This window comes from Aquarana catesbeiana, linkage group LG01 (genome assembly GCF_042186555.1).
Source record: "Aquarana catesbeiana isolate 2022-GZ linkage group LG01, ASM4218655v1, whole genome shotgun sequence".
Taxonomy (NCBI): Eukaryota; Metazoa; Chordata; class Amphibia; order Anura; family Ranidae; genus Aquarana; species Aquarana catesbeiana.
The window spans coordinates 857,094,507-857,221,762 of NC_133324.1; the positions used below are offsets into that span (position 1 = coordinate 857,094,507).

General features: G+C 44.4%; 1 protein-coding gene across 2 annotated transcripts; it reads right to left on the reverse strand.

The window, feature by feature from the left end:
* Positions 1-37,426: 37,426 nt before the first annotated feature.
* On the reverse strand, positions 37,427-110,709 carry ZCCHC4 (zinc finger CCHC-type containing 4). Of its 2 annotated transcripts, XR_012237056.1 has the most exons (14): positions 110,570-110,709; positions 99,999-100,117; positions 87,605-87,687; positions 86,145-86,420; positions 84,177-84,257; positions 74,473-74,545; positions 71,008-71,158; positions 58,801-58,898; positions 58,500-58,621; positions 55,881-55,956; positions 54,555-54,606; positions 49,558-49,705; positions 39,243-39,887; positions 37,427-37,571 (listed from the first exon to the last, which is right to left on the reverse strand). XR_012237056.1 is itself a non-coding variant. In XM_073609169.1 (13 exons), exons 1-13 carry the CDS (start codon positions 110,682-110,684, stop codon positions 39,836-39,838), a joined length of 1,446 nt encoding a protein of 481 aa, XP_073465270.1. In that variant the 5' UTR covers positions 110,685-110,709; the 3' UTR covers positions 37,613-39,835. The 2 variants fall into 2 exon arrangements, 1 of the variants encoding a protein (XP_073465270.1); XM_073609169.1 differs by lacking the exon at positions 37,427-37,571 and having other exon boundaries at positions 37,613-39,887.
* Positions 110,710-127,256: the final 16,547 nt, after the last annotated feature.

Consider the following 127,256-nt stretch of genomic DNA (forward strand, 5'->3'; position numbering starts at 1 on the left):
GACCCCCCCCCTCTGACAAGGAGAGCCGATCGGTTCTCCATGTCAGCGTGAACTGAGGAAAGCCGTTTACCGGCACTTCCTGGTTCACGCTGTTATCATGTGATTGGTCACAGCTGATCACGTGGTAAGGAGCCTCCGCCAGATTGGAGATGCGGTGTGTCAGAGTGACACACAGCACCACTAATCGCCGCGCTGCATGCCCCTGCAGGTGCGTGCCTGCACGTTATCCTGAAAGACGTCATATGACATCAGGATAACAGAACCACTACCCGGCCGTTATTCTGCTATAGGCTGGGTGGGAAGTGGTTAAACCATTCATCCATTGCTTTTTCTGATGCTTTTGAAGCATCCCTCAAACTGCCCAATGAATTTGTCCACCAATTGTTGGGATCAGAGCTTCTGGGAGACAGTTCATTAAACTTAACATTTGCTTTATTCAGCACCAAACAGAAATATGTGGTGTGGGGTTGTTTTTCCGGGGTTGGGCTTGGTCCCTTAGTTCCAGTGAAGGGAACTCTTAAGGCGTGAGCATACTAAGACATTTTGGACAATTTCATGCTCCTACCTCTGTGGGAACAGTTTGGGAATGGCCTCTTTCTGTTCCGACATGACTGCGCACCAGTGCAAAAACAAGGTCCATAAAGACATGGATAAGGAAGTTTGGGGTGGAGGAACTTGACTGGCCTGTACAGAGTCCTGACCTCAACCAGATAGAACACCTTTTTATATGAATTAGAGCAGAGACTGTGAGCCAGATCTTCTGGTCTAACATCGGTACCTGACCTCACAAATGCACTTCTAGAAGAATCGTCAAACATTCCCATAGACACACTCCTAAACCTAGTGGACAACCTTCCCAGAAGAGTTGAAGCGGTTATAGCTGCAAAAGGTGGGCCATCTCAATATTGAACCCTACCGACCATTAAAGTTCATGTGCGTATAAAGGCAGGCGTCCAAATGCTTTTGACAATATAGTATATTTGTAATTTACGAAATGACTGCCTATATCTTTTCTTGAGACCCAAGATGCGAGTCCAGTACAGACAACCAAAAAATGAAATTAGAGCAAGAATTGTTCTACACATAAGGAGTTATTTTCATGGTGGTGCCCATTTTTTCACTATTTTGTGTATATGCTATTGGCTTTACATGGGGGCTTTTTCCAGGTGATATGGAATGAGAACTTTTATATATAAGATTTATAGCTCTGGATCCCTCTTTTTTTTTTCAAGTTAAATATTTTAAATCAAATGTTGAAAATGTGTTCACCTTCTAGTAAGGGTCCAAAGTGCAACTTAGCCAAGTCCAAATAGCATTTATCAAATGTATCATTCAATCACATGTAGCTTCGTTCTGCTGATACATTGCGGCCAATAAATAATCTGGATCAATTCCAGGAAACTCCAGTCTATCTAATGTTGATTATTAATACAACTCCAAATGATATGTGTTTATAGTTCAAAAATAAAGATAAGGAACTATGAATGTTATTTTTTTTTTTTTTTTATCACCAGGCACATAAACACAAGCAATAGCCAATAATTGGTAAGCAATTGTAAATTGTCTTTATATTACACCAGGGAAGATAGTGCTGCAGATGATTTACTTGCTTTGCACCAACACAATTTCATCCATTTATTGAGTACTAATGAAGAAGCACAAGCACTCTGCCCTTTAGAAAAGAAAAATAAATAACTTGGCCATAAAGTATATACATATATATGTAGCACCCTGGAGTTTAGTCAGGGTTGCTCCTTGAAATTTACTTGTCAGGAATAGTCATCTTGGCTAAGTTGCACTTTTCTCTTCTACCGCTAGGTGGCCGGGTACTTCTTGTTACTAGATACGAAAAGGGAAACGCAAGGTCAGATTATAGGTATATGGGGCATCTCAGCCAATGGGCAGGGATTTTCTTGAATCTCTTGGCTTGCTGGGAGAACATATATATTTGGGTGGAGTCAGGTGATCTTTGTTCTGTGCCACCTGGACGGTTGTCTGGGTGGACATGTGTAGTGTTACCTGGGCTGCTAGGCCAGAGATTGGGCCTATCCTGGGCACATCTGGCTGCTGGTCTGTCTGAGAGCCTATCCAGAGGCAGGAGAGAGCAGTGCAGGGTTGGTACTGCGGCTTGCAGTCCAACCAAAAGTGATGGTTCTGCCGGCCGGAGAACCTGTTGTGGTCGGAGGTAGAGGGGAAGCTGTCGCCAGTAAGGGACCATCCGCCTTTTTACCAGGGACCACAGTGAGTAACTGAAGCAACTATCATAGCAGCATTCTTACCAACCGGGGACGGTGAAGAATCGGGAAACTTCAGTGGGTATCAAGCCAGGGACCCAGCCAGCGGAGGTGACGCTTGCAGAGCAGCTTTATGTGTCAAGCCAGGGACCGAGCAGGTCAGTGGGATGAAGCTTGAGAGGTATCTTGAGTGCCAAGCTAGGGACCCAGCAGAGAGGTGGGGTGACGCTTGCGGAAGATAACACCGTGAAGATTGGAGGAGCTCAAGGGATTCAGCGGCAGTGAATCAGCGGGTCTAGTGAGAGATCGGGAGCTCAGTGGTCTGAAGAACTACAAGGAGGAACGTTGCTATCCCGGCTGGGAGTGATACCCAGAGCCCACCTGCTATCACCAGAGTTGTGCAAGAAGCTGCTGTCCCTGCATCTGTGACTACCCCAGAACCCAGCGCAACAGTTGCACCTCGAGGCCATGGTCAGGCCCAACTGCTCGCCTTGATGTCCAAACTACCGGAGCCAGGTAAGCCAGTGAGGAATAAGAGCAGTGTGCCTGTGGGGGAGGTGATGCCGGTGGCCGTTAAAGAAGATAATGTGGTTGTGCCAACTAAAGCAAGTGCCAAGTGCAACTATATCTCGGCCAAAGAGTGTTCCACTATAACCAATTTGGGCAGTTCGTCAGATGGCCTTTTGGAACTCTTTTCGGATACTTTGTCTTACACTGGTAAGTGGGGTGATGAAGAGCTAATAAGGGATGTACAGGAGGATGAAGCCCTCTACTACTACTGCTAGTGTGCAAATTAAGCCAGTGTAGCTCCGCTGATCAGCATCACCAGGTCCTTTAAGGAGGATCATGGGGTTCAATTGGTCCCTAAAGCTCGACCTCTAATGCCAATGCCTAGCACCAAGTCTGACCATAAGCCGGATATGGTTGCCGGGTGCTCAGTTTGGTGTGCTCCAGACGGCCGGGTCCTACCCAGATATGGGGATCCCAAGACTCTGACTCGGCTGTCAAAGACACAGCGCATAATCATAAAAAAAGTGGCAGAAGAATATGGGTACTTATAACCCTACATACCTCCTCATCTGGAAGAGATCTCGGAGAAGGAAATTAAATGAATGGATGAAGCCGTGCGTGGGTTCCTCCAGATTCCTCTTAGTGCAGACTAAGTTGTCGCCCAGGGTGGCTGGAAAGTACCTATCAGTGTTGGACACCTGGAGTTACGTCAGGAAGATTAACTTAGATGGTGTAGTCATCCGCCGACCGGACAAAAAGGACATAAAGCGCTTTGTCACCACGGTGAATGCAAAGGGAGAGTCCGTAATTCTACCCGACCCCGCGTACTCCTGGTAAACCCCATCAGAATGCCATTACTATTACCTTGGATTACAAATATGTGTTGTGTGATGTCAAGGACGCCTTGCTGACAGCCACTTTACACGCACATTTAACTCGTTAGTGGAGAACATTTCAGAGAGCTGTACTGCCCGGACTGTGCTGGACTGAATGCTGCCAGCAGATACATGGAGTGCCCACCTGAGTCACGTTGGCTAAAAAGTTGAAGTTGTTGGGGTGATTCACCCTGAAGGGCAACTTGTGATCTTCAGCAGGTTGTTGCTTGTTGAGTGACGACCAAAAATCTTCTATTTCCCCGGCTGTCATAAGTACAGACTGAGGATATCTTTGAAGGGAGACCTGTGTTTTGAAGTGCGGTCCCTTGCATCAAGGCCTGGCTGCTTGTTGCCTGAAATGCAGCTGTGCCTCCTTGTCCCTGGAGTTGTCCCCGAAGAAGAAGGGAAATATGTGTTTAGTCAGTTAGAATAGGGTATAATAGAAGGGTAAAACCCCACCATGCATGTGAATAATGGACTAAATCGTACGTCTAAACTGCTTCTAGTGTGGCCACCAGGTGGCATGAACAGTGCTGACCCAAGTGAACTTTATTCATATTATGTGCTAAGTTCAAGTTTGTTGATTAAAGGAGAGGAGGTGGCATTCGCCTTTGAGGATGGGGCCCGCTCTCCCGGATGGAAATAATGCAAATGTTTTATAGGGTATTGACCCTGCTATGCTGTCTTCGGCTGAGGACAATCGAACCCTGTTTAATCACGTATGTAAATACTGCACCTTGTTACAATAGGATAGGATGCATTTTTTTTGCATTGCTGTTGATTCTCTCTTTCAGGTGTCGGTACGTCTTCCTTGGCTAAGGAGAGACAGGGGTCTAACCTGCCTTCAACACTAACCCATTTCTGTATTATCACTGTATAGATGATGAATTTTTAATCTTAAATTTTTAATATAATGTATCAATTTGGGCTGTATGTTATCTTTCTGCATTTAATTTATCAATCATGATTATTGCGATTTAAATTTTTATTGATTATGTTTACTGATTACCTGTACTAAATATTTTATGATCATCAAATATATGATATGTTAATCATTTATGGAATAAAAATGATATTATTATTATTGATCTAATTATTACTATTATTATGGTTATCATTATTGTGATTATTATCATTATGAATTATGTGTTCATCAACTGTGTATTTCACGTGATTGTGACATCTAGTTAAATCAAAGTAGATCATATGTATTTTATCACTGTTTATATATGTACCATTACACACACATAGACATGCCCCATGTAAAATCCCAACAACTCCTTTTCTATCCATATCCACTGTGTATATATATATTTTACACAGATAGTGAGGAAGTAAGGTTGCTGCTTAGGCCTGCCTTTAAAATTGTACAAAAATATTTTTGATATTTTATTGTCTTATATGACACATCGTAATTTCTTATATGTCTATTTGATACCTATGTTTATTTCATGTGGTACGCCACATCTGTATGTTATATTGTTAACCCTTTCCTGTTTTCCCTACCCATCTCAGTTTTTGCCAGGACACTCGCTTTCAGGCTTGAGAGCTTAAAATTATTTTTCTGCAAATTCCGAGTCGTAGTTTTGCAGACAGGGGGAGGATGTAGCACCCTAGAGTTTAGGCAGGGTTGCTCCTTGAAATTTACTTGCCAGGAATAGTCATCTTGGCTAATTGTTAGAGATCCACTGATTTTTCCCTAAGTTTGGCCTGGTTGCACTTTTCTCTTCTACCGCTAGGTGGCTGGGTACTTGGTGGTACTAGATACGAGAAGGGAAACGCAAGGTCAGATTATGGGTATATAGGGTATCTCAGCCAATGGGCACGGGTTTGCTTGAATCCCTTGGCCTGCTGGGAGAACCTATATATTTGGGTGGAGTCAGGTGATCTGTGTTCTGTGCCACCTGGACGGCTGTCTGGGTGGACGTGCCCGGGCTGCTAGGTCGGAGATTGGGCCTATCCCGGGCACATCTGGCTGCAGGGCTGTCTGAGGGCCTATCCAGAGGCAGGAGAGAGCAGCGCAGGATTGGGACTGCGGCTTGCAGTCCAACCAAAAGTGACGGTCCTTCCGGCCGGAGAACCTGTCGTGGGCGGGGGTAGAGGCAAAGCTGTTGCCAGTAAGGGACCATCCGCCTTATTACCAAGGACCACAGTGAGTAACTGAAGCAAGTACCAGAGCAGCATTCTCACCAACCTGAAATAAAAATATCTTTTGCATTCAAGAAGTGCCTGGCACCCAATAACTCTATCCACCTTGCACCCACTATGCCTCATGACCCACCATATACAGAAAGATGTCAGCTACCTCTGACCCTGGAGGTTCTCATTAGACTGAAGGGGGCCTGAAACCTTGCCACATATATAATGGAGAGGGAGCAGAACATCAGAACAGCTGTCAGGCTGTTATTGCGATCTGTGCCCCTGCTACGGAGATTCACTCTGTTTGTCTGTGCCTCTGCTACAGATATTCACTCTGTTTGTCTTGTTTACAATTAGCACCAAAAGTGAAATGAATCCCCAATTGTAAGGTTGACACCAGAACAGGAATAGAGGGGAAAATTTGCAATAGGGACACTACTTTTGGTGACCACCAGGGACTGCCTTAACTTTGAGGGATTTCCTGTTACTTCCTCTTTTGACAGTAAGTGAAGGGAAATCTCCCCAAAATGAGAAAATGCCTTTAAAGGATAAGTTCACCTCTTATAACATGTAACATGTTCCAGCAGCTGCAGCCACATAATTCATTCACAGTGCTCATGTCAGCTTGTAGTTTCAATGAACTACTATAATGCTGCTGAGCACTTTGGTAGTTCATTCTTTCTGGCTGTCAGTGTGTGTGCCTACCCATATGAGGCACAAGCAGACAGATACACAGATAAGTCTGCAGAAGTCCTGCATGGTACCCGTCGTCTTTTGATCATTGTTGCAATGCTTTACAGGCTCCAAGTTAAAAAAAAAAAAAAATCAAATTAGATATCAGATATACTTTAAAGTGGTTCTAAAAGGCAGAAGGCATAGAATGCATTAAGATAAAAACTTTCTGTGTGCAGCAGCCCCCCTAATACTCACCTGTGCCCATCTCGATCCAGCGATGTTGCACAAGAGACTCGGCTGTCCAGGACTCTCCCTACTGATTGGCTGAGACACACAGCAGACACCATTGACTCCCCCTACTGTCAAAGTCAGTGAGCCAATGAGGAGAGAGAGATGGGAGGGGTGGGGCCGAGCCGCAGCTCTGTGCCTAAATGAACACACACAGTAGTGGCTCGGGTGTCCCCATAGCAAGCTTCTTGCTGTGGGAGAACTCGGCAGGAGGGAGGGACCAGGAGCGCCGGTGTTCCATCAATATGTACCCGCCCTCAAAAAGTGCATGCGCAGAATGGAAGGGCACTCCAGCTGAGTTGCCAATCAGCTGAAGTGACGTCCCATAGCGCATGCTCACATCATAGGAGCCTTTTTTCAACGGGAGATACCATTTCTCAAGCACAATTTTAAAAAAGCTCATCAAAAAGACCCTCCTGCGATGTGCGCTTGCGCTATAGTGGCGTCACCCCAGCTGATCGTCAACTCGGCTGGAGTGTCCTTCCGTTCTGTGCATGCGCGGGCACTTTTCGACAGAGGGCACAAATTGATAGAACACCTGCGAGGTACCCGAGAAGAGGAGGATCTGGGCTGCTCTGTGCAAAACCACTACACAAAGCAGGTAAGTATAACATGTTTGTTATGTTTAAACAAAAAAAAAACCCAAGACTTTAGTGTCACTTTAACAACCGGCCCATAGCTGAATGACGGCTACAGGGCGGTTCCATAACTCTGGGAGGGCGTACAGTGACGTCCTCCCAGAATCCCACTCTCGCACAGGTTATTTCTCACACACAGCATATGCATAGCACAAATTACACCCAAAAACACATTCTGCCATTACTCCCGAGTATGGCGATACCACATGTGTGAGACTTTTACACAGTGTGGCCACATACAGAGGCCCAACATGCAGGGAGCACCTTCAGGAGATATGGAGCACCCAGGCCAATTCTGACATTTCTCTCCTACATGTAAAAATCATCATTTATTTGCTAGAAAATTACATAGAACCTCAAAACACATGGTAAACGGCCGCTGATCGCGGCCGTTTACCATGTGATTGCTCCATCAAATGACGGAGCGATCACTTGTAAACAAACCGTGACTTGACGCCGGTTCCTCTCTCCCCTCTGTGTACCAATCAGTACAGTGTGGGAGGAGAGAGGGAGGGATCGGATGGCAGCAGCGCTGTGGGCTGGATCTGTAGTGCCCACAGTGCTGCTCTGTAACAATTGCAGTCACATCCAGCCATCCATGCTCAGCCATCCCTCCATACTCTGTAATACCCTGCAATAATCTGCAATGCCCTGCAATAATCTGCAATGCCCTGCAATACCCCGCAATGCCCTGCCATACTCTGCAATACCCAGTCATATTCTGCAATACCTCGCAATACCCAACCATACTCTGCAATACTCGGTGATACCCAGCCATACACTGCCATACCCAGTCATACTCGGTGATACCCTGCAATATTCAGCCATACCCAGCCATGCTCAGCCATACTCGGCTGTACTCGGCCTCTGTATGTGGCCAGGCTGTGGAAGTCTCACACATGTGGTATCACCGTACTGAGGAGGAGTAGGAGAATCTATTTTGGGGTGTCATTTTTGGTATGTACATGCTATGTGTTAGAAATATTGTATAAATGGACAACTTTGTGTTAAAAAAAAAAAAAATGCGTTTTAACCACTTCCCGCCCGCCGTCATACGACGTCCTTGACTTTGTGTGGGGATATCTGAATGATGCCTGCAGCTACAGGCATCATTCTGATATCAGCTTTTTCAGCCAGCGATTCCTTACACCATAAGAATGATCATAGCGGCTATTTCACTGCTTGATCGCTCTTACGGGAGGCGAGAGGGGACGTCCCCCTCCTCCCGCCGCCCTCTGGTGCTTCTACCGACTCACCGCTATGATCAAAGCCAGGATCGTTTTTTTTATTTAATTTCAGGCTTCCCAGCCTAGAGGTGTTATGTGGGGTTTTATTGACCCCATATCTCACTGTAAAGGAGGACCTGTCATGCCATATTCCTATTACAAGGGATGTTTACATTCCTTGTAATAGGAATAAAAGTGATCAAAAAATAATTTTTTTGGAAAAAAGTGTCAAACTAAAATAAAAATGAACAATAAAAAAAAAAAAAAAAAATGTTAAAGCGCCCCTGTGCTCGCATGCAGAAGGGAACGCATATGTAAGCCCCGCCCACATATGAAAATGGTGTTTAAACCACACATGTGAGGTATCGCTGCAAATGTTAGAGCGAGAGCAATAATTTTGGCCCTAGACCTCCTTTGTAACTCAAAACGTGTAACCAGTAAAAAATTTTATAACGTCGCCTATGGGGATTTTTAAGTAGCAAAGTTTGGCGCCATTCCACGAGCATGTGCAATTTTGAAGGGTGACATGTTAGGTATCTATTTACTCGGCATAACTTCATATATTTCACATTATGTAAAAATATTGGGCTAACTTTACTGTTTTTTTTTTTAAAGCACAACTGTTTTTTTTCCAAAAAACGCGTTCGAAAAATTGCTGCGCAAATACCATGCGAGATAAAAAGTTGCAACAACCGCCATTGTATTCTCTAGGGCCTTTGCAAAAAAAACATATATAATGTTTTGAGGTTCTATGTAATTTTCTAGCAAATAAATGATGATTTTTACATGTAGGAGAGAAATGTCAGAATTGGCATGGGTGCTCCAGAACTCCTGAAAGTGCTCCCTGCATGTTGGGCAGAATATATGTGGCCACACTGTGTAAAAGTCTCACACATGTGGTATCGCCATACTCGGGAGTAATAGCAGAATGTGTTTTTGGGTGTAATTTGTGCTATGCATATGCTGTGTGTGAGAAATAACCTGCTAATATGACAATTTTGTGAAAAAAAAAAGAAAAAAAAAATCTTGATTTTGCAAAGAATTGTGGGAAAAAATGACAACTTCAAAAAACTCACCATGCATCTTTCTAAATACCTTGGAATCTCTTCTTTGCAAAAAGGGGTCATTTGGGGGGTATTTGTACTTTTCTGGCATGTTAGGATCTCAAGAAATGAGATAGGCCGTCAGTACTTCAGGTGTGATCAATTTTCAGATATTGGCACCATAGCTTGTGGACTCTATAACTTTCACAAAGACCAAATAATATACACCAATTTGTACTTATTTTTACCAAAGATATGTAGCAGTATAAATTTGGGCCAAAATTTATGAAGAAAAATTACTAATTTGCTAAATTTTATAACAGAAACAAAGAAAAATTCATTTTTTTACAGAATTTTCAGTTTTTTTTCTTTTATAGCGCAAAAAATAAAAAACCCAATGGTAATTAAATACCACCAAAAGAAAGCTCTATTTGTGTGAAAAAAAGGACAAAATTTTCATATAGGTACAGTGTTGTATGACTGAGTAATTGTCATTCAAAATGTGAGAGCACCGAAAGCTGAAAATTGGTCTGGTTAGGAAGGGGGTTTAATTGCCCAGTGGTCAAGTGGTTAAGGGTCTATTCACACATGCATTAATGAAATGTTGTTATCCTACATTAGTAGGAGCTCATACCTCCCAACTTTCTGAGATAGGAACGAGGGACACCTATTAGCATGAATGTAGGCATAGGAAACACCCCCCTGCCACGCCCCCTTAAAGGCAAATTATTAAAAAAAATATCTATCTATCTATCTATCTATCTATCTATCTATATACATACATACACACATACCCACAAGTGCTTTTTTTTACCATTACTATTCATATATATATTATATTACAAATGCAACAAATTAGAAATTGAATGAAAGGTTTAGCACTGGGAAACACTTTTTTAAACATAAAAAGTGCATTTTATATACAATTATTTAGATCGGACCAAATTGAGGGACAAATGAGGAGAAAAGAGGGACAGAGGGACATTGCTCCAAATCAGGGACAGTCCCTCAAAATCAGGGACTGTTGGGAGCTGCATTAAACCACTTAAGGACCAGCCTCGTTTTGGATTTTAGGTGTTTACATGTTTAAAACAGTTTTTTTTGCTAGAAAATTACTTAGAACCCCCAAACATTATATATTGTTTTTTTTCTAACACCCTAGAGAATAAAATGGCAGTCATTGCAATACTTTTTTTTGCACCGTATTTGGTCTTATAAGCGCACTTTTTTTGGAAAAAATTCACTTTTTTGAATAAAAAAAATAAGACAGCAGTAAAGTTAGCCCAATTTTTTTTAATATTGTGAAATATAATGTTACGCCAAGTAAATTGATACCCAACATGCCACGCTTCAAAATTGCCCCCGCTCGTGGAATGGCGTCAAACTTTTACCCTTAAAAATCTCCATTGGTGACGTTTAAAAAATTCTACAGGTTGCATGTTTTGAGTTACAGAGGAGGTCTAGGGCTAGAATTATTGCGCTCGCTCTACCGGTCGCGGCGACACCTCACATGTGTGGTTTAACCACCGTTTTCATACGTGGGAGCTACTCACGTATGCGTTCGCTTTTGCGCGCGAGCTCGACGGGACAGGACGCTTTAAAAAAACATTTTTTTTTCTTATTTATTTTACTTTATTTTATTTATTTTTTCACTGTTTAAAAAAAAAAAAAAATTGGATCACTTTTATTCCTATTACAAGGAATGTAAACATCCCTTATAATAGAAAAAAGCATGACAGGTCCTCTTAAATATGAGATCTGGGGTCAAAAAGTCCTCAGATCTCATATTTAGACTTTAATGCAAAAAAAAAAAAAAAAAAAAAAAGTTTGAAAAAAATGACACAAAAAAAATGGTGCTTTTAAGACAAAATGGGCGGAGCTGATGTAATGACGTTGCTTCCGCCGTCCTATGGTATGGAGACGGGTGGGGGCCATCTTAGCCTCACTCGTCTCCATACCCAAGAAGTGAGAGGACCTGATCGCCTCCGCTGCTACCAACGGCTCCGGTAAGCGGTGGAGGGCGCAGAAGAGCGGCGGGAGGGGGGGTGGCATCTCTCCCGACGCAGATAACGTGTACAGAACCGCCGGCCCTAAAGATGGATAACTCGGTTGTGGCAGCAGCTGCTGCCGTTACCGAGCTATCCATCTTCAAAGTAATGACGTATATATACAGTGGCCGGTCGATAAGTGGTTAAGGCAGCCCTTTGATTTAGAATGTGTTGGCAGTGCATATTAAAGCGGGATAAAACAAACCAAATTAACCTCTTGCTGACCGCCCCATAGCAGATTTACTGCGACAGGGCAGCCGCGCTGTGAAGAATAACGTATATATACATATGGTTCTGTACTTCTGGGCTTTGACCGTGAGTGCATGCCGCTGGCGGCTCACTACCGCTGTGGTTTTACACATGTATTGTAATATATGTAAACAAGGCAGACTGTTATTGGAAAGCAGGCCGCACCTACCCTCCCCGAATAACACACAGTCAAATACCTATTTAAATAATAACACAAAACAACTTGTTGGTAAAAAATTGGCCGCGGCACATTTATTGGTGTATTCAAATCAATAAATACGGTAATTATTAACAACATCTTGATAATTTTTTTTAATTCATAAAATTCTTAAATTTCAAACAATAAACTTAAAAACAGCTCAGTCTTAAAGGACTCAAGCATACAGAATATTTATAACCAAAGTCCCCCCTACAAATATGAAGGGTGACAGACCACATAACATGCTTAGTGACTAGGGAGGGAGGGTGGGGAGCTTGTTACACCGATGCTGACTAGGTAAACACTGGCGGGAATACTCCTGTGAGAGGGTCCTATATATAATAAGACCCTTTTCCAGAACATTCCCAGGGGTCACATGACATTCTGGGAAATTCCCAAATGTCATATGACCATGACCCAGTCCCATTTGAAATATTCTTAAAGGGACCTTATCCCTAATACAGAAAATGTACATATCCCCCCCCCCCTTTTTTTTTTTTCATTTATTTTTTTTAAAAGAGGAGGGGCGACCGCATGCCAATGCTGTCAGGCTTAAAGCCTTAAGCCTTCTTAGTCCATGGGAATGCAGGCCGCACCTACCCTCCCCGAATACCACACAGTCAAACACCTATTTAAATAATAACACAAAACAACTTGTTGGCAAAAAATTGGCCACGGCACATTTATTAATGTATTCAAATCAATAAATAATAACATCTTGATAATTTTTTTAATTCATAAAATTCTTAAATTTCAAACAATAAACTTAAAACAGCTCAGTCTTAAAGGACTCAAGCAAACAGAATATTTATAATCAAAGTCCCCACATGCCGGGTTTGAAATCTAAAGCCCGGCCTACCCCACAACTATGGCCAATTCAATGCAGTTTTGCAACCCTACATTAAAGATGTCTGCTCCTATTTCTGACAGATGAACACCATCTGATCTATATAATCCAGAAAAACCACCCTCTAAATCACTATGGGGGTTATTTACAAAAGGCAAATCCACTTTGCACTGCAAGTGCACTTGAAAGTGCAGTCACTCTAAATCTAAGGGGTAGATCTGAAATGAGGGGAAGCTCTGCTGATTTTATCATCCAATCACGTGCAAGCTAAAATGCTGTTTTTTATTTTTCTTGCATGTCCCCCTCGGATCTACAGCGACTTCACTTTCAAGTGCACATGCAGTGCAAAGTGGATTTTCCTTTAGTAAATAACTACCTATGTCTATAGGAAAAACCTCCAATATGTGGCATGAATTTTTCCATAAATTTGTTTAGACGTTTTTCTAAATTTTCTATAAATGTTTTTAATTGGCCATCCTGCAGCCATATGAGCCGAGAAACTATCTCTGAAAAGATTATTATGGTATTCGGGGATGCCAACTTGAATCTATGAAGGTCACGTTTCATCATAAACATAAGATCCAGTGTTCTTATTTTCCCAACATCGTTTCCCCCTAGGTGAACGATTAATACATCAGGGGCTGGCCATAGCTCAAGCAACCTGGAGAGATAGAAATACAAATTAGACCATTGAAGACCTCTAATTTCTTTCCAGTATATCTGAAATTTTCCAGGATCCAGAGACAAATTGGATGTATAGCAACACTTCATGGCTCTTTTATTAGTCCAGTATACAAAAGAGTGGCCCAGGATCCAAACATATCTTCTAATGCCTAGAATTAAAGAGAGATCAGGTCTGACATAAATTTGAAAACGTTGCCATTCCCATCTACCCAACCTTTTGATTATTACTTCATCCAATCCTATCTTAGCGGCCTCTGTAGCCGCGCCGATCCTGAAAGAGTGAGAGGTAAACTTAAATTGTTGTAAATCCAGCTTCTTCATGCATGCTTTAAAATGAAATTGAACCGATACCTGGTGAGAGGGGACCCATCTGAGTGAATCAGAAAGACTCCTTCGCCAAATGGCCTAACTGCTAGATATCTGTTCACCGATCTGACTGGACAGATATACCGATACCGTTACCTATCCGATCTGTTCTTGAAACAGGGATTAACAATCGTATCCTTGTCTCAGAGACGATCGCATAATGTACATATCCCCCTTTTTTTTTTTTTTTTTTTAAAAGAGGAGGGGCGACAGCATGCTCATGCTGTCAGGCTTAAAGCCTTAAAGCGGGGGTCCACCTATCTATCGTTTTTTTTTTTTTTTTTTTAGTTCATTCACAAACTTTTCTTCTCAGCATTACATACTCACATATTGTGTGTAATATGTCCGCCTGTGTCAGATTTCGTCGGAAAGAATAACTTATATTATTCACTGCAGGCGGTTTCCATCTTCATTGTGGGCATTTGAAGCCCACAAGCATTTATTTCCTGGAAGCGGTGAATGCTGTGCTCCCAGCATTCACCGCTCGTTCCCGCACATGCTCAGTGGCATCCTGGGAAGCCTGAGACTAGCTCCCAGGAGTCTGGGAGAGGCTAGAAACACGCCTACTCCCACTGGAGGAGAACCAGGAAGTGCAAAGAAGAATAGAAAAATAAAAGGTAATTACTGCGATTTAAATTTTTTTAAACGGCATGTCAGCATCTAGGCAAGGAAGAGAATACATACACATATTGTTCAAAATTTGGGTGGAACCCTGCTTTAAGCCTTCTTAGTCCATTCTATGAGTACAGATCCTGTGTTTCTGTACAGCTGATGCACCGAGCCATGTCTTCCAGTAGTAAAAACACCTCCCCACTAAACTGAAACATTAGCTTGGCACACATTTAACCCTTTGATCACCCCTGATGTTAACCCCTTCCCTGCCAGTGTCATTAGTACAGTGACAGTGTACATATGTAGCACTGATCGCTGTATTAGTGTCACTGGTCCCCCCCAAAAAATGTCAAAAGTGTCAGTTAAGTGTCCAATTTGTCCGGCACAATATTGCAGTCCCGCTAAAAGTCGCTGATCGCTCCCATTACTAGTAAAAAAAATAAATACATGAAAAATAAATAAAAATATCCCATAGATTGTAGATGCTATAACTTTTGCGCAAACCAATCAATATTAGCTTATTTGGATTTTTTTTGTTGTGTTTTAGAATAGAAAGTAAAAAAAATTTTTTTTTTTTTAAATTGTTAAATTTTTTTAAATTGTTCTTTGTTTCTAACGCAAAAAAAAAAACGTAGAGGTGATCAAATACCCCCAAAAGAAAGCTCTATTTGTGGGAAAAAAATATATAAATTTTATTTTGGGTACAGTGTCGCATGACCACGCAATTGTCAGTTAAAGTAACGCAGTGCTGTATCGCTAAAAATGGCCTGGTCAGGAAGTGGGGTAAATCTTTCCTGAGGGCAAGTGTTAAACATAGCACAGAGATTACATTTGTGTGGCAGTCACTACTGTAGTTGTGTGCTGAGATGCCACATGAATTGAATTGCACCGCAAGGCTCCACATTGGCAATCATGCAGCACCATGTGTTGTGCAGTACAAAGGTTTGAAAGATTTTAAAAGGATCTTTGGCGATACCACTTCTGGCCTGTTTTCTCAAGAGCTGTCACTCCTATTGTAAATTCACCAACTAGTGCAGCCACAGCACAACACATTACAATGCGTTACAGAATTTTGAAACACACATTAAAGAAAAGGAGTATATAGGCTCCTATTGTTTAAAAAAAAAAAGTACATTAGGGCGGCACGGTGGTGTAGTGGTTAGCACTCTCACCTAGCAGTAAAAAGGGTCGCTGGTTCAAATCCCAACCTCGACACTACCTGCCTGGAGTTTGCATGTTCTCCCTGTGCCTGCATGGGTTTCCTCCGGGTACTCCGGTTTCCTCCCACACTCCAAAGACATGCTGGTAGGTTAATTGGCTTCTGTCCAAAATTGGCCCTAGTATATAAATATGAGTTGGGGACCTTGGATTGTGGGTTTCTTGAGGGTAGGGACTGATGTGAGGGTGTACTCACTCAGGTTGAACTGGATGGACTGGTGTCTTTATTCAACCTTACTAACTATGTAACTATGTAACATGATATGCTTTTAATAATCATAAGGGTACTGTATAACGCCCGCTTTATCTCCTCCCACTCCAAGCATACAATTTCATGGAAAGAGTATCTTTCTATGGTGGCCTTTAGTCACATTTCCAAATAGTCTAATGAAAGTGAACACACCATTCCAATATTGATTGCCAGTCAGATAAAAAAAATATTATGATTTAAAAACCCACGCACATTCATTTTAATTGAAGCTATTGATTAACAAATGACACAAAAAAATATGGTAGAGTGACTTTAGATAAGAATCAATGATTACCAACCTCGGTTACATGCACCTTTGTGATAAGAATAAATGATGTTGCTCCTTCTACCTAGCTGATTCAATGTTGACAGCTCTAAAACTTTTTTTTTATACAACTGCCTTCAGTTAAGTGTTTGGAATTATTTATAATAAGGAATGTGCTAATAAAAAATAAAATACTTTATTGTCTGGAAAATACTGCAAAGTTCACAGTATATATGCAGCCAAAACTTTTTGTTTTAGTTTGGGATAGAATGGAGAAGGGTCAGAACACCCCTGTCAGGTTTTACTGCTGGTGCTTCGTTAGAGAGATTTCCTCATCATTTTCTCATCCAGGAAAGGTAAGGTTGGCCATACGTTATACAATTTTCTTATTCAATTTTCCATGATGAAAGGCCTAGAACCCATCTCAGACTTTATTTTTTGCCTTTGTCCCTGTTGCAGATTTTTTCCATAGTTTCTGAGAAAACACAGCAACAGGCGCCTCTTAGTAAGACTGTTTTGCATTTAATAACAATTTGCATTAAATCACTCACATGTAAAAAAAACGTTGTCAAGCATGGGGGTGTCCAGTTCAAGCCATATACGATCTCTGCAGCTTTAGATGAAATGTCAGCTCTGTTCCTCTCTGCTGTCGGCGTACTGATCCACAGTGCACTTCCGGGATTCGGGCGAAAGCTTTACGGCAGTACAGCCAATACCCTGAACTGTGCACTCCAGCCTCCTTGTGCCTGCCTGGCCGCATTCCAAGCCTCACTGTGGATCCCGCCCAAATCCCGGAAGTGCACTGCGGATCAGTACGCCGACAGCAGAGAGGAACAGATCTGACATTTCATCTAAAGCTGCAGAGATCGTATATGGCCAGAACTGGACACCCCCATGCTTGACAACATTTTTTTACATGTGAGTGATTTAATGCAAATTGTTATTAAATGCAAAACAGTCTTACTAAGAGGCGCATGTTGCTGTGTTTTCTCTCTTACATATCTGGAGTGGCTTCAACTCCCCCCCACAAGGCTGCCCTACCATACAGGCTGTACATCTTCACACAGAGCAGCACTTGCTCAAAGGACTTGTTTATGAACTTGCTATGCATAATTCCATACTGTGACCTGCACCGCTATCCATTGTTGTTTTTCTTTGTTTCCCATAGTTTCTTTCTGCTAAGAATCATTGACAGCAGGGCAGGAAGTGAGCATAACATGTAACTGAAAGGAAGAGTTCTAATCCTTCCCCTCTCTATCCAAAACTAGAAAAAAAAATAAAAAATAAATAAAAAAAGGGATTTGGCTTGCCATACACTTGGAATAAAAGTTGACATCTCTGGCATCCCTCTAGAAAACATGGACATCTAATTTTAACTGGACGAATACTTGGTCACAGCATTGCTTTCAAAGGGGAATAGCAGAGGGCACAAAAATGTTTTGCGTATAGCAGTGGTCATCAACCCTGTCCTCAGGGCCCACTAACAGGCCAGGTTTGCAAGATAACTGAAATACATCACAGGTGATATAATTTGCTGCTCAGTGATTGCAGTATTCTAGTCTGCATCTCTCCAAAGTAATACATAAAACCTGGCCTGTTAGTGGGCCCTGAGGACAGGGTTGATGACCACTGGCGTATAGGACTTATTTCTCGTTCAGAAATTGTATTAAGGAAAACAGAGTGGTGTACAAGCGTTAATAAAGCATGTACGAAATTGCAATTCGGTACACTCCATTCTCACAAGGAACATAGTTTACAGGTTACACAAGAGAAACATTTGGTGTTACAACAAAATAAGCGCCAACATAAAGCACAGAAGAATGAGAGTAACATACAGTGGGGACGGAAAGTATTCAGACCCCTTTAAATTTTTCACTCTTTGTTATATTGCAACCATTTGCTATAATCATTTAAGTTCATTTTTTTTTTTTTTCATTAATGTACACACTGCACCCCATATTGACAGAAAAACACAGAACTGTTGACATTTTTGCAGATTTATTAAAAAAGAAAAACTGAAATGTCACATGGTCCTAAGTATTCAGACCCTTTGCTGTGACACTCATATATTTAACTCAGGTGCTGTCCATTTCTTCTGACCATCCTTGAGATGGTTCTACACCTTCATTTGAGTCCAGCTGTGTTTGATTATACTGATTGGACTTGAATAGGAAAACCACACGCCTGTCTATAAAAGACCTTACAGCTCACAGTGCATGTCAGAGCAAATGAGAATCATGAGGTCAAAGGAACTGCCTGAAGAGCTCAGAGACAGAATTGTGGCAAGGCACAGATCTGGCCAAGGTTACAAAAAAATTTCTGCTGCACTTATGGTTCCTAAGAGCACAGTGGCCTCCATAATCTTTAAATGGAAGACGTTTGGGACGACCAGAACCCTTCCTAGAGCTGGCCATCTGGTCAAACTGAGCTATCGGGGGAGAAGAGCCTTGGTGAGAGAGAGATAAAGAAGAACCCAAAAATCACTGTGGCTGAGCTCCAGTCAGGAGATGGGAGAAAGTTGTAGAAAGTCAACCATCACTGCAGCCCTTCACCAGTCGGGGCTTTATGGCAGAGTGGCCCGACGGAAGCCTCTCCTCAGTGCAAGACACATGAAAGCCCTCATGGAGTTTGCTAAAAAAAAAAAAAAAAACACCTGAAGGACTCCAAGATGGTGAGAAATAAGATTCTCTGGTCTGATGAGACCAAGATAGAACTTTTTGGCCTTAATTCTAAGCGGTATGTGTGGAGAAAACCAGGCACTGCTCATCACCTGTCCAATACAGTCCCAACAGTGAAGCATGGTGGTGGCAGCATCATGCTGTGGGGGTGTTTTACAGCTGCAGGGACAGGACGACTGGTTGCAATCAAGGGAAAAATAAATGCGGCCAAGTACAGGGATATCCTGGACGAAAACCTTCTCCAGAGTGCTCAGGACCTCAGACTGGGCCGAAGGTTTACCTTCCAACAAGACAATGACCCTAAGCACACAGCTAAAATAACGAAGGAGTGGCTTCACAACTTCGTGACTGTTCTTGAATGGCCCAGCCAGAGCCCTGACCTAAACCCAATTGATATAGACTGAGATATTCCGTGCTTAGGACAGTAAGTAAAGGAGAGCTGCAGCCCCCCCTAAAAATTGGAAAACCACCAAAGTGTAATCCAAAAAGAAAATATATAAAACTCTAGTGTGGAATGTGGCGCTGTTCATACAATGTGTATTTATAGAGAGTGGCAATAATAATGTGAGAAAAACTAAAATAGATGTAAAACAAAACCAGTCAGGTGTAAGCCCTAAATATCACATAGTGTAAAAAGAAAAGATACAAATAAGTCGTGAATAATCATGTATGAAGTACGTGCAATCAAAGAAATCTTAAATTATACCAACAAGTGCATGTGCGTGTCGGTAACATGAGTAGGCTAAAAAGCAAAAAAAAGGGTTTTTTTCTTTAAAAAATGCACAAAAAACAATGGTGTGGTGATTGATAAGTATACTGGTGCACAAAAATAATCACAAATCCAGTCCAAATAATATAAGTGTCCCCTTCTCTGGATCCGCGATCCCCTTCCTGTTATGGATTGCCTTTGATCCTTTAAAATAGTCCACCACGGGGCGTGTCCGGAATGGCGCTGGGAGCAGACGTGTGCTAGCTGAGCTCCCGTCTCCGGCCAGCAATCCTTTCGTGATCCTAGTGTGGAAGATCGAGTAAAAGCTGTCATTAACCCCCGGACTATCTGAGGGAGGTTTGGGCAATGCCCGCAGGCAAAAAATCGAACCAGGGCAGGTACAGTAACACTCCGGTCAGAACCCGCTCTGGGCCGAACTACGCGGCACACGAGGCGTCCAAGATGGCGTCGCAGGCGGACTCCCCTCCGGACGGAGCGATACAAGCGGGCTCAGCGGCGTTCGATGCCCTAATGCTGGCCATAACCACCTGCCAGGCCACACTAACTACTAAAATTGACCATGTACAGACGGAAACAGCCCTTATCCGGAGGGATATGGACAAATTTAGAGACCGGGTATCCGAAGCAGAGCGCCGAATCTCTGAGGCGGAAGATATACAGAGAGACCACCATGCGGATATTCAAGCCCTGAAGTTGAAAGTAAAACACCTGGAAGGTAGGGCCGAGGACGCCGAAAACCGCAATCGCAGGAGTAATTTGCGGGTCCTTGGCCTCCCGGAGGGCGCAGAGGGGGCAGACCCGGTGACATTTATGGAGGGGCTTTTGCCTAAACTGCTCCCCAAGGCCACTTTCTCTCCTCATTTCTCCATAGAGAGAGCTCATCGGATGCCAGCATCTAGAGGCCCTCCAGGCGCACCGCCGCGCACTTTTATTTTCAAACTGTTGCACTACAGAGATCGGGATACTATCCTAAGAGAAGCTAGAATCCAGGGGGAATTGAAATTTGACAACGCAACTCTCCTGATATTCCCGGACTATTCGGTAGAAACACAACGTCGTCGCAAGTCTTTTGATCAGGTCAGAGCCATGCTAAGACAAAAGGGGGTGAGGTACAGTATTCTCTTCCCTGCCAGGCTGCGTGTCCAAGACGGGGAGAGAGTGCAGTTTTTTACCTCCCCCAGAGAAGCTGCAGCTTGGGCTGAAACACTCCGCACCTGAGCCCAGGATGGGGCCGGGTATGTGCTCTCTCTCTGACTAGCCTTAACTCTTATTACCCTTATTACAAGTGTTCAATATACCCCAGGACCTACTCTTCTTGCTGTGCTTTGCAGGACTCTGCTCATGCGCAATTTCAGTTGGAAGACTCCAAAACTCCTCGCAGCAGCTCTTCCCAGCAACCAGGGTGACCGTCGCTGGGTCTTGATCCCACATCGAGACTGACATGAGACACAGTCTGCTGCCCTAAGAGGCGACTTTCTAGCTTCCCTCCTGGCTGCACTATCGGCCCCGGGATGGGGTGAAGAGATGAGGTTCTTCTTCCTTGACTGTGTCCCGGAGGTCTGTCTGCGAAACCCGGATGTCGGCCGCCCATACTGCCTCCTTCATTGCTACACCGTATGTACTGAATGGGGGAAGTGGTAACTGCCTCGAGGTTGAGACCCGATTATCCTGGTTCAGTTTTTTCCACTAACCCTCTCTTCGTCTCCCTCCCATACCCTCCCTTCCTCCCCTTCTCCCTTCCTCTCTCCCCCCCTCCCTTCCCTCCTCCCCCCCCCTTCCCTCCTCCCCCCCCCTCCCCTCCTCCCCCCCCCTCCCTTCCCTCCTCCCCCCCCCTTTCCCTTCCCTCCTCCCCCCCCCTTTCCCTTCCCTCCTCCCCCCCTTCCCTCCTCCCCCCCCTTCCCTTCCGTTTCCCCCCCCCCTTCCCTTTCCCCCCCCTTCCCTTCCCCATTCCTTCCCCCCCATTCCATCCCCTCCTTCTCCCCCATACCCCCGCCTACCCTTTCTCTTTTCGATATATATAAAGGTGAAACGGTGGAGACAGAACTACTAAGAATCTGCTATTAGAGGCACCTGTCCTGGACTCTCTAAATTAGTTTTGTTGTGGTAGCCGTGCATACCCCAAACCTGAGGAACACTTTATTGTTATTGGGGTAGTTGTAGAGGGGTTTACCCTAAAAGTTTAAGTATGCGCCCCCGGGGACCCGGGTGATCCACATTAACTATCCATGCCGGATAACAACATGCACAAGCGTAAGTGAAAGGCTGAGCGCCGAACGCACATTGTCCTCATGTTAGGCCTTGAGCCTTCCCTTTGTTGTTTGGGAATGAGGCCCCTCCTACTGTGTTGGGGGGGGGCGGGGTGGGGGGGGAGATGTTTGGTTTATCTGGCCTGCGGTTGCAGACCCACTCTTTTTGGTCTTTTTTGCTCTTATGGTTTTTAGTTACGACAGTACAGCAGGCCGATTGCCTGAATATCATTCCATGCTGTTTATTGTGATGGCTGGCCTACCCGGGCCCAGACCTCCAGGCAAGGAGTCCATACCTCCCATAAATCCTACCGCATTCTTAGACTATCTTGATGACCTCCCTTAGACTGCTCTCCTGGAACACGAGGGGCCTAAATTCCCCGGTGAAACGCTCGTTGGTATTTCAGTTTATTAAATCATACCAGCCCCATCTGTGTGTGTTCCAGGAGACGCATCTGGTGGGGAAAAAGACTCTCAGTCTCAAAAAACCGTGGGTAGGGTATCACTACCACTCAACACACTCCACCTTCTCAAGGGGAGTGAGTATACTAGTCCTCAAGACACTACCATTTAAACTCCTTGACCTGGCTCTGGACCCGGGAGGTAGATATGTGATAGTACATGCTCTGCTTCATAATGCACCGTGGGTTATGGTGGGCCTCTACTTGCCACCCCCGGCCTCCCTTCAGATTCTAAACCAGATAACTGCAAAAATAGCGGAATTCTCTACTGAAAACGTAGTAATTATGGGAGACTTTAATTTGGTTCCAGATGCAAGTTTAGATAGACTGACTCCCACTGGTGTGTCTTCCCAGGGGCTCGCGGACTGGGCGGATACCTATGGTATGATTGACCTCTGGAGGTGGAAACACCCTCGGGAGAGGGCATATACCTGCCACTCTGCGTCGCACAGAACCTTCTCGCGCATAGATCTAGTCTATGCGGGGAGTTCTGTCCTGCCTAGGGTCCGGGACATTACAATTCTCCCCCGGGGAATTTCGGACCACGCCCCGCTTCTCCTTGATCTAGACGCCTCGGTTGCCGCATCGGATAGACTCTGGCGGCTGTCCAGGTACTGGATCTCGGACGTGGATGTAGAGCCGAAATATAGACAAGAACTGGAAACATATTGGGTAACCAATGAAGGGTCTGCTTCGGCGGCCTCTGTCTGGGATGCTTTTAAGGCATGCACCAGGGGACAGTACCAGACCATTATCTCAGAGGTCCGCAGGAATAGGAGAAGGGAACTTACAGACCGAAGTCCTCATGCTAAGGACTTCACTGACCCAAAAGAAATTATTGCATCAAAAACAGAGAATATTCGAACAGGGGGAGAGGACGGGTCGCCTGCTGGCGTGGTTAGCTAGGGAACAGCCAGGGGGGATGTCGATAGGTCAAATTCGTGGGGATGGGGGGTCTACCCTTAACTCCCCGATAGACATCAACAGGGAATTTGCCTCTTACTATCAGAATCTATATCGTTCTAGAGTAAATTACGACCCTGCAGAATTGACGTCTTACTTAGACAAAATAGACATACCGACCCTTACTCCTTCCTATGCCAACAAATTAGATGCCCCTATCAGTATTGAAGAAATTCTAAAAGCGCTAAAGATGATGCAGAGGGGCAAGACGCCGGGCCCGGATGGCATTCCAATTGAATTTTATAAGACATATGCTGAACAGTTGGCTCCTAAATTTCAACAATTATTGGCTGGATCCATGGCGGAGGGATCCATTCCTGACTCAATGTACGAGGCGGTGATCGTGGTCATCCCCAAGACAGGAAAGGATCCGATGTTATGCTCATCCTATCGCCCCATTTCCCTACTCAACGTGGACGTTAAGATTCTCTCAAAAATTTTGGCCAATAGAATAAATACGGTGATCACGGCCCTTATACATCCTGATCAGACGGGCTTTATGCCTGGAAGGGGAACGGACATCAACCTTCGTCGGCTACATACGCATATCGCACTGGCCTCGGGTGGGGGTCCGGGGGTGGTGGCCTCACTCGACGCGGAAAAAGCGTTTGATTCGGTCGAGTGGGGCTACCTGTGGGAGGTTCTCACCAGGTTTGGGTTCGGGCCCATTTTTTTGACCTGGATTAAACTATTATATGCCAAGCCTACAGCCCGTGTTCGTACTAATGGCACCCTGTCGGATAGATTCCCCCTGGAGAGGGGCACGAGACAGGGATGCCCGCTTTCCCCGGCCCTATTTGCTATGGCACTGGAGCCGCTTGCCATCTCGCTTAGAGCGGATGAGGAGGTCAGGGGTATACGGGTCGGTGCGATCACGGAAAAAATCTCGCTATACCCCGATGACTCACTATTATATTTGGCAGATGCCTCGGACTCCCTTCGAGCAGCCTTAGCCCTTTTTGATTTATTCGGTCGTTTTTCGGGCATCCGTATAAATTGGAACAAATCGGTGCTCTTTCCCCTCTGTGGTTCAATGCCACCTACAGATACAAACACCCCCTTGAAGTGGGTAGACGAGTTTACGTACCTGGGAGTTAAGGTAGGGGGCGAATTGAAGGGATACCTAGACAGGAATGTCTATCCACTACTCCCTCAGCTTCAACAAAAGTGTTCTACCTGGAAATCCCTCCCCCTGTCTCCGGTAGGTAGAGGGAACCTGCTAAAAATGATATACCTACCTAAATTCCTATATTATTTCAGACATACCCCAGTCTCCATACCAAAATCCTTCTTTCGTAGGCTGGAGAATGTGGTGATTGCTTTTCTCTGGGCAGGGAAACCCCCACGAGTTGCTAAGGCTATTCTATATCTTCCGCTGTCCGGGGGTGGACTTGCATTGCCGAACTTCTTAATTTATTATTGGGCGGCCGTCTTAGTGACGGTGAGGTGGTGGTTTTCGCAGCCTCGCCAGAACCCAGCGGTCACCCTAGAGGCGGCAGTCATGGGTTCTTATGCAGCGCTGTCCAACCTCCCGTATAGGGGAATGAGGGCTACCTCTGCGGTTACGGGCCCCATGAAGACCACACTTCAGGAGTGGAAAGCCTCTAGAGCAGCACTGCTACAACCGCTCACGGTGTCCCCACACACCCCATTGTGGCCAATCCGATGCTCCCACACCTCTTTGGCCTGCCGGACCCTGCGGCATGGGCCAGTCGAGGTATTACCAAATTAAAACAGGTCATGTCAAGGGGAGCAATACAATCATTTAGAGAACTACAACAAGCCCATAACCTACCAAATTCCTTTCTCTTCAGATACTGGCAGTTAAAACATGCTCTCAGGGCCCAGTTTCCCTCCCCGGTGACGCTCGAAACAGATCCAATCGAGCGTCTCTTGATCTCTGGGATGTTAGAGAAACCACTATCCTCCCTGTATTTATATTTAACAGTCGCCCATGACATTAAAACTGATAGGACTAGGGCTAAATGGCAGGGGGATATTTCCTCGCTGGGAGAGGAGGAATGGGAAGAGTGTCTGACTACGTTTATCCCGTCCATGATTGCTGCCAAGGATAGATTTATTCAACTAAAATTTATCCACAGAGCTTATTACACGCCCCAACGTCTGGCCAAAATTTACCCCGAAAAGACTTCCAACTGCACTAGATGTGAAACAGAGGTGGGCTCCTTCTTTCATATGGTCTGGTCCTGTCCCAAACTAGGTCCGTTTTGGAGTGAGGTGGCGAACAAACTGGAGGTGATATGTGGCGCAGAGATACCAATGGATCCCTTAATCTTTTTACTTAGCTATCTGGGAGAGATAGAGGGAGACCGCTATATCAAACAGTGCCTAACATTCTCCCTATTGTATGCAAGGAGAGAAATACTCCTTAACTGGAAGAAAAAAGAGGCACCCACCGTGGAGGCATGGGAGGCGGCGGTAAATAATGTTCTGCCGCTGTATCGCTTGACTTATGAGAGCAGGAACTGTCCTCAAAAATTCGATAAGGTGTGGTCGAGCTGGGTGGATGCATGTGGCCGCCCCTAAAGATGGGGGTGGCCCCGTGCGTTCACCCTCCCCCCTCTCCCCCCCTTCGGTTGGGAGGGGATGGGTTAGATTGGGTATTTTACACCTTGATGTAACGTCTGATATTCCCCTAGAGGTCTACTTAACACTACTGAATCATGCCAGTGGGATGTCACATTTCATGTGCTATATATGTTTTGCCCGCCGCCACAAGTTGGAATGGAATGTAATAATCCTTTTACATACATGATTGTATATTGTAGTCTGTCGACTGCTGTTGGATCCTAATATAATGCTGACAATGCTTGTACTGTCTTTTATGTTTAATAAAATAAAAATTCACTGTTAAAAAAAAAAAAAAAATAGTCCACCACAGCGTGTCCGTATGTATGGAGAAAGAAGGAGCCTCATAGTGTAAATCCAAGTATGTATTTTTATTTAGCCAATCAGCTCATTAAAAAAGAGAATGAATAAAAATAAGTATAACAGTAAATGTAGTTAAAAATGACACTGCTCCGCCAACTGAAAACAAAGCCGATGGTGGAGGCAGTGACGAGGCAGCGGCGTGCGTTCCACAGCCGATCAGCCGAAACCGGAAGCGAACCAACACTAGGATGTGTAGCGACGTATGCGTACCAACGTGACCACGCCACCACCTAGGACACGCTGTGGTGGACTATTTTAAAGGATCAAAGGCAATCCATAACAGGAAGGGGATCGCGGATCCAGAGAAGGGGACACCGATCGGATTCCAGTAGTGGATTTATCTACACTTGCCCATTACCCCTGCAGGGGTTGGGTCTTCTGGTGAGTGCGGACACAAGTGGGGGTCCCAGAAGAAGTGTTATAAACCACGATCACTATATATACATATTTTTTAAGGAATATATATTTTTTTATCTTTTTGGATTATCAAGAATTTTTTTTTTTTTTTTTTTTCACTGTTTTGTGGTTTTGGACACTTATATTATTTGGACTGGATTTGTGGTTATTTTTGTGCACCAGTATACTTATCAATCACCACACCATTGTTTTTTGTGCATTTTTTAAAGAAAAAAAAACCTTTTTTTTGCTTTTTAGCCTACTCATGTTACCGACACGCACATACACTTGTTGGTATAATTTAAGATTTCTTTGATTGCACGTACTTCATACATGATTATTCACGACTTATTTGTATCTTTTCTTTTTACACTATGTGATATTTAGGGCTTACACCTGACTGGTTTTGTTTTACATCTATTTTAGTTTTTCTAAACCCAATTGAGCATCTCTGGAGAGACCTAAAAATGGCTGTCCACCAACGTTTACCATCGAACCTGACAGAACTGGAGAGGATCTGCAAGGAGGAATGGCAGAGGATCCCCAAATCCAGGTGTGAAAAACTTGTTTCATCTTTCCCAAAAAGACTCATGGCTGTATTAGATCAAAAGGGTGCTTCTACTAAATACTGAGCAAAGGGTCTGAATACTTAGGACCATGTGATATTTCAGTTTTTCTTTTTTAATCTGCAAAAATGTCAACAATTCTGTGTTTTTCTGTCAATATGGGGTGCTGTGTGTACATTAATGAGGAAAAAATGAACTTAAATGATTTTAGCAAATGGCTGCAATATAAAAAAAAAAAAAAAAAAAAAAAGTGAAAAATTTAAGGGGGTCTGAATACTTTCCGTCCCCACTGTACGTAGGTTCCCCGTCCACCTGGGAAGGTGAAGTACACAAAGTTCTGAAACCTTACTCGGGGTGACTGACCACAAAGCTTGTAGCCAAAAAATACAGCGTAGGATAAAAATATTGGGAAAGAGGAGAAAAAAAAAAAAAGGAGGAAAAAAAAAAAAAAAGAGCAGAAAGGAAAAGAAAGGCATATAGGCTTTTTTTCAATTTGCATTAGTAGTCAGCAATGGAATCACTGCAGAAGACTATTGGGCCGTACACACGATCTGAAAATCGGATGAAAAATACTGCTTTCGACATGATTGTACGATAATCGGATCGTTAGTACAGAGCTTTCGAGAGCCGATCATGACAATTCATCTGATATTATTAGATCGAACAAGCACGAAAATTTTCCTCTTACGATACCAGATCGTACGATTTTAGTTTAGTCAGTACAGTTGTCGTCCGAAAATACAATAAATTACAAAACATCACTTTTTTTTCTGTCGTACGAGAATTTTCGTGACTTTAGTAACCTATTCAATTTCTATATGCGACTATCAAGCGAAAAAAGTCGTACGATCTGTCTTACAATAGTCAGATCGTGTGTACGGGCCATAAGGCTAAATTCACCTTTTACACCAAGTTACATCCATATTTAATGTGTAACACAGTGGAAATAAAAACGAAAAAAACAAACCATTTTTTTAGCCTATCAAAACTGAGGAAAAGCAACTTGCCCTATACTCTGATAAACAATATACACATATAATATTTATGAGGGCAGCACTAATTCTAATAATAGAGTAATAATATGGGTGGGTGGCAATGGCAAATATAGGGCACCAACATCCCTGTATATAAATGTCAGGAAAGAGGGAAATTTGGCGGGACTTTAAGGGTGCCTACGAAAGAAGGGGAAAGTCATACAATGCTCGACAATTGGTGTGTAGAAATTAAAGATTTTATTATCACATACAAAACATGATTGAAATTCAAGAAGGAATTATGAGCACATGTTCAAGGATACATCTAGCAATTTTAAAACAGATAATAAAATGTGATCACTCGACAGTAGCATTAGAGTGATTGTCCAGACATGTTTTGCCACTCTGGGCTCATCAGGGGACGTTTTAAAAGAAAAATAGATGTAACACTGCATATAAAAATAAGATACAAGCATTGCGTTAGTTTAGAATGTAATACAAGAAAATAAAATAACAAAGATACAAATACATGTAAATACAATAGGGTATACTGCCGACCGCTAGGTCCATCAGCAAGAGCTCACCCATATGCAGGTCTCATACCTGTGATTCAAAGTTGAAAAACAAAGGAAATCTTCGCTGAATGATGTACTTATAAAGTGTCATAGGAGGCCCAGATGAGCTTGTCAGCTGGAATCTAGCCAAAAAATTAGACGTGTAAGGTGTGATTAACTTAAGGTGTATGTAATTACTCAAAGGAGGGGGGGGGGATAATTTTTATGAATTTATTGCTTTTCTAACAAAATTTGTATTCTTTATTTTATTTCATTATTTGTCTAGGTTGCCTTATTGGCTTTGTTCTATTTCTTTTTGATGTGTTTCTTGTGGTGTCTGCCGACTGCTTGGTCCCATCTCATCTCCCTCCCCAATATGCCCAATCCACCATCCCTCTCTGCCTTTTCCCTTTCCCCATAGTGTTTAATTCATGCACTTACTCCCCACACATTCTCAAACCACACACATGTCCTTTATCTATTTATTTGCACCGAGCATTTTGATTTTTTTTCCTCCGATGCTTCACTTCTTCCCGTGCTGCCTCTAGCTCCTAGTTGTAGAGACGCTCGCCCACTGATTGGGCTATGTTAGCTCCACCTGCGCTATCTCCTTCCCCGCCCCCGGACCGCAGTGCAGCATGGGAACTGTATTATTTTTGATTTCTGTTTCATCCTTTGCGACGTTTTGCGCATGCGCCGTGCGGTGTCCCTGCCGGCGGCTCTTGCGTGACGTCAGATGCCAATTACACGGCACCTGTCTGTTTCCCTTCATATAGTGCTTCCACACCATACTAAACTGCCAGACACTCTAAAGGTGAACCATGCTGCAAACTTGCTGCTTAATAGGTACAGTTTTATACTAAACCTCTTCCCTTATTTTCTGGTATATTCATTTAGTTTCCTATCTTTTTACTGATTTGAGTTTTATTACTTAAGTGTCCATATATTTCCTTACCTGCTGCCGCCTGTGTTGGTAACTTTAACCCCCCCCCCCCCCCCCATATTTGAGGGGGGCAGGTGATCTGCAGCAAGTTTTGGTCACCTTTATATATAAGATGACCCATTTATCCTTCTACTAGTTTATAACATGAACTATGTTCCTTTTCTTTCTCGTCTTGTTCTTTTTCTTAAATTAAACAGTTCCGTTTTCTTATAAAAAAAACCTCTACAACTTTATTTTACTTTATCATTATTTTCTATACATCTCCCCAATAGATATTGGTCCCCAAATTCTGGTACCTTTTGGCTTTTCCATATTTTTATTGCCATTATGAGTGTAAGTAAATGTTTTTTCCTTGGACATGTATTAACCATCCCACATTACCCTGTGCTTAGTTATATCACCTTTTGCATCGGACCTTCATCCGTCTCTCAGACCTTTATTATTCACATTTTTTTCACATTTTTTACTCACTTTCTTCCTCACAACATCCCAGTTCTTCCCTTCACATTCCCACCCACCCCCCTTTCCCAATTCACATTTTATCATCCGTTTTAAAATTTCTAGATGTATCCTTGAACATGTGCGCATAATTCCTACTTGAATTACAATCATGTTTTGTATGTGATAATAAAATCTTTAGTTTCTACACACCAATTGTCAAGCATTGTATGACTTTCCCCTTCTTTCGTAGGCACCCTTAAAGTCCCGCCAAATTTCCTTTTTTCCTGTAATTCTAATAATGTTTCTCACATTGATTAAACATGTGCAAAACTTCATATGCATGTCAATAATTAGCAATACAATAGTGAATAAATAAGACAATACATATATAGTATCTCACAAAAGTGAGTACACTCCTCACATTTTTGTAAATATTTTTTTATATCTTTTCATGGGACAACACTGAAGAAATGACACTTTGCTACAATGTAAAGTAGTGAGTGTACAGCTTGTAAAACAGTGTAAATTTGCTGTCCCTCAAAATAACTCAACACACAGCCATTAATGTCTAAACCGCTGGCAACAAAAGTGAGTACACCCCCAAGTGAAAATGTCTAAATTGGGCCCAAAGTGTCAATATTTTGTGTAGTCACTATTATTTTCCAGAACTGCCTTAACTCTTTTGGGCATTGAGTTCACCAGAGCTTCACAGGTTGCCACTGGAGTCCTCTTCCACTCCACCATGATGACATCACGGAGCTGGTGGATGTTAGAGACCTTTGCGCTCCTCCACCTTTTGTTTGAGGATGCTCCACAGATGCTCAATAGGGTTTAGATCTGGAGACATGCTTGGCCAGTCCATCACCCTCAGCTTCTTTAGCAAGGCAGTGGTCGTCTTGGAGGTGTGTTTGGGGTCGTTATGTTGGAATACTGCCCTGCGGCCCAGTCTCCAAAGTAAGGGGTTCATGCTCTGCTTCAGTATGTCACAGTACATGTTGGCATTCATGGTTCCCTCAATGAACTGTAGCTCCCCAGTTCCGGCAGCACTCATGCAGCTCCAGACCATGATACTCCCACCACCATGCTTGACTGTAGGCAAGACACATTTGTCTTTGTACTCCTCACCTGGTTGCCGCCACACACGCTTGACACATCTGAACCAAATAATTTTATCTTGGTCTCATCAGACCACAGGACATGGTTCCAGTAATCCATGTCTTTAGTCTGCTTGTCATCAGCAAACTGTTTGCGGGCTTTCTAGTGCATCGTCTTTAGAAGAGGCTTCCTACTGGGACGACAGCCATGCAGACCAATTTGATGCAGTGTGCGGCGTATGGTCTGAGCACTGACAGGCTGACCCCGCCACCCCTTCAAACTCTGCAGCAATGCTGGCAGCACTCATACGTCTATTTCCCAAAGACAACCTCTGGATATGACACTGAGCATGTGCACTTAACTTCTTTAGTCAAGCATGGCGGGACCTTTTTTTACTAAGCGTTTTTATTGAGATAAAAAGGTTTACAGTACAGAATGATTTGAGATATAAACCAACTTATCGTAAAAGCAGTTCCATAAAGCTTAAATTTAACTTACATAGTCATGCATATGTAGCGCCCCCCTGGGTCTACTGCAAAGAGGTACCTCCAGAAACAGGGAGCGAGCTTACATTCACCTCAGGGTGAGTCCATGACTATAATGGGAAGTTAAAACAGAATTTGGGCGCCAGTCACTTTAAGTATTTTTCAATGCTTTAATGAGAACAGAGCAGCCAGGAGAACTCCTGGATAAGTCTCTCTCACAGACTTAGCAGCCAGTAGAACTCCTGTAGAAGTCCCTCTCACAGACTTAGCAGTCAAGAGCTAGTTACCTTGTTTAGATTGTAGAACAGCTTGACAGTACCAGAACCTTTAAGCTGGCCCAGCGATACTGTAAGGGTAGTTTAGATATAAGTGCGTCCTCCAAACGAGTCACCAGGCCCTCCTGAGAGAACAGCCCTCATCTTGGCTCTCCCCAGCAAGGTTCCTCCCCTGGATTTTCTCAGCTTGGCTCGGCTTCTTCCACACAGGCAAGACAGCCTAAGGACCACCACAGGATTAGTAGGCCCCAGACAGGCTTCTGGGCCTACTTGCAGAAGCACATCCTCAGGCCAGGAGGGCCCAGAGGTAACAAAAATGGCCTCTGTCCAATAAATACCTCTTCCCAGAATGCACAGCGGCTAAAAAGAATATTCATTACAGCTCAACCTAGTTGTAATTCTCATACTGTCCTGTGGTACCAGTGACACCTGCTGGCAACAGTGAGAAATGCACAACTCAGTCAAGTTTAGAACAGAACCAAATATATAAACAAATCTGAGCTGTTTACAGCTCAGCCAAAAACTAAATTTACACTATAGCCCCATTTTTAGGAACAGGGGGCTACACATAGAACATCAAATTGTATAATCATTTAACGTTAAGCTCAAAGTACTTGGTAGAATATGATCTTATTTCAGTTATGGTATAGAAAACAAAAACTATAACCAGAAACAGTAAGTAGAATAAATAGTAAAGAAAACATTAACTTAGATCATTCTTGATGATGATAGATGAACCAAGAGTTCTACTTAGCGTTATAGGTAGGGATTGAGTCATGCAGTGTATGAAATATTTTTTCCGTCAACATTATCTGATCAACACGAGATATCACTTGTGTGAATGGGACTGTTTGAGACTTCCAATTAAGGGCGATTGCCCATTGCAGAGCAATACAATTAGAGAATATGAGTTTCATTAGGTATCTCGGAACATCAGGGATTTTTTCAAATAAAAGACAGTGGTTGTGTGTCTTAGAGACAATTTTCAAATAAAAGACAGTGGTTGTGTGTCTTAGAGCCACGTGCCTCCCCACCAGCTTATCTATCAACTCTAGAACCTTTCTCCAAGTGGGTTGCAGAGCTTCACATTCCCAGAACACGTGTAAAATAGAACTCGGTAGAGCATAGCCACGAAAACAAGATGCAGGAGGCCTGCGGGTAAATCGTATGTAAACGTGAGGGAGTATAGTACCAGCAAATAATTTAATTGCTGTTTCCAGTATAGTAAGGGATTTAGTGCAATTACGCATATTCTGCCAGTTTGCTTCCCAGTCCTGCAAATCAAAACACCAAATTTAAATCATGCTCCCAAATGGCCATGTCTTAATTTGGGGCTATCACCTACCGTCTCCATAGACTTACAAAGCCCTGAGATTAAACCCTTCTGTCTAGGGGCAGTCTGGCATAGCGAGTCAAAAGAGGTGTGCAAATTCAATGGGATTACTGAGTAGCGTGTCTGAGAAAAATGGCGGATTTGGAGATGAGTGATAGAATTCCCTTGCTGGTATATTTTTATGAGACTGTAACTGGGTGAATGAAAAACTTCGAGTCCTGCTGAAAATCCTCCAGTGTGGTCAAACCTTGGGTTATCCACCACTGAAAAGCCTAGGATCACCCAGAAAGGAGGCACATGTTTTTTTTTTTTTTTTTTAATTAGTGCTGATTTCAATTTATAAAGATCCCACAGTTTCAGTGAATGTGTTACCACCAGATTCTGAGAACTCAATTCCGAGGCATGGGATTTAGAAGACCACAGTAGTCCCGGAAGGTAGAATGGGACGATCAAATCTTGCTCAAATCTATATAAAATAAAGGGACAATCAGCGCAAACCAAATTTAAAACTAATGCAAGCTGAACACTAAGAGGATAACACCAACCTCAGTGACATTCAATAAACAAAATAAGTTTAAATAACTTAAAACTGGGAACATTCCCAGAGGGCAGTTTATACGCCTACGTCGCAATTGCTTCTTGGATAGTGACTACCACACACAAGCTAACATCATGGCAGAGAAATTCATACAAAAGGGCTATATGAAAACTCAGATCACGGATGAACTATTAAAAGTAGGTTCCCTTGATAGAACCACCTTAGTGGCAGAATCCAATAAATCAAAAAATGTGACCCAGGACAATTCCCAATTTAGGATAGTCCTGGATTATAACATCCAATATAAAAAAATAGAAAAAATTATTTTAAAACATTGGGACATCCTGAAAAAGGACAGTGTTTTAGGACCCACACTTCCACCGCGTCCGAGATTTATCTATAGACGCCCACCCACTTTGCGTAATTTATTAGCTCCAAGTGTTGTTGATCCCCCGGTCATTAAAGAAAACCGCATTTTTAATTTTATGTCCGGTTTTTATGCTTGCGGTAAATGCCCAGCGTGTAGGCAATGTAAATCCAATAATAAGAGGAAGAAAGTTTTTACTGCGTATTCTACTGGCAAGAATTATCAAATAAAAAACCTTATCACATGTGACACTGTAGGCGTGGTGTACATGCTACAGTGCATATGTGGTCTTCAATATGTCGGACGAACGTCGCGACCACTGGGGGTCCGGATTTCTGAACATGTTAGTAACATCAAACGAGGTCTTAAAACCCACTCGGTGTCCAAACATTTCAGAATTCATCATAATAGGGATCCAAAACAGCTTTTTTTTCTGGGGTATAGAAAAGGTCACTAGGCATTGGAGGGGGAGTAATTTTATAAGACATCTTAGCCAGAGAGAATCTTTCTGGATACACGAAACCAGGGTGTCTGTCCCGAGAGGACTAAATGTGGAGTTTGACTTAAATTGTTTTACCTCTAACAAATGACGTAATGTACTCCGTGTTTATTATTTATTGTGTATCTATTATGTTGATCTTTTACTGCTTCTGTTACTATGTATTTAAACATCCATTTATTAATGGTTGTGTTTATACTTCTATGCAGGTGTGTGATTTTATTTATCATTGTGTGCAAAAAAAGATTTTTTTACTACAAGCTAGAGAATGCTGCGGGTGCTCTATGTGTCATATTAATGTTTAAAGTATCTTTTACACATTTTTTAATATATATTTTTAACATATATTCTTGTAGTTACATGATAACTCTTGATATTCCTTTGTGCTGCATGATTAAGTTCTGGCATTATTGCTTTTTACTTCACTGGCTGTGCGGAGTCAGTTACCAGGTTTGTATTATTTTTTATTGTATTGGGATGATGTCCCCATTGAGCTCAGGAGAGGATTTCCCAGCGGGGACTTCCGGTCCCTTTGCTCTTGACACTCCCACTGTTATATTATAGCGGGTATATTAAGGCTCTACGGGTGACAGTTGCACTCCACCCTTGCTGACGAAGTCTTCTTGACGTAACGCCGCGTACGGGGGCAGAACTGCTTGACCGCCGTCACCCGCAGCCTTCTCTTGCTGACAGCTGTTCAGACGCGAACAGTCTGTCTCATTACCCAACACTGCCGCATAGACTCTCATATGTAGTGGCGCTCTATTAGCGTCCTTTTCTTCATCACCTTTTATCAAATAAATTTGGAAACTTGGCTATTTATGGATCGCTCTTAGATGTTTTTTATTTCATTTATTCTCTCTGGGGAAAATTGCTTCTCTACTCTGCCTTTCCAATAAGGATCCCTCTCTCCCATGGATATCGCTACGCTCTGAGAGAGAACATACAGCACATGACAGCCATCCCTGCAGTATACCAGCAGTATACCATAGACCTGAGGGGATCTCCGCAGATGACAGCCAGCCCAGCAGTCTGCCACGGATCCATTCATGCCGTTTTAGACCCCCTATAACTAAGGGGTCAACTGGATCTGGTAAGCACAATCTTACTTCTTATTACATCACCTGGATAAGTGCCCTATACGAGTGTCCCCAGAAGATAGTTATTCCCTATTACTAATGAACTATTTTATTTCTAATTTATGACTGGACTATTCATTATCCTTTTATTTTTTGCGCTGCACTTATTTTGTTTCTTGCTCAAATCTAACCCATGGGACATGTGAATTTTTGATATTCCATTAAACCAGCTGTGTGAATCTGCTGGCAATATAATACAGCCACACCTGAGAGACTCCCAGACCACCTAGACGATTAGAACAATACACCACCTCCCTAGAAAATTTTGGGGGTTTGTCGTTCCAAATTAATCTATGCTTGGAGTTTAAGAAGATAGGATTTAGAAATCATAATTAGCAAGGGCCCGAAATAAGTAAAACAATTTAAGGAAGATCGTCATCTTGATTGCCGTTATCCTCCCTAGGAAGGAGATTCTATAGGATGACCAGGATTTAAGTAACTGTTTTAGTTTAGTAATCATAGGAGGTACATTATTGCAAAATAATAAATTGTGGTCTCCCAGGATACCCAAATAAGAAAGGGAAGATTTAACCCATGTGAAGGAAAAGGGTCTCTTTAGATTCTCCAGCTCGGCAGGGGTGAATCACACAGGGAGAGCAATGGATTTTGATACGTTCACCGAAAGGCCCGAAATATTGGCAAATAATAAAAGTGTTTGAAGAAGATTCGGCAGTGTGACCATGGGGTTGGTAAGAAATAGTAGCACATCGTCTGCATACATGCAGAATCTATAGGTCGAGGAGGCTTTGTTATAACCGGAAATGTCTGGATGTTGCAATATTGCTTTGGCTAGGGGCTTAATAGCCAGAGCAAAAATCAGTGGGGATAGTGGGTACCCCTGCCTAGTACCCCTACCGAGCCAGAAAAATTCAGAGCTACAACCTGGTATTTTAACCCGCGTCCTGGGGTTCTAGTACAGAGCTTGATAGGCCTGTAAGAATTCTCCCTGAAATCCATAAAACTGTAAAAGGAGAGACACATAGCTCCAAGACACACTGTCAAATGCCTTGTGGATGTCCAGGCTTAGCATTAATATTTTTTTTAGAGAAAATGGATTGGATAATATCAGTGGTGAGGCTGATATGGTCTGTGATAAGACGGTGAGGAATAAACCCTGACTGATATGGGCCTAAAATTCCGAAGATGGGCGTGGTCCTTATTCAGTTTGGGGATGAGCGTCACGTTTGATTAAATGCCACTGACAATGTTTCATGCTCTTTACTAAGATCACTATATGCTAGAGCTAGTTCATCATGTTTTGTTTCCAGCCTGTTCTAGTACTCAGCGCTGCAATCTCCTGCGACAGTGTATGGGAAGTCTTATGCAATTCGGATTGGAATTTTGCAGCAAGTCTATTATACATCGCTTCGAGGCTGGCATCTAAATCAGCTTTAGATGGTGATGTGGGATACTCACAGCCTGATCCAGAGGCATCCTGAGCCAGGGACAGAAGGAAAAGTGAAGGCCGCTGTAACAGGAGAGTCTGCCCGATCCGCGGTCCATTTTGGGACATGTTGAAAAATCAGTGAGGCCTGGGGGGTGTTCTGTATACCATCTGTGTACAGAATGCCTTTAGGTTGCCATGTTGCATTGCATAAAAAAATAGAGCAGGAAAAGAAAGGTACATTTTAATAACATTTAATTACAATATGACTTGTGTAGCAATTTTTTTTATTTCCAATTTCTTTCCCCATGAAATTGGAGAGTTTACCTATAGAAAACCTGAAGTGCAAGTGTATGGAAGTCTGCAATTGCTGTGGGACTTATCCAGTAACTTTATTAATTGGGTTACTAAACTGGAAAAAGCATGAAGCTGCATTATGTCAATGTGCAATGCATTTTTGCATGGGATTACTTCTTAACCACTTCAGCCCGGAAGGATTTACCTCCTTCCTGACCAAGCCCTTTTTTGCGATACGGCACTGCGTCACTTTACTGACTACTTGCGCGGTAGTGCGACGTTGTACCCAAACAAAATTGATGTTCTATTTGTGGGAAAAAAAGGGACTTTCTTTTGGTGGTATTTGATAACCTCTGCGGTTTTTATTTTTTTCGCTATAAACAAAAAAAAAAAAGCAACAATTTTGAAAACAAATTGCAATATTTATTTTTTGCTATAATAAATATCCCCCAAAAGATATCTTCCTCAGTTTAGGCCAATATGTATTCTTCTACATTTTTTCCCCCCAAAAATAACAAAAAAAAAAAAAAAAAAAAAAAATCACAATAAGCATACGTATATTGATTGGTTTGCACAAAGGTTATCGCATCTACAAAATAGGGGATAGATTTATGGCTTTTTTTTTTATTATTAGTAATAGCGATCTGCGATTTTTATTGTGACTGCGACATTGCAGCGGACACATAGGACTATTTTGGCACCATTGGCATTTATACAGCGATCAGTGCTAAAAAAAAAAACAAAAAAAAAAAACACACAGATTACTGTGTAAATGTCACTGCCAGGGAAGGGGTTAACTAGGGGGCGATCAAGGAGTTAGGTGTGTTCCCTCGATGTGTTCTAACTGTAGGAGGGATGGGCTCACTAGAACATGACAGAGATCACTGCTCCCGATCACTGGTTGGAGTAGATCCCTGTCATGTTGCTAGGCAGAACAGGGAAATGCCTTGTTTACATAGGCATCTCCCCTCTCCGTGCCACTATCACGGGCCACATCGAGTCTGTGGGACCCGTGGGCACGCTACCGCTGATGAAGCAGTGACCTACGGGTACGTCGTTTTGCACACCTGTGCCACTTTGCCAACGTATATGGGCATGAGGCGGTCGGCAAATGGTTAAAGGGGTATTAAACCAAAAATATTATATATTGCAGCTTACCAATCATTCGATGTGGTGGCTGCATTAGTTTTCTCTCTTTCTTAGACTTTGTCCCTCGGTTTTCACATGGTGATCTGGCCACTAGCACACCTGTAAAAGAGTGCCCCTACTCTGGATGAATGGCTGCTCCCAACCCCTCCACAGCCCAGCACTCCAGTGAGCGTGGGGAGACAGTCACCAGCTCTCTGCTCAGGGAGCACCGAGAACCGAGCGATCAGCAGTCTGCGATTGCTCGATTCTCAGTCTTGAGCCAGCAGGGGACAGATGCAGCATCGAACTGATGTTGCATCCACCAAGGGAAGTATGGGTGGAAAACAAAATCCCATATTTCTCTTTTAAGTGCACTTTTTAGGGCTTTTAATTTCAAATGGAAACTACAGATTTCACGGGCCACGGACAGACCTTTTATTGAAGTAGTCTTGACGCAGTTGAGAACGTAGTCTTTTTTTTCTGTGCAAGAAAAAAAATGAAATTATGGTCAGTATATGGTTGTGGAACAGTCAAGCTACCAGTATGTTTTTGAGTTGCAAAAGGAAACCAGAGCACAGGAATCTCTTGGAAACAAGGCAAGAACATTTACATCCCCTATAGGTAGTATCCTAATGGGATACAAGCACAGAACTTCAGGGCATTCAGGCTGCAGTGCCATTTACCATTGTACTACCCAGTGTTTTTATGGAGTTTGAGCCAACAAATGGGTTTTATTGAGAACATTTGAAAAAGAATTTAAGAACAAACCCTAAAATCTGTGAAAAACATATTTAGTCTTTTTTTTTTTTGGGGGACAACATATTATACAATGCCACAAGTGGTCTATACTGCCGGGATGCTGTGATTTATTAGATCACGGATTAGGTGTTTTAAATGTCACTTTAATGGTCTGCTGTGTGAGGAGCTGGCTTCATCATCACACCATGCAGCACATATTTTCCATCGAGAAGGTAGCAATCCTCCTTAATGCTCACAGTGACAAGTCCACATTACTGCTCGTCACATCATGCTGTCAAATGTTTCTTCTTCTTTCTCCGATTGCCTCCTTTTTCCACTCTGTAAAAAAAAAAAAAAAATTAAAGTTACGTACCGGTAACGTCTTTTCCAGTAGTCTTTCAGGACAACCACCATGAGAGATAGTCTCCTCCTCTTCCTCTAGGAAACACTGAGCCAGCCCATAAATTCTTACTTCCCCCTGCCAGACCTCAGTATATTCCAAGATTACCTCCGGTCAGCTGGGGAGACACAAGAACACATTAATAACATACTATTCCATATCATTATCATGCTGCGTTCTGGTCTTTTATAAGACACCCCAAAATTTCGGGTGGGTAACTAGGGCTGTCCTGAAAGACTACTGGAAAAGACGTTACCGGTACGTAACTTTAATTTTCCCCTTTCGTCTTTCAGGACAGCCACCATGAGAGGATGAACGAGCACTTACCAGTTAGGGTGGGACTACAGCTTGCAACACCTTTCCCCCAAAGGCTTGCTCACTAGCCGACACCAGGTCCACTCTGTAGTGCTTAACGAAAGTGGAATAGCTGGACCATGTTGCAGCCCTGCATATCTGCTCTGGTGTTGCTCCAGCCTTCTCTGCCTGAGAAGCTGCCATAGCTCTAGTAGAGTGTGCCCTTATACCCATTGGGATTTCTTTCCCTGCTAATGTATAGGCCTGGCCAATGGCTACTCTGAGCCATCTGGCAATAGTGCGTCGAGACGCTTTGCATCCTTTTCTGGCCCCAGAAAACAAAATAAATAAAGAGTCTGACTTTCTAAACCTCTTGGTCAGCTCTAGGTACTGAAGGATACATCTCCTTACGTCCAACGAATGAAATTTTAATTCCCTTTCCCCCGAGGGGTTAGGACAAAATGAGGGTAGAACTACCTCCTGACTTCTGTGAAAACCAGAAGCAACCTTAGGTAAAAATGCTGGATCAGTCTTGAAGATGATCCGATCTGGAAAAATAACGCAAAAGGGAGGTCTAACAGATAAGGCCTCAATCTCGCTGACTCTCCTGGCAGTTGTCACTGCTACCAAAAAAACTGTTTTTAACGTAAGATCCTTTAGTTGACATTCCTCTAAAGGTTCAAAGGGGGTTCCCGTCAGGCCCTGTAAAACTAAAGATAGGTCCCACTTGGGAAAGGGAGGGCCCTGAACTGGTCTTTGTCTAGACAGAGCCTTAAAGAATCTGACCACCCAAGGGTTGGTGGCCAGATGCTTTTCTAAATAAGCACTGAGTGCTGAAACCTGACCTTTAAGGGTACTTATGGATAAACCCCTATCTGCCCCGCACTGAAGGAATTCCAACACCGTTGTGGGACTGTGTACCGCAAAGGAGCCTTCCGCACACCATTCATTGAAACGTACCCAGACCTTTTTATAAATCTGACGTGTTTCCTTCTTCCTGCTGTTGAGGAGGGTGGAGATTAATTTCTCAGAAAAACCCCTAGCTCTTAGCATACCCTCCTCAGTAGCCAGGCCGCTAACTGCCATTGGTGAACCTGTGGACAGAGGACTGGGCCCTGTGAGAGGAGATCCTCTCGAGGTGGCAGGAATAAGGGAGGTTCGACCGCTAGTTGCTTGAGTACTGAGAACCAAGCCCTCTTTGGCCAATGTGGTGCTACTAGAATCAGGGACGTGTTTTCCATCTGGAACTTCCTGAGAACTGCCGGTAATAATGCTGGGGGCGGGAAGGCATAGCAGATTCTGAAATGCCAGTTCTGGATCAATGCGTCGACCCCTCGCGCTCCCTCCCCTCTGTTTAGGGAGAAAAAACAAGGGGCTTTCGCGTTGCTTCTTGACGCGAACAGATCTACTTCTGGAGGACCCCATTTCTCTGAAATGAGATTGAAAACCTCCTGGTTGAGGATCCAATCGCCCTCTCTCAGTTTGGTTCGGCTGAGAAAATCTGCTATCACATTCTTTTCTCCTCTCAGGAAGACTGCTGAGAGTGAGAGAGTGTGAATCTCGGCCCAGTTCAGAATGTCTGATGCTAAGGCTGACAGGACTCCGCTTCTCGTGCCGCCCTGTTTGTTTACATAGGCCACGGCAGACGAGTTGTCCGACCGCACCTGAACATGGTGGCCCCGTAGCTCCTCCTTGAAGAACCTGAGTGCTAGCCCGATTGCCCTCAGCTCCTTCCAATTGGACGACCTTCTTAGTTCGTCGCCCTCCCAGGTGCCCTGTGCTAAAAGGGAACCCAGATGCGCCCCCCAACGCTTGCCGCTTGCGTCTGTGGTTACCACCTGAGAAACTGGGATGAACCACAGACGACCCTGCGACAAGTTTGAGACCCTCCTCCACCACCAGAGGGATCTCTTTACTTGGGGTGGAACCTGTACCAAGGTGTCCAGATCTTTCTGACTGTGATCCCACACCCTTAAGACAAAGGACTGTAAGGGACGAAAGTGCAGACCTGCCCATTGCACTGCTGGGAGGGTAGCGGTTAATAGTCCCAGGACCGACATCAGAACTCTTATGGAGACCTGAATGCTGCACTGGAGAACAGCCACTGCCCTGTCCAGTTTTTGTACTTTTTCTGCTGGAAGAAACACTCTCAGTAGCGTTGAGTCCAACAGATAGCCTAAGTACGTGATGCGCTGAGAGGGAATCAAACTGGATTTCTCCGAGTTCATTAGCCACCCTAGACCTGTAAGAACTCTCTTTGTTAGTTCTAGATCTCTGACTAACTGCAGTGGACACGGTGCAAACAGGAGCAGGTCGTCCAGGTATGCTATCACTGATATTCCCTGGAGTCGAAGAAAGGCCATCACCTCCGCCAAGACCTTGGTGAAAAATGCGGGGCGAGGAGGATAGCCCGAAAGGCAGCGCCTGAAACTGTAGATGTACCGTTGTTCCACCTACATTTACCGCTAGCCGAAGAAACCTCTGCGAGGCTTCTGTAATAGGAACGTGTAGATACGCGTCCCTTAGGTCCAGAGATACCATGAAGCAGTTGCGGGGCAACAGGGCTCTGACTGTGAAAATTGTTTCCATACGGAATCTCCTGTACGTCACTGACCTGTTCAGGGGCTTTAAATTCAGAATCAGTCTGAATTTCCCTGTGGGTTTCTTCACTACGAAGATGTGTGAATAGAAACCCTCTCCCTCCTCGGTCTTTGGCACTCTGAGAACCACATTTTGATCTACCAGATCTCTTAATGCTTCCAACAGAGCCTCGGCTTTTGCCGTACACCTGGGTAGGTGCGTGACAAGAAATCTCCGTGGAGGAGGATTTGTGAATTCGATATGGTACCCCCTTCTTATAATCCCTAGGATAAAGCGATTGGGGGATATCGCTTCCCACTGTGGGAGGAAGGCCCCCAGTCTTCCCCCCACCCTGGTTGGGGAGTCATTGGTTTTTACGGGGCTGTTCAGGAGGGCGAAAAATCGCCCCTCCCCTGCCCTTCTTCTGACCCCAGAATTTCTTTTGCCCTTCCGGCTTTGGAATTTCTTTACGCTTTTGCGGACGAAACCCCTTCTTTGTCTGTGTAGGGGTTTTCCGCTTAACTGGGAAGGATTTCTTCCTGTCTGCTGTGCGGTCCAAGACGGTCTCTAACCCTGGGCCGAAGAGAAGGTCTCCCGTTAACGGTATGCCGCACAACTTGGCCTTAGAGGCGCTATCGCCCGGCCAAGTTTTTAGCCAGAGGGCTCTCCTGGCCGAATTGGCCAGAGCCGCTGATCTGGCCGACATACGGACTGATTCTGCCAAGGCATCAGCTATGTAGGCGATACCCCGCAGAATCGTAGGGAAAGAAGATAGAATGGTTTCTTTTGCCGTTCCAGCTTCAATATGCTCCTGAATCTTAGAGAGCCAGTGCTCCAGATTGCGAGCCACTACTGTGACAGCCAACTCAGGTTTTAAATTACCAATTGTTGAATCCCAAGTCTTTTTGAGAAGAGAGTCTATTCTCTTATCCATGACATCCACCAGGGCCCCCATGTCCTCAAAAGCCAGGTCTGTGTGTCTGGAAACCTGGGAGAAGGCAGCATCTAACTTGGGACTTTTATTCCAGATAGATGTAGGATCATCCGAGAATGGAAATCTCCTTTTTAAGGATCTAGAAAAAAAGGGTTTCCTTTCGGGATCCTGCCACTCCTTTTTAATAGTATCAACCAGTACCTCATGTACTGGAAAAACTTTCCTCCTTTGTTCCCCTAAACCCTTGTACATTTGGTCATGAAGGGTCAGGGGTTTCCTGTCTTCCTGAATACCGAGGGTTGTATAAATAGCCCCTAAGAGGTCCTCTACCTCTTCCAGGGATAATTTATATCTGGAGGATTTCCTGGACTCCCCGTCCAGGTCCTCTCCCTCTGAACCATCCTGGGAATCGGAGGAGGAACTGTCCGGTTGTCTTTGTTCCACTCCGGAGGGCCCTGGAGCTTCCACTGCCCTAACTGAAGTTGCAGGTTGGGCAGGAGCAGAGCCCTGAGCCTGAGGCGAGGTTGTATCCTGGGGGACTGGACTAAAGGGAGGCTGAAACCTTTCAAATAAGGCTTTAAATGAAGAGAAGGTGGACGAAAGCTCCTTAACCGAGGCTGCAAGTCCTGACTCCTGTTCAGAGTCCCTCTCCTTAACAAGGGAGTCTATGCACTCCCTACACAAGACCTTTGTCCATGTTTCCCCTAAAGTGTCCCTGCAAGAGGCACACCTCTTCTTAGAGCTATGTGCAGACCTAGACTTCTCTGTAGCTTTCTGAAATACATAAAAAGAAAAAAACATTTTGTCACTTTTTTTTTTTTTTTCAAAAAAACAAGGATACAACCCTGGGAGTGCACAAGACCCTCCTTAATATGTAGGGATCTGAGCCTCCCTCCCCTGACCACCCAGGGTGTCTGCCCCCCCATGACAGGAACTATACATGGAGGGACAATCTTAGATAAAGAGTACTCTTCCCCAGGGCACTCTTACCTTAGGAAGGCTGGAGGTAGTGTCCGTTGGCTGAGCATCTGCTTCCGACATGACTTGCAGGTGGTTGCTACTACCGAGTCCCACGCTGCCTGTGCGCATCCCAGACTCGTCTCCAGCCTGTGCCTGGCTTCCCTATCAGCGCCGCGACCCGGAACCGGAAGTCGTGGGTCAAAGGCAAGCACTCGCCCTTCCGCCGGAAATGACGTCGCCCGTCGTCCGGCCCGCCTAGTTCCAAAAAAAAAAGAAAAAAAGAGAGCGGTCTGTATGGAATACAGGGAAGGTGAACGCTTGCCTGCTGCAGCCCTGTAGCTGCGATAGGGAGTCCCCCCAACCTGAAGCCGCACTCGGCTAGGAAGTGGTGGCAATAGAACGAGGGGTAAGTCCCCCCTATGCCCTAGGAAACCCCTGCTCCCATTACAGGCTCCAAAAAATATAAACAGCCGCAGTCACCCTGACTGAATGGCCTGGTTCCTTGCACAGTGTCTCCCCACCGGAGGAAACACTAATACTGAGGTCTGGCAGGGGGAAGTAAGAATTTATGGGCTGGCGCAGTGTTTCCTAGAGGAAGAGGAGGAGACTATCTCTCATGGTGGCTGTCCTGAAAGACGAAAGGGGAAAAAAAAATATTAAAAAAAAATAAAAATAAAATTATTAATACAGTGCTATACCCGCTACCACTTCTGCTTGGATCACAAAGGCGATCCGAGTGGACGTTTGGCCCACCTCCTCCCTGTATGTAACATTCTGTGACACGTCACAGGAGGCTTCGGGACCATTCACAAAGCATCGTACATGCGCAGCGGGAAGCTGACATGTCAACGCCGGGGACCCTAAGACCCGGCCTATGTGAGGAAGGCGCTGGATCCCTGGAGAGGTAGGTGTCTGTTTATTCAAAGTCAGAAGCTACAGTTTTTGTAGTTGCTGACTTAATTTTTGGAAACCTGGCTGAAGAACTGCTCTACGTACAATGTATGTGTTCTACTGATTACCCTGTTATTTGCTATGTTTTACTATCAGAAACAGCAGTTTCATATCACTAGAATGTTTAAAGTGTGAATCAGCTGAATTTATAGCATGCAGATTACATTATGTTATTGATTTTGCAGTATTTTGTTCTAGTAAGTATTTGCACATTCTTAATAAACTGAAAATGAGCAAACAGTAAAGAATAGTAAAGACTATCTATAAACAGTTTTTTAAAATGACCCGCCTCCTACCTATCCTGCATACCCTGTATAAAAAAAAAAAAAAAAGATTTGTGCACTTTTTTAAATCCAGTCCGGTCATGTGATTCAGCAGGTCTGAAAACAGCTGTAAATTGGTGGTAATATCACCCAAATGCCTCTGTTGTCGGTGCTCCCTCTTCTCCCCTACAGCAGCTGCTCTGACACAGGGGACACGGAGCTGCTGTATCACATGACCAGACTGGATTAACCACTTAAGGACCAAGCCTATTTTTGACACTTTTTCTTTAGAAGCTAAAATCAATTTTTTGCTAGAAAATTACTTGGAACCCCCAAACATTATATATTTTTTTCCAAACACCCTAGAGAATAAAATGGAGATTGTTCTAATACTTTATGTTACACCGTATTTGCGCAGCGGTCTTACAAACACATGTTTTTGGGGGAAAAAAAATACACATTTTTTAATTAAAAAATAAGAAAACAGTAAAGTTAGCCCTATTATTTTCTATATTGTGAAAGATAATGTTACGCCGAGTAAATTGATACCCAACACATGCTTCAAAATTGCACCCGCTCGTGGAATGGCAACAAACTTTGGCATTTAAAAATCTCCATAGGCGACCTTTAAAATTTTTTACAGGTTACCTACCAGTTTTGAGTTACATAGAAGGTCTTTTGCTAGAATTGTTGCTCTCGCTCTAACAATCGTGGCGATACCCCACATGTGTGGTTTGAACACATATGTGGGCGCGACTTACGTACTTTCAATTTTTTTTTTTTCTTATTAATTTTACTATTTTTTATTTTTGCACTGTCCCTTTAATAAAAAGATTTTGGATCACTTTTATTCCTATTACAAGCAATGTAAACATCCCTTGTAATAGAAAAAAAGCATGACAGGACCTCTTTAATGTGAGATCTGGGGTCAAAAAGACCTCAGATCTCACATTTACACTTATAAGCACAAGAAAAAAAAAAGTTTTTTTTTTCTTCCCCTTTTAAAAAAAAAAAAATTGTCCCATTAAGGTCGTTGGGTAAAGTGAAGTTTGACTTTGCTCTGGTCCTCCAAGGACATAGAGTCGAGTGGGGGCCTTCATGCACTCCCTTGACTTCCTGCCCATAAGACCACAGGACCACCACTTCCAATGGCTCAGAGACCACTTTTATCTTAAAGTGGACTGCCCGCTATGAATAAAAATGCAACGCTATATAAACGTCAAAGAAGCGACGTATATCCACGGTGGGCGGTCTGAAAGTGGTTAAAAGAAGGTAAGTACACAGATCTAGCTTATATAAACGGTATGCAGGGATATATATGTATGTAAGCTTATTAGCTGAATGTGTTGAGTAGAAACATAATGAGCTATAAAATAGAAATTCCAACTCTCAGGTGCTCAAAGTCTATCACAGCTTTGAATTATATGACCAATATTGATAGGTCAATGTCCCAGCTGCTCTAAAATGTACCACTTGAAGTAGTGGAACAACAAATATGAATTTGGCAAAACATGATTGGGGCAGTTGACTACAAAAAGGATCTGAAGAAATACTGATATCTTAATGCAGCAGGATAGATATTTGAAAATATTTGTCATCAGAGTATACAGTATATCCAGAAAGTTATAAAAAGAGGTTTATTAAACAAAGATCCAAATCCACAATGTAAAAAAGTGATGTGGGATTGTATCAGCATTACCATAATCAAGTAAAAGAGCAGGCACAAGCTAATGTAATCTGTTGCAGCAAGGATGAAAAGGATTTTCATACCAGCCTGTGGATGGATAAGCCATGGGATCCTCAGGCTGGTATGAAAATCCTTTTCATCCTCGTCACTACAGATTACTTTAGCTTGTGCCTGCTCTTTTACTTGATTATGGTAATGCTGATACAATCCCACATCAACTTTTTACATTGTGAATTTGAATCTATGATTATTTAATAAACATGTTTTTAGAACTTTCTGGATCTCTGGATATACAGGTGTATCTCATAAAATTTGATCATCAAAAAGGTAATTTATTTCAGTAATTCAATTAAAAAAATGAAACTCATATTTTATATAGATGGGTTACACACAAAGAGCGATTCATTTCAAGCATTTCTTTCTTTTAAACTTTGATGATTTCGGCATACGGCTAGTGAAAACCCAAAATTCAGTATCTCAGAAAATAAGATTATTACATAAGGCGATTAGCCTGTGGCACTTATGAGGTGTTATGGAAGCCCAGGTTGCTTTGATAGTGGCCTTCAGCTTGTCTGCATTGTTGGATCTGGTGTCTCTCATCTTCCTCTTGACAATACCCCACAGATTCTCTATGGGGTTTAGGTGAGGCAAGTTTGCTGGCCAATCAAGCATAGCGATACCATGATCATTAAACCAGGTATTGGTAGTTTTGGCAGTGGGCACAGGTGCCAAGTCCTGCTGGAAAATGAAATCAGCATGTCCATAAAGCTGGTCAGCAGAGGGAAGCATGCAGTGCTCTAGAATTTCCTGGTAGAAGGCTGTGCTGACTTTGGACTTGATAAAACACAGTGGACCAACACCAGCAGATGTCATGGCTCCCCAAATCATCACGGACTGTAGAAAACGTTGCACTTCATTTGGAAATCAAGGTCCCAGAGTCTGGAGGAAGAGTGGAGAGGCACAGAATCCAAGTTGCATGAGGTCCAGTGTGAAGTTCCCACAGTCAGTGATGATCTGGTGAGTCATGTCATCTGCTGGTGCTGTGTTTTATCAATTCCAAAGTCAGCGCAGCCCTTTACCAGGAATTTCTAGAGCACTTCATGCTTCCCTCTGCTGACCAGCTTTATGGATATGCCAATTTCCTTTTCCAGCAGGACTTGGCACCTGCCCACACTGTCAAAACTACCAATACCTGGTTTAATGATCATGGTATCACTGTGCTTGATTGGCCATCAAAATCACCTGACATAAACCCCATAGAGAATCAGTGGGGTATTGTCAAGAGGAAGATGAGAGACACCAGACCCAACAATGCAGACGAGCTGTAGGCCGCTATCAAAGCAACCTGGATTTCCATAACACCTCAGCAGTCCCACAGGCTGATCGCCTCCATGCCACCGTGCGTTAATTCATACAAAAGGAGCCTCAACCAAGTATTGAGTGTATACTATACTGTACATGGACATACTTTTCATTAAGCCAGCATTTTTGTATTAAAAAACTTTTTTTTTCAATTGGTCTTATGTAATATTCTAATTTTTTGAATATTTTTATATTTATATTATTTTTACTGAATTTGGGGTTTTCACTAACTGTAAGCCATATGTCATCAAAATTAAAAGAAAGAAATGCTTGACATAAATCACCATGTGTGTAACGCATCTATATAAAATATATGTGTTTCACTTTTTTAATTTAATTACTGAAATAAGTTTTTGATATTCTAATTTTATGAGATGCACCTGTATACTCTGACAACACGTTTTCAACAATCTATCCTGGTGCATTAAGATATGAGTATTTCTTCAGCTCCATCTTGTGGTCAATTACCCCAAGCGCTCTGTTTGGCCATGAGCAATAAAACATTGAATGCAGACAAGATATCTTATACAGATTGTAGAATTGACCCCAAGATAAAGTGTACTATGGCCAATACTGACTTTTTGTTGAGTCTTTCAGATTTGAGTCGAGTAGAACAGTTCCTCCATTTGTGACCACCTTCTCCACACAGAAAACAGCCACCCACATCACCGCCGCAGGGATGGTCTTGTAAACAGCACCGGTCACATGAAGAGCAGTGAACCCAGGCTGAGAAAAAAAATAAAAATCGCTTTTGTGTTAGAAAGTCATTCAGTAATCTTCCAAGGTGCATTCTCTTTTAAATGCCATATGTGCTTATAGAGATTTATAATGTATATTACATTTAGACCCCATTTACACGAGTGCAGGGGCCTGTACACTGTGACTGGTCTATTTGTTTATGCGGGTTGAGCCACCAGGTGCTATGTGCAGGAAGTCTATGGGGATGCATAGACTGTATGAACACAGCCCCTCATCCTAATATGACAGGTATGGAGGTTAGCGGCCCCGGACGCACACTGCCTGCATTCAAGGCTGCTCAGCCACACCTACAGTTTTGTCAAATTAGGAGGAGCGTCTGTGTCTATAAAATCACTGTGTCCCACATACGCTTCCTACCTGGCGGACTGCGATCTGCCTAAGCTCTCCTCTTCTGCCCTAAAGAGCCTCAACTCCTCTATCACAGAAGAGGAAGTAACTGACACGATTAAATCTTTGCCGAATAACAAGGCCCCCGGACCCGATGGCTTACCATACCTCTACTACAAAACCTTCCTATCACATCTGCTTCCCCACATAACAACCCTGTTAAACTCATTTCTTTCCGACACACCTATCCCGAGGGACATGCAAAACTGACATATGACATATCGCTGATTCCCAAACCGGGAAAAGATCACACCCTTTCATCCAATTATAGACCGATCGCACTCCTCAATACAGACTTAAAAATTTTCAAGAAATTATTAGCAAATAGGTTAAACAACTTTATGCCGTCGCTAATTCACAAGGACCAAGTGGGATTTATCTTTGGCCCTTCGCCAGGCCGAATATAACACGCAGAGGGTCATTGACCTTGTGGGGGTTGCAAACAGGACCAGCTTGGAGGCAATACTGCTCAGTCTAGACGCGGAAAAAGCCTTTGATAAGCTGAGCTGGCCCTTCCTGTTTGCAACTCTCCATCGGGTTGGTATTGAAGGCTCTTTCCTCCGAGCCATCACTCACCTATATTCACCCCCCTCAGCCCTGGTTCATACCCAATTCGCTTCTTCCTCTACTTTCCAGATTTCCAACGGGACTACACAAGGCTGTCCACTGTCCCCTCTTCTATATGCCCTATGTATTGAACCCCTAGCAGCCCATATCAGAAAGAACCCAAACATCCACGGTATCCCAGTCTGTATTAGAGACTTTAAGATTTCCTTATTTGCGGACGATGTCCTCCTCACTCTCACGCAACCCCATGTCTCTCTCCCGAATCTACACATAGAGCTAGACCGGTATAGTGCCCTCTCAGGATATAAAATCAATAATTAAAAAACGGAAGCCCTCCCCCTTAATATACCCCACCAAACACTATCGGCCCTCTCGCAAACATTTAACTACACGTGGAAGCCCTCTTCCTTTAAATACCTCAGGGTCCACCTCACACCTACATACGACACTCTCTATAAAGCCAACTTCCCCCAACTATGCACCTCCATCAGAGCCTCCCTGGCCAAGTGGAAGTCTCTAAAACTATCTCTTTTTGGCCACCTAGCGACCTTAAAGATGACAATCCTACCTAAACTTTTATACCTTTTTGAGACGCTACCCATCCCCATCCCATCCTTGCACTTTAAGAGGCTCCAGGGCGACTGGATACATTTTTTCTGGAACTATAAGAGGCACCGGATCACTAAATCTGTCCTGTACGTTCCCTGCAATCAAGGCGGACTAGTATTCCCTAACATAGCCAAGTATTATTTAGCTACCCAGTTACGCCCTGTAGCCTCTTGGTGCACTCTCCACGCCTATAACCGCTGGACACAAATTGAGAAATTATGGTTAGCCCCCGTTCATCTGAATTCCATGCTATGGAGCTCTGATGTAGTGCCTGGCAGCATATAGCTACTAGGGCCAATGGCCCTTCTGCGCACGCTGTGGCGACGTGGAAAATCGACATACCCGCTTACCACCACCTCTTCCCCAGTCACCTCATTCTTATTCACACCCAATATTCCAGATAGCTTGAGCTCGCAGATGTCTCACGTCTGGATGGATAAAGCCCTATTTCGCTACGGTCAATTGGTAGACCCCAGAACCAGATCCCTAAGATCCTTTCAAGATCTGCAAGACGCCTTTAATATCCCCAGACGGGCTCTTTTTAGTTACTTGCAAATATGGCATTATGCGCAATCTCTGGTAACAAATCTTCAATTCTCCCCCTTAACTGAATTCGAAAAACTATGTCTAGAGGGCTCGTCCCCTAAAAGGTATGATCTTGCGCACTTATCAGCTCCTGACCATGGATTTTTCACCAGCCAGACCACGGCATGCCTATATGGGTAAGTGGGAGCAGACCCTGGGTGTAGACATACCTTTGAACGCATGGCAGCTCATATGGTCGCAGGCCTCTAAGAGCTCCATCTGCACGCTCTACAAAAGAGAATCAATATAAGATTCTATTTCATTGGTATCAGACCCCTGATCTACTCCACTCCATATACATCTCGGCCGACCCCCGATGTTGGCGATGTTGTAAGGATAGGGGGACGCTATTTCAGGTCTATTGGACCTGCCCTCTACTCATCCCCTATTGGCAGATGGTGCACTCCCTGCTTCAATCCATCTTTGGTACTGGAGTGCCCTTCGACTCGAAAATGTTCCTTCTGGGCCTTCCACCTACCTCCTTCTCTAAATTGTTAAAAAAAACTCTTGGCACACGTGCTAACTGCAGCGTAGTGTTTGGTGGCCCTGAGGTGGAAAAAGAGGGAACCCCCCTCACTATTCGAGCTGCACTCCAGGATCAGAGATGTTAAAAGAATGGAGTACCTGACGGCCTCTCTGAATGACACTTTTGATAAACATAATCGAGTATGGGAGCCCTGGATCCTGTTGAAGACTCCTTCAACCTAATGCTTCGTAACCCTCGATCATCTACGATCGGTGTTCCCCAGGTGGCACCGGGCTCTGGGGGCGGATGGTTGTCCTCTCTTCTTCACTATTTTCTTGACAGCTCTCTCTTCCTCTTTTTTTTCTTTTTATCTGACTCTTCTCTACCTTTTCATTAGAGTAACACGATGATTCTGCATACTGCCAACGGTTGTAAGCTGTGCACGTCTGCATCGAATGATACCTTTGGCCAAATGTCTGTTAATTATATGCCAGAAGTTCTTTCACTACTACAAAGTGTATTTTCCTGTACCTTATGTTGAAAACTCCTTTTTTCTTGAAAATTCAATAAAAATTGTCAGTTCTCAAAAAAATCACTGTGTCCCTGTAAATGTACATAAACTACCTATACAAAGCACCTGGCAGGTTCACGGTGTACTGGCCTCAGCGTCTGTGTGAATGAGGCATATTTTATCAAAGACTTAACATTGTAAAGGGATACAACATCAGTTACACAATTATTGCAGGCTTGAAGCTGATCCTACTATTCTAGAACTATAAAACTTTCACGCAGACCCAAAAAAGTGAGTTATTGCTGGTGTGTAAGAGATGACCTTAAAATCTGTTTCCTCTTCTAAACACAGAAGAAGAAAAACAGGAGCCCTGCTGCTTGGCTTGAGATGCCCATCAACATACAATGGGAACAATATCACTGAAAGGGCAGGGTGGGGGGGCTATGCCATAGTCTGGGATGACAAACACTGTGCATTGAAATGCAAATATTTTAGTAAATATAAACTGCCAATTACCTTTTATCATCAGCAGTATATAGCAGTCTTGTGACTTCTATCAGTGTCCGGCTAAACACTGGTTAAAGCTTGTAGAATGAGTTTTCATTCTCCTCTAGCTGTCCTATGAGGCTGCATGACCACTGACCCTTGGTCTGGACAGTGGCGATTGGCCCTGTGCTAATTTACATGCACCCTCCCAGGAAAAAAAAAAAACTCTCCAGCAATACACACCAAACTGAGCATGTGCATAGTGCCTCTGATGGCTATCAGCAGATGGATTGGGGACAGTAAAAGAAGGGGAGGATCAGAAGAGACAGGATCAGTCTTTTTTTTTAAATGTGGAAGATTAACCCTTTAGGTTCCACAGTGAGTATAAACAGCATGCTTTACTGCATATACAGACTGATTTTACTGACGTGGGTTCAGTAACACTTTAAGCTTTTATTTTATTGAGAAATTTAGTACCGAGAAAGTTAAATCTGTAGGTACAGTAGAAAACCAAGCAAACCGCAATAAACAGAACACTAAAATCAGATGTGTGCACTGTAGTTAAAATTAAAGAGGAAATCTAACTGAAATTTTACTATCGTCATTTTTATTTTACTGATTACTGTATTTTTTTTTAATGGCTACCATAGTTTTTTACTGGCTACTAGATGATTGATTTATTGACTGCCATTGTGTTTTTTTTTTTCTTTTTTACTGCCTACCATAGTTTTTTTTTTGTTTTTATTGGCTAGCATAGTTTTATATTTTTTTTTTTTACTGACTACTTCTTTAAAGTGGACTTGCACTCAAAAGTGGGGTTTTGTGATGTTATAGGGAAAATGTATTAAGGTTAATTGTACCCAAGCAGTACCCTCAAAAATTACCTTATGTCTGTAATTCTTCATGAAAATGAAAAAGAGTGCTTTTCCTGGTGCCTAGGCATGCTTGTGCTAAAACCCAAATAGATGTATATCTGTAGTGCGAGATCCAAGGCACTGCTGCCTGACTGGTAGTCTTAGGAGATTTGGCAAAGCCACTACTGTGCTGCTCACTGTTCTGGCTGGAGGCTCTGACATGATGAAGAAAAACCCTGCCCGCCATTTTGTGGGCACAGCCTCAAAAGTTTAGTTCTTTTAAGGTCGAAGACTTGCTCATATAATAAACAGTGAATCTATGAAACCAAAACTCTGCTAGTTATTACTTACAAGGTTTCACGCATTTATTGCATAAGGAGCAATGCTTCCACTTTCTTCCATCCTGCAAAGACACAACCCATGTGTGATAATTCAGAAACAGATATCCAATTGGAGAAGTATGGACAAATTCAAATACACAATACTATTAAAGTTATGAAGATCTCAAATCTGCCCAAAAGAAAAAGTGCATTTTAGCCAGCTTTCCCCTTTGCACCAACCTAAAGTAATCCACCCTCTTGCTGCACAAATATATACATACTTGGAGGCACCATTCTGTGCATGATGGCAGCACTTGCCCATTACAGCCCTATAGACTTCGGCCTCCTGCCATCTCTAGTATAGGATACAGTCCCATTAAAGTCTAACGGGCAGTAATGCACAAGCATAGCAAACAAAGAAAGAGGGTGAGCAGAAGGTCTGCATGAATCACAATTTATGTACAATAAGATCAGCACATAGGAAGAACTATACTCCAAACAAATTGCTTTCTAAATCCAACCCCACGCTCTATTTTCATTTGTTGTACATATTTGTTTTCTATTAAAAAAGACAACGGGTCCTTTAACCAGAAATTCATGCACCATTATATGTAGCCTTGAATATAATACACCTGAAGTCCTTCACCTAGGATTTGCAGGCATGTTATGACCATGAAACCAGGATTTATATTACTACTATAGCACAAATATTGGAGAGCATTACAGAACATGCTGATCAATGACAACATTCTCTGTCCCCAAAGAAACGTACAATCCAATGTCTATAAATCACAATTAAAGTGGTTGTAAAGGCAGAAGGTTTTTTTTATCTTAATGCATCCTATGCATTAGGATAAAAAACCTGTGTGCAGCAGCCCCCCTAATACTTACCTGAGCCCATGTAGATCCAGTGATGTTGCAGGAGTGTCTCAGCTGCCGAGGACTCCCCTCCTCATTGGCTGAGACAGCAGCGCAGTGCCATTGGCTTCCGCTGCTGTCAAAGGCAGTCAGCTAATGAGAAGAAATAGGGGGTGGGACCGGGCCACGGCTCTATGTCTGAATAGACAGGGGGCTGTGGCTTGGCTAGGGGCTAGGAGCACCAAAGAGGGACCCGAGAAGAGGAGGATCTGGGCTGCTCTGTACAAAACCATTGCACAGAGCAGGCAAGTAGAACATGTTTGTTATTTTTAACTTAAAAAAAAAAATAAAAATAAAAAAACCATGAGACTTTAGTATCACTTTAAGTTAAGAAAAAGCTTACACAACCATAATAATTATTTTTTCATAGTTTGTATACACACATGGTATTATACATAATACCCATAAAGTAATATAAATAATAAATAAAACGTATTACCTTGGAGGGACAAGTGTTGCAGGTTTTACAGTGCTTATTTTCAGAGGACACATATCTCGGACACAGTGAACAGAACCTAAATGATAGAACATAATAATTAATAATAATAATAATAAAAAATAATACCTAAAGACCAAAAGGATGATTGGATGATCTGACAGCCCTTAAAGAGGGGAGGGGGGGGGGGGGGGTGAGCTTTTGATCCTTGCCACGTTGAAGAAAGGCCAAGATCAGAGACACTGGAGAAAAAATGGCTGTGCAAAATCTGCAGTCTGGCATCACAAAATGTAAGCCTTCCATGTACAATGATAAATCTCCTGAGAGATGGATTTACGTGCCTTCAACAAGGTGGGAATCGCCAAGTCCAACAACCCTGTCTCTTAGAACCTTGCTTTCAATAGCCAAGCCATCAAGGCCAGTGACTGTAAAGCAGGGTGGAAGATCGGTCCTTGGGACAGAAGATCTCTTAGTAGAGGCAGCCGACAGGGGATGTCCATGACCAGCTGCACCAAGTTTGCATACCAGGGTTGCCGAGGCCAGTCCAGAGCCACCAGAATGACCAGTACCCCTTCGGCATCTATCCTGCACAGCAGACAAGGGAGAATTTTGAGGGGGGAAATAAGTTGATAATGACTTCACAGAGCCAACAGGGTGTCTGTGGTAACCGCCAGGGGATCCCTTACCACAAATCTCGACATCTTCCTGTTGATATGGAAGGCCAGAAGATTCACATCTAGTGTGCTTCACCGCAGACAGATTTGATGAAACATGTTGGAGTGTAGAGACCACTCTGTGATCCAGCGTCTGACAACTGAGGTAATCCTCCTGGCATCCACCAGCCCTGAACTGACCTCGGACCCAGAACCCCCCTCCCCCCCCAATCCAGGATAGGCTAGCAATCACGGTGACCACTGTCTGGAGAGGGAGAAACCACTTCTCAGCCCACAGAGATGGAGACTGAAGCCACCAGAGAAGGGAAACCTCCACTGAACGGTTTGGATTTCATCTTGAACTTCTGCACTTTCACAAAGCACTTCAGTGCCTTCTATTTTGTAGCCTGACAGAAGAGAGCTGGGAAAGCAATGGGGCCATATCCAGGGACACATCACACATGTGCTTGAGGCTCTGGACCAATTGAACGTTGGACCAGAGCTCAGCCCGCTCAGTGAGCATATGACACACAAAGCCACTGCCAAAACTGGGCAAAGAGCTGAGCTAGCGACCATAAACAGAGCAGGAATCTAGGTCCTAACTCCTAACCGTAGGCAGAAAAAAAAAAACTGAGCCACCTATAGCAGAGATGGGGGTTAGTACCATTTAGGACTGCCAATAGGCCGTGCTGTGTTTTTTTTCTGCCTAGAGTCCTACTCCTGAAGGTGGCGCTATACCTCTATTGTCAAGAATTATGGAAGAGCAGATTCCATCTAAGAAGCTCATGGCGTGCAGTGAAATCAAAGCGATTTCAGTACAGGAAAGAACTTGTTCAACTGTGCAAGACTGAAAGTACAAAATACATAGATACCTGATGAAAAGTCCCCTTTGCTACAAATTAGAAGCGCTGGCTTCATGTATGAAAGTGCACTGTCATCCAACTACTAACTTCTAATGTAACTTTCAATACAATGGACTGCTTCAAGCACAGATATACATGAACAAGAGGAGTTCACCTTTACAAAGAAATACTGTATTTTTTGCTCCATAAGACGCACTCCCCCCCCCCCCCAAAAAAAAAAAATGGGGGAAAATGTCTCTGCGTCTTATGGAGCGAATACTGAGCAGCCCCCCCCCCCCCCCTCCCAATGTTACAATACCGGGCCAGCAGCGACGCAGCCATCTCTCGCTGGGCCTGTCACTCAGCCACAGACAGAGCAGCACGAGTGGCCGAATGGAGTGTGGCCACTCGGGCTGCTCTGTCTTCTGAGTGACAGGCAGGTGCATACATGAATTTCAGTCTGTGCTAGGTGGAGGTGGCACAGGTCAGGCTGCATTTCATGGGAACAGGTCAGGCTGCATTTCATGGGCACTGGTAAATATTTTAGTACACAATTTGGTTCAGAATATTTTTTTTTCTTGTTTTCCTAGGTGCGTCTTATGGTCAGGTGTGTCTTATGGAGCGAAGAATACGGTAATAAATACACATTTTTTGCAGGTAAAAAGAATTAAAAATGTATTTTTATTTTGTTAGGAATCTGTAAAGCATTGCACCCACAAATCAGCAGATTGTGGGTGTAATGCCATGGTAATGCAAACTGTTTGCCCGTACCTCCAATACAGGCAGGCGCTGACAGGAAGACTCAATGAAGACTAGAGCACTAAACAGTGCCCAGGTGGTTAATTAAGAACTACAAGCTGACAGCTGCAAAGAATGTTGGTACTTGTAGTTTTCACATTCACAGAACACTGAATGAATGATGTGGCCGGGCGAGCGGAGCCCCGCATGGCCGCATTTTCTTTATATTGTGACGGAGGGGATCCCCTGCTCGCTGTCAAAACGATATGGGTGTAACATGTTACAAAAGGTGAACTTATCCTTTAAGTGTTGGGTGACAAAGCACTCTAGGGCCAGTTTTCCACTGATGCATACACAGATAAAAGCCTATGTAGGAAAGGATATTGCACCTGTAGCCTTCACTTGCGGGAAGCACAATTTTTTCAGGTGAAAGATTGGTGAAAATACGGACCGGTGATTGTTTCCTTCCAGTCTTTCCATGTTTGTACACAGTATGGTTATCATAGTCCACCTAAAACAGCAACAAGATTTAAAATAAAATGATAACCAGGCCAAAGAGTAACTATGCACATCTCAATAACTACAGATCTACAAAAACATTCCTCCAGATTCTAAACTGGGACACACTGAAGAAAACATATGCAAGGAATAGTATACTGTATGTGACCGAATATGCACTGCAGCACTCACCTGATAATCCAGCATGGCAAACCCAGGAGAAGACTGCAGAATACGAGGCTCAAAAAAGTAGGGAAAAATCCAAAATGTGGGCAGCTCAATGAAACATCCTGATAGGAAGAAAAAAGGTTTTACTATTCACTTGGGAAGGCCTTATGTCATTATTTGATCTGGTCTGCTCATTACAAGTGGAGGCTCTAACTAGTCAGCGCAAAAAGGGAATGAGGATGTGCAATCTGCAGTATTCCACGGTAACCGGTTTTTAACTTGCATCATTATTTAGAAGGCCGAGAAATTCCAACTAATTAATGATTCGATTTTCCCATCAGGGTTCACAGCAAAAATAGGATTTTTATAACAGCTTACCTGTAAAATTGTTTTCTTGGAGTACATCATGGGACAGAGCCTTAAGTAATTACTTAATGGGTTATAGGCCACCTTCAGATGTTGACACTGGTAAACCCAATCAATGAAGTTTACTCCCTATATAACCCCTCCTCCTTCAAGGAGCACATCAGTTTTTGTAGCAAAGCAATATACTTAAATCCCATAAAAGAGGGGAGGGACCTCTGTGTCCCATGATGTACTTCAAGAAAAGGATTTTACAGTTAAGCTGTTATAAAAATCCTATTTTCTTTATCGTACATCATGGGACACAGAGCCTTAAATAATTACTTAATGGGACGTCCCATAGCAATGCTACTTGAGGGGAGGGAGATAACCCGCAGGGTGCCCCCAGACTTGAAGATCTATACTGCTGCCTGCAGAACACTGCGCCCAAAGGAGATATCCTCATACCTCCTTACATCCACCTGATAAAATTTTGTGAATGTATGCACTGAAGACCAAGTTGCGGTCTTGCAGATCTGAGCCATGGAGCCCTGATGACGCACTGCCCAAGAAGCACTAACCGACCTGATAGAGTGCGCCTTAACTTGAAACGGGGGAATCTTGCCCCTTAAATCATAAGTTTGAATTATCACTTGTCGAATCCACTTAGCGACAGTGGATTTCGACGCTGCCTGTCCTTTCTTAGGACCCCCTGGCAGAATCGGTCTTATGAATCAGAGCAGTTGCCTTTAAATAGATTTTCACTGCTCCCACCACATCAAGACAATGTAGTGACTTTTCTTCCCTGGAACATGGTTTTGAAGAAAACGATGGCAGGACAAAATCTTGGTTCAGATGAAAACCTGAGACCACTTTTGGCAAAAAGCCTGGACAAGGGCGTAACACCACTCTGTCCTCATGAAAAATCAAATATGGCTCTTTACAAGAAAGAGCAGCCAATTCTGAAACCCTCCTTGCTGAGGATATAGCGACAAAAAATACCAACTTTCTTGTCAGAAGGACTAAGGAAATATGTTGTATCGGTTCAAAATGGCTGTTTTTGTAACACAGACAAAACTAAGTTTAGGTCCCAAGGGTTCAAGGGAGGTTTAAGGGGTGGATTAAGCCGCATTACCCCTTGTATAAAACCCCGGACTAAAGAATGAGTAGCAAGTGGTCTTTGAAATAAGACCAATAAAGCTGAGACTTGGCCTTTAATAGTACTCAAGGCCAATTTCATTTCTACCCCTAATTGTAGAAAGGCAAGAATTCTGCCTATGATAGATCTCCGAGGGTGCCAACCCTTGGATTCACACCAGGAAACGTAAGCCCTCCAGACACTATAATATATAGTTAAATTTAGAGACCGTAAGGAAGGATGGAATATCGGTTCTCTGAGAGAGCAGATATGGCTGTCACGGAACGTCCCACACTTCGCTTGAGTGCTTCCGTCAGTATACCGCTTCCTAAGTTCTGGAACCCGAGTCCAATGGATCTGGCTATAGGAACCCCCAAGAACTAGACAACACCAGTCTTGGAGTACATCAGAACTACTTTTATTTTGAGATCTCACAGACCTTTATACAGCAGGGATGACTCAAAGCTAACCTAATTAACATGACCTAATTTACTACAAAATGTACCCAGACCAGATGACAGTCTTGTGGGCACCGAGCTTCACACATTAATACAATTAACAATACAAACAACAATCTCCCCCCTCCTCAGCCTAGACCATTCGTCTATTAGCCAGGGCTGGTGGCTAATGTGATCAGCTCTCTCAATTAACATAAACACATGTTGATAACACCAGCATCTCCTCACAGGATGTGTCCCAACAGAATGAATCAGTCTTATCAGCAGGGGGCTGCTGGAGGAATCCCCCCTCCCTCTTCAGGGACACAAATATACAGTAAGGAGTCCCCATACAATATATACATGACTGAGTCCGATTAATACAGTTCAGACTGGATTTCTCATTCACCTCAAATGCTAGGGCCCATAATCGGTGGGCAACAGGCTTGCACACAGTCCTCTCCAACAGCCTCCGCTCTGGCCATGCCCGTGACATTTCTCCCCTTTCAACAGGAGACTAACACAGGAGGAGACCCCAGACGGGTTGACTCCGAAGTTAGTCCATAGTTCCAGTCCTCTACTGCCTGTACCCACACAGTACCCCAAACAAATTATTCCAAACAGTGTATTACTCACCCAGCCATCCTCTGCCTCTCTCAGAGAACATATCTGCCGCTGGGGAGAGGCCTGGACTGGCCCTTCTCCCTGGAATCCTTTCTGCCGCTGGAGAGAAGACAGGGGGACTGGGCTCACTCCATCCTGCTGTTGGGGATCTGGGCCGACTGCCCAGCATCCCTGGGGTATACAGGTGGGGACTGAAGCCCCATCAACCGACACCAGATCAAGCTGCAGTTGTGAGGTGATGACTGCATTCTCTCCTTGGATCCTGATCTGCAGCTCGCGATAGACTGCCACCTCCTCACCTTGGGCCTCCACAATTGCTGCAGGTGTGGGGCAGAGGTCTTGGACCCTCTGTCCGGTTGCCAGCACTTCTGCTGGGGGTTTGCCAGGTGGTTCCTCCTCTACAGAAACGTCTATTAAATCCTCTACCTCTATAACTGGTGTCTGTGGATAGAGGTTCACCATCTCCTGTCCGTGGAACTCAGAAGATGCCATCAGTGCTGAGCAGAGCGCAATGAAGTTTGGCCCTAATCCCAACTCTTCTGCTGGGGGCTCACCCGATGGTTCTTCCTCAGCAGAAAAGTCTATCAAATCCCCTGTCTCTGCAACTGGTGTCTGGGGATGGAGGTTCACCATCTCCTGTCCATGGAACCCAGAAGATGTTATCAGTGCTGGGCAGAGGTTAGCAGAGCTCTGCCCTGTTGTCAGCACTTCAGTTTTGGGGATGGCAATCTCCAGATTTTCCACTGCAGATTCTCTGGCATGCTGCTGGACAGGCACATTCCTCCATCCAAGATCATCCCATGCAGAAACAGGATCATCAAGGTCAGTCAGCACTTGCTGCATCCGCCATAAGACCTCCGCCTCCATAGCTGTGGGGGCAGGTTGGCAAAGCACACTATCGCTCTGCCACATTGCCGACTCTTCAGCCAGGATTTCAGGGTTGTCAGCTGGTATTTCCTGATAGTCCCAGGCAAAGGGAGCCCAGCCCTGGCACTGAGCAATGTCTAGCAGCCGTCTGTAGGCGATCTCTAGCTCCCATTCCTGAACGGCCAGAAACTCCAAATCTTCCTGTGCCCAGTGCACTTCCGAAATGTTCAGTAGCCCTTCTCTGAAATCCATGATTTCGTCCACCCGCCGCTCCAAATCACTCCCAAAGTTAGGGTCCCCTGTCAGCTTCACAAACAGTCCCAAGCCGCCGTAGCTTAAGCCTTCCGTTGGGCTGTCATCCGCTATCCAGGGACATGCTTGGGATACATGCCACCGGAGGGCTCTGTAGCTCTCATCCAGCTTCATCTCTGCCCAGACCAGCCTGCTTAATTCAGCTGTCTGCTTCTTGTGTGGTTTTTCTCCCAAAAACCGCACCCGCAGTCCGTACTGCCACCAGTACCTTTCCTCGATGGAGGGGAGAACTTTTCCCTGGTGTCGCTGCTCACGGGCTAGCGCTTCCTTCCAGAGTTTGCAGCGAATAGAATCACACCATCCCAGCAGGACCTGCTCCGATACTGGTCCTCTGTGCTGTATCTGCATCTCTCGCAACCTCCTTCTGAATTCCTCATCCATGGCGGCTGGTATCTGTACCTCTCCTCTTCTGCTATCTGGACCTTGGATCCAGATGGAAGTTTGGATGTCCCAGACTTTAGGAAGCTATCCCACCGCTGCCACCAATGTCACAGAACGTCCCACACTTCGCTTGAGTGCTTCCGTCAGTATACCGCTTCCTAAGTTCTGGAACCCGAGTCCAATGGATCTGGCTATAGGAACCCCCAAGAACTAGACAACACCAGTCTTGGAGTACATCAGAACTACTTTTATTTTGAGATCTCACAGACCTTTATACAGCAGGGATGACTCAAAGCTAACCTAATTAACATGACCTAATTTACTACAAAATGTACCCAGACCAGATGACAGTCTTGTGGGCACCGAGCTTCACACATTAATACAATTAACAATACAAACAACAATCTCCCCCCTCCTCAGCCTAGACCATTCGTCTATTAGCCAGGGCTGGTGGCTAATGTGATCAGCTCTCTCAATTAACATAAACACATGTTGATAACACCAGCATCTCCTCACAGGATGTGTCCCAACAGAATGAATCAGTCTTATCAGCAGGGGGCTGCTGGAGGAATCCCCCCTCCCTCTTCAGGGACACAAATATACAGTAAGGAGTCCCCATACAATATATACATGACTGAGTCCGATTAATACAGTTCAGACTGGATTTCTCATTCACCTCAAATGCTAGGGCCCATAATCGGTGGGCAACAGGCTTGCACACAGTCCTCTCCAACAGCCTCCGCTCTGGCCATGCCCGTGACACTGGCCGTGGTGGGAGGGACCATGGGCCCTCCACTGCCATCTTTACGATTTCTGCATACCATGACATTCTGGGCCATGCTGGTGCCACCAGAATTACCAGCTTTCTTTCCAGCTTGATCCTGCAAATAAGTCGTGGCAGCAACTGAATAGGGGGGAATGCATAATCAGTGAGAACTGATCCCACAGGGTCACCAACGCATCCATTCCGTATGCGAGTGGATCCCTTGTTCTGGCCACAAAGTTGACTGAATTCATGTTGAACCTGGACGGTAGAAGATCTACGTCCGGAGTCCCCCATCTTTGGCAAACAGCCCGAAATATGTTGGGGTGAAGAGACCATTCCCCTGGGAATAACTGCTGGCGACATAAGTAGTCCGCCTGCAAATTCTGTACTCCCGGAATGAAGCACGAACATTCCTTTCTGCCCAAGTTAGAATATGGTTCACCTCTCTCTGCGCTGAGAGTCTTTTGGCGCCCCCTTGGTGATTGATATAGGCCACAGCTGTGGCATTGTCGGATTTAATCCCGACAGGGGAATCCCGTAACCTGAAAGTCCAGGCCTTTAGAGCCATACATACTGCCCGAATCTCTAGGATATTGATGGGCAAGGTTCTTTCGGGTTCTTGACCACTGTCCTTGGACAGTTGTCTTTTCTAGTATTGCTCCCCAGCCTGAAAGGCTGGCATCCATCGTTACCACTTTCCAGATGACTGGTCTGAAGGATTTTCCTTTCAGCAGATTCTGGGTTAGTAACCACCAAGTGAGACTTTGGGACACTCTTGGGGACAGCTGCATTGGCAAGTCTAAAGCTCAAATTGTTTTGTTCCAAGCAGACAGGATACTGTTTTGCAACAGTCTTGAATGAAACTGGGCATAGGGAACTGCTTCGAATGAAGCCACCATGGTTCCTAGTAACCTCATGCAAAGGCGAATGGAGGGATCACCATTTGACCTGACCATCCGCACCAGCTTTCTTATGGAGTTGATCTTTGCTTGAGGGAAGAACACCCTTTCCTGGGCTGTGTCTATGATCAGACCCAAGTACTCCAGCTTTTTTAGCGGTATTAAGGAAGATTTCTCTAGGTTGAGAATCCAACCCAAACTTTTCAGACAGTTGGTTGTAATGCGTACGCTTTGCTCCAAACGAGCCACCGACCGATCCATTAGCAATAGATCGTCTAGGTACGCTACGACTGTTATGCCCTGTGCCCTTAACCTGGCTAGTGGGGCCAGCACTTTGGTCAACACCCGGGGTGCTGTGGTTAGCCCTAAGGGCAGGGCTTAAGACTGGAAATGCTGATGTTCTAACTCGAACCGCAGAAACTTTTGATTAGCAGGAAATAACGGGACATGCAGATATGCATCCCTGATGTCGATTGATGCCAGAAGTTCTCCTCCTAGGAGGATAGAAACTACTGACCTGATTGTCTCAATGCGAAAGGAGCGGAACTTCAGGAACTGATTTAGATTTCTTAGATCTAGAATGGGCCTGACGTCTCCATTTGGTTTTGGTACCATGAAAAGATTTGAATAAAACCCCAGATCTTGCTCTTTGGTGGGGATCTGTATGATCACCCTTTGAGATATTAATCGGTCTAGTGCCTGAAACAGAGATCGTATCTTCTCTGGATCTTTGGGAACGCTTGACCTCAGGAAGCGAGACGGTGGAAAGTCCTGAAATTCCAGCTTGTACCCCAGCGTTACCGTGGAAATGACCCATCTGTGCTGAATTTCCTCTTTCCAGAGCTCTGAAAACTGCAGAAGTCTTCCCCCCACCTTGGTGAGTGGGGTTGCCTCTTCATGATGAGGCTTTAGGATGCTGCTTTGCAGTTTTCTGACCCCAGGACTTCTTTTGAGCCTGGGTCTGACCCTGAGGTTTTCCTCTAGAGTCTGACGGCGGAGGCCGTCGCCACAGCCTAGAGGCGGAAGCCCCTGGCGCAGGGGAAAGAGCCCGATTAAATGAAGGGCGTTTATACTTTCTTTTGACTGGCAAAAGAATACTTTTCCCACTAGAAATTGTTTGGATATATTTGTCCTAGTCTTCTCCAAATAGTCGCTCCCCATGAAAAAGGAACCCAGTTAGGAGGTTTTTACATGGTGCTTCAGCTGACCAATTTTTTAACCACAGGATTCTACGCATATGCACAAGCTTAAGCGTAAGGCGAGACGCCTTGTGAATAGAATCTTTAATGGCATCTATGGCAAAGCATAATGCTTTTGGTAGTTCAGCCAAAAAAACACTTTTACAGCTTTCTCTTACCTTACAGAGTCTCCCTCTACACGTTGCTGCAACCAGATACAGATTGAGCTTACAGTAAAGACAACAGAGTAAGGTATGTGCATAGACTAGACTCCCTCTAGCGGAGATTTAAGGCATGACAAAATTTCTTCCCTAATGGAAGAAATACATAGATGTTTAATACCCAAGTTTCTTCCCTTACCTTATCCTCACCGCAGGATTTGCTGAATTAAACAATCCAACCTTCACCCATCACGCCGGGCTGTGTAGCAACCCTTCAAGGACTGGGTCCCTAAAACGGGGTTCCAACTGCCTTGGACCTGTAAAGAGCACCCCACTAGGAAAGCTTTAGGTAATGTAACAAGACCTAAGCACTGGGTTCCAGCGCTACATCTGTCTCCATGTGTTCATCTCTAAAGACCGGTCTTTAGAGATGAACACAGACAGATGTCCCATACGGAGGAAGTTGCAGTTTCTTGTGGTTTGCTTTCTGTGAAGATTATCCATCCATCCGTTGTTGATCTGAGCACCATCCTACAGCTACGGTTGCCCTAGATGGAATCTACCACCAATACCTTCAAGCAAGCACTCCCGGGATCGATCAATCCTTAAGCCTATATGACACTAAGCCGTATGGTGATTGTGTCCACCTCCTCCGGTAAGCGTACCCACTTCTGCTACCCATACATCAATCCTGAATGCATGAAGACTTAGAAGCACCATCCATAAACGTTGTTTCTTTCTTCACATAAAGGATATCACGTTTTATATGTCAATGGACTTTTACTCTAATATGGACATTCCTTCCAGTCATTGGAGACTGTCCCTTCATTTTGTCTATTTTGGTCTTTAAATATTAATACGTAATATATACACATAGTATGACAGTGTATCACCCTGTTTTTCACTTCATTATCACTTTTTAATCTTAGAGGAAAACCTGTTAGAGTCTGCAAAAAAGACTTGAGACTGGGGCGGAGGTTCACCTTCCAGCAGGACAACGACCCTAAACATACAGCCAAAGCTACAATGGAATGGTTTAGATCAAAGCACATTCACGTGTTTGAATGGTCCAGTCAAAGTCTAGACCTAAATCCAATTTAGAATCTGTGGCAAGACTTGAAAATTGCTGTTCACAGACGCCCTCTATCCAATCTGACAGAGCTTGAGCTATTTTGCAAAGAAGAATGGGCAAAAATGTCACTCTCTAGATGTGCAAAGCTGGTAGAGACATCCTCAAAAAGACTTGCAACTGTAATTGCAGGGAAAGGTGGTTCTACAAAGTATTGACTCAGGGGGGCTGAATACAAATGCACGCCACACTTTTTACATATTTGTAAAACATTTTGAAAACCATTTATCATTTTCCTTCCACTTCACAATGATGTGCCACTTTGTGTTGGTCTATCACATAAAATCTCAATAAAAATACATTTTGTACATGTAACATGACAAAACATGGAAAATTTCAAGGGCTATAAATACTTTTTCAAGGCACTGTAGGTCGAGGTGTTAAAGCACTGTGATGGTCTAGTGCAGTGGTTCCCAACCTGGGGTAAGTGTAGCTACCAGGGTACATGCCAGGACCTTTAGGGGGTATGCAAAAGAAATATGAATAATGTGGGAAAAGGCAGTGGTGTACCTGTGACTGTAATTAAAGTGTCACAAAGTGACAAAGTGGTTGACAGCTGCCAACTTACCAGGACAGGGATGCGCAAATCATATCACCCGATGCCATGGACATGCAGTTCCGGGTGCCGTGCAGGTGAGTTTTGTTTTTTTTTTTACATTTAGCCTTTGCTGTGGGCAAGCAGCAGGGTTTACTTTATCTTCAGCTGATTCTGTTTTTATTAAAAGTGATCAGAGTGGCTGACTAGCTGCTGGATTGCTTTTAAAAGCAGCTCCCCCATTGTTCACCAGTGTTTCTCAGGCTTACTGTTCTCACCTGCGAGCCCAGGAAACGATCCAGCGGTTTCAGCAGCTGGCCATAGATGTGAGGAGAGACCAGATGTTATTCGCTCAGCAGATGCACTTCAGCTGAGTGTTGAGAGCCTGACACTCGCCTTTCCTTGTGAGCAATTGGTACTCATCACACTGCAAGGCCTCTCCCCTCCCTGCTAGTCCTCGGGTGCAGTGCTGGAGACAGGCAGGGAGGTGAGTAGGCGATAAACAGCGCAATGTTAAAACATTAAAAGTTTAAGTCGCCATAATATCCCTTTAGTTTTTAAAAGCCCCAGACATTTCTAAAAGCAACTCTGCCTAATAAAAAACATGAACCCTTAGCAGCAAGGCTCACTATAACCAGCCTCTGAAAATCCAGGGACGCACCCAATTTATTGACAGCTATAGCTAGACTAAATATTCAAGCTCAGTATGAACTTATGCTTGCTTATTAAAACGACTCCACCGTCACATAAAAAAAAAAAAAAAAAAATGGAATACCTGGCTATCCCATCCTAGCGCATCCAACTACTTAAAAGAGTGTAACTTATCCTTAAGTTTGAAGTACCGTTAAGCCATATATATAATCTCACAATAGTGAGTATACCCCTCACATTTTTTGTAAATATTTTATTATAACTTTTCATGTGACATCACTAAAGAAATGACACTTTGCTACAATGTATAGTAGTGAGTGTACAGCTTGTATAACAGTGTAAATGTTCTGTCCCCTCAAAATAACTCAATACACAGCCATTAATGTCTAAACCGCTGGCAACAAAAGTGAGTACATCCCTAAGTGAAAATGTCCAAATTGGGCCCAATTAGCCATTTTCCCTCCCGATGTCATGTGACTCGATAGTGTTACAAGGTCTCAGGTGTGAATGGGGAGCGGGTGTGTTAAATTTGGTGTTATCGCTCTCACTCTCTCATACTGGTCACTGGAAGTTCAGCATGACACCTCATGGCAAAGAACTCTCTGAGGATCTGAAAAAAAGAATTGTTGCTCTACATAAAGATGGCCTAGGCTATAAGAAGATTGCCCAGACCCTGAAACTGAGCTGCAGCACGATGGCCAAGACTATGCAGCGGTTTAACAGGACAGATTCCACTCAGAACAGGCCTCGCCATGGTCGACCAAAGAAGTTGGGTGCATGTGCTCAGCGTCATATCCAGAGGTTATCTTTGGGAAAAAGACGCATGAGTGTTGCCAGCATTGCTGCAGAGGTTGAAAGGGTGGTGGGTCAGCCTGCCAGTGCTCAGACCATATACTACACACTGCATCAAATTGGTCTGCATGGCTGTTGTCCCAGAAGGAAGCCTCTTCTAAAGATGATGCACAAGAAAGCCAGCAAACAGTTTGCTGAAGACAAGCAGACTAAGGACATGGATTACTGGAACCATGTCCTGTGGCCTGATGAGACCAAGATAACCTTATTTGGTTCAGATGGTGTCAAGCATGTGTGGCGGCAACCAGGTGAGAAATACAAAGACAAGTGTGTCTTGACTACAGTCAAGCATGGTGGTGGGAGTGTCATGGTCTGGGACTGCATGAGTGCTGCCAGCACTGGGGAGCTACAGTTCATTGAGGGAACAATTGCCAACATGTACTGTGACATACTGAAGCAGAGCATGATCCCCTCCCTCTGGAGACTGGGCCGCAGGGCAGTATTCCAACATAACGACCCCAAACACACCTCCAAGACGCCCACTGCCTTGCTAAAAAAAAAAGCGGAGGGTAAAAGGTGATGGACTGGCCAAGCATGTCTCCAGACCTAAACCCTATTGAGCATCTGTGGGGCATCCTCAAATGGAAGATGGAGGAGCGTAAAGTCTCCAACATCCACCAAATCTGTGATGTGATCATGGAGGAGTGGAAGAGGACTCCAGTGGCAACCTGTGAAGCTCTGGTGAACTCCATGCCCAAGAGGGTTAGGGCAGTGCTGGAAAATAATGGTTGGCACACAAAATATTGACACTTTGGGCCCAATTTGGACATTTTCACTTAGGGGTGTACTCACTATTGTTGCCAGTGGTTTAGACATTAATGGCTGTGTGTTGAGTTGTTTTGAGGGGAAAGCAAATTTACACTGTTATACAAGCTGTACACTCACTACTTTACATTGTAGCAAAGTGTCATTTCTTCAGTGTTAAAAGAACAAAATATTACAGCGCACACATGCAAAAAAGACATTTACCTCCAGCAAGGCTAGTTTAAAACACTTAGACAAATTCAAAAAACATTATCAAAAAATATGGGGATTTGGTCACACCATATTGCTATATGACGCTAAGCACACTTACTGCGACAAAGTACCCCATGATTAGTGGGTCCTACACTGTCCATAGATTGGGAGATCCTGCATCTCTGTACCAAGAGAGCTCTGTAGGAGTGTAGGAGTGTAGGAGGGAGGGCTGAACCCATGGGACAGCAATGGACAGAATTGTGACAGTGCTGCTGTAACTCGGTGTAAAGTAAGTGACAAGTGAACCCAAAATCAGGACCACAGAAGCACCACGACTCAATGCTGACTAGCTGTACACTGAATCAGAAGCACTGGGTGAAGTTTGTGGGGAGTCCTGGTGCTCCTGTAACCCTGATTTTAAGTACAATTACTACAGTATTTAAATGATCAAAAGTATACAGCTTATGGACATGTTTCTGGTGTTAACAGTGTGGTACTAACCGATTTGGAAGTGGGGGGTGGGGGGCACACAAATGATCGAACTGGGGGGAACCACTGGCTTAGTGGTTAGCGTTTCTGTGTGCCGAGCACTATATTTAATTCCTATTAGCAACACTAACTGCATGTTAATTGACTATAGCATGTGTTGGTTTGTCCGACTGTTCAGAACTTGAGAATGTGAGTTCCATTAAAGCAGGGAGTATTGTGAATGGTTTTCTTTGCTTTATGAAAAGCTTCATATTATTTTCATGATTTTTCCCTTTAAAAAAAAGCAGGGCAAAAAATGACCTGGAGTTTTTATCTTTTAAATGTTATCCAATCCATATAGAACACAATGTGGCAGCTCTATATAAACACACAAAAAGTCTTTAATCAAGTGAAACAGTTTGCAGAAAGACTAGAATCAAAAAGAGGCAGCAGTACGCCCTCTAGTGGATATTTAGCCTAACATGTCCAAACACTAAACTGAGCCAGAAAATGTAATAATCAGTACCAGCATACCTGTGATTGATGGTGTTCTCCACATCGCACTCATTTTTTTAAAGCTGAAAGCCAATGGTTCCACTAAACCGCCAAATGGTGGGTCAGTCACCATGATAATCCCTTCTCCATTATTTTCCTGCAAGAAATTCTGACATATTTCCTTTGGAGCCTGAAAGACCCAACATATTGGTTAACACAGATGTCATCGTCATTTACATACATGCTGGCGTGTTATTTAAAGATGAACTCTAGGCATATAGTAAAGACAATAATTAATACATCTCTGTCATCAACAAATTTATTTTTAAATACAGGCAGCACAAATACCAGAATCTGACCTGGTTTGAGGCTCTTGCAGTCCCTGTTCATCAGGGATGGGGTGTGAGTGGAAGAAGCCGTGCAAGGAGCCAATCAGTGCCTGTGCTAACAAGAAGCATGTTGATAGGAAGAGAAAAGTTCATTGCAGTGCTGCTTCTCCAATCACTGTCCAGTTGCAGACTGGGGAGGGTCCAGGGCAACCTGGGCCCAGAGGAAGTGGGTTGAATTATGCTGGCCAGTAGATGGAGGCCATCTAGTGGCAGAAGAAAAGTACTGTGGGGAAAATCTCTGCACTTAAAGCGGTTGTATACCTTTTTTTTTTACTTTTACCTACAGGTAAGCCTATAATAAGGCTTAACTGTACGGTTTAGGAGATATTACCCTCGCAATGAGCCGCTGACTGCAGCGGCGCATGCACACAGGGGATTTTCATCTGACAGCCCGGCAAACTCCGGAGCTTGCCGGACAGAAGTCTCCCGCGCGCATGCGCGGGAGTAACGACATCGCAGCTCCGGCTACTCACAGCGCCGGAGCCGCGATACCCGGAAGACACGCCGAGGGGAAATGTCAGCTCCCTCGGCGTGGACAGGGTGAGATGCCGGCGCCTCGTTCTAAGGTAAGTATAAGTAAGGTAAGTAAGTATCTCATAATGAGCTAGTATGCTGTGCATACTAGCTCATTATGCCTTTTCCCTTGCAGGTGTAGGGAAAAAAAAAAAAAACCCAGCGGGTATACAACTGCTTTAAGGTGAATATTCCAGGAAAGACTGGTTTAATCATTTTTTTTTTTTTTTTAAAGGCTATTCATTAGTATCATGTTATTTTTAGCTAGAGTTCTGCTTTAAAAAGCTTTATAGCCATTTAGAAAAAAGGATGAGAAAATCTGTGAATTTTCATTTTTAGAGGTTTTTGAATTTGAAAGATGTCTCCAGGCTGCAGACAATCATTTACCAATCACCTGGATTCTTCAACTGGTCTCTACAGACCAGTAGATCGATGTGGAAGTATTCCGGCCATTGGAAAACTTATGAATCAGCAATTCTCTGGAAATAAACATTACTACTCATTACAGTTTTTTTGTATTTATATAAGAAAGACCAGACAGATTGCTATAGCAAAATAGCTAGTTCTTCCTGTAAACCAGTGGTCTCCAAACTGGAGGCCAGAAGGGTACTTTTGCTTGCTTTTATCTGGCCCTAGGGGTGCCATTTTATTCACGCACACCAATAAAGGGCACAATTCTTCCTAATAACACCATTGACAGTGCACAATTCCTACTGATGACATCAACATTGAGACAGTCCCTCCCAATGACACCAACGATGGGGCACAATTTCTATCAATGGCACCAACAATGGGGCCCAATGGCCCCAATAATGGGGAACAATTCCTCCCAATGATGGGGGATTGTGTACTCCCACTGATGCATGGACATTTTGTACTCCCGATGGCCACAGTCCTGCTCTCTATGTAGTAAAGCAAGGATGCAGACAACAGCCCTGAAACCTCCATTATTCTATCTCTGAGTGTAATATAAGAAACCACTAGGTGACCCAGCTCAGCAGCATTTGTTCTGCAAGAACAAAACATCAGTTTTGAGTAGAATCATCTTTTATTTAACAATTAATCGGAGACTAGAATGGTTTTGTGCCAACTTTAAACAAATGGTTTTCCATATTTTTTTTAATATATATTCCAAGTCTTTGTTTTACAAATGACTATGTAATACAGGGTGCACCGATGGCACAGTTATGACAGTGTAATAAGTTTTTTCAGATTACACTGCAGACACTGTTTGCCTTCAGGCTCTCTCCTGTCTGAAACTATGCGTCAGCCTGGAGCCTAGAGCTCCACTTGCTGGCTTGAAACAAGAATAATAAATATTCATATGCAATATTTCATAGGCATGTGTGAAAAAATAACCACTTGCTGCCAAATCACGTAGATGTATGCGATTGACTGCAAGTGGTTATACTGGGGTTATAGCTGTCCGCCATAAACCCAGTATTTTTTTTTTTTTTTTAGAGCCGGTGAAGCTCTACAAAGTGAAAGCAATCCTAGTGGCGAATTAGCCACTGAATTGTATTTACGGGCAGCGAATTTGGGTGATCAGAGACGATTAGGTCTCCTATTGTAAGCAGGTGGACAAAGAATTCCCTCTCTTCCAGTTTCCCTGGTTGTAAACAGCACCATTTTAATAGTGAAAGCATCTGATCACACTGATCTTGGTGTGATCAGATGCATTTAAGGGCAGAGGAGACATCTGGGGTTGAATAGACTGCAGATGTCTCCATAAAGAGCACCTGTCACTGCCCATGTTTACATTCCTTGCGATAGCAATAAAAGTGATTAAAAAAAGGAAATAAAAGAAATACTGTAAAAATAAAATAAATTGAATATTTTTTTTTTAAGCGCTAGACCACCTTTGTAACTCTAAACTGGTACTCTGTAAAAAAATTTTAAAGCGTTGCCTATGGAGATTTTTAAGTATCGTAGTTTGCTGTCATTCTACAAGCGTGTGCAATTTCAAAGCATGACATTTTAGGCATCTATTTACTTGGCATAACATCATCTTCTACATTTTACAAAAAAAAAAAAAAAAAAAAAAAGGGTTATATATTGTTTCTTTTGCATTCAGATTTATCAAAGTGTATTTTTTCCCCAAAAATTGCATTCTAAAAACCGTTGCATATTCTTTCTTCTTTAGGTCCTCTTCTAAACAAACAAAAAAATATATATATATATATATATATATATATATATATATATATATATATATATATATATATATATATATATATATATATTTTATTAAAAATAGGCCAGGTCTTTAAGTTGTTAAAAAAAATATTTAGCTATAACCATTACAAATAAAATATGGGCAAAAGAATGCCACAATTCCCGACAGTAAAAGGGACGGAGTACACAAGTAAAGAAAATAATATCAATCAGCAAGAGCACAATATAGCTTATTTACAAGCTAGAATAAATAAAAGCGGGTGTCTTAGAAGCCTGTCATTTTTTGTAAGTGCTGCTCAGAAAATGACAGTAAAATATGAATGGTGCTGTAGCTAACACCTCCACTTTTCTTTTTTCCAGAGCTGGTAAATTGCTCCAGCATCCATCGGTGAAAAGCAGGTTGAAGACAATTCTTTTTAAAGCTTACCTCTCCACCAAAAAAATGATGATTGAACATGTTGTAGTGACAAAAATCATATTTGCTGTAAAACTGGGAATACCTAAAAAAAAAAAAAAAAAAAAAAAAAAAAAAAAAAAGGAGTCAGCTGCTGTATTGGACATTTTGTAGCAAAATATTAATCGAGTGCTCTATTCTTTATAAAAAATAACATCTTGCAATAAAGTCACAATCTTAGCTCTTTCTAACTAAATCAAACTGTCTTCCTTGATGTGCCATGAAAAAAAGACAACAAATTGCCATTATCCTTGCTCCAGGGGCATTAATGCCTTATGAACTTTAGTCTTTTTTTGTGCCCTCCATCTTCTGTTTCTGTCTGCTTTGCTTTTTTAGTTCTGGTATTCATCCTATTCTGCATGGCCATATTTGTAAGCCTATAAAACACCGGTTTGTTGTCCACAGGCCCACGGAGGTATCACCCGCATGATGGAGCATTAGTGGGAGGTTGCACAGCACAGAATTATGCTAAAAATAAAAAACTACAAACTCATCAAGAAGCTATGTGTTTCCTTGCGTATCTGTATGGATTTGGTTTTAATAAAATGTTTGGTGTCAGCAGAGCAGCTACTTCAATAACCCATAATACATTTTCACTTAGCGCTCATTGTTGACTGCCTTGCAGTTTAAATAACTGCTTGAACTCATGGAGGTGTTCCTTACTGCTGTAAGTGTGTTGTCCATGTCAGCAAATTTATACTAACTGCTGGCCAGCTCCAGGACTAATAACCCTATGGGGGTTATTTACGAAGGGCAAATCCACTTTGCACTGCAAGTGCACTTGGAAGTGCAGTCACTGTAAATCTGAGGGGTAGATCTGAAATGAGGGGAAGTTCTGCTGATTTTGTCATGCAATCATGTGCAAGCTAAAATGTTGTTTTTCATTTTCCTTGCATGTTCCCCTCGGATTTACAGCGACTGCACTTCCAAGTGCACTTGTAGTGCAAAGTGGATTTGCCTTTCGTAAATAACCCCTTATGACTGAAAGTATTACAAGTTGCTGGATCAAGAAGAGGTTCTGAATATTCAAAAAGTAGCCAGAGAGGTCTGTGTAGAAAACACTTATGTATTCTATATATTAGGCATCACTAAAAATAGTGGACTGCTGTCTGTTCTATCCGAATTGCTGGCCAGCCCCCCTTCTCAACAGTGATTGGTTGTTAGGACTGCCTGCTTCCTCACATCCAATGATGTCACGTGCGCATCACAGGAAGCGGAGGATCCCTCCATCAAGTCCTGCAATCTGCTCTGCCTTCTGGCTCTCACCTCCCACCTACCTGGTGCTATAAGGTATGGGGGCACTTAACGTAAGGGGACACCTGATGTAACGGGACACAGGAAAAAAAAAAGGAGTATAATTATTTTATTTTTTTACATATTTTTCACTATGGTGACACTGTACTACTCTGGGGAGGTGATCATGATTTTTTTTTCTACTATGATTATTACAGTGATGACTTGATCTCTGTTAAAAGCAATCATTTTTGTGAATGGCAGCCATTGTGTACTATTGTGATAGCTGTAATTGGCCACAGCTATCACATGATACAGATCTGCTGTGACTGGCCTCTGTACCATGTGATCAATCACAGACACTGGCACACTGAATTGGACAATAAATACTATTGAAATGCTATGGAAATTGTACATTGCTTATTTTTATAGATATAAAATAGTTACATATATACCAGGATGTGAGTGAGTCATAGCACAAACATGACATTCAGACCTCTGCTGGAAGGAAATTTTACAGACTGGATTGGATTTGTTACTAATGGAGGCCAATTTAGATTAAAAGAGTACTTGTTGACTTGGTCCATGGATAAATGACCCCAATGTTACTTGGCTTTCCTAAGCTGCATTTTTGTACAGCTCTATGTGAATAGGTCAGTTTACAGTAAATCGGTCATGGAAGAAATTCAGGACTTTGATTTCTGACCTCTTTCTGAACATGGGAGTCTCCTGGTTGTTGCACTTACCCTCTACATTCAATCATTTCTGATCAGGAACCTGGAACAAATAAGCACATAAGAAAAGCCAAAGAAAAGTCAGAAATCCTTATGTGTTTATTTGCTCTGGGTCAAAGACTCAAATTGCTAAAAACTGAGCCTTAGCTTGAAAGACAAAATAGCATTTTAAGAGAAACTGGTCAATAATGGCAACATTCAGGCCTGAGTTAGCGGGCTTTTGGCTTGTGTCCATGGCATCAGTTTGAGACGCTTTAGATGCATTTGAGCTGCAGTTGACCTCCTTCTGGCTTCAAAGAGGTTTTAAATTACCAATGACTTGTATGTGAATGCAAAGCCTGCTTGATGCAAACAGAAGCATGTTGACACAGGCATTTTAAAATGCACTTCCACAACACAATTGAGTTGAGACCTCTTTTATATTTGTTATGTGTTCCCATTAACACAGCATAACCTAAAAAAAAAAAAATATTTAAAAATTGCTGGTTACCTGTTTAGGTGCCTTTTACCAACTTTGCAAATTATATGATTGGCTGTGGAGGAATGTTTAACATAATTAACCCTGTCTGTACTGTTTTCACAATTCTTCATTATAATCGATAAACTAGATTTAAAAATACAATCTGTCCTAACAAAGGGGTTAAAAATGAAGAACTTGCCCTCCTGCATTATATGTTAATGAGTCATAGCTCCCTTTTTGTGGGGACAGAAACACTCTAAAGCCTGGTACACACTACAAGTTTTATTTCGTTCAACCCAGTGGGTTAAACGGAAAAAAAAGCAAAAAAACTAAAAAAACCTGACAGCTCAGGTCAGAGCAGCTGTACTAACAATCTGATGTTAGTACAGCAATCTCCCCTGCTGTGCTATTGTGTTCTGACAGGGAGGTGCCCCTCACCCCCAGCAGAACAATCCAGTCAGCGCTCTCAGCCATTGGCTGCAGTACAAATGTTACTATTGAACCAGCCGATGCCACCCGTCATTTGGCCTGTGTGTACTAGGCTTAAGGCTTTCCAGGAATTCTTAAGCCTCATACACACGATCAGACTTCCATCGGACTTTTCCGTGGATTTTTGTCCGAATGGGCGTTGGCCATGAACTTGTTCTGCATACACATGGCAGAACATTTTCAGACAACTTTCACCAAATCACGTGCTTTTTCAGCTTTTTACCGCCACCCTTTGGGCAACTTCTGCTGTTGTTGTCTGATGTTTAGCATTGGTTCTGAGCATGCGTGTTTGTACTTTGGACTTTAATCCAATGGACTTGTGTACACACGATTTGATTATCCTCCATCGGACATTTGTTGTCGAAAAGTTTGAGAGCATGCACAGCGAACATTTGTCCGTTGAAAAAGCAACAATTGTCCGATGGAGCATACAGACGGTGGGATTGTCTGATAAAGCAGGTCCGTCGGACTGTTGTTGTCGAAAAGTCCGATCGTGTGTATGGGCCTTTAGAATCAGCCATGACACCTTCTGCTTAGAAACAGCTATAAAAAAAAAAAAAAAAAAAAAGGCAAGAATATTTTCTAGAATTTTTTTTGGTTCTAGGTATGCTGTGTGAATGGGAACAAACATGGTGGGGTTTCTCAAAATTTGACTACAAAATTGGAATTACCCTTTAACCACATGCTGACTATATAACGTAAATATGTAACGGCAAGGTGGCACTGCTGCGCCGGATCACGTACCTAGTACGTGATCCAACACTTCCAGGTTGGGGGGGGGGGGCGCATTTGTGTGGCCGGCGGCCAGCTCCGGCTGTGATTATACACAGCGGGTGCCGATATGTGGGCACTGCAGACTTGATGTCCGCCAGCACCCGCCGATCATCCAGCACAGAGGCAGAATGGTGGTCTGCCTATGTAAACAAAGCAGATCACCGTTGTCAGTAGGGAAGGCATGGATCCATGCTATCCCCTAGTAAAAGCACCTCCCACACTAAAAACCGGTTAGACTTACCGGTAACTCCTTTTCCAGTGGTCTTCCAGGACAGCCCTTGAGAGATGGAGTCCCTCCCATCGTCACAGGAAATACATTGCCACAGTTCAAAAGGCAGTCCCTCAGGTCCCTGGCCAGTCATTTACCAAGTACCGAAAGGATGGAACTTTAAAAAATATAACCATAACAGGTAATAACATTAATACATCAACGTAATTCAAGGGTGGGATCGTGCTGTCCTGGAAGACCACTCGAAAAGGAGTTACCGGTTAGTCTAACTCCAGTTTTCCCCAGTCGTCTTCCAGGACAGCCCTTGAGAGGATCCCCAAGTACTCACCAGATCAGGGGGGACCACGGCTTGGAGGATTTTCCTCCCAAAAGCTGAATCCTGACTAGACATTAAGTCTAGTCGATAATGCCTTGTAAAAGGTGGAGAAGCTTGACTATGTGGCTGCTTTACATAGTTGCTCCGGGGTGGCACCAGCTCTTTCTGCCCAGGATCCCAAGAGTGCCCCGGTGGAGTGGGCTTTAACACCCCCCGGGAGAATCTCTATTTATTGTTCTATACCCCTCTGCAATAGCTAGCCTGATCCACCTAGTTATGGTGACCTTAGAAGCTTTTTGTCCCTTACGTTGTCCAGAAAAGAGGACAAAAAGTGAATCTGTAATTCTAAATGGTTTGGTTATCTTTAGGTACTCTAGGATACACTGCCTCACAGCTAGTAAATGAAATGGTTTCTCTTTTTCGTTTGAGGCGTTCTGACAGAATGAAGGGAGGACAATATCTTGCGACCTATGAAACCTAGATTCCACCTTTGGTAAGAACCCAGGGTCTGTCTTTAGGATGACTCTGTCCTCAAGAATCTGAAGGAATGGCTCTCTAATGGAGAGAGCTTGGATTTCACTAACCCTATGGGCTGAAGTGATTGCCACGAGGAGCATTAAATGTGATCAGTCTTAGAGAAGCCTCTGAGATAGGTTCAAATGGTGTCCCCAAAAAGGCCCTGAGGACGATCGATAGGTCCCAGGCTGGAGTTATGTTAACTCTGACCGGCTTGTGTCTAGTAATTGCCTTACAGAACCTAGTGATGAGGGGATCTTCCTGTAAACGTTTCTCTAGGTACACACTTTGAGGCAGCTATCCGAACCTTAATAGAACTAGGAGTTATCCAACCAGCTGTTAAACTTCCTCCAGATGTTTCTATAAATAGCTCGGTGACTGGTTTTCGGCTCTGTAGTAAGGTCTGAACCACTCTTTCTGTTAGGCCTTTACTCCTCAGAATTTCTTCCTCAGTAACCACGCTGAATGCTTCAGCATGGCTACTTGCGGATGTAAGAGAGGTCCCTGTGACAGGAGATCTTGTCTGCAGGGAAGCCTCAGAGGCGGCTGGTCTGTCAATTTAGTAAAGTTGTGAACCGTTTTTTCTGCTAGAAACTTTGCTAGAACTCTCGGGATGAGGTGAAGCGTTGGAAACACATAGGCCAAGTTGAAGGTCCAGGGGGTCTGTAAGGCATCTACCGCCAAGGGTTGATCTCCTGGGCATAGCGAGCAGAAACTGAGAACTTTTGCTTTCTCTTTGTTTGCAAATATGTCCACTTCTGGTTTCCAGTAAGCTGCTATGTGGTTGAAAACTTCTGGATGCAGAGACCACTCATGATTTGAAACTAGCTGTCGACTCAAGAAGTCTGCTCCCCCTTCAGGTGTATTGTGTATTGACCTTGTACTATGTCCTGAAACGCTATTAGAGCTCTGAGGATAGCTGTTAGTTCCTTCCAACTGAAAGAGAATTGTTCCTCCTCTGGCGTCCACCTGCCCTGGGCCTAACAAGAGTTGAGATGGGCTCCCCAACCCCAACTGCTCGCATCCGTGGTCAGTGTGGATGTGATAGGCAAGACCCAGAGTACCCCTTTGTTTAAAATTTTCCGTGTTCTTCCACCACCAGAGGGAACGTTTTACTTTGGTGGGGATCGATACGTATTCTCCCAGATCTTTGTCCTTTAACTGTTCCAACAAAAACCTCTGAAGGTCTCTGGTGGAACCTGGCCCATTGTACGGCCAGAATTGCTGCTGTCATAAGTCCTAATGCTGACATCACCTCCCTCACTGTACATTTGGTGCTGGTTTGAAGAAAGGACATCCTCTGCTTCAGATTTGATATCTTTTCTTCCGGTAAGACTATCCCTTTGATCTTTGGACAGGATCTTGTAGCCCAAATACAGAATATTCTGTGTTGGGGTTGTTTTGGACTTTTCCAAACTGATTACCCACCCCAATTGTCTCAGGCTGAGTTGTGTTAACTCTAAGTCCTGACAAAGTTGTTTCTTCCAGTGGACTATGAGGAGTATGTAGTTTAAATATGGAATGAGCGAGACTGACTGAAGTCTCAACTGAGCCAGTGCTTCTCCGAGAACCTTGGTAAAAATTCTCAGAGAGAACGACAGTCCGAAGGGAAGTGCTCTGCACTGAAAGTGATAAACTTTGGCGTCTATCTGAATTGCCATACGAAGAAATTTCTGGCATTCCTTCCTTATTGGGATATGCAGATAGGCATCCCTTAAATCCAGGGTAGCCATAAAAACCTCTTTTTGGAATCTTCTCCAAAAAGAGATGTTTATGGCTACCCTGGATTTAAGGGATGCCTATCTGCATATCCCAATAAGGAAGGAATGCCAGAAATTTCTTCGTATGGCGATGTATCAGATGTATGGCGTATGTATCGGACGGAGAGGTTCGGGGGTCGGAGGTTCATGATTAATCTGAACTTCCCTGACGGTTGTTTTTTTACCACAAAGACATGCGAGTATAAACCGTCCCCCTGTTCCTGAATAGGGACTGGTGTCAATACCTCTTGATCCACCATCTCCCCTATTGGTAATGGTAAGGCCCTGGCCTTTTCTGAGTGTCTTGGAGATTTTGTCACTAGAAATTTTTAGGGTGGGTAGCTGTGAAATTCCAGCGCATAACCTCTTTTTATTATGTTTAAAAAAACTTGTTTGAGGTTATCTTTTCCTACTGTGGGAGAAAATTTTTTAGTCTTCCTCCCACTGGGACCCTGATGTCACTGGGGTTTGGGGTTATGACTGGGGCGGTTAAAAAGTATACCCCCTTTTCCTTTCCCTTTTTGCCCTGTCCAGTGTTTTTTGGGTTTGACGTCCTTCTCTGTTTTTGAGGGTTCCTTTGAAGGACGAAAAAACTTCCTTTAAAAGTCTTTTTTAGTGGGGAAAGTTTTCTTTTTATCCGCCGTTATTGCTAAGGCGGTATCTAATTCAGAGCCGATGACTAAGTCTCCAGTAAAGGGGACACTGCACAGGCGTGTTTTGGACACCGTGTCTCCCCCCCAAGTTTTCATCAAGACTGACCTTCTGGCTGCGACAGAAAGTGCCGCAGTCTTAGTCACAAATTTTACGTAATCAGTTGAAGCATCAGAAATGAAACTTGTCGCCTTGAAAAGCATAGGGAAGGTTTTTAAGAGCTCCCCTCTATGAGTGCCTGCCCGTAGGTGTTCTTGTGGTTGTGACAACCAGAACTCCAGATTTCTAGCTACACAAGAAGTGGCTAGAGCTGGCTTCAGGCCTGCCATTGATGTATCCCAGGCCCTTTTTAAGACTACGTTTGTTTTCCTGTCCATTGGGTCCTTTAAATGACCCATATCCTCGAAGGCCAGGACAGACTGTTTCAACACCTTGGATAGTGGGGCTAGTATTGAATTTTATTCCAGACCGCCTGTGGGTTCTCGTCAAAGGGGAATCTTTCCAAGTCTTTGGAAAGAAGACTTTCTTATCCAGCTCGGCCCACTCCTTACAGACAAGGTCAGAAAGTACGCTATGTATAGGGAATACTTTTGCCTTCTTTTTTCCCAGGGCCTCATACATCTTATCATGCCTGGACAACTGAACTCCTTCCTCATCAATTTCCAGTGTGTCATAAATAGCGCTCAACAGCTCGTCTACTTCCTCAAGGGACAGCTTGTATTTTGCGGCTTTGTTAGCTACAGCCTGATCCTCATCCTGGTCTGAGTCAGAGAAACCAGGGCCAACTAACGCAGGCTATGCTCCCTGACTCTACGGGGCTCCCCAGAGCTGGGTGTTGTAAGGCCTGGTGAAGAGGGAATCGCAGCTGCTCTACTGGTGGAAGCAGACGTGTTTACATCTGTGATTAACCCCCTGAGAGATTTAAAGTTGACGCCATCTCATCTTTAAAGGAGCTAAGGAATTTAGCCAAAGGAGAGTCTGCCTCTGATTTTAGTAAGCCTGCAATACACTGCCTGCATAAAGCTTTGCTAGAGCCTTAGGATAACTTGTTCCCACAGTTAGGGCACTTTTTGCAGCCTGACTTGTCTTCCTTTGGAGCCTGTAAATAAAGAACAGATGATCTTAGCATCAAACCTTTACCCTCTTTAAACACCCATGCTGCAACCACCAAACTGCATATTCCTGGGACAGTGAGGTATCCACCACCATGGAGTACTACTAGTCCCAGCCTTACAACTACCAACATGTAAAAAACCTCAGTACAGGGCTTGCCCAGCAGCCTACCTGGGTTTGGCTGGTGCCTGCATCCGCCAGAGTGTCCTGGGGATTTACCTCCATGGTCCCCCCTTCCTGCTCCGGATCCCGCTGCTAGTCCGGTATTGCTGGATGCTGGTCGGGATTACTAGGCCCAGCCTGGGCTTTCCCCTTCCTCCTTGTGCCCTTGGAGACCCGGAACCGGAAGTCGCTGCGCACAGTGATGACGCGGTTCCGCCGGAAATGACGCAAACGGTGTCTCCGGCCCCCATTGTGATCGCAGCAAGGAGCTGAGATGGATGAATCCACCTACACAGCTCCTGGGGGAACCTGCATCACCCTGCCACTGGCACACCTCCGCACTGGAAGGAGGGGGGGTAACGGGTCTGCTCCTATTATGCTGGACAGTACCCCAGCCCTAAAACAAAAAGGTAAGAACTTCACTGGAGCCGACGGATAGGACCCAGTCCCCCTGTGCAGTCTCCACTCCCTTCAGGCAGCCCCTGAGAGATGAAGTCCCTCTCCTGGTTCCTAGCAACATGTTCCTCCAAAGGAAGAAACACAAATGACCGGCCAGGGACCTGAGGGACCACCTTTTGAACTGTGGCAATGTGTTTCCTTTGGCGATGGGAGGGACTCCATTTCTCAAGAGCTGTCCTGGAAGACGACTGGGGAAAAAACACTGGCTAGGTACACAGTTAACTCATTGATCGCCTCTGATGTTAACCCCTTCCCAGCCAGTGTCATTAGTGCAGTGACAGTGCATATTTTTAGCACTGATCACTGTATTAGTGTCACTGGTCCCCAAAAAGTGTCAAAATCCCATAGTTTGTAGACGCTATAACTTTTGCGCAATTACGCTCATTGGAATTTTTGTTTACCAAAAATATGTAGCAGAATACATACTGGCCTAAATTGATGAAGAAATTAGATTTTTTACATTTTTTATTGGATGTGTTTTACAGCAGAAAGGAAAAATATTGGGGTTTTTTTGTTTGTTTTTTTTATAAAATTGTCAGCCTTTTTTGTTTATAGCACAAAAAATAAAACCCGCAGAGGTGATCAAATACCACCAAAAGAAAGCTCTATATGTGGGGGGAAAAAAAAGGGCCGCGCAATTGTCAGTTAAAGTAACGCAGTGCCGTATCACAAAAAGTGGCCTGGTCATGAAGGGGGGGGGGGGGGTAAACCTTTCCAGAGGTCAAGTGGTTAAGTTTTATTTAAAAGCCTAAATGGCAATAGGTACACAATGAGTGCTTACCTGAAATCAATGTCTAATAACAGACTCTTTACCTTCAGCTTGGAGCCTTCACAAGCCTGATGTCTGATCCATTCATGTAATCTAGAAAGTCAGAACAATAGTTATTTTAAGTTGCTAGTTTTCACTCCAGAACACAGCGAAATTAAAGAAAGCTAAATAATTGACCCAACATCTAGTTAAAAGGCTAGTACTCAAACTATCATGGCTGCACCAACTGCTTTATACTCAAGACTGCATGCATTAGATTGTGCAATTTATAGCTTTGGTGTACCATGAGTAATATCTTCAATTTCCCATGATACACCTTCGAATGTCATATATCAGCACTGTATGTAGTAAAAAACATCAATCCTCATGCTTCACATAATGTGTATGGAAAGTTTTACATTTTTGGCTCACCGTCCATTGTTATTTTAATGGTCAACCAGATGTGACTGCTTTTTAAACACATCCACTTGTTCATAAATTTAAAGAGATTATCCCTTACTAGTTAAAATGTTTATATTTCTATTAATTCTCCTTCACAGTCACCACATACTGCCTTGAGCAGCTGCCTTCTAATGATGGGAAGATTAACAGCAGCGGCTGCTACTGAAAAGTTGCACTGCGCACCTGCCCCCTTCTGCCCTCATTGCCAATTACAGAACTTATAGTATATTATTAATATACCAATCTCTGTGAATGGAGGAGGACCAGATGAATGACAAAAAGTCCACCGCCAATTCACAGAATACAATACATTGTAGGACAATAATAACAATAATTCTGTGAATGGTGGAGAAAGCAGAAGGGGGAGGGGGAGGACTGTTGCTTTCCTCATGTGGCTGCTACTGAGAAAAGTGATGCCACTCACCCACCTCCATTTGATTTCTCCACCATTCACAGAATTCCTACTATTATTGTACCAAGGTTTTTTTTTTACCTTAATGCATTCAGGTTTTTTACCCTAATGCATTAAGGTAAAAAAAAAAAAAAAAAACTTTGAACTTTTAAAATCACTTTAATACTGCTTTAAAGAGGAGTTCCGCCCATTTAAAAGACAGTAACTACAAAAAAAAAAAAAAAAAAAAGATATCAGACAATAACCTGTCCCTCAGTCCAGTGATGCGGGCGCACAAAACCCCGCTCCTCTCCCCCTCCTCTCTGCAGCGACGGCATTCAAGCTGTGGGTGCCCGGGCGTGGCTTTACAGATGATCATGCACTGTGTATGCACGAGCCGTGCTGTGCGCTGTGAATGGCCGGGCAATTTTCTGGGACCTGTGACGTGTCCCAGAAAATTGCAGGGAGGGAGGGGGGGGAGAGGTGAACTTCCTTCCGGCGCCAGGGGAGCAAGTGGGAGCTGCCAGGGGAGCAAGTGTGCCTGCAAAAACTGGGTACCCGAAGTTCCATTCTTGAGCTGAACTCCGCTTTAAGACCCCTTTTACACTGAGGCAGTTTTCAGGCGCTTTAAGGCTAAAGATAGCCTCTAAATAGTGCCCGAAAACCGTCTCCCATTTATTTCACTGACTTTTCACACTGCGGCGGTGCGCTTGCAGGACGTTAGGAAAAGTCCTGTAAGCAGCATCTTTGGGGCAGTTTGGGAGCGCTGTATTTAGCGCTCCCAAAACGCCCTGCCCACAGCACCTGAAAAGTGCTTCGGAAGCGCCGCAACGCGAGCATTTTTAACCCCTACTTTGGGGTTAAAAGCACCCTGCTAGCGGCCGAAAAGCACCACTTAAACGATCTGCGATTTAGCACTAACGCGGCCCCCCAGTGTGAAAAGGGTCTAAGTAAATATAAAATATTGAAAATTGTGTATGGTTATCCGCAGCACTTAAGACACAAAAAAAATATTCAAAATCATTTTCTCTTTATGATTAACATAAATTTTAGGTTTGCTCTACAGAGACTTTTGTTGCACAAAAAAAGTGAAAGTTAAATGACATCCATTTTCACATGGATTGTCAGGGCGTCTGTCTTGGCCGTACCTTGGGGTACCCACACACAGAACCCGTCTGTAGCCCAGGCTGATGATGGTGTCCAGCAGGAAGGAGCAGCTTCTGTCTGTGAATAGGTATTGTGCATTGCTCTTCTTGTTCACCAGTGGATGCAGGAGCTGACTGGGTCTCCTCAATTGGGATACAGAAATATCACCAACAATATGATGACCTGAATGTCCCTCCCACTCATTCTGCAACAAGAGCTGCTGACAGTCTTGACAAAATTTCCTTTTTGCCAGAGGAAGCCCGATGAATTCTTGAAACCTTGTGTGAATAGAAAACAAGAGACACATTGAACTAGCCATCTAGAAAACTAATCTTAGAAAGTATTATTTTACTGAAAGGGTAGTTGATGCTTGGAATAAACTACCAGCAGAGGTAGTGAGACAGTCAACAGTAAATGGCTTCAGACATGCTTGGGACAAACATAGATCTATATAGTCAAACAATAAGGTTAAATGAAAAAAAAAATAAAAAAAAAATTGATTAGACTCAATGGACGGCTCGGCCTTTTTCTGCCGTCACATTTCTATGTTTCTAGGTAATGCAGCAACCATGTGGGGTTTTTTTTGTTTTTTTTAATGCCATTCCTATGTTATTCCCAGGGATAAACTGTCTGCCTACAGAGTGGCAGTACATACAATTAGGGTGGCGTTTCAGGAACGAACACTGCCAATGCTCACCCCCTACAACTTTAATATAAATGTTAAAAATATAACAGCCGCATTCCAATCTTCGCTCTTCTTGCTGTATTTATTGAGATGTCAGCAAGGTCACTGCATACATCTTTTCTCCACCAAGAAAAAACAACCTTCCTTGATGATTTTCACTGCACTGGGCCACTCACGGATAAGGAGCCAAACATCTGTGCCTGGACAACTGATCCGCATACCTGTTCTGGGGTAATGATTCATTATGGTTCCTTTAAAGAGTATGTAAACCCAACATTTCATATTCCTGATACGTGCCTGCTGGACCATGTACTTGTATGAAAAACTACCCTGTTCTCTTTGTATTGCTTCCTTTATGTGAAATCCCTGGTGTTCCTGCCAGTCCCTCTGCTTTCCTATTAAAAACTGACCACACTAACCAAGACGACACATCGTGGTCACCTTTCTAGCTATGCTGGGAACTCAGCCTGCTCTCCTCCAATGATCAGACTTGTCCTTACACGCACACACACATTGTGTTTCACTGGGAAGCTAGGTGTACACAAATGTTTTGCCTTTCATTTTTTTTTTTTTTTTAATGGAATGAGATGTTTTATAGGGAAAGTTTACATATACTTTAAGGTTCTCTTTATAAAAAAAAAAAAAAAAAATGTAATTAACCATGTGTGGTGTATTTGGCAACATATCATTACCATGCATTATAATGGTAAAAAAAGGAGATAAAACACTGATTATATATATGACAGGAGATAGAAGTGTCTCCATTTAGGAAGGTACCTTATCATGTACTGGTCATGGGACATAGGAGGCTGACAGCTACTGTTATATTCTTCTCTAGCCTCCCGTTTGGCTTCTGAAACCTATTCAAAAATAACAAGGAGAACTGTTGAGTATACATATTTTTTACTGAATATCCTCAATATTAAGCATTTTGCCAAGAACATGCTGGCTTGTTTTGTTTTTTTTACAATTAAAATAATAAAACATTTATACTTACGTGCTCTGTGCAATGGTATTGCACAGAGCAGCCCTGATCATCCTCTTCTGGGGCCCTCGGCTGGCACTCTTGGCTCCTACTTTTCTCTGTACAGCACCATAGGATGCAGTTTCCTATGAGGGCACATGATCGGGCTCACTCCCAAGCTGGGCTGTGTCTATAGACACAAACAGCATGACTCAGCCCCCCTTCCCTTTCCCTCACAGGATTTGATTAACAACAGCGGGAGCCAATAGCCCCCGCTGCTGTCTCTCTCTAACAAGCACAATTCTCCCAGCAGGCTTACCAGCCAGCAAACAAACCAAAACAGAATTGACCCTGGCTAACAATTCACGTTAAAAACAAGGGGTTCCATTTACACACATTTGCAAATATATCAGTAAGCCGCAATGTCCATGTCAAGGCACCTCTGTGCACTGCAGCCCTAACTATAGAGTCTCTCAAGATGGAGCACATAGCAGTGGATGGATTAAGGGCTGGTTGGCCTGTAGGGCGCCCACCCCTTCTTAAAGGCACATGGATGCACTGGGAAATTTGTGTTGGTTAGAGATGTGCATTTCCCTTCAATGTGCACCTTACTGCAAAGGCCAGAATTTAATGTGGGGATGCACTGGATGCCCTCAGCTGCCATTGTGCTATTGTTGGGTGTCCCTTGTGTCCCTGTGCCTTTAAGAAGGGATGGGCTTCCTACAGGTCAACCTGCCCTTAATCTATACACTGCTATATGTGCTCTCAAGTGGGAGACTCCAAAAATGATAGAGTTGTGCCCCGTTGTGTGATTTCCACAGAAAACAAATCAGGGAGCTGTACAGTGCTATGCCCCGTACACACGATAGAATTTTCTGACAACAAATATTCGTTGGGAGCTTGTTGTCAGAAATTCCGACCATGTGTAGGCTCCATCGGACATTTTCTGTCAGAATTGCCGACAAACAAAATTTGAGATCTGGATCTCAAATTTTCCAACAACAAAATCCGTTTGAAATTCCGACCGTGTGTACACAATTCAGACGCACAAAATTCCAAGCATGCTCGGAATCAAGCAGAAGAGCCGCACTGGCTATTGAACTTCATTTTTCTCGGCTCGTCGTGCGTGTTGTACGTCACCACATTCTTGACGTTTGGAATTTCCGACAAGATTTGGGCAGAGGGTGAGGCAGACTGGATGGATGATACGGACCCCTTGGCAATCCCAGTCCCACCCTCAGATGAGGAGGCCACAGGCTCAGGCTCCCAGGTAGGAGAGCCATCACTGTCTCAAATCATGGCGACCATTAAAAGCTGCCATGCGTCCCTGTCGACCCAAATAGAAACCATTCGGGTGGACTTTGCCCTGCTAAAGGATGATTTTCATAAAGTTAGGAACCGGATCACCACAGCCAAACACCGCATTAGTGCGGTTGAGGATGATTTGACCCTGCTCGTGGTGACGGTCCGGAGAGGGGGCGGCGGACCACAAGTCCTGGGAATCCAAGCTCCGAGATATTGAAGATAGACTTCGCCGGAACAACCTGCGGTTCCTGGGATTCCTGGAGGGCAAACAGCCGGAGGAATTCTTAATGACCTGGATCAAACAAACCTTTGGAGCCGATTTCTTTTCCCACTTGTTTGCTATTGAGAGGGCGCATCGGGTGCCCCTGAGAGCCCTGCCGCCAGGTCGGTTTCCCAGACCCATGCTGGCCCATTTCCTATACTTCAGGGACAAATAAACTATCTTTCATAAAGCTCGCAATATGCCGGAATTACTCTACAATAATAATCGCATAACTATTTTCCCACATTTTTCAGCAGCTACGCAGAAGCAGAGAGCAGCGTTCCAGAGTGTGAAGCAACATCTGCATGAGCGTAGCCTACCATACAGTATGCTATATCCATAAGGGAAAAGTGCAATTCTTTACCTCTCCTAAGGAAGCTAACAGATGTATGTAAGAGGCCTTAACTCCAGAATTAAAAGGGCATTAGTCTTTACCTATATTCAGAAGCGTAAACCTCATGTAAATTTTCCTATAGGAAACACATCTAGTAGGCTCAAAACTATGGCTCTTCAGAGGGAGTTTGTAAAATATGCATTTCATTCAACTTACTCTAATTATGCAAGAGGAGTCCTAGTAACAAAATCCTTACTATGCACCCTGGAAGAGGTTGTAACGGACCCCTTTGGAAGGTTTGCAATAGTGATCCTCATCATAGAGAATACTCCCCATACATTTGTGCCGATTTACGTACCACCGCCATTCACAACTGCATTGTGGGATACAGTGATGGCAAAGGTGCTCCAGGTGGCAAAAGGCCCAATTATCATGGCGGGGGATCTAAATGCGGTACTATCCCAAAATATGGATAGATTCCAGAGGGTCTCTAAATGTGCCCCACCATTGGCCGCATGTGCGGAACAGTATGGTCTGGTGGAGGTGTGGCGCTGGAAGAACACTGATGCGAGAGAGTATTCAAATTTCTTCTCCTCTTATAACACCTTATCCAGACTAGATATGTGTTTTGTGACTGGGGAGGTGTTGCCAAGGGTGACTGATGTACAATATCTCCCAAGGGCCATTTCGGACCACTCCCCCGTTATTTTACATGAACATGGGCCAGTCCCAAGGTTATACGCTGTGGAGACTGAGCCCATTATGGTTAAAGGAGGAGTGTTTTGAGAGGTCAACAGCCACTGATATAACAAACTTCTAGTCAGAAAACAAAAGGGGGAGGTTTCCCTTGGTACAACCTGGGATGCTTTTAAAGTCACTCTCCGAGGATCCACTCCGGGGTTAATTAAAAAACTCAGGTCTGATAGAGAATGGAAGGTTAAAGAATGTGAGCAGGTCGCTATAGAATCTGAAGTAGAATATATTAGTAATCCTACCTCTACTAACCTTGGGGTCTGGAGGGATAAGGCCCCCCAACTGGTGGAAAAGACTCAAAAAAAAGTTGCTGTACCAGTCGCAACGTATCTTCGAGTTTGATGATAAGAACAGGAAATTAGCATATTTGTCCCACTCACAGCAAGTATCAGCCTCTATTCCCCGAATTTATAATGAACAACGTACTCTTTGCACCAAACACGGAGATATAGCCAATGCTTTTGTTGAATTTTATTCAGATCTGTATGCATCTAGGGTGGATTACGCAGAGGAGGAGGTCTGTCAATTTCTGACAATCCCTCTCCGGGAACTGCCCAGGGATGTGGCTGAGGATTTGGACCTCCCTTTTAGCACCAACGAAATTATGTCCGCAATGCTTTCTCTGAACACAAATAAAACCCCCGGTCTAGATGGATACCCAGCTGAGTGGTACAGTACCTATAAGGAGTTTTTGGCACCAAAACTATTGGAGGTATATAGTGATGCACTGGAGAGAGGGGTGCTCCCAGATTCTCTGAGGGAGGCACCGACTGTACCGATTCCCAAGCCCCACAAACACCATGACTACTGCAAATCATATAGGCCCATATCATTAATTAATGTGAATGCAAACATTTTAGCTACAATTCTATCCAAACGATTAAACAAGGTGATAGTGTCTATTATTAATTCAGATCAGACGGGTCTCATCCCAATGAGATCTACAGCTATAAATTTGAGGAGACTTTTCACAGTGTTACAATCTGAAGGTCCTACCCCGGATACTCGAGTTGTAGTGTCATTGGAAACCCATAAGGCGTTTGACTCTATCGAATGGCCCTATTTATGAGCAGTTCTTGAACGGTTTGGCTTTAAACCCAAATTCATAGCTTGGGTGAAATTATTATATACTAAACCCCTAGCACAGTTGAGGGTTAATACTGTAACAGATACCTTTGAAATAGCTAGGGACACTCTGCAGGGGTGCCTATTGTCGCCCTGTTGTTTGCCCTGGCTATAGAGCCATTGGCAGCACAGTTGAGGGAGGATGGGGAGGTGAAGGGCTGCTGGATAAAGACTAAGGAAGAAAAGACCTCTTTGTATGCCGATTATATGCTTCTATACCTGGTGGAGGCAGCGGGCTCTTCGGCTACTGCTTTGAGTAGAATCACAATATTTGGAAGGTACTAGGGGTTTAAAGTTAATTGGGAAAAATATGTTAATATTATATATATATATATATATATATATATATATATATATATATATATATATATATATAAAAAATCTACGTTCTCTTATGGTCTGAAGGATAACTTGCAGACTTGGTCTAAGCTACCCCTCAACCTCCTGGGCCGAATAAACATATTTAAGATGATATACCTCTCTAGGTTTCTATATTTGTTATGTCATGCACCACACCATGTCCCAATAAAACTATTCATGGAAATTAACATCTTACTATCCTCACTCCTCTGGGGCCCTAGACCACCTAGAGTATCCCTAGACACAGTGTTTTTTCCAGTCCAGGCTGGTGGGCTGGCTCTGACAAACTTACAATGCTATTACTTGGCAGCACAGCTAATGCATATCCATTGGTGTTTTTTTCCTCAGATGGATGTAGCTTTGGTGGAGACTCAAGCTGCCCTGATGCACTCGTTTGAAGCACTTACTAATGCACTGTACAGAAAATAAGATTTTTTATAACCGCTTACCTGTAAAATCCTTTTCTTTCGATGGACATCACGGGATACAGAGCCACAGTAATAACTGATGGGTTATGTAGGTACCTTTAGGTATTGGACACTGGTCACACCCTAATCAGGAAGTTCAACACCCTATATAATCCCTCCCCTTCCAGGGATACCTCTGTTTTGTAGCAAAGCAATATAAGTGTATTAGAAGAGGGACGGGACCTCTGTGTCCCGTGATGTCCATCGAAAGAAAAGGATTTTACAGGTAAGCTGTTATAAAAAATCCTATTTTCTTTCTCGGACATCACGGGACACAGAGCCACAGTAATAACTGATGGGATGTCCCAAAGCAATGCCAACTGAGGGGGGGAAAATCACAACCAAGTAGGGTGCAATCAGACCTGAGGACCCTGTACCGCTGTCTGCAGCACACTACGCCCAAAGGCGATATCCTCATGCCTTCTCACATCCACCTGATAAAATCTGGTGAATGTATAGACTGAAGACCAGGTTGCAGCCTTGCAGATCTGAGCCATAGAGGCCTGGTGATGCACTTCCCAAGAAGCACTAATAGCCCTTGTGGAATGTGCCTTGATCTGAAACGGAGGAATCTTCTGTTTCAAACCGTAAGCATTGAATAATCAATTGTCTAATCCATTTAGAAATGGTAGCTTTTGACGCTGCCTGTCCTCTACTGGGACCCTCTGGCAGCAAGAACAAAACATCCGTTTTGCGAATTTGAGCAGTTGCTCTTGACTGCTCTTACTACATCCAAAGAATGTAGTAACCTCTCTTCCGAAGAACAGGGATCTGGAAAAAAGTAAGGCAGAACAATGTCTTGATTTAGATCCAATCTGAATCTGAAACCACCTTCGGTAAAAAAAACTAGGATGAGGGCGCAATACCACTCTATCCTTGTGTATAATCAAATAAGGCTGTTTACAGGAAAGAGCTGCCAATTCTGATACTCTTCTAGCAGAAGAGATGGCTACCAGAAAAATTAGTTTCCTTGTCAGCAAGACCAAAGGAATCTGACGTATTGGTTCAAAAGGTTGTTTCTGTAACACTGACAGAACCAAGTTCAAGTCCCAGGGGTTCAGAGGTGCCTTAACCAGAGGATTAAGACGCATCACTCCCTGCATAAAGTTTCGGACCAAAGAATGCGAAGCAAGTGGCCGTTAAAACAATACTGATAAAGCCGAGACCTGGCCCTTGATGGTACTCAAGGCCAGCTTCATCTCTAATCCTAATTGTAGAAAATCAAGAATTCTACCTATGACATATTTTCTGGGATGCCAACCCCTGGATTCACACCAGGATACATAAGCTTTCCAGACTCTATGATAAATCATTCTGGAAGCTGGCTTCCTTGCATTGATCAAGGTAGATATGACAGGACCTGAAAGCCCACGACTCTTCAGAACGTGGGTCTCAATAGCCAAACTGTCAAATTTAGCGTTTGTAAGGCAGGATGGAACACTGGACCTTGAGATAACAGGTCTGGGCATAGCGGTAGGGTCCACGGGGAACCCACCGTCATCCTTACTATTTCTGCATACCAAGTCCTTTTGGGCCAAGCGGGGGCCACCAGAAGTACCGACTTCCTTTCCTGCCTGCTCCTGCGAAGGAGTCGTGGCAGTAGCAGAATAGACGGGAATGCATAAATCAGTGAGAACCGATGCCACGGAATCACCAACGCATCTGTCCCGCATGCAAGAGGATCCCTCGTCCTTGCCACAAATCTATCTTTTTGTTGAATCGGGATGCAAAGAGATCTACATCTGGGACCCCCCTATCTTTGACATATGGCCAAAAAGACGTTGGGATGCAGAGACCATTCCCCTGGGAGTAACTGCTGGCGACTTAGATAGTCCACCTGCCAGTTCTCTATCCCTGGAATGAAAACTGCTGATATGCATGGCACATGCATCTCTGCCCAGACTAAGATCTGGTTCACCTCCTTTTGAGCAGCTCGGCTACGGGTGCCTCCCTGATGATTGACATAAGCCACTGCTGTGGCATTGTCAGACTGGATCCTGACCGTGCAACCCTGTAGCCTGATAGTCCAGGCTCTTAGGGCTAGGTATACCACCTGCATCTCCAGAATGTTGATGGGTAAGGTCCTCTCGGTCTTGGACCATAGCCCCTGGATAGTAGACTGTTCCAGAACTGCTCCCCAACCTGACAGACTGGCATCTGTTGTTACCACCGTCCAGGTAACCGGTAGAAAGGATTTCCCCTTCTGCAGGTTTTCGGGTATGAGCCACCAATTGAGGTTCTGACACACCGCATGTGACAGGTGCATCGGAAAGTCTAATGCCTGAACCTTCTTGTTCCAGGCTGACAGAATACTGTGTTGCAGTAGTCTTGAATGGAACTGAGCATAGGAAACGGCTTCGAATGAAGACACCATCTTTCATAGCAGCCTCATACAAAGGCGGACAGAAGGACCCTTCTTGGTCCCGATTGTCAGAATCAGCTACCTTAAAGCAGTGATCTTTGCCTGAGGAAGAAATACTTTCTCCTGGCTTGTATGTATGATCAGACCCAAATACTCCAATCTTCTTACTGGTTTTAGAAAAGATTTTTCTAGGTTGAGGATCCAACCTAGATGTTCCAGAGACTTGACAATGGTCCTCAAGTTCCCGTTCCGGTCTATCAAGAGCAGGTCGTCTAGGTATGATATGACAGTTATACCCTGAGCCCTTAATCTGGCCAGAGGAGGGGCCAAGACCTTTGTGAACACTCGAGGTGCAGTGGCTATCCCGAAAGGCAGAGCCACGAACTGGAAATGGTGCCCTCCTTTCTCGAAGCGTAGAAACTTTTGATGAGCCCGGAAAAATGGGCACATGTAGATATGCATCTCTGATGTCTATCGATGCCAAAAATTCTCCTCCCTGCAGGATGGAGACTACTGTCCGAATTGATTCCATGCGGAAGGACTGAATCCTTAGGAATCGATTCAGATCCCTTAAATCCAGAATGGATCTGACATCCCCATTTGGTTTTTGGACCGTAAAAAGGTTGGAATAGAAGCCCAATCCTTGATCCTTTGTGGGAACCACCATAATGACCTCTTGCGACAAAAGTCGCTCTAACGCTAGAAGGAGCGACTGCTTCTTCTCCGGGTCTCTGGGAACACTTGACCTGAGGAAACGAGGAGAGGGAAATTCTTGGAACTCCAGCTTGTACCCTAAGGTTACCGTGGAGATTAACCATCTGTCCTGGAAGTCCTCCTGCCAGAGCTTTGAGAACTGTAGCAGTCTTCCCCCCACTCGTGCGAGCGGGGGCGCCCCTTCATGAAGAGGTCTTAGTGTCTTGTCTAGAAGACTTCTTCCCCCAGGACTTCTTTCCTGGGGTTGACTCTTGTTTCTTGCCCCAGATGGAGGAGGCTGTCGTGACTGCCTGGAGGCTGAAGCCCCTGGCGCTGGGGAAAGAGTCCGTTTGAAAGAGGGATGCTTACTCTTCTTAACAGGTAAGAGAGTGCTTTTCCCACAAGAGATTCTCTTGATATAGTTATCCAAGTCTTCTCCAAACAACCTTGCACCACGAAAAGGAAACCCAGCCAAGAGCTTCTTACATGGTGCTTCGGCTGACCAATTTTTCAACCATAAGATTCTACGCATATGCACCAACCCAAGTGAAAGGTGAGAGGTTTGCATGATAGAATCTCTGATGGCGTCAACAACATAACATAAGGCCGCTGGAAGGTTAGCATACCCCTGGGCCTGTTGTTCAGGTAATACTTTGATGACCTGCTTAACATGGTCTCTTAAGTATTGACAGACTCCAATCGCTGCTACTGCAGATTGGGCCACTGATCCTGCTAAGGAAAAAACATCCTTTAATAAGGATTCCATCTTTTTATCCACAGGATCCCTGAGCATCTGAGCTTTGTCTACAGGACAGACTACTATTTATAGAGGAAATGGCTGCATCAATGGCCGGCATTCCCCACATCTTAATAAATTTTTCTTCCATAGGATAAAGTGTTGAAAACTTTTTCGGCGGAAGAAATCGCTTACCTGGGTGATCCCACTCAGAATAAAAGGAGCTTTTCAAGCAAATTATGAACAGGAAAAGCATGTGCTGCTTGGGAAGGTTTCAGTGACCCCAAAGCAGAAGAGGATTCTTTAACAGCTTCAGGTACGGGCAACTTAAATGTGGAGCGGACCAATCCAGTAAGGATCTGCACTAAGACTTTCTCCTCTTGGGAAGTCGCAGAGGGTCCCTCTCCACCTGATTCCTTCGAAGAGGAATTATCCATCCTATTCTGATCCTCTGAAAGGGATTCATCTCCTTTATCCCAGAGCTCCTCTGCTTGAGGGTCTTGGGAAACAGAGGAAGGCCTAGTACGTTTTCTTCCACTGAGTGAAGCTGTAATCACGGCCATTAATCTTTCCTCTAACCCAGTAATGGTTGAGGAAAAAACCTCTTGTGTAATGTATACAGGGGCTGAAGTGCCGGAAGCAGGTATAGCCCCAGACCCCAACGGCTCTCCCTGTCCAGCCGTCCCTGGCCCCTCGGAGGGGGGGGGGGGTGTAGCAGACAGGGGGTCCTCAGAACCTGAACGAGATCCCCTAGTGTCTCTGTGGTTCTGGGGGTACTTGAACCTCTTCTACCCATAGTGCAAAGCAACAAAAGGTGTGAGGTATCCAAAATGAACACTGACTGCTAAGCGATGTAGTCTGGCAAAAGCCTTGCTACCAAATGCCCAGTCCGGTGTTACCTTAGTAAATGCAGCCTAGGAGAATGTCCCACCTTACATGCGACTGTCAGCTCTGTGTCCCTCCAAGGCTCAGAGAACCTGTAGAGTGTGCTTTAAGTAGCCATGCTTCTGGCACTGTGGGCGTCTGAGCACGCTGTCGCTGTGCTGACGCCCCGCCCCCCCTCTTTGTTTTTCCGAAAACGAGCGCTTCCCGCGCGAGCCTGCCCCTTCCAGAGTAAGCATGGTGGAAGGCTGGGGGTGGAGGAGGAAGGAGAGAGGCCGGCAGCGATGGGACCTGCATAGATGCAATGGCGGCCGCGACAGTGCGGTATAAAAACCACCTTACAGCCCACCTGCGGCCTCCCCTTGGCCTGGGGGGAACATTCCTAAGGAGAAATCCCCCCATCCCATCCTACCTGGAGCCGGTCGGAAGAGCTGTGCAGCGTGGAACGCTGAGACAGAAACAGCATGAGAAGGTATGTGCTCTTGGCAGCCCCCAGTGGTCACACTAGGCATAGCATGCATCTACCTTAAAGGAGAAAACCTACTAGAATTCAAAATTCTGTGGAATCTCCCCTTACCTTATCCAGCCGCAGGGTGCTGTATACACAGACCCAATCTTCACCTCTCACAGTGGGCTCCGTTTGAAAAAAACGTCAGAGACTGGGGCCCCCTACGAGTAGCGGGTTCTGGCCCTGTAAAGCACCCAGCCAGAAATTAGGAGGTTTAAAGCCATTTTCTGATCTGCGGTGTCCAGCTCTCTAAAAAGAGAAGCATTACAGGTAAAACCTTGTTTCTTCGGACACGAGGCCCGGGTACCATCCAATTCGGCCATGAAAAGACACTTTGAATGGATCCGGTTCGCCTGGCTTGCCCCAGTATAGGATATCAGGATATTCCCTTTGGATCTTCAGCACAGGACATCTTTACACGTCCAACACCTAAGACACTGGCGTAAAAACTGAGGTATCCCTGGAAGGGGAGGGATTATATAGGGGGTTTAACTTCCTGTTTAGGGTGTGACCAGTGTCCAATACCTAAAGGTACCTACATAACCCATCAGTTATTACTGTGGCTCTGTGTCCCGCGATGTCCGAGAAAGAAATGCCCCTTACCCTTCCCAAGGGACAGACATCCTAAAACTTTCATATAGGATCTTGCATATTTGTAATAAAAGAACGGGGAGTAGCCCTTCGACCTCTTCTCCTAATGCTCCTTTGTAGTACAACCACCAGTTGAAAGAAATACATAAAATCCCTGATGGGGCATGTTGGGGCCAGTATGATCTCAAAAATGTTTACCAATTATTAAGGAACCAAAACTTTTACAACCATCAGGGATATTCAAATTGAATATAAATGCCCCAATGCCTATTTTTTACCGGTATCTGCAATTGCGCCATGCTGTGGCAGCCCACTTTGGTCTTCAGGTGGTTCATCTCGCCCATTCTGAGCTGGAGAAATTACTATTAGAGGAAGACCATTCAAAACTTTTCTCAAGATATTATTTTGCACTGCTGACCTCTTCTTCACCTAGGATGGAGAGAGTGGAGGCTCAGTGGAGAACTGATATCCCATCCCTTACAAAGGATTCTTGGGCTGAAGTCACCGAATCGATGTTGCCATTAATGATTTCAGCCAGAGACAAAAATTATCCAGTTTAATTATCTCCACCGAGTGTATTATATACCCGCACGTCTTCATAAGATGGGCAAGGTGGAAACACCAGAATGCCATAGTTGTAGGGCTAAGGTAGGGGATTACTTTCATATGGTATGGCATTGTCCTCAGGTGGGGAAGTTTTGGGCGGTAATCATGAAATTCTTAGAGGAAAAATTAGCCCTTCCAAACATATGTGCTCTGGCCAGATGCCTATTGGTCTGACTTTGGGGAGGAGGAATTGTCCGAATCCAAAAAGACTCTCTTAAGAATACTCTTTTTCTATGCTAAAAAGGCATTAGCTCTGAAATGGAAGGATACAAGGCCTCCGTCCCTCCTCTATTGGGTGGACCTGGTCAATGGAGCCCTACCGAAATATAAATTGACTAACATTTCCAGGGGATGCCCAAAAAAGTTTAACAAAATATGGGCTAGTTGGATTAAATCAGTGTCCGGAGATATAGAGGTGTAAAGGCAGGATAGATGGGACCAGGATTGGTTTATATCTTCATCAGCGAAAGAAATACTTCTGCATAAAGAAGGTACTGAGTTTATTAGTATGCTATCAAATGTGGATTACTTAATTTACAATGTTGAGTTTTGTTAGTTTTTCTTATTTTACATGCTACGTACTCAGGGGTACTCCCCTGGAGATAAAAGGAGGTTGGAATTAAACACAGCTGAATATACAGAATGCTAGTAATGTATGCACTGTTGAAAAGAAGCTAATCCTTTAGAATCTGTGTTACTGTTTCTTCATTTGATGGATGGTATCCTCTGTAACAGGAATGTTTTGAATACTGTAATTTCTTACTTTGAATATGAATAAATTAACCCAAAAAAAAAAAAAAAAAAAAAAGGGGGGGTCACAGGAGTGCAGAGCTTTGGCTGTACTTCTCCTTTAGGCCGGGTTCACACCATTGCGCATTGGATGCAAGTTCTCCGCAATTCGCAATAGCAGGAGATTTTGACCAGCTCGGCTCCGGTATGAATTTCGGGCTGAAATTGGACCTGAAACGGTGAATGGGGATGCACCGGACCCCTGCTGGGAGCCACATCGGTATTAGGTGTCAACCCAGCCTTAAGCTTTGACAATAAAATCTAGAAGCCGATTGCTGAGCTGCACCAGATTTTGCACCCTCCAGTTTTAGTAAACCTCACGAGTGCATGAATATGGTGTAGTATATATATTTTTTCTACTGCACTCAGCTAAACAGCATGATGCAAGTGGGGCTCGGGTGGCCTCTTAAACACATTCTCTTATTCAATTTTACCTTTTCATCTGCCCACTGGAAGAATTTACAGTCTTTCCTATCTCTGCAGGCTGAACAGGCATAGAATCTCCTACCATCTTCCTTCCCTTTGGCGGTCTTTACAAATAATAGTGTTGGGCCTACAAGAATAAACAAAAAATAAAATTTAAAATATACCAGTGCTACATAAATAATGTTGTATCATGTTTTATTTTAGGTTATTCATTTACACAGCGCCTCAAAACTTGACAGTACTTTACAGTGTACACTAGAGCTGCAGGATTAATCGTTAAAAAAAAAAAAAAAAATGCGATCTCGATTGAACCCCCCCCCACGATCTCTATGCAGCACTTACACGATTCATTCATGTAAGTGCAGAGAAGTTCTCTGCTCACTCAGAGCTGTCAAAAAAAAGCCAGCAATTGTTTATTAACATGATCAGCACTGGGAGATAACTATAGACAAAGTATCTTTTAGATCAAAGGATCGAACTTCGTCTGTAAATGAAGTCAGTTTAACCACTTAAAGACTAAAACCTTTTTCAGACACTTGTTGCTTACAAGTTAAAATCAGTATTTTCTGCTAGAAAATGACTTGGAACCCCCAAACATTATATATATATATATATTTTTTTATCAGAGAACCTAGAGAATAAAATGGCGGTCATAGCAATATTTTATGTCACACTGTATTCGTGCAGCGGCCTTTCAAATGCAATTTGTTTGGGAAAAAATACACTTCAATGAATTAAAAAAAAAACAAAACTAAACTGTAAAGTTAGCCCAATTTTTTTGTATAATGTAAAAGATGATGTCACGTCACGAGAATCGTGAGAGAATCATGATCTTTATTCTAAGCAAAAAAATAGTGATTCTCATTTTAGCCAGAATCGTGCAGCTCTACTGTACACCCCTGATGCCTCTGACCCTCTGTTGTATGACTGCAATCTCTGACCATCTCTTGTATCATGTTTGCCGTCTTTGAACATCTCTGGTATTAGCATACCTCCCAACTTTTAAACTTCGGAACGAGGGACACTTAAGGTAAGGGGTGACCTGCGGCACAAAGGTGTGGCCAAAGTCTTACCAGTGGAAGTGGCTTAAGGGCGTAGTTAAAACAAAGCTTCTTTGTATCTATAAAATGTACAGAGTGCAGGGTTGAGGGGCACGCTGCGTACAGAGTGCAGGGTTGAGGGGCATGCTGCGTACAGAGTGCAGGGTTGAGGGGCACGCTGCGTACAGAGTGCAGGGTTGAGGGGCACGCTGCGTACAGAGTGCAGGGTTGAGGGGCGCGTGTATAAAGTGCCCTGAAAAGTGCATTGCATACAAAAGCAGGATTGAGGGGTGTGCTGTGTACTCCCAAGTTCTCTCCCCAAGTACAAAGTGCCCCCCCCCTTATTCCAGTACAGAGCTCTCTCTCAAATCCACAAATCCTCTCCCAAGAAAGCATCAGAGTGGGGCTGCTGCAACCGAGCAGCTACAACTTACAGCATCTGTGTAGGCTTCCGGAGCAGTTACTGGAGGAGCAGCCTTTCCCCCTTCCTCCTCTGCTCTCCTAGATGGGAGGGAGGTTCTGTGCAGCTGATGGCAGAGTAGCGCTGTCACTTGTACACAGGGAAGCAGTGCTTCCTATGTACAAGTGACAGTAGTGAGCAGGGAGAAGTAAGCTGTGCTGGAGGTGGCTGAACTTTCTGCCTGAAAAAAAAGCCCTGCTGGTGCCCATGCCAGCATCCCTGCTGAGAAATTCAATGGAGCCAAGTGCCAGGAACTCAGTCTCAGTCCACAGTCTCTGGCCATCTTTTGTATCTTGCCATTGATCTTTGGCTATATCCGGCCTTATGTCTGTTGTCTATGACAGTGGTCGTCAACCCTGTCCTCAGGGCCCACTAACAGGCCAGGTTTTATGTATTACCTTGGGGGAGATGCAGACTAGAATACTGCAATCACTGAGCAGCAAACGATATCACCTGTGATGTATGTCAGTCATAGGCGTGCCCACGGGGTGTGCCAGGTGTGCCTGGGCACACTCTAATCCCCCAGCAGTGTTTAGCCCCATGCCGCCTGTATCCTGAAATCTGTCTGGGCTGATGTGCAATGTGTACCCCGCACTGCCTGTGAGGTAGTATAACATTGCCGATATTGGGGCTCGTAAGATCTGCTTAGTGTGACACTGTCCTGAGGAGCTGTCAGAATTCCTGTATGATGTCGGGGTGGGCGGGACCGAGCAGGTATCGAATACCAGCCAATGGGATGAGTCTGGCGGGGCCGTTACGTGTATGTAGCCCCGCCCCTTTTCTCAAGCTGCTCAATTATAACTGATGTTCAATAGCTGCTCGGTCCTGCTCGGTCCTGCTCGGATGTCACACAGGCACAGCAAGCAGAGTGAAGCCGCCTCCCCCTCCAGTGTTTATGTGTACACAGGGGAAGGGGACCTGCTGTGCCTGTGCCGCGCTAATCTGAGGTACTGAATGGGATGGGGGAGGGGGGTCTTTCTGTGCTGAAGGGGGGTGTGCTCAATGGGGGAGTCCATCTGTGCTGAAGGGGGGTCCATCTGTGCTGAAGGGGGGGTTTGTTTAATGGGGGGTCCATCTGTGCTGAAGCGGGGGGTGTGCTTAATGGGGGGTCCATCTGTGCTGAAGGGGGGTGTGCCTAATGGGGGGTCCATCTGTGCTGAAGGGGGGTGTGCTTAATGGGGGGTCCATCTGTGCTGAAGGGGGGGTGTGCTTAAGGGGGGTCCATCTGTGCTGAAGGGGGGGTGTGTTGAATGGGGGGTCTGTGCTGAAGGGGGGACCTGTGCTGAATGGGGGGTCTGTGCTGGATGGGGGGGTCCATCTGTGCTGAAGGGGGTCTGCGCTAAAGGGGGGTCCGTGCTGAGTAGAGCTGAATAATGTAAAGGGGTCCAGTGGTGCACAGTGGGGTGTTTTTACATTTTAAGGTGGGGGGGTGCCAGACATAGGATCTGCCCCAGGTGACAAATGCTCTAGGTATGCCCCATGGAAACCCCCCTCTCCTCTGTCAGTGCTTCCACTAATGCCACCTGTCTATGCCAGTCAGTGCCGCCTGTCAGTTTGTGAGTGCCAATCAGTGCTTCCAATTAGTGCCACCTGTTAGTGCCAATGAGTGCCAGTGCCACCTGTCAGTGCCAAACAGTGCCAGCGCCGCTTGTCAGTGCCAATTAGTGCTTCCACTCAGTGCCACCTGTCAGTGCCAATCAGTGTCAGTGCCACCTGTCAGTGCCAATTAGTGCTTCCCATCAGTGCCACCTGTTAGTGCCAATGAGTGCCAAGTGCTTCCAATCAGTGCCACCTGTCAGTGCCAATGAGTGCCACCTATCAGTGCTTCCAATCAGTGCCAACTGTCAGTGCCAATCAATGCCAGTGCCAATCAGTGCTTATAATCAGTGCCACCTGTCAGTGCCAATCAGTATCAGTGCCGCCTGTCAGTGCCAATCAGTGCCAGTGCCGACTGTCAGTGCCAATCAGTGCCAGTGCCGACTGTCAGTGCCAATCAGTGCTTCCAATCAGTGCCACCTGTTAGTGCCAATTAATTCCAATCAGTGTTACCTGTCAGTGCCAATCAGTGCCAGTGCCGCCTGTCAGTGCCAATCAGTGCCAATGCCGCCTGTCAGTGCCAATCAGTGCTTCCAATAAGTGCCACCTGTCAGTGGCAGTCAGTGCCAGTGCCGCCTGTTAGTGCCAATCAGTGCCAATGCCGCCTGTCAGTGCCATTCAGTGCCAATGCAGCCTGTCAGTGTCAATCAGTGCCACCTGTCAGTGTCAGTCAGTTCCACACCAGTGAAAATGAGTGCCACCTGTCAGTGCCAATCAGTGCCGCTTATCAGTGCTGTTAATCAGTGCCCATCAGTGCACTGAGTGCAGGGATGGGGGTGATGAACTCAGCAGCCAGGCAAATTGTCCAAGGGGGTGCCGGCCTGGTGGGGCACAACTGAAATCTGTTGATGTTTATTAATGCCACATACCGATTTTAGTATAATAGGTACTCACCACACTACTATTTACAATAAACTATTGGAGGTAAAATAAAAAAAGTGTAATTGAAAGGCCGGCCGCTAAGCACAGTTATGTGTTCCCACACCACAAAATAAAAAAAAAAAAAAAGTGCAGTGCTAACTTACTGATCAATAATGGTGGAATCCTCTAATGTATGTAAATCTCAATAAACTTCAATATTATCACAATACCGATCTCTGTGATATGTAACTTCACATATAATACACATCAAACTGAAAATAAGACATACTGTATAAAAATAAACTTAGCAGGGATGGTGGAAACCCCTCCTATAGATATTTACCATACAGATTAATCTTAAGTGAAATTTTTTTTAGTTGGGAGGTTCCCACCATTATAGCACTTTGGAATTTTTATTTTTTAAATCGTTACACTTAATTTTAGATTACTATTTAGTTACTATCATAATGTGAATTTTTGCACTTGAAGTTAATTTCCCACCATCCTTGCTCAGTCCATGTCTTTATGGACCTTGCTTTGTGCACTGGTGGGCAGTCATGTTGGAACAGGAAGGGGTCATCCCCAAATTGTTCCCACAAAGTTGGGAGCATAAAATTGTCCAAAATATCTTGGTATGCTGACTCCTTAAGAGCTCCCTTCACTGGAACTAAGGGGCCAAGCCCAACCCCTGAAAAACAACCCCCCAACATAATCCCCCCCCCCCCTTCACCATAATCCCCCCTCCATCAATGATTTGGACCAGTGCACAGAGCAAGGTCCATAAAGACATGGATAAGCGAGTTTGGGGTGGAGGAACTTGACTGGCCTGCACAGAGTCCTGACCTCAACCTGATAGATCACCTTTGGGATAAATTAGAGCAGAGACTGCGAGCCAGACCTTATCATCCAACATCAGTGCCTGACCTCACAAATGCGCTTCTGGAAGAATGGTCAAACATTCCCATAGACACACTCCTAAACCTTGTGGACGGCCTTCCCAGAAGAGTTGAAGCTGTTATAGCTGTAAAGGGCAGAGCCAACTCAATATTGAACCCTACGGACTAAGACTGGGATGTCATTAAAGTTCATGTGCCCCAATACTTTTGCCTGTTTGAGCTTTGGGGTGCACACCCTAATGCAATAGGCTGCGCACGCCTATGATGTCAGTTATCTTGCAAACCTGGCCTGTTAGTGGGCCCTGAGGACAGGGTTGATGACCACTGGTCTATGACATGGATTAGACACTGAATTTTATGTGGCCCATTGGTGATGTCAAGGACTGCACTTGAGGCCCCCCATATCAAGAAACCATCCCTGGTGTACACCAACTAATCACAACAGTCTCTGCCTCTACAGGAATTTACATTTAATAATTTGTAAAGAAGGCTCTAGAGCAGTGCTACATTCAGGAGACAATCCCGACGAGATATATATATTGTTTTTTAAACCAAGGGGGGTTTTGTATTGTAATATCGCACCACAACCACAAGCCATATGGTTCAATTGGGCAAGGTTGACAGATGGTACTGCCTGTTAAACTCTGCAAGTCAAGTTAAATTTGAAAGGCAAAGCATTGAGTCCATGACATGTATAGCACCCCATCCATCTGCAACACTAGGACTTAAAAGTGGAACTTTAACCCATTGTCGCTCACCCAAAACAAACAGTTGTACTGCGAGCGGGCCCAAGCTGAAGGCCGTGCAATGTACTGGTACGTTGCGACCTTTCTGTTGGGTTTGGGGCCCCCAAGCGATTAGACTCAGCACGAGTTTGGCTACTGATTTCAGCCAATGGTTTTGGCTGAAATCAGCTGATCGGCTGTGGCCAATCGTCACAACACTTCCTTAAACTAAATCTCTCTAAAACTGAGCCATTAATATTGCCCCCGCCTGTGCACCCCTTCATGACTTTTCCATCAAAATCAACAATGCAACTATCAGTCCCTCCCCTCACGCCAGGGTACTAGGTGTAATCCTAGACTCTGACTTGTCATTTCAGCCCCAAGTCCAATCGTTGTCAAAAGTTTGTAGACTTCACCTCCGTAACGTCTCTAAGATTCGCCCCTTTTTAACAAATGAAACCACCAAGCTCCTCATTCACTCCCTTGTTATCTCTCGCCTTGACTATTGCAACTCCCTTCTCATTGGCCTGCCTCTCTATAGACTATCCCCTCTTCAGTCTATCATCATTAAGGCTGCTGCCAGACTTATCCACCTTACCAACCGCTCAGTGTCTGCCAACCCTCTCCTCCAATCCCTACACTGGTTCCCAATCACCCAGCCAATTCAAAATACTACCCACAATATACAAAGCCATGTCTCCAAATATCACCCAAATCGTCCTCTCCGCTCTTCTCAAGACCTCCTACTCTCAAGCTCTCTCGTCTCCTCCTCCCATGCTCGTCTCCAGGATTTCTCCAGAGCCTCTCCCATCCTCTGGAACTCACTACCTCCACCTGTCCGGCTATCCCCTACTCTTGCTACCTTCAGGCGACCCCTGAAAACTCATCTCTTCAGGAAAGCCTATCATGTCTCCAACTAATCTTCTACCACTTCCATCAGCTCATTCCCCACAGTTACAACCTTTTGTACCACCTGCCCCACCCTATTACATGTAAGCTCTTCTGAGCAGGGCCCTCTTAACCCTCTTGTATTTTATTGTATTATCTCCTTTTTTATATTGTAAAGTGCTGCGTAAACTGTTGGCACTATATAAATCCTGTTTAATAATAATTATTATTATACAAAAAAAAAAAAAAGCTGGGCTAACTTTTTTTTTTTTTTTTTTTAAATTCATTAAAGTGTATTTTTTTTTCCAAAAAAATTGCATTTGAAAGACTGCTGCGCAAATACAGTGTGACATAAAACATTGCATTAACCACCATTTTATTCCCTAGGGTCTCTGCTAAAAAAAATAAAATAATGATTTTAACTTGAAACCTGCAAACGTAAGAATAAGGCTGCTTTCACACTGGGAGGTCGGCGGTAAAGCGTCGCTATTTTTAGCGGCGATTTGCTGTCGTTTTTGTGGAGGTTTTTGGCCGCTAGCGGGGCGCTTTTAACTCCTGCTATTGGCCGAAAAGGGGTTAAAACGACACGCAAAGCGCTACTGCACCAGCTCTTTGCCAGCAGTTCGACGGAGCTGCCCATTCATTTCAACGGGCAGGAGCAGTGGAGGAGTGGTGTATACATCGCTCCTTCACCACTCCAAAGATGCGGCTTGCAGGAGTTTTTTTTTTAACATCCGGCCAGCGCATCGCCTTAGTGTGAAAGCACTCGGGCTTTTCACACTGAGACTACAGGGGAGGCCTGAAAAACGCCTCAGTGTGAAAGGGGTCTTAGTGTTTAAGTGGTTAAACTTCCCTCATTTACACACCAAAGTGTATTCCTTTGATCTAAAAGACAAATCATTACAATGTTTATACTTAGTTCCACAGCTGAAGAATGTTGTAAAACTTGGCAGACTGCCCATTTTATTTTGTTTTTTTGATGGCTGTGGCTTCATCAGAGCAGAGAATTCTCTGCATAGAAAAAATATCGGGAAAATACTTTGTCAAGATCGCAAAAGGAGGAATAAAAAAAATAAATAAATAGCGATAACGATTCTTGACGATTAATGGTGCAGCTCTACTTAGATGTACCCAGTTGTACTTATATTTTCCTATGCTCTTACTTATCCTCCTTTATGTTCCTAGATACCTCTCTTGGCTCAGGGCAATTTAAAGCAGAACTTTAACCATAACAACTTGATAAAAAAAAAAAATAGTGTTCTTTAGCAAGGAACATACATTCAACATTAATAATTATGCTGCCAAAATTAATGTGTGCTGTAAATTGCCTCCATCATTGCTCCTGTTTCTTCTTACTGGAGGCTGCCATTTTGCTGAAGCCCAGAGCCCCTGAACAGCAGTAAATCAGAACTAAAGGGGAACTAAACAGTTACATTCCTGGAATGTTGGAAATGCAAACTGTCACATATGACTGTGTCCTCACCCAAACTGTCAAACCATCAAATGGCTGGAGTCATAACTGATCACATGTGCAGCACCATGGCAGTTGCAGTTTCCTTAGCTGTAAAGGATAGGAGGGTTTAATTCTGCTTTAACGCTGTCCGCAGATCGGCCTCTACATACTCAGCAATGCCTAAAAACGGAGAGCAAATGAGCATTTTTTTTCATAGCTATACCTGCAAAGGGCCATCCTGTAGTAATCTAGCAGGACTTCATTTCTGGACTTAGGCTCCATTCACACTAGCGCGTTTTTTGATGCATTTTGCATTTTGCAGAAATGCATGGGAATTTTTTAACATGGGTTCCTATGGAACATGTTCACATCAATGCTTTTTTTGTATCTCTGCGTTTTTGGAAAGGGTCGGGGACTTTTTTTCATGCAAAAAGCAGCGTTTTGCATGTAATAGATTTCAATGGACAAGCATCAAAAACGCAAGTGCACCGTTTTTGCAGCGTTTTTGCCGTTTTTTTTTTCTTTTTTGTAATTTTTTTTTAAGACTGTAAAAAAAAAACGAAAAAAAAAAAAAAACGCAAAACGCAAATCGCGGCAAAAACGCGGCAAAAACGCTGCTCAAAAACGTGCCAAGCATGAAAAAAAAACCTCCAAAAACGCTCAAAAGCAACATGCATAGGTGTGAATCGAGCCTAAAGTTCCACTTTAAAGAGCAAATTCACCTACAGGCGATCAATGTACATTGCAGGGATTTTAACAAACATTGTTGCAGATACCTTTTGTTATTCTGAAGAAATAGCTGTATATAATTGTGTGTACCACTTTATGGAATATTATCTTGCATTGATCATTTTCAATATCAACCTAGTTTTCTATTTACTCCCTGGCCTTACATAGCATACTGTCTACCTGTTACCCGTGTCTTATTTGTCCTATCAAAGCTAAAAGTGAAAAGGTCTATTTTACTGTTTACGGTCTTGCATATTTATATCTTATTTTTCTGCATATTGTAACTGAATTGATGCACCAAATTTGTTACTTAATCTTGGTGGGATTTTCTTTTTTGTTTTCTCTTCATGAATGTCTTGGTTTTATACTTACTAACACATTTAAATAAAAATGTATGGTTAAAAAAAAAAAAGAAAAAACCCTGTCTGTCAGCATTGTTTTTTTTTAATCTGAGTTGAATACCACTTTAACCACTTGACCTCTGGAAGATTTACCCCACTTTTTGTGATAAGGCACTGTTATTTTAACTGACAATTACGCAGTCATGCAACACTGTACCCCCCAAAAAAAAAGTTGTCATTTTTTTCCCAGAAATAGAGCTTTCATTTGGTGGGATTTGATCACCACTGCGTTTATTTTTTTGCGCTATAAAAAAAAAAAAAAAAAACACCTGACAATTTTGAAAACAAGTAAAAAAATATGTTTTACTTTTGGATATAAAAAATATCTAATTTCTTCATAAATTTCGGCCAACAAGTATTCTGTTACATATTTTTGGTAAAAAAATGCCAATAAGTGTATATTGATTGGTTTACTAAAACGTTATAGCATCTGATCGGTCTTGTTTACATTGCCATTCTGTGTTCTTTACCATCGTTCAGTGGGTGCTGGAGGACATCGAGTGCCTGGCACCCGCAGATCAGCTTCTGACACTGATTGGCGGATCAAATTATATATATATATATATATATATATATATATATATATATATATATATATATATATATATACACACATGATCCGGTGCACAGCTGGTCCCCTGTAGCAGTAAAATTGCTATAGAGTGATATAGCAGTGATATAGCAGCCTTGAACGTGTTAAAGGAAAAAAAAAAAAAACACAAAACACGCATGTCATGCTTGCAGGGCCATTTATTGTTAAAGACATCCTAAACACAGCAAGTAGATGCAAATTCTTAAGCAAAAGAGGTGAGGATAAAATCTCAAAGAGGTGCATCCGTTATGCCCCGTACACACGGTCGGACATTGATCGGACATTCCGACAACAAAATCCATGGATTTTTTCCGATGGATGTTGGCTCAAACTTGTCTTGCATACACACGGTCACACAAAGTTGTTGGAAAATCCGATCGTTCTGAACGCGGTGACGTAAAACACGTATGTCGGGACTATAAATGGGGCAGTAGCCAATAGCTTTCGTCTCTTAAATTTATCCTGAGCATGCGTGGCACTTTGTCCGTCGGATTTGTGTACACACGATCGGAATTTCCGACAACGGATTTTGTTGTCGGAAAATTTTATAGCAAGCTCTCAAACTTTGTGTGTCGGAAATTCCGATGGAAAATGTGTGATGGAGCCTACACACGGTCAGAATTTCTGACAACAAGGTCCTATCACACATTTTCCGTCGGAAAATCCAACCGTGTGTACGGGGCATTACTTTATCACAGGTAGCGCAGCCCTTTAAAATGAGTGGGATCTCAGAAAAAACGTTTGTATTTCAGCAAGTAAAAAGTGAACTACAAGTCTCAGCATGCTGACACCCAGATGATTGCTTTCTGATCTCACTGTTATCATTGATATTGAAGTGTACATAGAAGACACAGGATAGGACACACTCACAATGTTGGTAAACACAATAAGCTGACACACAGAACAGTGATAGGATAGGATTGGGGGGAGGATCTCACCATGAGGACAGTGCGGAGCCCCCTCCTTCCTCTGATCACCCAGCAGGACCTGGAATCCATCTGACATCCCAGACATGTGTGACTCTGTGTCTGCCTCCATGTTGACTGCTGGCATCTGTCTGATGACCTCACAGTCACGTGACTACAATTGGGAGGGGGGAGTGGATCATGTGACAGCACTGAGCAGAAAGTGAAAGAGAGTCTGTATAGGATGTTAGTGAAGCTGGATGACCGTACAATGGGGGGGATTTATTAAAAATAGAGCAGACAGATTCTGGAGCAACTTTGCACAGTAACCAATCAGATGGTGGCATTAGCTTGATAAATTAAGCCATAAAAATTAAAGACAGAAGCTGATCGGTTGCCAGATATGCATAGCTGTTCCAGATTCTGTCTGATGATGGCCGGTGTTATGTCGAGAAGTGGACTGGTTGTATGGCGCATGCACCATTTGTCGCGGGCACTTCGTCACAACACCGGACACTAGTAGGTTTTCGAATGAGAATATTCATGCGAACATTTTTACATTCAATGACTGGACAAATGTTCAAAAATGTGACTTGCTTTTAATATTCAGATTTAAGAATGAATGGAATTCCTAAATAAAAAAAATAAAAACCTCATTCGCTGTTCAAAATGTGTTCATTCAAGAAAAAACTTCCATCCTGCTCCTTCAAATTATCTTATCACTGTGGTAGAAAACGAATGTCGATTTGCCAACACTATGGGTCGGTTCACACTGAGGCAGCACGACTTGCAGCGCCACTGCCTCAGGTGACCTGGACACGACTCAGGCGACTTGCAAAACGACTTCTGTACAGAAGTCAATGCAAGTCGCCCCCAAAGTAGTACAGGAACCTTTTTCTAAGTCGTCGCTCCGATTAGAATGGTTCCATTGCACAGAACGGGACGCTACCTGTGTGAACCGAGGCTAACAGGCACTTTTACCCCCTTCCTGCCCAGGCCAATTTTCAGCTTCCAGTGCTGTCGCACTTTGAAAGACAATTGCGCAGTCATACAAGACTGCACCCAAATGAAAATGTTATCATTTTTTTCGCACAGATTGAGTTTTCTTTTGGTGGTATTTAATCAACACTGAGTTTTTTATTTTTTGCTAAATAAACGAATGAAGACCGAAAAAAATACAAAAAACTTTTCATAGTTTGTTATAAAATTTTGCAAACACGTCATTTTTCTCCTTCATTGATGTGCACTGATAGGCGGCACTGATAAGTGGCACTGATGGGAACTGATTGGTGGCACTGATGAGGAGGCACTGATTGGCAGCACTGGTGGGCACAGATTGGCAGGAACTGTTGGGACTGCACTAACAATCAGTGCCCTGATTATCAGTGTAAAATGTCCCTTTTACAGAAGTCGGTTATCGTCCCCCTTCCCAGTGGCGTCACTAGGGTTGGTGTCACCCGGTGCCAAAAAAATTGGTGTCACCCCCCTCCACCAACCACCTCAGTACAGACCCCCCTCCACTAACTACAGACCCCACTCCATCAATATAGCCCCCCTCCCTCAGTACAGACCCCCTTCCATCAATATAGACCCCCCCACTAAGTACAGACTCCCCTCCCTCAGTACAGACCCCCTCCATCAGTACAGACCCCCGCTCAGTGCAGACCCCCTTTCCTCAGTATAGACCCCCCACTAAGTACTGACCCCCTCCCTCAGTACAGACCTCCTATCAGTACAGAAACCCTCCCTCAGTACAGAGTCTGCAGACCCCCCTCCATCAGTATCAACCTCCCACCTCAGTGCAGACCGCCCCATCAGTACATACACCCCCCCCCAGTGCTGACCCCCATCAGTATAGAATCCCCCGTCAGTGCAGACTCCCCCATCAGTATAAAATCCCCCCCTCAGTGCAGAGCCCCCCATTAGTATAGAATCCCCCCTCAGTGCAGACCCCCCATTAGTATAGATTCCCCCCTCAGTGCAGAGCCCCCCATTTGTATAGAATCCCCCTCAGTGCAGAGCCCCCATTAGTATAGACATCCCCCTCAGTGCAGAGCCCCCCATTAGTATAGACATCCCCCTCAGTGCAGAGCCCCCCATTAGTATAGACATCCCCCTCAGTGCAGAGCCCCCCATTAGTATAGACATCCCCCTCAGTGCAGAGCCCCCCATTAGTATAGAATCCCCCTCAGTGCAGAGCCCCCCATTAGTATAGAATCCCCCTCAGTGCAGAGCCCCCCATTAGTATAGAATCCCCATCAGTGCAGCGCCCCCCATTAGTATAGAATCCCCCTCAGTGCAGAGTCCCCCATTAGTATAGAATCCCCCTCAGAGCAGAGCCCCCCATTAGTATAGAATCCCCCTCAGTGCAGCGCCCCCCATTAGTATAGAATCCCCCTCAGTGCAGAGCCCCCATTAGTATAGAATCCCCCTCAGTGCAGAGCCCCCATTAGTATAGAATCCCCCTCAGTGCAGAGCCCCCCATTAGTATAGAATCCCCCTCAGTGCAGAGCCCCCATTAGTATAGAATCCCCCTCAGTGCAGAGCCCCCCATTAGTATAGAATCCCCCTCAGTGCAGAGCCCCCCATTAGTATAGAATCCCCCTCAGTGCAGAGCCCCCATTAGTATAGAATCCCCCTCAGTGCAGCGCCCCCTATTAGTATAGAATCCCCCTCAGTGCAGAGCCCCCATTAGTATAGAATCCCCCTCAGTGCAGAGCCCCCATTAGTATAGAATCCCCCTCAGTGCAGAGCCCCCATTAGCATAGAATCCCCCTCAGTGCAGAGCCCCCCATTAGTATAGAATCCCCCTCAGTGCAGAGCCCCCATTAGTATAGAATCCCCCTCAGTGCAGAGCCCCCATTAGTATAGAATCCCCCTCAGTGCAGAGCCCCCATTAGTATAGAATCCCCCTCAGTGCAGAGCCCCCCATTAGTATAGAATCCCCCTCGGTGCAGCGCCCCCCATTAGTATAGAATCCCCCTCGGTGCAGAGCCCCCATTAGTATAGAATCCCCTTCAGTGCAGAGCCCCCATTAGTATAGAATCCCCCTCAGTGCAGAGCCCCCCATTAGTATAGAATCCCCCTCAGTGCAGAGCCCCCATTAGTATAGAATCCCCCTCAGTGCAGAGCCCCCATTAGTATAGAATCCCCCTTAGTGCAGAGCCCCCCATTAGTATAGAATCCCCCTCAGTGCAGAGCCCCCCATTAGTATAGAATCCCCATCAGTGCAGAGCCCCCCATTAGTATAGAATCCCCCTCAGTGCAGAGCCCCCCATTAGTATAGAATCCCCATCAGTGCAGAGCCCCCCATTAGTATAGAATCCCCCTCAGTGCAGAGCCCCCCATTAGTATAGAATCCCCCTCAGTGCAGAGCCCCCATTAGTATAGAATCCCCCTCGGTGCAGAGCCCCCCATTAGTATAGAATCCCCCTCAGTGCAGAGCCCCCATTAGTATAGAATCCCCCTCAGTGCAGAGCCCCCCATTAGTATAGAATCCCCCTCAGTGCAGAGCCCCCCATTAGTATAGAATCCCCCTCAGTGCAGAGCCCCCATTAGTATAGAATCCCCCTCGGTGCAGAGCCCCCCATTAGTATAGAATCCCCCTCAGTGCAGAGCCCCCATTAGTATAGAATCCCCCTCAGTGCAGAGCCCCCCATTAGTATAGAATCCCCCTCAGTGCAGAGCCCCCCATTAGTATAGAATCCCCCTCAGTGCAGAGCCCCCCATTAGTATAGAATCCCCATCAGTGCAGAGCCCCCATTAGTACAGAATCCCCTCAGTGCAGAGCCCCCATTAGTATAGAATCCCCCTCAGTGCAGAGCCCCCCATTAGTATAGAATCCCCCTCAGTGCAGAGCCCCCCATTAGTATAGAATCCCCCTCAGTGCAGAGCCCCCATTAGTATAGAATCCCCCTCAGTGCAGCGCCCCCCATTAGTATAGAATCCCCCTGCACATGTCCAGCCACATACTGTATGCATAAAGTTTACAGACCTCAGAACAGCGCGGACAGATGCACACAGCCGTGTGTGTCCCTCGGGCTCCTCCTCCTCCTGTGTGAAGTAAACAGAGAGGAGGGGGAGGCGGCTTCAGTCCGCTGTGCTGAGGGACACAGCACAAGCCGCAGCGGGCAGTGTAGCGGTGTGTGCCGCTACCTACGGGTGTCACCCCTCTGGCGAGTGTCACCCGGTGCGGCCCGCACCCACCTAACAACGCCACTGCCCCTTCCTTACACTGTCAGCCTGAGGAAAGGACTGCCGATAACCGGCTTCTGTATACATCCGTGATCAGCTGTGATTGGAAACTCATGTGGTAAAAGAGCTGCTGATTGGCTCTTAACCTCAATCTGTGATCAGCAGTGTCCGGAGGATCACAGAGAACTCTGCCCATGCCCCGCAAGGGGCACGCGGCAGACGCGATCATGGAATATCATTCAGATATGACAGCCTCCCAGAACTAGTCATTCGGCTATAGCGCGGCTGCTAAGTAGTTACAACGAACATTTTTGGGGAAAAAATCTATACGTGTGTGGCCAGCCTTAGACTGCATTCACACTCAGTGAAGTGACTATCCTCTGGTGATACACAGAGATAAAAAAAAAAACCACCTACATAAGTTGTACCTGATTATCTGCAGTCTTCTCTTTTCTACGTCTGTTCAATGGACAAAATTTATAAAGGTTGTCTGAGAGTTCAGAAAAAAGGGGACGGAGAGCTGAAGTTATACTCTGCAGAGCTCAGTGAGGAAAGCTCTGAGAGCTGATTGGAGACACACCCCCCTTCACACAGCACACAGGAACAGAGCTGAAGCTGTCAATCAGTTGGAGCTCCCTCCCCTGTTACCTTTTTTCTCTTGGTGTCAGGAAAACTTGTCAGAAGTGACTCATTCTGATAGCAGAGGAATCAAGCAGAAGACAGAAATTACACTTAGGGCTCTTAATTGAGACAAGTACACACTATAGAGCTATATGCTTTGTTCATATTTCAGGTTTGAGGTTTACAACCACTTTTAACATATCAGGAATGAGCACAAAATTGCATGACTTTGCTTGCATTTACAAAGTGTGTGAAAAGTGCTTTGCGCTTGTGTTGTCATTTATCATTAATGGCACCCAAAACGTGGCAAAAGAGTGTCAAAACACAAGAAGCTTGGCCCTCAAAAAGGTGCATGAGCTACTTTGTCGTGTTTTGTGTGGATGTTTTTAGGCTTTAGGGCTCAATTCACATTTAGAGTTTCATTAATGCATGCAAAAATCACACTGCACCTTCAATGGGCTGCTCTATGTGTATGGTGCAAAAACATGCACATTTACAGCATGATTTTGTGAATCAGCCTTAAAACAGAATTAAACTGGTTTCTCAAAACAGTTACTGTGCGTTCAAAGCATGCTATGATTTAAGTGTTCCAGCTGTCACAGTTGCTTGTGCTCTGTTAAGCCATAAATTGGCTGGTGTCATAACTGATCACATGTGCTGCACCATGAGAGTTGCAGGCAGGGCCGTCTTTAATTTTGATTGGGCCCTGGGCAAACATTTTCTTGGGGCCCCCCCTCCATTCTGAGACATACAAAAAATAGCAGATAGACTAAAAATCAGCAGATCACGCAGCGATTGCAATTGTTTGCCAGAGGTTACAGCCTATCCTTACTGCTCACTGGCTGGTTTCTAGAGGTTACAACACATAATTTCTGCTTGCCGATTGGTTGCTAGAGGTTAATGTACATTATTAGCGCTAATTGGTTGCTAGGGGTTACAGCACATCATTAGCACTTACTGATTGGTTGCTAGAGATTAAAGCAGATCACTACTGTTTGCTGATTGGTTGCTAGAGGTTCATGCACATCATTACCTCTCACTGAGCAGTGGAGCAATCCCAAATAATTGAGCAAGTAAAGGGGCACATTAATACACATACTACAGGAGAGGTTCAGAGACTGTGGACATACTGCAGGAGACAATCAGAGACTGCGGACATACTGCAGGAGACAATCAGAGACTGCGGAAATACTGCAGGAGACACTCAGAGACTGCGGACATACTGCAGGAGACAATCAGAGACTGTGGACATACTGCAGGAGACAATCAGAGACTGTGGACATACTGCAGGAGACAATCAGAGACTGTGGAAATACTGCAGGAGACAATCAGAGACTGCGGACATACTGCAGGAGACAATCAGAGACTGCGGACATACTGCAGGAGACAATCAGAGACTGCGGACATACTGCAGGAGACAATCAGAGACTGTGGACATACTGCAGGAGACAATCAGAGACTGTGGACATACTGCAGGAGACAATCAGAGACTGTGGACATACTGCAGGAGACAATCAGAGACTGTGGAAATACTGCAGGAGACACTCAGAGACTGCGGACATACTGCAGGAGACAATCGCAGACTGTGGAAATACTGCAGGAGACACTCAGAGACTGCGGACATACTGCAGGAGACACTCAGAGACTGCGGACATACTGCAGGAGACAATCAGAGACTGTGGACATACTGCAGGAGACAATCAGAGACTGTGGACATACTGCAGGAGACAATCAGAGACTGTGGACATACTGCAGGAGACACTCAGAGACTGCGGACATACTGCAGGAGACAATCAGAGACTGTGGACATACTGCAGGAGACAATCAGAGACTGCGGACATACTGCAGGAGACAATCAGAGACTGTGGACATACTGCAGGAGACACTCAGAGACTGCGGACATACTGCAGGAGACAATCAGAGACTGCGGACATACTGCAGGAGACAATCAGAGACTGCGGACATACTGCAGGAGACAATCAGAGACTGCGGACATACTGCAGGAGACAATCAGAGACTGCGGACATTATACAGGAGATGGTCAGAGAACTTTTAGCAAGGCACAGCTTTACAGTTAAATAACACAGCTCAGGGTTTAAACATTCAGGCATTCTTTGGTTGTAGGGACATACCTGGCCAGCCAAACTCACTACATACATTCAGGACTGTGGGCGGGGCTTCCACTCTCTGCTCTCACTAAAGCAGCTGGGAGCTCCACTGATGCTTTGTTGGGGGGCCCACATCACCTCTGAATTGTCGCCCCAATGACAGCTTTGCAGAGCGCACAGAGGACATGGGAGGATGTATTCCGCGCTAGCCAGCTGAGAGGGGCGGGGCCGGGAGCTCCACTGACGCTCTGACCCCGCCCACGTGCAGCCTGTGTACTGGGAATAGAGCGCCTGTAGTGAGAGCCAGTGATCGGAGTGGGAGTGTCATTGGTGCTCCCGGCCCCACCCCCAGACCTCTGTATTCACCAGCCAGTATAGAGGGGGCGGGGTCGGAAGCTCCACTGACACTCCCACTCCGATCACTGGCTCTCACTACAGAAGCTCTTTTCCGAGTACACATGCTGCACGTGGGCGGGGTCAGAGCATCAGTGGAGTTCCTGGCCCCGCCCCCTCTAAGCTGGCTAGCGAGGAATACATCCTCCCGTGTCCTCTGTGCGCTCTGCAAAGCTGTGATCGGGGCCCCAACTCACGGCTAGCTCGGGCCCTCCAACAAAGATTGGGCCCAGGGCAAGTGCCCCGTTTGCCCTGCGCTAAAGACGGCCCTGGTTGCAGGTCAAACAGAGGCCAAGGTGGGAGCTTTCTTATTTGTAAAGGATAGGAAGGTTTAGTTTCACTTTAAAGTGATATTAAAAGGGAACGTAAAGGTTAATTTTTTAAAAAAATAACAAACATGTTAAAATTACCTCCTCTGTACAGTGGTTTTGCACAGAATGGCCCCGATCCTCCTCTTCTGGGGTCCCCCAGTGGCGCTCCTGGCTCCTCCTCTTCTCGAGTGCCCCCAAGGAGAGACGCTTTCCATGGGCTCACCTGTGTGGGCGCGCTCCTGAGTCCTGCTTCTGCGTCCATTGACACCGAAAGCAGGACTCGGCCCCGCCCCCTGGCTCCCGTGGCTGGAGCTGCTGGGCTCGTCCCCATCGCTGTAACGATCGGGTTCAGGTAAGTAAAAGGGGGGGCTGCTGCACTATAGAAGGTTTTCACCTTAATGCATAGAATGCATTGATAAGAGATATGGGGAGTATTCTGCGATCTGCTGCAGGTCTTAACGGAAAGTTAATGACACCCCAATTAACTTTCCAATTAACTTTCCACCTTTCCATTAAGACCCGCAGCAGATCGCAGAATATGCACCATGTCTCTTATTGAATACCTTGGGGTGTCTACTCTCCAAAAAGGGGTCATTTGGGGGGTGTCTGAACTGTCCTTGTATTTTAGGGCCTTCACAACTGTGCTAGGTAGTCAGGAAGTGAAATGAGGAAAGTAGAAAAATGTGTTTTGGGGTGTAAATCCACATATACCCATGGCATGTGTGAGAAATATCTCATTAACCACTTCAGCCCCAGAAGGATTTACCCACTTCCTGACCAGGCCATTTTTTGCAATACGGCACTGCAGCACTTTAACCACTTAAGGACCGCCTCACGCCAATGTACGTCGGCAAGGCGGCACGGGCAGGCAAAATCACGTACATGTACGTGATTTGCCTCCCGCGGGTGGGGGGTCCGATCGGACCCCCCCCCCCGGTGCCCGAGGCGGTCCCGTTTTGTTCCCCCGCGATCGGAGTGGAGGGGGAGGCCATCCGTTCGTGGCCCCCCCCTCGCGATCGCCGCCGGCCAATGGGAACATTCTTTTGCTGCTGTATGCTAAACAGCAGCAAAGGAAATTATGTCATCTCCCCTCGGCTCGGTAGTTTCCGTTCCAGCGCCGAGGGGAGAAGACATCAATGTGAGTGCATAACACACACACACACAGTAGAACATGCCAGGCATACAAAACACCCCGATCGCCCCCCCGATCCCCACCCAATCACCACCCCCCTCGTCACAAACTGACACCAAGCAGGTTTTTTTTTTTTTTTTTTTTTCTGATTACTGCATGGTGTCAGTTTGTGACAGTTACAGTGTTAGCACAGTTACTGTTACCCCCCTGTAGGTCTAGGGTACCCCCCTAACCCCCCCTAATAAAGTTTTAACCCCTTGATCGCCCCCTGTCACCAGTGTCGCTAAGCGATCATTTTTCTGATCGCTGTATTAGTGTCGCTGGTGACACTAGTTAGTGAGGTAAATATTTAGGTTCGCCGTCAGCATTTTATAGCGTCAGGGACCCCCATATACTATCTAATAAAGGTTTTAACCCCTTGATTGCCCCCTAGTTAACCCTTTCACCACTGATCACCGTATAACCGTTACGGTTGACGCTGGTTAGTTCGTTTATTTTTTATAGTGTCAGGGCACCCGCCGTTTATTACCGAATAAAGGTTTAGCCCCCTAATCGCCCGGTGGTGATATGCGTCGCCCCAGGCAGCGTCAGATTAGCGCCAGTACCGCTAACACCCACGCACGCAGCATACGCCTCCCTTAGTGGTATAGTATCTGAACGGATCAATATCTGATCTGATCAGATCTATACTAGCGTCCCCAGCAGTTTAGGGTTCCCAAAAACGCAGTGTTAGCGGGATCAGCCCAGATACCCGCTAGCACCTGCGTTTTGCCCCTCCGCCCAGCCCACCTAAGTGCAGTATCGATCGATCACTGTCACTTACAAAACACTAAACACATAACTGCAGCGTTCGCAGAGTCAGGCCTGATCCCTGCGATCGCTAACAGTTTTTTTGGTAGCATTTTGGTGAACTGGCAAGCACCAGCCCCAGGCAGCGTCAGGTTAGCGCCAGTAGCGCTAACACCCACGCACGCAGCGTACACCAACCTTAGTGGTATAGTATCTGAAGGAATCAATATCTGATCCGATCAGATCTATACTAGCGTCCCCAGCAGTTTAGGGTTCCCAAAAACGCAGTGTTAGCGGGATCAGCCCAGATACCTGCTAGCACCTGCGTTTTGCCCCTCCGCCCGGCCCAGCCCAGCCCACCCAAGTGCGGTATCGATCGATCACTGTCCCTTACAAAACTCTAAACGCATAACTGCAGCGTTCGCAGAGTCAGGCCTGATCCCTGCGATCGCTAACAGTTTTTTTGGTAGCATTTTGGTGAACTGGCAAGCACCAGCCCCAGGCAGCGTCAGGTTAGCACCAGTACCGCTAACACCCACGCACGCAGCATACACCTCCCTTAGTGGTATAGTATCTGATCGGATCAATATCTGATCCGATCAGATCTATACTAGCGTCCCCAGCAGTTTAGGGTTCCCAAAAACGCAGTGTTAGCGGGATCAGCCCAGATACCCGCTAGCACCTGCGTTTTGCCCCTCCGCCCACCCCACCTAAGTGCAGTATCGATCGATCACTGTCACTTACAAAACACTAAACACATAACTGCAGCGTTCGCAGAGTCAGGCCTGATCCCTGCGATCGCTAACAGTTTTTTTGGTAGCATTTTGGTGAACTGGCAAGCACCAGCCCCAGGCAGCGTCAGGTTAGCACCAGTAGCGCTAACACCCACGCACGCACCGTACACCTCCCTTAGTGGTATAGTATCTGAAGGGATCAATATCTGATCCGATCAGATCTATACTAGCGTCCCCAGCAGTTTAGGGTTCCCAAAAACGCAGTGTTAGCGGGATCAGCCCAGATACCTGCTAGCACCTGCATTTTGCCCCTCCGCCCGGCCCAGCCCACCCAAGTGCAGTATCGATCGATCACTGTCCCTTACAAAACTCTAAACGCATAACTGCAGCGTTCGCAGAGTCAGGCCTGATCCCTGCGATCGCTAACAGTTTTTTTGGTAGTATTTTGGTGAACTGGCAAGCACCGGCCCCAGGCAGCGTCAGGTTAGCGCCAGTACCGCTAACACCCACGCATGCAGCATATACCTCCCTTAGTGGTACAGTATCTGAACGGATCAATATCTGATCCGTTCAGATCTATACTAGCGTCCGCAGCAGTTTAGGGTTCCCAAAAACGCAGTGTTAGCGGAATCAGCCCAGATACCTGCTAGCACCTGCATTTTGCCCCTCCGCCCGGCCCAGCCCACCCAAGTGCAGTATCGATCGATCACTGTCACTTACAAAACACTAAACGCATAACTGCAGCATTCGCAGAGTCAGGCCTGATCCCTGCGATCGCTAACAGTTTTTTTGGTAGCTTTTTATTGAACTGGCAAGCACCAGCGGCGTAGTACACCCCGGTCGTAGTCAAACCAGCACTGCAGTAACACTTGGTGACGTGGCGAGTCCTATAAGTGCAGTTCAAGCTGGTGAGGTGGCAAGCACAAGTAGTGTCCCGCTGCCACCAAAAAGACAAACACAGGCCCGTCGTGCCCATAATGCCCTTCCTGCTGCATTCGCCAATTCTAATTGGGAACCCACTACTTCTGCAGCGCCCGTACTTCCCCCATTCACATCCCCAACCAAATGCAGTCGGCTGCATGAGAGGCATTTTCTTTATGTCCTCCCGAGTACCCCTACCCAACGAACCCCCCCAAAAAAGATGTTGTGTCTGCAGCAAGCGCGGATATAGGCGTGACACCCGCTATTATTGTCCCTCCTGTCCTGACAATCCTGGTCTTTGCATTGGTGAATGTTTTGAACGCTACCATTCACTAGTTGAGTATTAGCGTAGGGTACAGCATTGCACAGACTAGGCACACTTTCACAGGGTCTCCCAAGATGCCATCGCATTTTGAGAGACCTGAACCTGGAACCGGTTACAGTTATAAAAGTTAGTTACAAAAAAGTGTCAAAAAAAAAAAAATATATAAAATAAAAAAAAATAGTTGTCGTTTTATTGTTTTCTCTCTCTATTCTCTCTCTCTATTGTTCTGCTCTTTTTTACTGTATTCTATTCTGCAATGTTTTATTGTTGTTATGTTTTATCATGTTTGCTTTTCAGGTATGCAATTTTTTATACTTTACCGTTTACTGTGCTTTATTGTTAACCATTTTTTTGTCTTCAGGTACGCCATTCACGACTTTGAGTGGTTATACCAGAATGATGCCTGCAGGTTTAGGTATCATCTTGGTATCATTCTTTTCAGCCAGCGGTCGGCTTTCATGTAAAAGCAATCCTAGCGGCTAATTAGCCTCTAGACTGCTTTTACAAGCCGTGGGAGGGAATGCCCCCCCCCCCCACCGTCTTCCGTGTTTTTCTCTGGCCCTCCTGTCTCAACAGGGAACCTGAGAATGCAGCCGGTGATTCAGCCAGCTGACCATAGAGCTGATCAGAGACCAGAGTGGCTCCAAACATCTCTATGGCCTAAGAAACCGGAAGCTACGAGCATTTTATGACTTAGATTTCGCCGGATGTAAATAGCGCCATTGGGAAATTGGGGAAGCATTTTATCACACCGATCTTGGTGTGGTCAGATGCTTTGAGGGCAGAAGAGAGATCTAGGGTCTAATAGACCCCAATTTTTTCAAAAAAGAGTACCTGTCACTACCTATTGCTATCATAGGGGATATTTACATTCCCCGAGATAACAATAAAAATGATTTAAAAAAAAAAATATGAAAGGAACAGTTTTAAAATAAGATAAAAAAAAGCAAAAAAATAATAAAGAAAAAAAAAAAAGCACCCCTGTCGCCCCCTGCTCTCGCGCTAAGGCGAACGCAAGCGGCGGTCTGTCGTCAAACGTAAACAGCAATTGCACCATGCATGTGAGGTATCACCGCGAAGGTCAGATCGAGGGCAGTAATTTTTGCAGTAGACCTCCTCTGTAAATCTAAAGTGGTAACCTGTAAAGGCTTTTAAAGGCTTTTAAAAATGTATTTATTTTGTTGCCACTGCACGTTTGTGCGCAATTTTAAAGCATGTCATGTTTGGTATCCATGTACTTGGCCTAAGATCATCTTTTTTATTTCATCAAACATTTGGGCAATATAGTGTGTTTTAGTGCATTAAAATTTAAAAAAGTGTGTTTTTTCCCCAAAAAATGCGTTTGAAAAATCGCTGCGCAAATACTGTGTGAAAAAAAAAAATGAAACACCCACCATTTTAATCTGTAGGGCATTTGCTTTAAAAAAATATATAATGTTTGGGGGTTCAAAGTAATTTTTTTGCAAAAAAAAATAACTTTTTCATGTAAACAATAAGTGTTAGAAAGGGCTTTGTCTTCAAGTGGTTAGAAGAGTGGGTGATGTGTGACATAAGCTTCTAAATGTTGTGCATAAAATGCCAGGACAGTTCAAAATCCCCCCCAAATGACCCCATTTTGGAAAGTAGACACCCCAAGTTGTCACTAAATGATATATTGCTCAAACATGCCATGGGAATATGTGAAATTACACCCCAAAATACATTCTGCTGCTTCTCCTGAGTACGGGGATACCACATGTGTGAGACTTTTTGGGAGCCTAGCCGCGTACGGGACCCCGAAAACCAAGCACCGCCTTCAGGCTTTCTAAGGGCGTGAATTTTTGATTTCACTCTTCACTGCCTATCACAGTTTCGGAGGCCATGGAATGCCCAGGTGACACAAAACCTCCCCAAATGACCCCATTTTGGAAAGTAGACACCCAAAGCTATTTGCTGAGAGGTATAGTGAGTATTTTGCAGACCTCACTTTTTGTCACAAAGTTTTGAAAATTGAAAAAAGAAAAAAAAAATGTTTTTTCTTGTCTTTCTTCATTTTCAAAAACAAATGAGAGCTGCAAAATACTCACCATGCCTCTCAGCAAATAGCTTGGGGTGTCTACTTTACAAAATGGGGTCATTTGGGGGGGTTTTGTGCCACCTGGGCATTCCATGGCCTCCGAAACTGTGATAGGCAGTGAAGAGTGAAATCAAAATTTTTCACCCTTAGAAATCCTGAAGGCGGTGATTGGATTTCAGGACCCCGTACGCGGCTAGGCTCCCAAAAAGTCCCACACATGTGGTATCCCCATACTCAGGAGAAGCAGCTAAATGTATTTTGGGGTGCAATTCCACATATGCCCATGGCCTGTGTGAGCAATATATCATTTAGTGACAACTTTATGCAAAAAAAAAAAAAAAAAAGTGTCACTTTCCCGCAACTTGTGTCAAAATATAAAATATTCCATGGACTCAATATGCCTCTCAGCAAATAGCTTGGGGTGTCTACTTTCCAAAATGGGGTCATTTTGGGGGGTTTTGTGCCACCTGGGCATTCCATGGCCTCCGAAACTGTGATAGGCAGTGAAGAGTGAAATCAAAAATTTACACCCTTATGCCGCGTACACACGGTCGGACTTTTCGTCTACAAAAGTCCGACAGCCTGTCCGACAGACTTCCGACGTACCTTCGGCGGACTTGCGGCAGACTTTCTTACGAACGGACTTGCGCACACACGACCACACAAAAGTACGACAGCCTAGTACGCGGTGACGTACACCAAGTCCGACGAGACTATAAAACGGAAGTTCAATAGCCCGTACGACACCCTTTGGGCTCCTTCTGCTAATCTCGTGTTTATCTCGTGTTAGTAGAAGTTTGGTGAGAGACGATTCGCGCTTGTGAGACTCGTATTTTTCAGTTCGTTTTAACTGTTGTTCAGTCTGTGCTTGTGAGGTTTGTATCTGCTTTTCAGTGCGTTTGGTCAGTTGGCATTGAGAAATCTTTGTTTTATTGGCCGCTCGTTCCTGATTTTCAGGTCGTTCTTCACAGGCCTTGCTGTTCTTCAGTGCGTTCTGTTTAGTGCGTTCTGACCAGCCGACCGTTTTGAAGCCATGTTACCTGTACGTACTCGTCGTAGAGCTCGTGCATTGTATGTGCTTGGTGCTGTAGTTTATTCTTCAGCCCAAGACCAGTCCATGAACAGGGCGAGGAGGAGTTCATGGACCAAGAATTGGTTGCTTCAGCGTGACCAGTTCTGTCACATGCCTTTGCTCCGTGAGATCCGTGAGAATAATCCTGAGGATTTCAGGAACTTTCTCCGGATGACGGACCCCGTTTTTGACCGTTTGTTGGCTTTGCTGACCCCCTATATCAGCAGGCAGGATACCTGCATGAGGCAAGCCATCACTCCGGAGCAGAGGCTGGTCGCTACCTTGCGGTATTTGGCCACAGGGAGAAGCCTGCAGGACCTTAAGTTCTCGACAGGCATCTCCCCCCAGGCTCTGGGGATCATTATCCCAGAGACCTGTTCTGCCATCATACAGGTCCTGCAGAAGGACTATATTAAGGTAAGATATTTTTCTTTTATTAGCATCACATGTTCTTTTATGTAATCTTTGATAATGTGATGTATTTCTTGCTTCAAACACTACTTACCATCATTGCAATATAGTGTGAATGTCCCCTTTTTATCCTCACACATGCTGGAATTTTTTACTGTTATTTTTTGTCATGCATGTATATTTTCCTTCAATAACCTTCCCAGCATGAAGTGATGGGAACATATCCACCTAGTCTACTCATTTGGAATGTATTTTGTTTGAGTGTATTTAGTGTGCTGCTAATGAGCAATTATCTAGATTTCACAACCCCCCCACCCCCCCACCCCCTAAACTCACTCCAAATAGTGTGCTGCTAATGAGCAATTATCTAGATTTCACAACCCCCCCACCCCCCCCACCACCTAAACTCACTCCAAATAGTGTGCTGCTAATGAGCAATTATCTAGATTTCACAACCCCCCCACCCCCCCCCACCTAAACTCACTCCAAATAGTGTGCTGCTAATGAGCAATTATCTAGATTTCACAACCCCCCCACCCCCCCCCCCCCCCACCTAAACTCACTCCAAATAGTGTGCTGCTAATGAGCAATTATCTAGATTTCACAACCCCCCCACCCCCACCCTCGTTAAAATTTGCTGGAATGTTCTGTGGTGTTGATTTGTCTAAAGCAAATATATGTTGCACTTTGCAAAATGCATGTGCACTCTACAAGTGCATTTGTTCCAGTGCTTTAGTAAATGAGCAGAAGCTCTGCTGATTTCCATCATCAAATCATATGCAAGCCTCAAAGTGTTTTCATTAATTGCCCTTGCATGTGATTGTGTACTCCTTGCAACATGAATGCCTTTTTACATTACCTCATTTACTGTAAGCTGGTTAGCAACTGCACCTGCAGAGTGCGACAACTGCAGTCTTGTAGCCTTTTTAGTCCCTAAATTCCTGCGTGTCCTAAAAGTAATTTTTTTTAGGGATTTCACAACCCCCTAAAATGTAATCAATGTTCCATCAGAGGGGGTGAGCAATCTGATAAGTGTGCCTTTCCATATTAGTTATTCCAGAACAATTAAATTATTGAATGTTATACTGATGCTGGGGAATAATGTTTTTAATTGTCTAATTTTCTTGCAATGTTAGCTTCCAAATTAATTGATTTTGGTTTTCTTGTTTGATTTCCCAGTTTCCTTCAACGCCACAGGAATGGCAGACTGTGGCATCCCATTTTGCCAGCCGTTGGGACTTTCCCAATTGTGGAGGGGCTATAGATGGGAAACATGTCCACATTGTGCCACCACCCCATTCGGGGTCATATTATTTTAATTATAAGGGGTTCCACAGTATTGTTTTAATGGCGGTGGTGTCGGCACACTATGATTTTTTATATGTGGACGTGGGGAAGAATGGCCGGATGTCGGATGGAGGAGTATTTGCCCAGACGGAGTTCTGCCAGCGTCTCCAGAGTGGTGGCCTGGGATTGCCACCTGATGAGGATAACGTGGAAGGACTCCCCTTTGTCTTCATTGCCGATGAAGCCTTCGCTCTCAGCAAGCACCTCATGAGGCCATTCCCCCAAAGAACCCTCACCCCGGAGAGGAGGGTTTTTAATTACCGGCTGGCCAGAGCTAGAAGAGTGGTTGAGAATGCGTTTGGAATT

Coding starts and splice junctions, on each gene's coding strand:
- ZCCHC4 (XM_073609169.1), bottom strand. CDS start 110,684: ATGCCAGCAGTCAACATGGAGGCAGACACAGAGTCACACATGTCTGGG. Junction 100,118..110,569: donor GGCTCCGCACTGTCCTCATG/GTGAGATCCTCC, acceptor TTATTCTTGTAG/GCCCAACACTATTATTTGTA. Junction 87,688..99,998: donor TCCAGTGGGCAGATGAAAAG/GTAAAATTGAAT, acceptor ATTTTTGAATAG/GTTTCAGAAGCCAAACGGGA.